This window comes from Pituophis catenifer, unplaced genomic scaffold (genome assembly GCF_029215685.1).
Source record: "Pituophis catenifer annectens isolate HBS135680 unplaced genomic scaffold, rPitCat1.0.hap2 SCAF_4, whole genome shotgun sequence".
Taxonomy (NCBI): domain Eukaryota; kingdom Metazoa; phylum Chordata; class Lepidosauria; order Squamata; family Colubridae; genus Pituophis; species Pituophis catenifer.
In genome coordinates this window covers 79,082,232-79,218,825 of record NW_027256884.1, presented here as the reverse complement: position 1 = coordinate 79,218,825, position 136,594 = coordinate 79,082,232, and the positions used below count along the sequence as shown (strand labels likewise).

The following is a 136,594-nucleotide window of genomic DNA, read 5'->3' as shown; positions in this document are numbered from 1 at the left end:
CAGTTAATTTTGTCATTTGAGTCGTTCATATTTGTATTTTATCATACAGCTTATTACTTAACACTCATTGCAAATCATTTGGGTTCTCAGCCACAAACATAGCATCCTTTGCCTACAAAGCTGTACAGTAAACCCTGTCATGGCCCAATCAGCACATCCATACTTCTAATGTAACTCCAGCATGAATTACTTATTTCTGTGTAAAACAACCAAGGGAACATCATACACTTTTGTCTTACTCTCTACTTGTACTATTTACTAACATTCCATTAATTTTCAACCATGTTTTACGTTGATTGTATACAGCTTTTCTGTAATTGCATTCATCAGTCAGTCTTTAATTCAATATCCATGCATAATGATAGGATTTTAAATCTTTCAGAGTAAGCCTCTGTCATCTCAGAAAACTTAAAGAAAAAAATAGACAATACAAAAGTACAGTTTTATACAATGTTAAGGTTGCTAGAACTTTAATACCATGTTACAAAAATACATGAATCGAAAATAATTCATTAACACTTAAGACTAAACAAAATCCTTCCTCCTAACATACATATCTTTGACTATTTTTTTTTCTCAGTTGCAACCTATAATGGAGTTCCAAGAAATAAATCATGTAAGTGGAAATTTTGAAAATGAAAAGAAAAAACAGAGTACAGGTAGTCCTCCATTTACGATCATTATTGAGCCCAAAATTACTGTTCCTATGTTTCTGTTTCTGAAACATTTGTTAAGTAAGTTTGCCCCATTTTCCAATTTTTCTTCCACTGTTGTTAAGTCAATCACCATAGTTGTTGTTGTGGCCCATCAGCGGCCTGTGCGGATTGTAGCTGATTCTGACAGCTGGTGTGGTGCTGTGCCAGCAGCCTGTGCAGCTGGCGCTTGAGTCGGACAATGAGGAGGCTGGAGAAGTTGTGGTGCCAGAGGCAGGGATTCAGCCATGGCCTTCAGAACCTCCAGAAGCTCCCTTAAGTGAAGAGGACGAAGAGGAGCGCGCAGAGCTGCCAAAAGGCAGGAGTGGCTCGTCAGGAGGAGGTCTCCTCGAGAGTAAGGCTTGGGGCTAATTGGCCACTCCCTTAGCCTATTTAAAGAGGAACGCCACTTGCAGCAAGCTGTAGGGAACAACTTTAGTTCACTCTCCTCCGTGTCTGGATTCTATGCAAAATTGCTTCTGGGATTTCTGCCAACTCTAGTAAGACTGTGATTACCTTATCGTAGAATTCTGGTAGGCTGTTAAGACAGTTTATTAACAGCCTTTGGTTGATAAAGACTGAGTTATTTGAGTAAAATAAGCTTTGTATAGAGTTTGTGTGTGCTGCATTCTTTGGGGACCGTAGCTGGGGCAGAACAGTTATTAAGTTAGTCAAATTGTTGTTAAATGAATCTGGCTTCCCCATTGACTTATCAGAAGGTCGCAAAAGGGGATCATGTGACCACAGGACACTGAAGGTGTCATAAATATGACTCAATTGCCAAGTGTCTGAATTTTGATCACATGTCCATAAGGATGCTACAATGGTTGTAAGAGTGAAAACTGATCATATCACTTTTTTCAGTGCCGTTGTAACTTTGAACAGTCACTAAACAAACTCTTGCAAGTTGAGGACTACCTGTCCAGAAAGAAAGGAAATCCAGGTTTTATAAAATTCCCTGAAAATTCCTGACCTGCAGGAAACATGAAATCTGCATGGAAAGTCCCATTTCAGATTTAGTTGAATACTATTTTAGCTTGGAGGAGAGAACTGGCAGCACTAGAGTGTAAATGCTGGAACTCAAGAAAAAACAACAGTATAATTTAATAGTAGTATAATTGCTAGTATAATTTAAAAACAAGTATTCTAAATTAAAAGACAAAGATTTAACAGTATGGCACTGTTGAAGAATACAAGCATAATAATAATAGGATGTATAGCAGTTTATAGGAGTCACTGAAGCAGTAGGTGTGAGCTTAAATGGACTCTAGAGCAGTGTTTCTCAACCTTGGAAGCTTGAAGATGGGTGGACTTCAACTCCCAGAATCTCCCAGAATCTCCCAGAATCTCCCAGCGCTGCTGGCTGGGGGATTCTGGGAGTTGAAGTCCACCCATCTTCAAGCTACCAAGGTTGAGAAATACTGCTCTAAAGGATGGTAGAGGACAGGAAGGCCTGGAAGAATGTTGTCCATGGGATCGCAACACAACTTCGCAACTAACAACAACAACAACATAGCACTTTGGTGTATTCAAGGGAATAACAGGTTATTAATTATTTGATTGAATGCATGCATATTAAACACATCTTATATTCCAATCGTACAAAACTGCATATGCATCTGAATTCTGAATACACACATTGCTCCAGCAAATAATTTTTATACTTAAATTTTGATATCACGTTTTTGTGGAGAGTTGCACAATTTTTTTTGTTTATTTTTATTCCGTGCGTTCCCTTGAAATAGGCCACCTAGGAAGCAAATGTTCATCAAGGTTACCCATACTAAAGCAGAAAAAAATGTTGAAAATTATTCCTGTTTGAAAACTAAGCCGTTTATGCAAACTTGTTCAGCTGTTGCATGTTCATTTGTCTTGGTTTCCTGGCATGCAGCTGCATTTGAATTTTCAGGAAGTTATTTTGATTAGGCAACTAGGGCTTCACTGCTGAAGAGGTGGGGAGGAGGTGACAATGAAAATAGGTGTGTCCCTGCCCTAAAGAAATGTTTAGGTTTCCTTCTACATGAGGATGTGAAACAGTTGAGAAAATAAAACAACTAATGGGCATGTTGGGAACGGAGGACTGGAAAGGAAAAATCCTGGAAGCAATTCAATTGGCTTGGCTTAGGTACTGTGAGATGCCTAGATGTTTTGTAAGCTGATCTATTTCACCGTAACATGGCTGAACACCATAGGCAGATTTTTTATTGCAAGTCACACAGTGATAGTCATTTGAGACTTAAAAGCACTTATTTCAAAACCAGTTGATGTTGGAAGCATGAAATGGCTTTGATGGTTGTGCCTGATTAAAGATTAGATTTCATTTATGACTCAGGAATTTGATTTTAAAAAAATATTTTCCGATCTTTTCTAATCCAAAAGAAAAATGATTTTTAAACTTATTTTTAATATTATAAGTTTAAAAATAATTTTGGGGGGATATCAGAAAGGACTAAAATCTTTTTCAAAAAAAGAGATTAAATCTTTTGTAATACTGAATTGGATTAGTTCTCCCATTTAATTGGGAATTATCAGGTCAGGCCAGTATATCTGGAAACTACCATATTGGAAAGCTTTATGATGTCAAGGAAGGAACATCTTATGAAGTTCCTTATGAAGGAACTTCATAAGATGAAGGAAGGAAGAAAGCACCTTAGAGATTTTTGAAACTATCACTGAAAGTTACAATCTCATAGTTATAGAATATCACCTAAATATTTAGAAGTGGGTGGAATAAAGTGTACAGGTAGTTCTCGACTTATGACCACAACTGAGCCCCAAATTTCTGTTGTTAAGTGAGACATTTGTTAAAACATGGGGAGTTTTGCCCCATTTTACAACCTTTCTTGCTACAGTTGTTAAGTGAATCACTGCAGTTGTTCAGTGAGTAACACATTTGTTAATTGAATCTGGCTTCCCCATTGACTTGCTTGTCAGAAGGTTGCAAAGGGTGATCACATGACCCTGGGACAACTGCAACGGTTATAAATGTCAGTCAGATGCCAAGCAGCTGAATTTTGATCATGTGACCACAGGGATGTCCAATGGTCTTAAGTTTGAAAAATTGTCATAAATCACATTTTTCAGTGCTGTAACTTTGAACAGTCACTAAACAAACAGTTGTAAGCAGTAGTGGGTTTCAATTTCGGCCACTACCAGTTCGTTCGTGGGTGCGTGGGTGCTTATGCGTGTGCGCGACACTTCTGCGCATGCACAGAGATGTCCAGGCGGTGGGTGGGGCCTCCCGCCACCGCCGCTACCGGTTCGCCCGGTCCGGGGCAAACCGGTAGCAACCCACCATTGGTTGTAAGTTGAGGACTATTACAACATACTGTGTGGCACCTTCCTGCTGAAAGAAAGCAAGAGAAAATAAACAAGAAGAAAGCAGGCCTCTTCATATTCCCTTATGAGTTTCTTTTAATTTCTTTTTCCAGCTTGTCTATCAGCATGATTCAACTGACTGACATTTTAGATAAGGTTGATTAATCTATACTGATGTACTACAAATAATACATCACAAAGCTAAATCTTATTCAAAACTGAGATCTTATAAGCATGACTGCCACTCCAAATAAATGGGACATAAAGTTGACAGAGACAACAGTGCCTCCATTCCTAGGAAACCTGTTTAAATCTTGAAAGAGAGATGCAAGGGTCTTCTGGGAAGAAAGAAGCAAGTGAGCCAATTAGATGAATGGGACAGACTGATTCAGACAGTTCAATCTAAACATAGCATCACATTCTGGCATTTTGCTTCCTTGGTGACAACATAATTTATATCCAGAATGGATCATTTAATATGGAAGGACATTGAGATACTTTCTGTCATGTATTATTTCAGATTTATACTCAGGATCTTGATACATGCCTAATATTTTCCAACTTTCTCTTGGATTGGCCCCAATGAGAGATATTGAATCTAATTGTTCAACTCAAGAGTTGCAAAGCTCCCCGACTGACCTGATCATCCCAAAACTAAGATCTAAATGGTGGATCACTATTTTAACTTCCTTATTTACTCATCAGCCAATTCTCTATAGATCCCCAAAGAATGGACCAACTCTATCACAATGCCAATATACAATAAAGGTGATAGGACCAATCCAGCTAACTACCTTAAAAGCAATGTACTATGTAAAATCAGTAAACTATATGCAAAACATCTCTACCAAAATTTGCTGACTCAATGATCCAAGAAAAAAAAAGCCAAGGAACAAATGGTTTTAGGTCAGGTTTTTCTACTGTAGACCAATGTCTCACTCTGTGCCACTTGCCTGCAAGGTATGCCAGCCCATCAGTGGTTCCCTCTATGGTGCATTTATAAAATTGAAAACATTTAATCTTTCAGGAAAGATTTTGGTGCAAACTAGAAACCTCCATCAATCACTAGCTTCTGTAATTAATTATGATAATGCAATGCAGATGTAATGTTTGAATGATGAGAAATTGACTAATCCAATCCCAACATTACAGGAGTCAAACAAGGCTGCATACTGCCTCCTATTTAATTTGTAAATCAATGATATTATCTAGGTCTTTTCAGAATTCCATCCTCTCACTCTAGCTAGCAAACCAATTTCTATTTTTTTAAAAATGCTGATGATGTATGTTTTATATGCTGCTGCTGATATTCTTTCTGTATACCAAATGGGATCATGATCCAATCTCCATGTATTTGCCTTTTATAGTTAAATTTGAAATGCTGGAACTCAATTTCACAAAAAACCAAAATGATGGTATTACTAAAGGCATTCAACCACATTTGGACAATTGATAGCTATCCAACTGAGCATATGAAGTATGTAAGTATCTAGGCATGTATTTCTATCATCATCTTCTTCAAATTTCTGCATGCCCAAACAGCATCTAATATCATAATTAGATACATACAGTGTTTTTCGCTCCATAAGACGCACCTGACCATAAGACATACCTAGGTTTAGAGGAGGAAAACAAGACAAAAAAAATTCAGGCGGAGCCTGAGAAGACCACAGATAGGTGTCCTCTCATGTGCCAGCTCTGCCTATTGACTCCTGCACTGCAGAAAAGAGACAGAAGAGGTGGGCAATGACAAAGACAGAAGAGGCAGGGTTCAGCACTGTAAAAGGACTCATCACTGCAGCCTGGCTGCTATTCACCAAAGATGCACAGACATTTCCACCCAGTTTTGGGGGGGTGGGGAGAGTGTGTCTTATGTAGCGAAAAATATGATAATCTGAAGGGGCAATGGCTATAATTCTGTACTCCCAGTGTTCAAAGCCATTGAAGCCCAAGTGCTGAGATTTTTATTGTATGGTGCCTAGAGCTGCGCATATCCATACAGATAGTCTTTGAGTTATGATCATTCATTCTGCAACTGCACAAAATTACAACATCGCTAATCAAAGGGACTTATGACCTCTTACTGACTACAGCATTTCTACAGTCACATGAACAAAAATTGGGCCCTTCGCAGTCTGCTTGCGCTTATGACTTCTTTGCAGGGTTGCTGCAAATAAAACAAATGAAATATTAAAAAGTTATAATGTTTATTTAGTTACTTACCAAGCACATCTAAATTATATTATAGTAATCAAAACATCTTTACAATCCCCAAGGCATGTCACAACTTTTGAGCACCCCTAATATTTAGAAATTGAAAGTTGAAAAATTTGACACACCCAACGTAGCACCTCCCCCCGCCTCCCTCCCTCCCATCCTATCCCAATGGCTTCCCACAGGCCTTTGGCTTGCTTCCTATCCCACTATATCTGACACCCTCTTCCCCACCTCCATCATTTATTTATTTATTTATTTATTTATTGCGATTTATATGCCGCCTTTCTCCCTAGGGACTCAAGGCGGCTTACAAAATGACAACTTCAATACAAATCACAATACAATACCAAATTAAAATCAGTAACCCAATTAAAAACGATTTAAAATTATACCAGTGTACCCCCAACCGGATCAGTTTAATTGGCGGAAGAGCCACGTCTTCAGCTCGCGACGGAAGGAAAGAAGGTCGGGGGCTGTCCTGAGCTCAGTGGGCAATCCATTCCAGAGGGTCGGGGCTCCCACAGAGAACGCCCTCCCCCTGGGGGTCGTCAGCCGACATTGTTTGGCCGACGGCACCCTGAGGAGGCCGACTCTGTGAGAGCGCACAGGACGATGGGAGAACGGCTGGAGATGGTCCTGCAAGTACCCCGGGCCTAAGCCATGAAGGGCTTTATAGGTGAGCACCAGCACCTTGAAATGTATCCGGAGTGCCACCGGTAGCCAGTGCAGCTCACACAGGAGAGGTGTTACACGGGAGTATCTAGACGCCCCCGTAACTACCCGCGCGGCTGCATTTTGGACTAGCTGAAGCCTCCGGACACATCCCAAGGGCAGCCCCATGTAGAGGGTGTTACAGTAGTCCAACCTAGAGGTAACAAGGGCGTGAGTGACCGTGGCGAGGGCATCCCGGTCTAGGAACGGGCGCAACTGGCGCACAAGACGGACCTGTGCGAAGGCCCCCCTGGTTACGGCCGTCAGATGGTCATCTAAAGACAGCCGAGAATCCAGGAGGACACCCAAGTTGCGGACCCTGTCGGAGGGAGCAAGGGTTTCACCTCCGATCATTAAGGATGGAACCTCCAGATCCCGGGATGCCGGCATCCACAGCCACTCAGTCTTGGAAGGGTTGAGTCTAAGCCTGTTCCTCCCCATCCAAACCCGCACCGCTTCCAGGCAGTGGGACATCACGGAAAGGGCATCCCTAGGGTGGTCAGGGGTGGAGATGTAAAGCTGGGTATCATCAGCATATTGATGATACCTCACCCCAAAACCACGGATGATCTCACCCAGCGGTTTCATATAGATATTAAAGAGCAGAGGGGAGAGAACCGATCCCTGAGGCACCCCACAAGTGAGAGGCCTCTGGGAGGATCCCTGACCCCCCGCCCAAACAGACTGCAGACGGCCCGAGAGATAGGAGGAGAACCACTGTAAAACAGTGCCTCCTAACCCTATCCCCCTGAGCCGCTGCAGCAGGATACCATGGTCGATGGTATCGAATGCCGCTGAGAGGTCAAGAAGGACCAGGATGGAGGAGCAACCCCCATCCCTGGCCCGCCAGAGATCATTTACTAGGGCGACCAATGCCGTTTCCGTGCTGTGGCCACGCCTGAAACCAGATTGGTAAGGATCCAGGTAGTCAGTTTCCTCCAGGAATTGAGGGAATTGCTGTGCCACCACGGACTCAACAACCTTAGCTAAAAAGCGAAGGTTGGAGACTGGACGGTAGTTGTTAAGTACGTCAGGATCCAGGTTAGGCTTCTTAAGGAGGGGTCGAACCACCGCCTCTTTAAGCGCAGTGGGAAAGACCCCTTCCTTTAGTGAAGCGTTGACAATAGCCTGGATCCAGTCTCCAGTCACCTCCCGGGCTGCCGAAACAAGCCAGGAGGGACAAGGGTCCAGTAAACATGTGGAAGACCCCAACCTACCCATAATCCTGTCCACGTCATCCAATGAAACAGGCTCAAACTCAACCCAGATGACTCCACCGAGACTAGGCCCTGTCACCTCAACGGACTCTGTCCAGTCGGAGTCCAACCCGGTCCGAATCTGAGTGATTTTATCTTGCAGAAACTGTGCAAAATCCTCAGCACGGCCCTGTAAGGGGTCCTCCCTCACTCCCTGATTAAGGAGGGAGCGGGTCACTCTAAACAGGGCTGCTGGGCGATTTTCTGCAGATGCAATGAGAGTGGCGAAATAGTTACGTTTCGCCACTTCCATCGCCACAAGATAAGACCTAATATGGGTTCTTAGTTGTGTTCGGTCGGACTCGGATCGGGAGGATCTCCAACCACCCTCCAGGCGTCTTTTCCGACGCTTCATTTCCCTGAGCTCCACGGTAAACCAAGGAGCCGCCCGGGATCTGCGTCGGATCAGAGGCCGCAAAGGCGCGATTCGATCCAAGGCCCCCACCGCAGCCTGTTCCCAGGCCGCGACAAGGGACTCAGATGAATCGTGGGCTAAGGAGGCGGGAAATGACCCAAGCTCCATCAGGAAACTTTCGGGTTCCATCAGGCGCCTGGGGCGGAACCATCTTACTGGTTCCACACCCCTGCGACGGGGGGTGGCGGAGGAAAAGTCGAGTCTAAGGAGGGAATGATCGGTCCATGACAGAGGGTCAATAGATAGAGTCCCCTCCCCACGATCATTTATCCACTGTCCAGAGAGAAAAATAAGGTCGAGTGTGTGTCCTCCAATATGAGTTGGGCCCTGTACAATCTGAGTCAGGTCCATGGCCGTCATGGAGGTCATGAACTCCCGCACCAACTCAGATGACTCACCGGCCGATGGCAGATTGAAATCTCCCACAACCAAAAGGTTGGGGAGTTCCACCGTCAATTCGGCTAAGACATCTAGTAGTGCGGGCAGGGCTGAGGCCACGCAGCTGGGGGAGAGGTACATGATCAACAGCCCAGACTGAACTCCAGGGTCCCATCTCAAAAGGAGGGATTCACACCCGCCAACCTGAGGAACAGTGACCTCCCTAGGCCTAAGACTTTCCTTAATAACTACCGCCACTCCTCCGCCCCTCCCCTGGAGTCGTGGCTGGTGTAGTATCCGGAAACCTGGGGGACACAAATCCACGAGAGGGACACCGCCCTCCGGCCCCAGCCAGGTCTCAGTGATACAAGCCAGGTCCGCGTCCTCCTCGTCTATAAGATCTCGGACGAGGAGTGTCTTGTTCACCACGGACCTGGCATTTAAGTACACATCATGGATTGGTCACTTACCTTTTCAGTAAATCTTTGGGATTTACTATGTGGCCTTCCTACTTAAATAAGACAATATGGTGTTGTTTTAGAAGCAGGTGCTTCAATGAGTTGTGGCTACTCCAAAACAGAGTGCACTTTCGGGATGGTGTCACATGGCCTTCAGGGACGCCTAGGAATGGAACAGGTAGCTTTCCTTCTTGAACATCATCTTTGGAGCTCTGGACCTCACATTTGAGAAGGAGAACCAACAGTTTGCCTCAAAGCCTCCTTATACAATGAAGGCCATGTGGTGTCAACCCAGAAGTTGGCACCATTTTGGAGTAGCTGCAAATAATTGTGTTGCAATATTTTCAGGATCAGACTCAATAATGATAATAAGAGTTAGAGGTTTAAATATATTTCTCTTTAATTATAACAGGCATTCTATATTCACTGAATATTCACAGATAGAAGCGAGGAAAATGGTGAAGGTGGCTCCTTATATATACAAAGGGTGGAGCCAAGAATGGGAGTGGTGAATTATGAATACATTAGGAACCAAAGAATAAGTTAACCCCCGATGTCCCATATATACATTATTTACACATTAGGGAATAAGGCATTTACATCTCACAAATCCCCCTCTAAATGCCGGTTCGCTATACAACACCAATTACATTCAGATTCAGGACAATATAAGACATATAATTTAGAGGTTAAATATTTGTGCTGTTTAGAAGGTAAAGGCTTCGTCAATATGTCAGCTAATTGTTCAGAGGTATCACAATGCACTGCTTTGATAAATCCATCTTGAGACAATTGTCTCACATGCTTAAATTTTATATCTATATGCCTGGACCTTTGTCCAATGGCATCGGATCTGGATATTTCAATGGCTGCTTTATTATCTTCATGCATAACAAAAGGCAAAGCAGGTTTTTTCCAAACATCTGAAATCAAATCATTAAACCATACAAGGTTATTTGCAGCTTTGGACAAACAAACATATTCCGCTTCTGTGGTTGAAGTGGCTACCAGTTCTTGTTTACCAGTGTACCAGTAAACTGGACAGTCATTTAATAGAAAAATATAACCAGAAGTGCTCTTTCTGCATGATATATCTCCAGCCCAATCCGCATCTGCGTAACATGTAAGTTTTGGTTCTTTATCATTACTAGGTTCTAATACTAAGCAAAAGTCTAATGTACTTTTCAGATATCTTAGAATTCTTTTGACAGCTTCCCAATGATACATTGTTGGTTTGCTAACATGTCTTGACAATAAGTTGAGTGGTAATGCAATATCTGGCCTGGTCCAATTAGATATATAAAGAAGTGAACCTATGACTGATCTATAAAATGTATTATCCTTGAATTCAGGGGAAGATTCATCAGTGTTTCTAAGGAAATCAGTTTGCATAGGAGTGTCACAGGGTTTGGCATTGTTTAAATTGCATTTGTTTAGAAGTTCAATGATCTTATCTTTCTGAGTAAGTTTGAATCCCCTTCTAGTTTTGTTAATTTGTACACCAAGGTATTTGTTTACTTTACCTAGAGATTTCAACGAGAAATGTTCGTTTAGCTTATTTACAAAGGTTTCTCTTCTCTCCTTGTGTTTTCCTATATATAAAATATCATCTACATAAATTAATACAAATTCAATGTGATCATCACTCTTTTTTACAAAGAAACAGTTATCAGCAGTGGTAGCATTGAAATCCATGGTCTTAAGTACTTTTACCAAGCAATCGTACCATCTTTTGCCAGATTGCTTTAATCCGTATAGACTCTTGTTCAATAGCCAAATTTCATTCTTATTAGTGTATTGACTGTGTGGTGCTCTTACATATATTTCCTTATCTAGTTTTGCGTGTAAATACGCAGTCTGTATGTCATATTGAAATACATCAAGATTGAGTGCAGATGCCACTACTAGAGCTGTTTTAACACTCTCTGTTCTCACTGTGGGGGAGTATGTGTCAGTGTAGTCCTCCGGATATTTTTGTGCATAACCTTGTGCAACCAATCTAGCTTTGTATAGAGTATTGCCTCCTTCTAGATTCTTAATTTTATAAATCCACCTGGTACCTATAATTGTTTTATCTTTAGGTGCAATCGCAGGTGTAAACACATTTAATCCTTGCAAACTTTCCATCTCTTTTTTCATAGCTAGTTCCCATTTTTCCTTTTCTTCACGAGGGAGTTTTAATACTTCCTCATATGTATTAGGTGTCATTTGTTCACCATCCATATGCATTATGTAATCTCTGTATTTATTTGGTATTTGATTTCTATTGTTTCTAATAGCTCTTTCAGGTTTGCTATGGTTATCATGCAAATATCTTGCTTCCTTTTTTGTTAATGTGTCTGTCTTTATTTTGTGCTGACTATTTGTCCAAGTTTTGTTTTTGTTTTTATTTTTGTTGATATTTTGATTTTCTATTGTCCCTTCCTCACAAGATTTTGTATCTTTGCATTTATTTGGAAATATTTCATTAAGATGTAATTTAGACCAATTGGCCTGTTCATGGAACACAGCTGTTCTGGAGACTATAAATTTGTTATTATTATCAATGAATCTGTACCCTTTGGTGCCAGTTTCATATCCCATAAATCTTAATCTTCTGGATACGTTTTCTCCCTTTCTTCTCAACTGCTTAGGTATGTGTACGTCTGCAGTGACTCCAAATATGTGCATGTGTGCTAATTTGGGTTTCCTATTATACATCACCTCATATGGTGTTTTATTCACAATACTGGACCAGGTTCTATTTTGAGTGTAATTTGAATAATGTAAGGCTTCTGACCAAAATTGTTTGCCTAAACCAGCATCCTCTAATGTGCACCTAATCATGGTTTGTAGTGTGGAATTCTTTCTCTCTACAATCCCGTTTTGGAACGCAGAAAATGGACTAGACGTGAAATGTAGCATTCCTCTATCCTTTAACCATTGGGAGAATTCTTTAGACATGAATTCACATCCCCTATCTGTCATAATTTGTTTTATTCTGATATTATGTTGTGTTTCTATGCGTTTGTAGAATTCCTTAAATTTCTGAAAGGTTTCATCCTTGTGTTTTAATGTGTAAACAAAACCATAGCGACTGTAATCGTCTACTATTGTTAGGAAGTAACGTTTTCTATAAGTGATTGATGGAGTTAATGGACCAACTAAGTCCATATGTACTAAGTCAAAAATTTTGTTAGTTGATCTGTTGGATTTTTTTGGTCTGGGACTAGTTTTTAGTTTAGTGGATTTACATACTGAGCATTCCAAATAATTTTCACAATTTTTTATTTTGACACCTTCTGCGTGTTCAGTCATTTTTTGTACTACAGGAAAACTTGCATGTCCTAACTTCCTATGCAAGATGTGAGCACACTCATCATGAATTGGTTTACCTATTCTTGGTTTCTTCTCATTGTGTGTATTTGCGTGATCATGAGATATTTTACATTCATCATTGTCACTGTTACTAACATTTTCATCATCTGCCTCAATACAATCTTCCATATTTGAATCAATGTTATGTAACCATCTTTCTTTTGTTATTAGATAGGGTAGGCCTCCTTTAATCATCACAGTGCCTACATTTGTTTTGTCCTTCTCTAAAGTTGCTTTCCCCTTTGAGAAAACTATATTGATGTCAGAATCTCTGCTTAGTTTTATGGCACTTAGTATGTTATGAGGTATTTCTGGAATTAACAATACCCCCTCTATTTTTCCTAGGCCAGGCAAGGTCACATTTCCTCTGCCTAATACTTGAACCTTTTCTTGATGAGCTACCTTTATTACAAATTTATCTTCTGTAAATGAAGACAATATATTTTTGTTATTAGTGGTGTGGTTGGTTGCCCCAGAATCAATAAGCCAATTATTGTTCTCATTTTGTTGTGTTTTAGTGCTGTCTTGTTTATTTAGTCCATTCAGTGAACCAGATTTTCTCTCTTTTGAATTTTCTCTACCCCCTCTACTTTCTCTGTAATTTGGTGGGCTTCTATATTTATGTCTATCTGTGGAAGACTGTCTATAATTGTATTTGCTCCTATACTCTGACCTATGTCTCTCCTTTGAGATTTTGGGACAGTCTCTTCTATTGTGTTCCCTGGACCCACAATTATGGCATTTAAAAGCTTCATTATATTTTTCTTGGAAAGCTACCTTCCTAAAAGATTTGTGTTCTGTGTGATTGCTGGAACGATTTTTTCTTGAATTGTCTTCTGCTATCAATTTGTTAGATAGACTTTCTATGGATAAATATCCTAGATTGATGGTGTCTAAGTGTGACATAAAACTATCCCATGATGAATCAAGTGAATTGATAATAACACTTTTCATTGTTTGATCTGAAATCACTTCCCCCCTCAAATGCAGCTCAGCTCTTATTTTGTTTAGAGATATCAAATGCTCACTTATGGAAACCCCTGGTTTTACTCTGGAAGAAAAGAAATCCTTAGACATTCTTGTAGTGGTAGCTACACTATCGCTGTGAAACAGATTAAACATGCATTGAATTATTTCTGAAACAGTTAGGTTTGGTTTGATGCTATGATACATTGCAGGAGACACGCTAGATATTATTAAGAAAAATGCTCTATGATGTAAACAATCTATTTTTAAAGTCCAAGGTCTTCTTGGAGGACTAGTGATAAAGAATAGTAAATTTTCTTTCATAAAGACAACCTGGAGCTGTTGATACCATTCTTGCAAATTAATGCCATCAACTCTAAGTTTTGGGAAGTCACTGGGTAAGTTTCCCACATTATTTTGTCCATTACTTACAACCTGAGGTAGTCCGTGGTCTCGCAAGTGCAGGAAATTGCAAAACGGCATGGGGATGCTCGCAACGAGTCTGCGCGGTTCTCTGGCCAGTTCAAGTCTTTCCGGACCGTCTACGTAGTTTCGCACATGCGCGTTGCTCATTTCTTCTTTGGCGTCGTCGTGGAAGGTTCTCTCCATTGCAGCTCGCTCGCTCCGCTCCTCTTCAGACGAGTCGGTTTCTGGCTCGGTTTTAGGAGTTTTGATGGCGGCGACTGCTCTTCTCTTTCTTTTGTGTGCGTTGGTACTTGATCCGGTCTGCGGTGTAGGGCGGAATCGACATGGCTCTCTGGGCTCGGGCGTCGTCGCTCTCGAAGTCAGGATGGGAGCGTGCAGGTCTTGAGGTATCGGCTTGTTCTCTAGCTTCTTCGTTGGCGCTTTGGAAATTTTTAATTTTGGCCCAAATGCAGCAAAAAGCGTCTTCATTGCTGACTTTACTTGGGATTTCGTTAAGTCGTCTTCGCTTTCTGATTCTGGTTCTTCTGAAGAGTTTGAATCTTCCTTTTCACTTTCGTTGTCTGATAACGTTTTTCGCGCCAGAAATTTTGAACTGAGCATTTTGATTGGCTCTGCTTCGCTCACTTTGGAGGCTTGTTGAAACCAAGATGGCTGCCATTCAAAATTTCGCGCGGGATCACATCTTTTCTTTTTCATAACGACTTTCTCTGTAGTCATATCACTCACAGTTTTTTGGTCTTTGGGTTTCTCTTTAGCGATGTTTTTCTCTCTCGCTGCTCCGCTGTTTTTCAGCATTTCTTGGAGATTCGCGATGAGGCTTTCATCATTCTTCTGGCTTTTTAATATTTTTAATATCTCTGACCTGAGTTCGTTATTTTCTATTTCGATTTCCTCCTGGTCATTATTTTCATTTATTAGTTCTTCTTCTTCAGTGGTGTATTCTTCGGATTCTCTCGAAATCGCGTTTGTGGATTCGTTGATTATTTCTTGTTCAGTTTCTATTTCTTTGCTGTAGGCCCTGGTGTTGGGCCTATCTTTCTTAGACATTTTTAAGTATTTATTGAGTCAATTAACCATCCTCTGCTACCAGCTTGTTGCAATATTTTCAGGATCAGACTCAATAATGATAATAAGAGTTAGAGGTTTAAATATATTTCTCTTTAATTATAACAGGCATTCTATATTCACTGAATATTCACAGATAGAAGCGAGGAAAATGGTGAAGGTGGCTCCTTATATATACAGAGGGTGGAGCCAAGAATGGGAGTGGTGAATTATGAATACATTAGGAACCAAAGAATAAGTTAACCCCCGATGTCCCATATATACATTATTTACACATTAGGGAATAAGGCATTTACATCTCACAAATTGTGTCTGCTCCAAAATGGTGCCCCCTTTTGGGACAGCACCACGTGGCCTCCATTGTATATGGAGGGTGAGGGATGGAGTGGCTGGCTGTCCTAGAGCACAATCTTCGGAGCCCCTTGACTACCTTATACAACTTTGGATTCTCATCTTGTACACAACAGGCCAAAAGCAGGTACCATGTGGTTTATACATTCAAATTTTATATTCCTCAAGTGATCTATTTGGAAAGAAAAAGAAAGTTTAGTACCACTCAACTTCCTACATACTTTTAATGAAATGCTTTACTGCTGAAATAAATTATTTTCTTCATTAAGATAAAAATGTTACCCAAAAATATGCAAGCTATTATATTCAGTAAACACCCATACAGATATCCTCAACTAAATCCCAACTTAAAGCCGTAATTTCAATTAAAACTTATTAATCATACTTTGGTTGATTATATTTCTTTTAAAAAAATGTCCCCTGTAACTCATAACCTTGAGACAAGAAAGCAATTGGAAGGGGTTTGCTTTTTTTTTTAACTTGTAAAGGAAGTGCCAAGTTTCCTAATTTTCTATAAACTTCCTCATTCCAACCCCCCCTCCCAAATTTACTGCAGTACACACTGTACTTATTGGTGTACAAAGAAGAATGAGCAAGTCATGTCTTTGAAAAAACAGGGACAGGTTTTGTTGTCTCTGTCTGTGTGCATGAGATGGGCTTTCATGGTTTTGTTTTTAATACTGTACAGATAAAAACTATTGATTTTTTTTTATCAGCTAGCCATTGACTACAAGAGGATCTGACTGTCAGTGATGTGGCAGCAGGAAGTAAATGACTTTTTCCTCTTACAGGATCAAAACGTTCACAGAATAGTGATGGTGAGAATAAAGAACCTGATTTTGTTTCCTAGGGAGTCGTTATCAATTATCAAATTACCTGATAAACAGGCTGTTTTACAACAACTCAGTACATAATACTTTATTTGGATTAGCCCCGGGGTCAGCAACCTGCGGCTCTGGAGCCGCATGTGGCTCTTTTATCCCTCTGCTCAAAATATGCAACAACTGCCAATGTGCGACACCCACCGACACACAATTTATTAAGCTTTTCAACCCCCGGTAGGCCAACCATGGGTAAATCCAAGAAAAGAAAAGTTTAAGAAGAAATCAGAATCTTTAATTCAACTATATATGCTAGTTTTGTGGCCGCTCAGGAGATAGTCAGGCACGGGAAGAGTTCTGTGGCTCCTGGTGTTTTCTTTTCTGTGGGAAACGGGTCCAAATGGCTGAGTGTTTAAGGTTGCTGACCCCTCAGTTAGCCAAATGCATGTCTTATTATGGGATGAAGCAGAGGACTGCATTTTCCTCCAAGACTTCTTTGGTTTCTGCACTGCCTTCTGACTATCATTTTACACTTGCTTCTGTTGATGGATTTCAGATTCTAATAAACAAGAGATAAGGTTGAAATCTGCACATTCTTTAAGCAGTTGTTAGAAGTCACCTTAGTGACTTATGAGAGATTAAAGAAGTCACTTTAGTGAATTATGAGAGATTAAATTTAATTTGCAATGTGAAAGTCAAGGGAAGGCTCAGTCTGGCATTTTGCAGTGGGCTGATCGGGGGCTTAAAATAAAGGAGAAAATGACAAAATGTTTCTTGATTTTGCTGCTGTTGTTTTTATCAGTTCCCCTTTCAACAGGGAGCAGAAAAACCACCAAACACTCTTACTTGGGGAATGTGAGATGAGAACCCTTCTGTGGAGAAATGGAAACACTTATCACAAAATGAAACAAACTGTAGTATCAACTGTAGCTGAGCAGTTATAAATAATCTCATATTTCTCACATTGCTGATATTTTTATTTTTTTTTAATTTGATTTATATGCCGCCCTTTTCCGGAGACTCAGGGTGGCTTACAATGTGTTAAGCAATAGCCTTCATACTTTTGTATATTTATACAAAGTCAGCTTATTGCCCCCACAAACTGGGTCCTCATTTAACCTACCTTAGAAAGGATGGAAGGCTGAGTCAACCTTGAGCCTGGTAAGATTCGAACCTGCAGTAATTGCAGGCAGCTGTGTTAATAACAGGGTGCTTTAAACCACTGTACTACCAAGGCTCTATATATAGTATATATATATTGTGAGAACAGACTATCAGAGCTAATTTTGTTGCCACAAAATCCTCAAATGGATCTTTTCTTAGCAACAGAAAGCACTCAGAAGTCTGGATCAATAACACATTCTCACTATAGTTACTAGGCTCTTTCTTATCCTTATGTAACAGTAACTCAACATACACTCAGTATGCAAAAGATAAAGAGAGCATCAAGGGGATTGAGAATCCTTTATATGGGATTTTTTAAAATATACAAATAACTGTATTTTCCTATGATTGGGAAGCTAAAGTTTGCTCTGTTGCAAGCAATAATTAGAATTTTAGTTTGAGCATATGCTTATATGCACAACACATGATGTGTCATGCAAAGCAATCTTACAATATTATTTTGTATATATTTTTGAAGTTCAGTGAATTACCTAAGGCAATAAAATAGATTATGATGCATGTCAGTTTCTTATCAGGCTGATATCAGTACAGTAAATAAGTGATCTAGTATCTAGATCTGAAGTTCTTAAATTTTGAGATCCAGGCCAATTGGACCATGTTATCCTGCTGGTTTGCTTTTAAATTAATTCCAGTAGGCATGCCCATTGTTAACAGTTGGTATACCATTAGGATATCTTCTAACTTTTATTTTATTAGACAGGAGGCAAGTTTGATTTGCATCCATTATGGTCATTGTTATATTGCGTAATAAAGACATTGCTGTTGTATATATAACAACAATCTGTTGCAGGTGATAGCAATCTAATGGCTGCCAACATATCTCCACAAAGCATAATTCACTTCATAAATGAGGGATTTAGAGATACCCTTAATTTCCTTTTATTTAATAAACATTGTTTTCAAGTATTTGGAATGTTACTTCACAATCTCACATAATAAATCTGATTCCTTCAAAAATAAATATGATGGTCAAAAGAGGCACAATCATTTTTTCTGAATTATATGTAATGGTAAATACATGATTTGAAAGATTCCAGCAAACTAACTTGCTGACAGTTTTTTTTTTGTTTTTTTTTTTGCCTATTTGGTTCTTCAAGTGATAAGCAGAGGTCCACATTTTTAGAAACATATCAAGAGCTAACAGCCATTTCCTTTAGAAGTTCATCTCTGGATCAGCCACCCTGGCATTCCCTATCCCCTCCTTGTTCTCTCACTTCCATAGTGGCCTTCCTTGTCTTAATTCAGATATTTTCTTTGGAATCTCCTTTTAAATTAGTTATCTCAAAGCACTTTCTTGTTGCCTTCATTCTCTACTTATTCTTCTTCTTTCATCTCCGTAGTCTTTTGTCCCCTATTTACATGTCTGGGCTTTTTTCCAGTCCTCAAAATGCCTGAGGCTTGATTCCCTGAAACACTGAAATCCTCTTCATCATAACTCAGTATTTACAGAACTATAAACTGCAATACTGTGGCTCACAAGACAAACATTTCTGGGACAGATCAGTAGAGAGCACTTTAAAAGTGAATATTTAACAAGTGATTGCAATGCATCCAACTATATTTGGCCATTTTGTCTATGCCTTTTTAATTAAGAAAAATATAAACATCCACTTGGACAAGTGCATGAGAAGGCATATCTATATAGATAGGTACAGGTAGTCCTCAACTTACAAGAGTTTATTTAGTGACTGTTCAGTTACAATGGTACTGAAAAAAATAACTTATGACCGTTTTTCCCTGTTATGACTATTCCAGGATCCCCATGATTATGTGATCAAAATTCAGACACTTGGCAACTGGTTCATATTTATGACCATTGCTATGTCTCAAGATCATGTGATCACTTTTTGTGACCTTCTGACAAGCAAAGCCAATGGGAAAGCCAGATTCACTTAACCAGGTTACTAATTTATCTACTGCAGTGATCCACTTAACAACTGAGGCAAGAAAGGTTGTAAAATGAGGCAAAATTCACTTAACAGATATCTCACTTAACAACAGAAATTTTGGGCTTGATTGTGGTTGTACGTTGAGGACTGTATTTTCTTATACATAAAGGACGATATAAAGAACGTGCTTCATTCATAATCAGTGGAGCTGATCAGTGCCAATATTATTCACTTAATTCAAGAAAATAATGCAGGAGAAATATGGCATTGGTTAGGACAAGCAAAATATTCCCCTCCCTAAACTTGTATGTACAATGAAAGGATTTGACAATGGAAGAATGAATGAAGTTGGCTGAGATGGCAAAATTAACAGCTTTCATTAGAGAAAAGACATTAAATTAATGTTGACTGGAAACCCCTTTTGGCCTTTTTGTGTGAAACAGAAATGAAAGTTATGTTGTAAACTTAGTATGAGGTTCATATAAATTTATACTTATATCTGTTGCAAAAGAAAACAGGAAGTCTTTTTTTGTATTTTTTTTTCTTTCTGCGATTTTGGCATTGCTCTTTCACTCTTTACTTTTTTCTTTCTTTAGAAGGTTGTCTTACTTTTTATCTATACTAAAAATTTAATAAAAGTATCTTTAAAAATAAATTTGAAGGATTTAAAGCACTATGAAAATTATGAAGTTGTTGAAGGAAAGTTAATAGTCAAATTATTTTCCTTCTGTGACTCTTAATAAATTTTACAATTTCAAGAAATCAGTTGTGTGCTAGATGTTATATTTTCAGGGAGTATAAAAATCACAGTTTTTATAAACAGAGGATAAAATACAATGTATTTAAAAAGTTTTCAAACAGGATGGTGTAATGGATTGCTGAACTAAGCAGGAAATTGAACTGGTTGATCCAACCTATATACAGTATTCAACCCATGCATGCTTCCAACCCATTCACAGTATTCCATTATTGGCTTCATTTGATTCAAAAATCTTGTATTTATAAAGAGACAATAATTTTTTTTCCAAGAGGACTGCTATTAAAAGTGAATATTGGAAATGAAAAAAAATTCTTCTTCCAAATGCTACTATTGCCTCTAGAAGATAAATTCCCTTATGTGATTCTTTGGATATTTCAGTGCCGTTTCTGCTCAATTACCTAATCTGCAAATTAATTTATATCATCTTCTCTAAGCATGCCTTGTATACTTACAACAGATTGCAGGCTGAATGTGAGCAGAAACTGTACCATTCAAACAAGGCAAAGTGCAGTCAGGTTCTTCTACTTGCACAACTGAAGAATTTTATCTTCCCAACTGGAGGGTTTGATATTCTTTATAGTTTACAGTAACATGATGTTCTAAACCAGTATTGTTTAGGCATTATGTTTTCTGGAAACTTATCTAATATATATTTTTACTTCCACAAAGTTTGAGTTTCCCTCAGTTCCTTCTAAGCTAAGCCATACTAATTGGAATAATTTTATTTAGAATGCAAAAATGTAATGAGAGGGATAACTTTGTTTTTAATAATAGTTTTTAATAATAATGTGATAGCCATGTCAGCATTTTTTAAAAATGTGAACTTGATTAACAATCCTAACAGTGTAGATTTATTGAATACAAGGCAACCAATATTATAAATAAATACAAATCTAATATTTTATTTAGTTTTAATGAGTAAATATAATGAGTGCATTGACATTACCAATGTATCTTGCTGTGTTAGTTTATCTTAAAACTATTTTTTTCTTGAAAAATTGCTTTATCTTGGTCTCCACTTAATATCTTTGACACCATGAAAATGTCTTTTCAAGGCATGAGTATCGGCCCATTCAGAATCTAAACATGAATCATCATCATTTTCTTCCAATTTCTGAAAAACATGAAAAGAAAATGAATTATATATTGCAAGTAAAATGTAAATACCTTGTTTTCAATAGAGTAACACAGCAATAACACCTGATACCTTGAGTTCTTCTTGTCTTCTGTGATAAAAAAGAATCATCTGTTTATGTTCTTCACTATTTATGACAGGTTCGCGTGCTGGAGCTCCTTGCCCTTTCTGCAAACGTAACAGAAGTTAATATATTTCAACCTGCCTTAATCTGACAACGGAATGCCTATTGTTATAATGAATAAGATGTCAGGAGAGACAGCCATTAGTCCTTCTAGAGTAGGAATAGGCAACATACAATTTCAGATATTGAATTGCAATGTCATTATGGTGAATGATGAAGGATTTTAGAGGCTGTAATTCAGCCACACGTGGAATGAATTGGGTTCTCTACTTCTACTCTACAAAGGCAAGTTTCTCTGTACTGTGAGGCACTCAGTAGCTAAATTTGGCTTCCTTCAAACTGGAACAAAGGGACAGCTTGCCATAATGTTTTTAGTGCAGAGGTATGATTACCCTTTTTACAGCAGTAAATGAGGTCTACCTTGCTTTTGAACATCATGCTTCCCTATATGAAATTTAAAAAATATAAAATATAATAAAATCTGAAACATAATACATCTGGCAAAATATTGCTTTGGGTGAGTGTAAACCTATATAAAACTTTCACTTTACTCTTAAGTCACAAATACTTACTTTTTGTATTTTGATAATAATTTTTGTTTTCTCATTTTTGCCAACATAGTCAGAAAGCTGGTTTGTTCTTTTTAGTTCCTTTGCTGCCCACCACAGCTGAGCCTCTGGTTCTTCAATAACCTCAAGAGCAGCCTGTAACAAACTGAGCTTTACAATAGGCAGAATCCAAGGGCACATGAGCAGAAGTCTACTCACAATAGACCCCCTTCCTTCTCTTCCTTGTACTACTCTTTGTAGCCTTTAAATCTGCTGTGAATGGTTAAAAGATTCCTTAGAACATTGTTGAGATCTATATAAAAAGCTGCGCGCTCATCAGAGGCTTTTTTCTTTTACTTTTAAAAGCATTTGTAGAAAAAAAATGCTTTTAAAAGTAAAAAAAAATGATCGCGCAGCTCAGCTGGGCGTGGGGGCAGGGATTTCTGCTACTGGTTTTCCGAACCACCCACTACCATCCCTATTGGATCTGAACCAGAAGCATTTCACCCCTGGTACAGCAGTATAGAACCAAATAAACATATGGATAATGAATAAATTACATTTTCCAAACATTTCTCTAGGAAGAGCAATACTTTTTTAAAATAAAAATCATAAAATCAAAACTAACACTTACTTGAGTTCCTGACAGATCTTCTTTATTTTCAAATTCCATTCTAATTGGGTCGTATGGAGGGAGCCCCATTGGATAAACAATCATTACAGCTCCTCGGAGCTGGTCAAGGGCATCTTTCACCATACTGATAGTAACACATACATTGGCTTCCACTTGTTTCTGTAATACAGAGAGAAGCAACTTAAACAAAAAAGAGGGAGCTTGGGGTCTTAGTGGACAATCACTTAAATATGAGCCAGCAGTGTGCTGCAGTGTGCCAAAAAATATACACAGTTCTAGGCTGCATTAACAGTGGGATAGAATCAAGATCATGTATACCACTTTATAATGCCTTGGTAAGACCACACTTGGAATACTGCATTCAGTTTTGGTCGCTATGATGTAACAAAGATGTTGAGACTCTGGAAAAAGTGCAGAAAAGAGCAACAAAGATGATTAGGGGACTGGAGGCTAAAACATATAAAGTACAGGAATTGGATAGGGATGACATGATAGCAGTGTTCCAATATCTCACAGGTTGTCACAAAGAAGAGGGAGTCAAGCCATTTCCCAAAGCACCTGAAGGCAGGACAAGAAGAAATGGATAGAAACTAATCAAGGAGAGAAGCAACCTAGAACTAAGGAGAAATTTCCTGACAGTTAGAGGAATTAATCAGTGAAACTACTTGTCTCTCAAAGTTGTGAATGCTCCAACACTGGAAGTTTTTAAGAAGAGATTGGACAACTATGTATCTGAAATGGTATAAGAGTTCCTGCCTGAGCAGGGGATTGGACCAGAAGACCTCCAAGGTCCCTTCCAACTCTTATTGCGTTATTCTGTTAAATGAATAAACTAATATACTACAGAAGAAAGAATTCTTCCTCTGAAGTTTACAATGAGACAGCACAGTATGAAATAAAGCCAAATAACAAAAAAAAAAAAAAAATCCCCATATTTAGAATAACATTTCTGTCTATTAGCATTATTTACTACCAATTTATCATCTATTCAGAATTAATTATATTAAACATTTTTGTTAAAGTGGGGATTAACTATTGTGTACCTGTACATCTGGTTTTTCCTATCTAAGTGTTGAACTTTACATTTATCACTGCATAATATTCATTGGATAGCACCCAGGGTTCAAGTCTTTCAAGTTTCTTTTGAATTATGAACCTGTCTTTCAAATATTAGCTTCATGAAACAGCTTATTCCTAAATTGCTGGCACTCAGAAAAGCCGAAAAAATAGGCCTATTGTGATAGGTATTCAGGTGTAAAGAGTAGAACTGAACTGCCTTTTTGTTTTAGGTGGCTTTTAATTCTGGTTAATTTTTAAGTTTGAAGTGACAAATTTTAATGGGGTTTGAAGCATGTTCAGCTTTTTTATTATTATGGGTTTAATTATACTAAACTACTTAGAATTTACAGGATTAAATAATATCTACATTATGCGATAGTCAAATAAATGAATAACAAATATGGTTATTTAAAAAAATATTTTATAATGCATTAGGTGTGAATCCAGAAATGTGATAATTTAATCAAGAAAGTACATTTAAATAAATACAAGCTTATTTCAATTAGTGGTTTGTTCTTCCTGCTATTCTTTGAACAAGACTAAAAACAATTGTCTCTGATAACACAGTTCATATATTGTATCATTTTTCACACCAATAATATTGTACCTTACCTTAGAAATCAATGCTTTAGCTTCTTCTACAGTTGCTTTTAAAACTTGTTTCATTTTCTCATTTGGAGCTTTAAAAAGAAATATGCAGATGATAGTATATATTATATAGTATTGTATAACTATGGAAGTAATATCAATAATAATGTTTTGTACTGAAAGGGCCTCTAAATTAAAAATCAGCTATTGTGATTAAAAATCAGCTATTAACTTAAACTATCTAATATTAAAAGATCACAAAATCCAATGATTTACAGACTCTGGGCTTTAGCTTATTCCCATTAGAAAACTTAAGCGTGTGGAATTGGCCCAAGTGAGCCAACAACAAAGCTTTTGATCAAGAATGTTAAACAGAAAAATTCATGTCTATTCAGGAATAAATCTCAGTAGGGATTAGATCTAATTTACAAAAAAAAAAAAAAAAAAAAGCACAGCATGATATTGGAGCCAGAGGTAACAAAGAATAAGGGTTAAACAAAGGAGAGAGAGCTTACACAGCAATAAAAAAATGCAAACAGTAGCAGGCTCTGTTGAGTAATTTAGCCCCATATAACCATGGCATTTGTCAATATAGCATGTTAAAGAAATACATGGGCAGCGGGATATATTGAATAGAAAAAACAATGGTAATGCCATCTTACCTAGCACAGCACAGATTTGGAAGCTTTGTAGGAGAATGGTATGAAAATAAGACATACATACGCCTCAGATCACAAGAGGAATGGAAAAGGGAGCAGTCAACAGACCAGTAGTAAGCATGCCAAGTAGCTTAATATCGTTATTAACAAGAACGTGAGCGAAGTCCCACATTCCTCCCTTTTCCACAGGGAAGCACTGACACAAAAGCAATGAGCCAAAAAATGACTTTTTGCAAAGGAGAGCAGGGCTGTCCTTTTCAACAAAGGGAATTTTTGTTGGTTATTGGAATATTGGTTATTATCACCTTCTCTGAATTGCTAGGATGGGAGAAAAAGGAGAAAGATGGCAAATGACAGGTGAGGGATGAAAGGGATATATGCAACAACCAATTGTACCTTGGAATCTTATGGCTCGCCTACCTCATTAAAATATAGGCCCCAGGATTAATGGAAAAATATTGAAATATCTTTGTAGAATACTGATATGGCAATAAATAAAAGAATGAAATAATAAACATGGTGCAATAAATTAAATAAAATCATGAAAATGCTCTCTGGAATAATTGGGTTTTTAATTATTTAATAGCTTCTAAAAGGCTAGTAGGGAGGGGGCAAGTCTGATCTCTAAGGGGAGGTCACTTCAAAGCAACCGCACTGCTAGAGAAGCAGTGCCGCCAAGCTCCAGCTACTTTCGCGCTTCAAACTATGGAATCCTTAGCAGCTGTTCCCTGTGAGATCTAAAAGATACTTGGGAGAAGATTGCCCTGAGGATACTCAGATGAAGGGATTTAATGTTTAATATCAGAACCTTAAATTGCATTCAGAAATATAGTGCCAGAAGTCTGAAGAGCATTTTCCTTTCTTTGATATATTGAATTTTAGATACATGTTTTAAGTTGTGGCTGGCTGAACATTCTTGCACCCAGGGCACATAATGTTGTATCTATCATTGATAATTATTAATCCAAATTTGAAAGTGTACAACATGACATATTTTTTATAAAACTTGGCAAGCTATTTTTATATGCAAAAGTTATGTACCCATATATATTATTATTTACCATGACCATTTCTTCGTCCAATGTCATCTTTTTTAAATGTGCTTCCACCACTGGGAATACATTTTTTTGCCCATTCATCAGTCAGTTTCAGCTCTTCAATTTGTTCATCTGTCAGACCTTGCATGTTAGGAGGTAAGAAAATACCGTGTTCTGCCAGCGTTTCCATTTCTTTCAAAAGAACAAAGAGTGGGACATGGAGATGTTACATAAAATGTCCTTTAACCATTTATTTTTGAGAAATTGTTAAAATAAAATACCACTGCAGCAGCATAACAAATTCTGCAATTTATTTAATGTATTTAGAATATATTACAAATTTCTCAGAGGACACAGTCATACTTAAAAAAGATTATAATTCTTTCATATTTGGATCTATTGTAAATATTGCTAAAAGGTATATTTAGAAAAAGAGACAACAGTTAATAACAAACTGAAAGAAAGCACAAAATGTACAATAGTAATCCATGTAGAGAAACTTTAGAAAAACATACAACCAGCAGAATTGGTTGAGTAGTTTCCAATATTCAGGCAATTCACCTGTGACATGAACTTAGTATATTGGCTATAAAGAGTAATCAAAAAGAGGATTCTGAATGGCCCAGAGTTGCGAATAAATAAATACATTTAATAAATTATTATTAAATTATAATCAATATAATTATAATAATTATATTACAATTATTATTTATTACATTTATTATTTATTGTGTTTATATTATAATTATAATATATCATATAATAAATTATTATTAAATTATTTATTTGTTATATTTTTACCTAAGAAGTTTAGGTAAAAGGACAAAATAATAAATTGACATATTTAATACCTGTGCAAAGACGTTGAACTTTGAGTCTTCCATTATAAATTCTGGTCACTTCCTGTGTTAAGTCTTCAATGGAAACCTTACCTGTTGTTTCCAGGAGAAACTGGCTCTCATCTCCATGCTTCACATGGAGCAGAACCATTTCTATTAAAGCAGAAACAGAACAAAAGTGTATGGTATATATTAATTATGAGTTTTTCTGCCTTGGTAGCCTGAAATTTAGACCCATTGCAGAGAATAATTATGTTTCCTCTTAGGGGTGATGTGAATAAACTTTGTTGAAAACCTACAGCTTTCAACTTTTTTTATAATTATTCAACGTGAATAAGTATTAAAAAAGTCAAGATTTAAAAAAAATCAATTTAGGAAAGCAAAAAGCAATATATAAACAACACAGAATCAAGGCTGGTGACAATAATATACATTAATATCACAAAATAGGCCCAGTTTCCATTCTGGCCCAATATGTGGGGGAAGAGAGCTTAATCCAAAGGGCATATGCAACAACAAAGAGGGTACATCTCCTAAATCCCATTAGATGGCACTGCTTTAGAAATGGGACCTTAAGCGTACCCACCTTGGGTGATGGGAACAAACAACTGAGAAAAAGCAGTCCTGCAAATAACCCCATCCTGTATCACAGCACTCAGAAGCCAAAACACTTTGCACAGGAACAATCTGATCCAACGTTGCCATCCTCCACCCATGTCAGGCAACACTTAAGACCTCAGTGGAACTTTGCATCAGAACTTTAGACATAAGTCCAAGTTCCCATCAGATCCATATGACACAACAGGTACTGATCCAACAATTTTTCTCCATGCAAGGGAATAGCAGGAATGAAAAGGGGGTAAAATATCATAGCCCAGCTCCAGATCATGTTATCATTGCACCTAGACAAAAATCGTATTTGGTGTATGTGGCCAGATATGTGTCTGGCCTTTAATAACCTAGGTCAGGTCTGTTCCTCCATGGTAGCCAGGAAGTCCCAAGCTGTTTCTGACTCTCTGCCTAGAAAAGGAACATTGAAGACCATGGTACTTACCCAATGGTAAGCCTTGGAAACTACACTGCCAATCTAGAAACATAATCCAAGCAGCTTGGATAGAGGTGGCAATTGCATCTAATCCTAGAACACAAATTTGCTAATAGGATCTCACATCCAATTATCTGTGGAACAATACTCATGAATGTCAAAAGGTCTCCTAGATGACAAAATCTATCTCCTGCCTCTGCGCTGGGTTTGTAGCTGATGTCACATACAAACCCAGTTAGGTACTAAAGTAGAATTTGGCGCTAATTTTTAGAGAAACCCCAATTTTATTTATTAAAGAGCCTTTAGACTAGGATTAATAACATAATAGATCCTTTCTATTTCTGGGAAAAGTGAAGTGGAGCCTGAAATTCCTAGCTGTGCTTAAAGTAACCAGGTGCTAACAAGATAAGTGAAAGTGTTAACTGCAAGAATGTGGGATAGTTTTTGGATGTATACATATTTAAGATATATATAAAGCATAAACAATATACTTATTGTTTAACTAAAAGCTTCTGTTATGCAGGCAGGAAAAGATGATCTCATTGTTCTTCTCACTCCAAATATTAAAATACACATTAACCAACCCAATCAACAGCGGTAATTTTGTCAAAGTATAATGATAATAACCAATAATGTGGGTAACATACTATAAGTAGAAAACAGCCAATCCAATAGAGACATTCTATGCTTTTAAGAGGTTCTGCACCCCCATTTGTGCTTTGTTCAATAAAATCATTCTGCTTTAATATAACGGTATCCTGGCCTCACTTTAAAGAGAGACTTTTTTTGGGGGGGGGGGGGCGTTCTACTTGAACATTTCTGAGAGGGTTACCCCTCACCACAATTCTGTTCCAAACCAGACCTTGGTAAAGCATACTAGACAGGCCTTTTCATCCCAGATTAAATCATGGATGAGTAAGGTTTTATTACAGAGAATTTGGCACTGAAAAGCAACAGTTGAGTACCAGGGCCTCCTTGGCTATGATGACTAGGCAATGGGACAGAAACCAAGAAACTGTAAAATGACATTGGCACTAAACACTGATGCCATATTCCCTGAGAAAGGTAACCCCACGTTCTTACCATATCTCCCTTTCCCATCACCACAAAGATGTCATTGCCTATCCACAGCACAATCCCCGCCTCCCAGAACACAACTTTGATAGCCCTCAATCTTGCAGCAGCTTTTGATATCAACAATTGGTTCAATGTTTTGGATCAAAGTTAGAAGGTGTAGCACAAAAATCCTTCCTGGTATAGTCTTAGAAGGTTAGCTATTTTCCATTCCATGGTGAGTTCTATGTGTGGTACTATAAAGTTCTGCATTATTGCCCAGAGTTTCCAAGATCTATATAAAAGTACAGAATCAATTGTCTAGAACTTGTATCAAGGCATATCAATTTCCAGATTATAATCAATAAAGAATATTTGTAGCGCAGAGTTAAAATGTTGGGTCCTTGGTGCTCTGAGCTTGGTTGTTTTCTTGCAGAGGTTTTGTTACCCAAACTAGGTAACATTATCAGTACAATCCAGTTCAGAGAGCACCAAGAACCCCTCAGATCAACTCTCCCTCTAATTACCATTCCCTGATCTCAAACAGGCCATTGAACACTTTGTTATTGAACATAATTTTGATTGAGTTCAGAATCAACACTCCAATTACAGTTAAAGTGATCCTCAGGGTAGATCAAGTGATAATAGTAAGAGTTCTTTCTAAATAAGTGCTGCTGTTGAAATACTTAGGTAAAAATTGAACTTGCTTTCAGTTTTCAGTAATGATACTGAGGATTGAGGACAGTATATGATGCTACTTTTAAAGACAGTTTAGAAATTCAAGAGGTGTAAAATGTGGGCATAAAGTACTTTTACCATTAGCCCATAGTTCATGGGATTTGGTGCATTTTAAGCCATTTCAAAGTATTGACTTTAACTTTTAAAGTTTTAAGCAGTTTAGGATTGACAAATCAACTTCATAATGCAATAAAGAGCTCATTTTTATCCCCAGAAAACTTCACTTGAAGAAAGCTCACAAAATGCAATTATCTTTGATGACCTCATACTGAGATTTTTATAAACCTGGCATTATTTGTGATTACAAATCATCATGAGATATCTACAGCCTAAAACTATATTAAACAAACAATACAAAAATTAATTATATACTAGAAACTGTACAAAGGATTTTTTTTTAAAAAAAAAATAAAGCTAAAATAGATCTGTTGTCATTGAAGTCTAGCTCACAGATGTATGAATCCTTTCCTCCCCAGCACCTAGTGCTCTCCACACAATAGCAGTGAAAATTTAGCATATGAATATTACAGAATTCTTTGATAGTCCAAAGTTGTTATAGCTATTTCCGATTCTGCAATGTAGGACATTCAATGCCTTGTTCATCAACCTGGAATTTCAAGCTCCTCTAATAACCATGGCCTCAAACCCACTACCAGCTTCTGATTCATAAATAATCGACTGCATTTATCAAACTCATCTGCCACAACTGTTGAGGAAATAAATAAAAGCGAAAGAAAAAGAGCCTGAGAAAGGGCGAAGAGTGTACTGTAGGCGGTATCCATGGCAACCAACAGACGCAGTTGGTTTACTGAACATCTGAACCTTCTCGATCACCCTAACAGCCAAGATCGAAACATTTCTCACCTGGATCGGTCAACCTGTAATTAAGCCTGGAGACCGAACTTCCCCTCTAGTCCGGCAGAAGCTCGGCTATAACGGGACTCGCAGATCTTTGCCCGGTGCACCAAAGGCTACTCTTGACCCAGGAAGCATTCGTTCTGAAAGCCAATCCTAGAGAGGAGCTCAGCGATGACCTCGTCAAAGAACCGCAACTTCCCCGTCACTCAAAGACACCTGCACCGCCTCTAAAAGAGATAGAGCGCTTTTCATTGGCCGTTTAGGGTTGCTATAGAAACACGCTTTGCTGAAGGGAGGGGAAACGCGCGAGCCCCCGGAAGCTCTTTGATTTGCGGCTTGGAGCCGCTGGCGGCGGCTTCTGAGTTTATGTTATTATCTTCTGGGGAAGCTTTTGGCTGAGGCTGAAGGCAGTTTAACTGAATTGTATAGCCTCAAAACGGACCGCAGCTACTGTCTGCTTTCTTATTCCCTACTGTCCTTGTAGGAGTCCTACATTATTATTATTATTATTACCCCGTGGTAAGATGTGCGGCCAATAAATTTAATAAATATTAAATTTATTGGCCGCGTATCTTGCCTCGGGCTAATCTAGGCAGCTCATAACTATTAAAAACCGAAGAAATAAAACATTTAAACAAAGCGAAAGTAAAATAATAAAATAAAAAAAAAACAAGGAAAAGAAAAACACATCTCAATCGGGGGTCCCTCATTTCCTCAATTCAACCCTGAGTTACAAATATTCTCCTTTCTTGGTACATATCAATCAGTCAGAATAGAGCTAGAAGGGACCTTGGAGGTCTTCTAGTCCAACCCCCTGCTCAAGCAGGAGACCCTATACTAGTGACGGTGAACCTTTTAGGCACCGAGTGCTCAAAGTGCACGCCCAAACTAAGGTGCAGGCGCATGAGCACCACACGCATGCGCCCATACTCCATGCATGTGCCCGCGCCCCACCCAAACAGCAAGGCATGGGCACATGTGCGCCTGTGTGCTCGTGCCCTGCACGTATGTGGCAGACACCCGAAGACCAGCTGGCTGGTGGGAGGTGTGTGTGCATGCCTGCAGACCTGAAACAGAGTTGGGGCAACAGCGTGCTTGCCCGCAGAGAGGGCTCTGGGTGCTACCTCTGGCACGGGTGCTATAGGTTCGCCACCACTGCCCTATACCATTTCAGATAAGTGACTGTCCAGTATCTTCTTAAAAACCTCCAGTGATGAAGCACCTACAACTTTTGAAGGCAAGCTGTTCCACTGGTTAATTGTCCTCACTGTTGGGAAGTTTCTCCTTAATTTCAGGTTGCTTCTCTCCTTGATTTGTTTCCACTGTTTCTTGTCTGCCTTTGTAACAAAAAAAGATTGGTGTTCTGGAGCAGAGAAGTGACGGGGAGTCTGCTGTCAATCTAGCAAAGCACCTCCAGAGTAGAACATACACATTGGGGAGGCCAATTTGCAGAACCAGGCTCTAACTGAAGGATAGGATATTGGGGGCAGAGCTTATCCTGGAGGGTGTGAAATGCAGTGTAATACCACACTGTTTTATATTTCTTGCCATTTTGCATGATTTAGAAGTCTAAGACTACTAAACTACTAAATAAAGTAGACTAGCATTACCTTACTAGCTTTAAGTTTGCCTATAGATATTTTTAAAGGTATTTATCTTGCTATTGATGTGTTTTTTATAGCCAACATGGCTACCTTAGCATTTTTGGCCCATTGCAGGACTGTCAACCTCCCGGCCCACAAGCTGGATGAGTCACATGCTGGCCATGCCCATGCCCGGTTTAGTGAAGGGGGGAAAACGTCCCTATACATCACGTGACACCACCTTGACGTGAGTTTTACACCCCTGCCTTATTGTATTAAATTGTGGTAGTAAGAGCTTTCCTCTTCCCCAGGTCCTGCTGTTTTGCTTCATCATAACAGGGGGAGACATTCCTGGGAGGGATGAGGGAAGATTGTTAGGGATGTACTGTATGCCAAGCATATACACTCCCAACAGGGTCACGTAAGGCATAAAAGTCATCCCAGCTGCCAAGCAAAAGCAAGCAACACTTATATTCACACCACAATAGAGAAAGATGCTATAAATAAATGGTTACTTTAGTGGTGACAGTAAAGGCATAATTTCATAATATGCAGGGAAAGGTGATGGTAAACTATTCCTGTGTTTTACCAAGAAAACCACATGGAAAGACAACTTACTGTAAAGTGATTGGCCATGTAGTGCCAGATGGGCCCCTCAGGTCACATGGATGCAACATCTTATTGAGGAAGAGCTGAAGATCTCATGTTGTTTATGATATAGGATATTAAAAACTTTGAAGTGACTAGTTGCTGATGTTGCCATGCAGGACAAGAAAACTGGATGCTGCAAACATAATCTGGACCCATTATACAAAGGCCTAATTCTCCGGAGAAGTCCATAATGCTAGGAAAGGTATTAGGATGGAGAAAGAGAGGACAACTGGTAACAGGCTGTATGGACTAAATGTATACACTATTGGTAGATTTGAAGAATCATGAAGGATTGTCCTGGAAAATCCATGTGTTTGTTAAGAGTTGACACCACTTTGATGGAAATTTCCAGTTATTATTAATCAAAACTATATAGCCCCATTTCAATCTCAGGCTCTAGGTCAGGGCTGTCAAACTCACGACCCACGGGCCGGATGTGTCACATGCTAGCTACGCCCATGCCTGGCTTAGCTAAGGGGAAAAAAGTTGTGATACGTCTCACAACAATGAGTTTGACACCCCTCCTTTAGGTGGCTCAAAAACCAACAGTAGAATGAGGATTATCATAAAAAAATTATTGCAGCCATTTCATGTCTTTAGCTTTTTTCCAGGTCTGTTTTTACAGGTTACAACTGTTAGGGCATAGAAACTGAGGCAGAATTGAAATAGAAGTAAGAACCAAGCAGAATGTTCAGACCAGATATTCTGCAAAAGCTTGCATCTATCTTATTACTTCAAGAAGTTTGTTGGCTCCCGATATCCCGGGCCTTTATATAAAGATTACCTCTGATGATCTTAGAACAGAAAGATATCTGAAAATTTTAAGTCCACAAGGGTAAAGCCAAATTCGGACAGCATCAATAATGGAGATATATTCCTAATAATGGGAAAATTTATTTCATAAAGTAACATGTTTCACAGTATATGTATATGCAGTATTGTAAACCATCAATATTAATATTGTAATGGAGATAGTCAATTATTGTGTACCACAAGCAATAACTTGTTATACATTAACAAAGCAATTTGCACAGGAAAACACTTAAAGAAAATAGATAGGATTTTAGACTGTTGTAACTTTGACTCTCTAATATTGATTTCCTTTAGCAGTACACATTATAATAAACTACTCATCCTATGCTCATACATGCTTTGTTGCAATTTTTGTGGTACTTCGCTGCCAGATTTTATAATCTATTGAAGATGCTGAGGCCTGTATTTGAAATTTAATAGGAGAACCTTAGTAACTGAAATTAAATATTCAAACAAAGACCACATATAAAAGAACTCTAATTGCACTACTGAGAATACAGTTGTGTTGCTAACATTATAATACCAATGCATAACACAGATGTTAATACATTATGGAACCAGAAAATTTATAGTTCTACTGCTGTTTCAAAATGTACAATTTTAAAAGCACAATATAGAAGTCACTGTATTTAATGACTGTACTTTAATGAGTAGAAGTGTTATATGAGATGATTTATATAAATACATTGGAACAGTATTAGAGAAATTGAAATGATGGTTTATTTTTACTGCTCCATGGAATGAGGTGCTTCACTCAGATACCACAAAAGGAAAATATTTTGTAAACAGAGCAAACTATAACAGTCTGCAAATACAGCAAAAGGAACAGACGTATTTAGCATGGCCCTTCTCAAAAAAGATTTTCATAAATTTAAAAAAGCAAGCAATATAAATAGGTGTGACAATATGACTAAGAAAAGACTATCTTGCTTAACAGTAGCATGGAACAGACATATATTTCCTTCATGACATGAAAATACTACATTTAAGTGCCATCTGTTGCAAAAATTTTGGAGGCAGACTATTGCAAGTTTGCAAAGCGTTATGTAGGGGATTATAGAATCTGCCTCAAGAAGCATCACCTATAACACTGATGTTTGTCTGTGGAAAGTGATATATTTAACTTGTCAGAATAGTACATAAACTATTGTTTTGTTCGTTGATATCATATTTGAGACATATTACTTCTATACATTGTAAAGGAAAAAGCTGGGAGAGTTGAAATATTTGGACCATCTATCCAATTACTTCTTTACACAGATCTTCCTTTCAAAATGAATATAAAATTTCCTTCAACTTAGAAAGCAACATTCATATTAGAATAGGAAGCTATATAATGAGAATAAGGTCAGGAGGAGAATAATAATAAAGCTGCAACAAATTTTCTCATGTCTGCAAAACAAAGCATGTGCAATGATAAGAAAAATATATTACTATATATTGTTTAAAATTATTTCAATTGTTGGGGAAATTCACTTCTACAAATCTTCATAAACCTCTATTATAATTTATTTCCCAACATTAATATTAAACAATTGGCATCTTAATTAAACTTTGACAGTTCTTTGGTGAATACTTACGTATAAATATACCAGTTATTAGATACTGGAAGTGGTTCTATGTTCTAACAGAAGGGCTTTTAAAATGGTATTTAAATTCTTATACAAGAATGTTCAAGAAACAATTGTTTAAAACTCTTATGTGCGTTATTCAGAGAAACCAATGCATGCTTGTTGGTCTTGAAAGACAAACTTAATGTTATACTTTCCTATGAACTAAAGTGGAATTGAAACAAGCATAACTTTTCCTTGCATTGTGTCCATTAAAGGAACAGAATGAGATCACTACTTAGATTAATTCTGTGCATGATTCCCCACCCTGCCACCTTTGTGTAGTAACCTAAAAATTAATGTTCAGTGCATCTGATTAAAGTATTGCACATACAGAATTAAATCAATGCCCAGTTCTATTAGTTAATTTTTAACTAATAATTTCTACCCAGTTTAAATAATTATATCTTAAATAATTTATCTTTCCATAAAATCATGTGTCGGTAATGCTTTAGGTGCTAAACAAATTAAAGGATCTGTGGTCGAATTGCTGTTGGTAGATCTGGATGGTATAGGAGGTGCAGGAGGGGGTCTTGCTGGCAATAGATGAAAAGATCCAGAACTTTTGTTATGACCACTGTAAACAGTAAAGTTTGAGTCAGTGATATTTTGTTCAGTCCCCAGTGAAAAATAAGTTGCTTGCAGGGAAGAAGCTCTTTTTAAATCAGTGGGACTGGCCAATGGTTTCAGGGTTAATACTAAATCGTCCTCTTCAAATGTTACCCAACCTTTTTGTTTCCCATTGTTAGATATAGAAGATGTACTCTGCAAACTAAAATCATCTTCAAATGTATCAACATAAAATGTAGCTTTGCCTTTCTGATGAATAGGAGGCTTTAGACATGGAAAAAGATTAGAAGTGGGTCCTTCTGCTGAACAATGTGAAGTTGCTCCAAATTCTTGAGATTTGGTTCTAAATGGATTTCCAGTCATAATATTTTTTTCAGTAAAAGGGTTTGTGCTGTTTAATCTGGTAGCAAATGGATTCAGAGAATTGGACATGTATATCTCAGATTTACTGTGTGCTAGTGTATGTGGTGTACTTGTGTTACTGAAATTAAAATTGTCTGTTGCAGAAGGCAGGTTTGTCAGCTTCTTTTGACTTAAAGATACAATCGGTGACATTTGAACTGACTGAATTTTAGATTCAGAAAACAGCTGAAAGGACAGATCTTCAAAAGGATCATTGTTTAGTTGTGTTTCAAGCTGAACAGCGTGAACTCCATTTGTTCTAATCTGAAAAATAAATATAACGTTCAAATATGTAACTTGTCTGATAAAAGATCCATTGTTCATGAAAGAAGCAGTGGATTTGAACATCTGCCTTTTGTAATTTGCTTTATACTTGAAAAATATTCCTAAATTTCTTTCTATACAATTTTTTTTCATTATTTTCACTGCATTATCCCTGTCAGAATATATACACAAATGGATCTACTATATACACAGACAGTATGAAAGAAAAATTACAGGAAGTTTTAAGATCACAACAGAATGTTTCGGTTAAAAGCACTGCATAGTATAAAGAATTGGAGCATTAAACTAATAAAAATTCACGTGCAGAAAGAAGTTAATATAAAATATTTTTCATAATGAAATCTTAGTAATTAAGTCTCAAGCCTTCTCATTTTTAAGTACAGATTATGTTAATTTGAAAAGAGTAATGAGAAAGTTATACTCATATTTGATAAACAGGCCAAAATAGAAAATATTTTCTCTATCATTTATCTATTAGAAATATGTCCCATGAATTTCAACAGAATTAAAGCTCAGTGAGAATGGAAATCATACACAAGCTCCCAGCCCTAACCAACATTCTCAAGCGTCCAAAGCCTTTCTCTAGTGAGCTCAGACAATTGCCCTAAAGTGACTCAAGCCAAAGGCCTGGCTCACCCTCCCAGCACAGAGAACGTAAGATGCCCTGTCCAAGTACAGGAAATGAGTTTAAGCTTAAAGACAAGTTGTTTTTAATCATTTAGACACATTCTACGTGTTTCTTTTAATATTAAAGTATCTATTATGTAAAACTAAACTCCAATAAATATAGTAATTGGACACAATGTAAAACCATCAAAGGTTATGACTTGAAATATTACACTCTAATATTGAGATTACATTTAGCAAAGCTTGACTTGAAAATTCACCATACTTAAAAACCAATGATCAATATATAACACTGAAGTTTAACTGCAGAATAAATAGAAATAAAAGTTTAGCAGCAATTAACGTATTCTGTTTATAAACTAGGTTATTACCAAAACTCAAAATAGCAGATTATTACATTTTAAATTATGCTTATTGCATTGATCTCAGATGCAAAGAAGCTTTTGGGTTTTTTTAAAAAATTCTAAGATTAATTTAAAATTAAACAAGATAGATTATATGTTAAAAGTAACTTTTAAAAAAATATTATAGAGAAAGCTGACTTAACCAAAAATAAAATTTGAAAAAAATATTTTTCCTGATTCTGAAATGTTGTCTCAGGCTACTTGTGTTGATCAGTGTTAAATAGTTTCAGATAGTGAGAGAATCAAGCACCCTCAGTTGCAAGAGTTCTCAAAATGTGAATTAGGTCCACTTGTAGAATTGTAAATAAGACTTCAACTTTTCATTTTATTAAATAAGCTGCTAAACTGTTCTGCTCCCTTTTATCATGGCAATAGCAAGAAGCTGTACATCCCCATATCTCTTTTCAATTAATGTGTCAGGGACAAAAATAAGGCAATTTTTGAATAAATGTTAAGTCTCTCTAGTATGCTGTCATACTACTTCCATTCTCTCCACTTCCAAAGAATAATTAGTAGAAATGGGTATATTGAAACATATATAACACAATTTGAAAACTCTTGCCCTATAGGGCATAGCATGTCAAGTTAAGTAAGTTGCCTTATATGTCAATAACATGATGCATATTTGCCTATTCGTACAGGCAGGTGATTTCAGTGCAAGCACAGATGTATGAACATAATTGTTCATACATCTTTTATGCTAGAACTTATGAAGAACATAGAATGGATGAAAAAATGTAAGACCAGTAAAGAATCAGGTACCTTTTACCCTGAAGGTTGATCCTGCTTGTGAAAGGAGACAGATATCAAAAGAAAACATTAGGGAGAAATCCAAGGTAACATGCTTCCAAAAGACTCAGTATTATTTTGGCCACTAAGGGGAACTATAATTCAGATACAATGTACATGCAGACATCTTTTTCCTGCACTAACCTGAGTATCTCAGAACAAACAGCATTTCTCTGTGGCCCTGTTTTACAAAGAAGGCTGCTAGTTGCAGAAGTGGATTTTGTGTTGCCTTAACAAAAATGGGTATATTCCTGTCCTTACTCAAACTTTTTTATATTCCTATGAAAAGTTGGGCAGAGTTTGGAGAAGGGATGAATTCTCTTGAAATATAATTGGATATAGGGCAAAAGTTACTTAGATCAAATACCAATTATATTGTACATTATGGAATTGCCAAATTATGGAAATTCTAAAGGTTCACAATTTTTCTCTTGCTGTTCTATTTTCTGAAGACAAATTAATAAAGGTATTAATTTCCTCATTTGCTTCATAGATCACAATAGTATACTGCATGTACAATTGCTAATATACATCAACATTAGGACAGGTTAAAATATATCAAACTAAATGTTAAGTAAAAATGGATTTTAAATTATAAGATAAATTTTTGAAAGTTATTTTACTTTTAAAACAGCAAAGGTAAATGGGCACATACAATTTTCAGATTTGTGATTATTTTCTTATAGCCAATGAAAAACTGTTTTTTTCCATCTGGCTGATCTTTCATTGTAATACATTGATATTGAATTTATTTGTCCACATTTTAAAATCTTAATTAATTCCCCCCCCTCTTTATTTTGGTATTCTGTTGTTGCAAATTTTATTCTGTATTAATTTCAATATTTGCATTTTTTTTTTGCCTTTTGGAAGTTTAAATATTTTTCTGCAAACTGTTTAGGGAACACTTTGCAGAAACAGAACCTCTCCAGGAAATAAAATCTGGCCCAGATTTTGACTATGATGAAGATAAACCTAACTAATGTCCAATGTACTGAATCCAAAATAATTCTAAACATAATTTGTTAAATCCCTCACTTGAGTTATGCCTATGCTTCCTTGTGACAGATATTAGGAAGCAATAAAACAGTTCAGCCTTAATTTGGACTTTAATAGTTTAAGCCTATATTGGCAATTTATGAGTTGTTCAGCTTTTTACACTGAATACAGCAGTATTTTTGAGTGGAGCAGTACAGACGTAGAAGTAGATAAGTTGCATCCAAAAGAAAATGTTTAAAAAATATTCTGTACATACCTGCTTCTGTGATGGAATGTTGTCAGAAGGCAAACTTTGGGATGATCTGCTGCGGGGGGGAGGCTGTGGTGGTGCCTCCAGGTTTGATGGAGAAGCTGTTTGAGACGTTGCTGTCATAGGTATAAGTGGCTCCTGCATCTTTACAACAGAGGTGGGTTGAACAGGAACTGCTCCTTGTGGTTTAAGTGGTTCAGGAAGTATAGGTGACCCTATAAATCCATTCAATTATTTTCTTAGTTCCAATACCAAAAATGGTTTTAATAATGATAGTGATAATAGTAGTAATGCCAAATCCAGTCTGAACAACTGGCTGACTGTGCAACAGACCATAATGTTTTTTTTTAAAATCTATTGGTTAGTGGGACACAGATACACGATCAATCTAAGAACAACGAACTTGTTATTCCCTGAGCACTATTTTAGAAGAAAATAGAGGATATAAACCTTAAAAATAAATAAATACATACACACTTTTCTTAACTCTATAATTCAGTTGTACACTCACTACAGTGTGCAACTGTTATCTAGGCTGCATTTTAACTAACAGACAATTTCTTTGCAATACAGCAGAAAAAATCTAATTTCTGAGCAGTTGTATGCCATTCTGTCTCAAAACTTGATTTAAATAGTGTGAAGCTTTACTGAAGAGAGGTTGAAATCTTGCTTAACACTGTACATATGCATTATAAATAGCTCCAATTGTTTTATAATTTATATTACTACTGTAATCAATTTGGATCAGCAACAGTGCATTTTCCTTGAAAACCCCAAATACAAGAAAGACAAACATTAATAGGTATTACCTACAGTTATCTCAATGTTGTTACATTCATATTAGAATGATGGACTTTATTTGTTTGCACTAAAAAAGTAATTTTTAAATTGCTTTTTACATATTTAGAATTTTTGAAAAAATACTAATATTTAAAGGAGATTGAGTTGGAAATACAATGACAATCAATTTCCCCTATTTTTTGGATGTTATATAGATATACCACTACTCAAAAAAAGCTACATCACAAATCCTGGATTCTAGAATTGTTTCACATAATGCAGTTATTTTAGATTTGAATGCTTTAAAAAATAATTGGGAATTTCCTTTTCCAAATCACTGTTAAGACTGTTCATTTGTTAAAAGCACTGAAAAAAACAGTAGCAATTCTTTCTTATAGACAAGAAAAGCAAAACATGCTTTGCAATCTTTTTTTTTTTATTTATTAATAAAATTTCTATGGTGGCCCTCTCACTTACAGTGAATCTTGCCTTATAGTTGACCTAAGTACTAACTTGCTTTAAAAATAAGAAGTGGGTATTTTGAAATTAGGTTTCATCCAAGGGATAGCACCTGTATTCCCTTGAATACACTTATAACAACTCCTTTATCTGGAAGAATTACATTAAAAAAAAGAAAAATGCATAATATACTCACCAATTTTACCTGTTGTTAATTCTGGTGGTTTAGGGTGGAGTTCAGGCATATGCTTTCCTATAGAAGGACGCACATGACTTTGTGGTGCACTAATAACTCCAGCTCGGGGAGGAACAATCTGAAATGGAAGTATAGACTTTTAAGCACAACTATAATTGGAATTGGTTTGTTTCAAAGTAGGCTGGCAACTTAAACCAGTTGTCCCTAGTCTAGGGTCCTACCGATTAATTGGGCTTCAGTTCTGTTGTCTTCTAGACTGATAGTCTCTAGATGCCCCATTCATGTGGAGGCTCTCAAGTTACGGAAGGCTGCTTCACCTATTTCTTAACATCCTTGCAATTAATAAAAGCTTTACAATGTAAAAATAAGTATATATATGGAACTTGGACATCTACAAAGGAATATCTATTGGATCTGCACAACCCTTAAAAGTAATAAAGTCAAGGAAAAAGAGGCTAGCCTGTGTGTGCTATGTTTGTATTCCTGCCCGAGGAGAACTCCAATTTATACCTGCATCAAATGCAAACTGATCAAATTACTGGAGGAGAAAGTAGAGGATCTACAAACGTTTAACCACTCTGAAACTTATCTGTGGAAACGAGAAATTCTGGAAAGGACAGAAGTCCGTCTACAAACTGAACCCACCAAGGAAGAAACAACTATGAAGAAAAATGGAGCCTTAGAAGAAAAAGGAGGCAACGGGTCACTCAGAAGACAAAACGCCTGAGAGGACCTATGCTTGCTACTGGAGCTTAACATTCATTTTCTTACTCTCCCCCTAGAAGAACGCATGCATCTGGAGAAGAATCTTCATCGATTGTTACAGTAACAGGAAGAAAAGTAGCTCAGACTGTCATAGAGAAGAAGAGTCTGCTAGGTATCCAGAAGAGGAAAAGGCATGTGTTCATGACTTCTCAGAGAAATAGAATCAGCAATCTGCAGACCAGACAACCTATCAAGCTGCCTCCCTGGTACAAAGTTCAAAGACGTGACAGAGAGGCTTACCCAACTAATTGAATTCATTGATTATTATTCCTTTCTCCTCGTTCATGTTGGGACAAATGATACAACAAAAAAGAGCCTGAAAAAAATAAATCAAGGGAGGCAGGAAGGCAAAAGAGGAGCATGGATGATATCAACATCCAATGAGAGAATGGAGGATTTCTGAGGTAAGCCACTGGCTCAAGGGACAGTGCTGCCTGGACTATGGTCTACCTACTTATATGTAATGTAGGGCTCCTGGCAAGAGACAGAGTACACCTCACAAAGACTGGGAAGTATGGGCCTGAAGTCATCTGAAAGGCTTTAAACTGAATCTGGAGGCCAATTTCTAGGACCAAACCCAAAGTAAAAATACCAAGACAATGAATCTGACAATAAGGAAGGAAGTGGTGATGAGGAAATGACACTCAGGTACAAAACAGGAGATGCAGCTAGCAAATGCAAGGTCAGCCATAAAGGACTCAGATGCCTGTATACTAATAATAAAAATATGGGGAACAAACCGGGAGAACCTGAAGTCATAGTTCACGAGGCAGGTACAATATTGTTGCTATTACTGAAAATTCGTGTGATGGAAGCCATGATTGGAGCATACTGCTAAAAAGAAATAATTTGTTCAAAAGAAACAGATGCAACAAAAGGGGAGCTGCACTGTATGTAAAGAATACTAGACCTTTACAGAAATACACAACACTAAGGATGAAGATCTTCTTGAAAGTATTTGGGTGAATACTAGGAGGAAAAAAGAAATAACACAAGTATAAGTGTATATTCAACCAAGGTCACCCAACCAAGCAGAGGAAATAAAGGCACCTTTTGGAAGTCAGTAAGCTGAAGTGTGCAGGAAACACACCACTGTAGTAATGGGGATTTTACCCTGAACTAGGTAACAACTGGGAAACAAACTTTGCAGCAAGTGGAAGATGGAACAGGTACCTAGCATACATTGACAACTTTTTCATCCAAAAAATGGGGAAAAGAACTACAGGATCAGCTACACTGGATTTCATACTTACTAATAAGAATGAAATGATTGAGGGAATGGAGAGTGACCATGCCATGCTAGGATTCACCATAATGCAAACAAGGATACCTGAACAAAGTCAGACTCATGTTCTAGATTTTAAGAGAGCTAACTTCAACAAACTAGGAGAATGATCAGGGAGGATTCCATGGAGAGAAATTCTGGAGGGAAAAACAGTTCAGGAAGCTTGGGAAATTCTGAAAAATGAAATAAAAAAGACCCAAACAGAAACAATACCACAGAGAAGAAAAACAAGACATCTAAGGAGCTTGGCATGGCAAACTGAGGGACAAAAAGGACAAATATAAAAATGTAAAGAGGGGCTTAATAATTGCAACAGAATATCAGCCAAATTAGCAAATTCTTGCTGGAGGAGTTCTTCTTATGATATTTTGATTGTTAGTTGCTCAGACCCTTTGTCAAACCTTCCAGGAATTGCCCAAATAATCCCCCCCCTTAATTACCCCATTTTAAGAACCTCTGTCCCAAACAACCCAATTATATTCCCCCCCACCATATTTCCAACTTTGGTATTCCAGTCTCTAATCACAAGCAGCACATCCTGCTTGCATGTTTTGTCAATTTCAAATTGAACTTCTCAACCTCTTCTTCACTATCAGAGATTAAAACAAAGTTAGATAATCAATGGGTTATCAATGAAGTCTAATTGATACCATTCAGTCATGGACTGCATGATAGTCTAGTAATGTTCTTGCTATATCCTGCCTAGCCATGAAAGCAATATCATTTCTTCGTTGTTTTCCATGTAGTAAACAATTTGGGGAGTAAACAATATGATTTGCTGATTGAAGGTGCCCAGTTCCAGTCCAGTTAGTTTGCTGAGATATAAGCTGAAATGTATCGTTAATTCATTAATTAGGAACTAACTCATGTCAGAAATACAACCATATTTGGTGTTGACATATCCTATGTGAGGGTACAGGTTTATGTTTATAAAATGGTGAATTGAATGATGACAGGGAGCTAGATCTTCACCCTTCTATATACTTTCACTGCATGCATTTTTCAACCCCAGCCCATATCTGAGGATAGAAATGAGCCATGCAACAAGAAAAGTGATTGAGATAATAGATTTGGGATTTCTTTTGGTAATATTAAAATTAATCCCACTCTTTTATAAATGGTGATGATTGTAGACATAACCTGAGATTTAGCTAAATGGGTTTAAACTGAAAACTTCGAATATTTAAGTTCTTCATTAAAATACACACCAGGGACCTTCTGGCTAGTATCACTAGAAAATATTTTTTTAAATATTACATAACTAAATCTTACTCTATTCTTAGTTTTACTAGAAAATATATATCCTTACCGGTCTACATGTACTGGATCCAGATGTTCCTGTGTTTATTTGTCCAGTGGGAGGCAGAGACTGATTATAAGCTAGAGAAAGGGGATGCTTAATTAGAATATATTTCTAAATTCAGATTCTCTATAATTAGTAAATATTTGATACTAATATATAGCAACTACTCTTTGTGGAATAGGGGATTCTGAGCTTTCAGATATGAAAGGATGCCCCCCTTCCAAATTTGTTGTGCATATTGGTCACTGAAACTACACACTGAATACTAACGGTTCTTGCAGTACTAGAAAATTACAATTGTAGATTAAAAATCTTTTTTTTAAAAAATTGATAGAACTATGGAATAAATTGAGATACTGGTTAATGCCAGGAATTTCTCCTTTAACACTGGTGGTGGAAATGGAGAAATTCCCTAAGATTGAATTGAAAGAATGGATTAGTAAATTAAAAGAAAATCAGATATATACAGTAAATGGGAAAACTGGAAGAACACAATAAAGAATATAACACAACTAAATAAACTTTTATCAGATATTAAATTAAACTGGTTGAATTTAATACAATTAGAGAAATGGATAAAAATGGAAGAAAAATTCGAGGAGAAAGATAAGACAACAAAATTTGAAATGATTATAAAAGAATGTGAGGTGAATGAAGACTATATAGGTAAAGGAAGAATTGGGAAAATATATAGAATATTAACTGAATTAGAAGATCAGGCAAAAGGTTTAAAATTAATTTGGGAAAGATTTAAGGGAAATAAATGATAATGATTGGGAAAATATTTGGAACAGAAGAGTATATAAGAATATGTCAGAGTTAAGGAAAATGGTTATAAAGTGATATGGAGATGATACCGAACACCATGTAAATTAAATCAAATAGATGTTAAATATACAAATATTTGTTGGAGATGCGAGAAAGAGGTTGGAACATATAAACATATGTGGTGAGATTGTGATAGTGCACAAAAATATGGGACATGGTGTTTAGGGAAGTTAGAGCACTTTTGAATGTAAATTTAGATATGTCACAGAGGATTGCATTACTGTTGCTGGTGGAAAAACAGGATATAAATGAAACAAAAAAGGAATTGATTGTAAATTTGATAATGGAAGCTAGATTAGTGATGGCTAAATATTGGAGATGAAATTGGGATATTCAAAGAAATGAGTGCTATAATGAAATTTGGAATATGGCAACAAATGATAAATTAACAACAGAAATTAAATTTAAAAAAGGGATGATTAAATAATTATAATGAAATATGGGGGGATTTTATAAAAACAGTGTTGGTGGAAGGCAAAGGGAATAAACCTACTCAAGAATATATGTTGTTTTGGAGGGGATAAGGGGATAATTGGAATATATTATATATCTTCTTATAGAAGAAGAAATATAAGGGAAAAATGGTCTCCAGGTGTTTGTGTGTGCACTGTAATATTTGTATTTCCCCCCTTTTTTTGTATTTAGAGTTATATGTATTGTGTTTGTATTATTTGTATTCCAAATAAAAAAATATTATAAAAAAACACACCTAGTATGACTACTCTGATAGTAAAAAAAGAAAAAGAAAATTACAATTGTATACTGTAATCCTTATAACTTTGTTCTAATAATCAATCTAATTATTGACATAGCATCGTAGCATTATTTTCGTGTTTCCCTGAAAATAAGACCCGGTCTTATATTTTTTTGAACCCTGAAATAAGCGCTTGGCCTTACTGCCATGCGCTCAAAAGCCCAATTGGTCTTATTATCAGGGGATGTCCTATTTTGGGGAAAACAGGGTATCCTTTATTAGTATTTGAAACTGGTTCAGCATACCCACAAATATATGGTCCTATTTAGGGATCTGGGAGACTTTATAAAAAAGCATTAAATCTCACCTTTGTAATTCGTATCATTTACAGAATGATTTATCTAGCAAGATTTTTTGTCTACTGTCAAACCACTTCCTCATTGAACTAGCTTGTTAATGGCACAAATAAGAATATTAACAATGAATTATTATTGAAATGAATAAGTTGCTCAGTTCCAAAAGTCTCTAAATAGCTAGCAACATGATTTCATTTGGTAAGAATATTTCAAACATTAACATTAAATTTATGAAATATAAAGAGAAGTCTAAATGTTCACTACATATGAAATTTAGAGATTAAATATTTACATATTCAGTTTAAAAATTCAATGTGACATTAAGAATAAGAGTTACCTTCTTCTCTCCTAGCTACAACAGGGCTGGGAGGAGCACCAAAACCTTATCAGGGGAAAGCAGAAAAGTACTATATAACATGTAAGCAACATTCCAGATTAAGAAAAGGCAAAAATAAAGATAATTGCAAGGCTTTTTAATAAAATGATTAATAAATGTTTTTAATTACAATAGTTGCATTGTATTTTTTTTAATTTTAACAAACTTTATTAAATTATCAAACAATTATAAAAACAATTAAAACCATAATAAGATATTCATATACATAGATCATATCATATATTTTACATTTCATTTCTATTCTTTTGCATATCTATATATATTCTTCTCCTCTACACATTATATAGTTCATAACCTAGTCTCATATTCATTCTCCTGACGGTGAAGTCATTGTTGGTATTTATATGAAATAAGCATGGAAATACACTCTCCATTATCAGCTCTTAGTTTAAAACTCACTATTAGAAAGAAAATAAAATTTAATACTCATATCCTTATCCACTTTCTTTTCGCTTAATCCAATCGTGCCACTTATCCCATACCTTAAAATACTTTGAGCTTTCCTTATCCTTTAATTTCAGTGTTAGTTGATCTGATTCCACACATGCATATATTTTTTGTATTATCTGCTGGTCGGTTGGCAAATAATCGGTCTTCCAAACTTGTGCAATTGCTATTCTGGCCGCCGTAATTATATGATGTATTAAATATGTCATTTCTTTTCTGATATTTTGTTTATATATTCCTAATAAAAAAATCTCTGGGTCTAATTCAATTTCTTCTCCTGTAATTTGTGATATCCAAATTCTAATTTTCCCCCAGTATACCTTGATTTTGGGACAAAGCCACCATATGTGATAAAAAGTTCCTCGGGCCTGTTTGCACTTCCAACAATTCGGGTCCAAATTAGGGTACATTTGTGCTAGTCTCGCAGGAGCAAGGTGCCACCTATACCACATTTTGTATTGGTTTTCCTTGTAAGTTACTGATTTCGTTATTTTAATGTTGTTTTCCCAAATACCTTTCCCACTCTTCTAGTTGGATATTTTTACCTATGTTTCTAGTCCAGGCAATCATTTGGCCTTTGATTATATTCTCATTTAAGTCAATTTCTAGTAAGTATTTATATATTTTAGATATTAATTTCCCTTCTTTCACTTCCAGAAATTTATCTAGCCTATTAGGTTTCACATCAATTCCTCCTTTGTCCCTGTCTTTCCTATATCTATTTTGTACTTGAAGGTAGGGCCACCAATCCAATTCCATTCCCGCATCTCTAAGGTCCTGGCGTGTTCTTAGTAGTCCATTTGAATCTAGTAGGTCCCTGTACCGTATAGTTCTGTGAAAATTTATAGTATTGGGGTGCATAGCCGCCTCCACTGTGGAAAACCACCCAGGAACATTGTATTTTATTGTAATATGCTCAGTAAGAAAAATAAAAGCTGACTTATCATTCTTAGATAACACAAATAGCTGCAAACACCAATTAACCACTGCCATAGCCCTTGGGAAGGAATGGTCACCCCCCACAACTAGGGTTAACAAATATGTGTTTTTTGCCCTAGAAGGGCTCAGCTGAGGCCACCAAGTGCTTGGGCAAATGTAGACAACAGTAGTTGGGTCCCTTGAGAGGTGGGTTGTAGTGTTGATTATGCATATGTGAGTGTGAAGGGCCCGGTGAAAGGAGGGGAGTGGGTAGGCAGGAACATCAGGATGGTGATAGGAATACAGGATCCAGAATTTGCAAGTGGTCTTGTGTCTGACAGCAACACATTCAAACTTTAGTCCCTGGTTATCAGAACCCTGAGCTCTCCTGTTGTTTTTGAATATCAGATTGGTTTGTAATAAGGCTACCTTCATCTGTAATCTTATAGTAGATGAGTGTGCCAACCTGACATGCCTAACCAAAATCTGGGTGGGCCTGAAAGAGGGTGTCCCTCTATCACAGGGGTGTCAAACTCAAGGCCCGGTGGCCAGATCTGGCCCATGGGGTGCTTAGATCTGGCCCACGGGGCCGCCCTGGAAACAGCGGACTGGCCCACAGTGCCTCTGCTAGTGGAAATGGAGCTTGGGAGGGCCGCATACGGTCCTCCCAAGCTCCATTTTCACTGGCAGAGGGTTGCAGGAGGCCATCGCAACCAAAAACGGAGCTCACGAGGACTGCGTGCAGCTCTCTCGAGCTTCATTTTCGCTGGCAGAGTGCTCGGGCTGCCACAGGCGGCCCTGACTCGAGTGATCTCGAGCTGGCCACACCTACCCTGGCCCCCCGAGGTCAAACACAACCCTGATGTGGCCCTCAATGAAATAGAGTTTGACACCCCTGCTCTATCAGAATTGTGCCAGGTGGGTTTCGGTTTATGGTTATACATCAGCTGAGATTCTAGTGGAGGTAGGTGGAGAGGCAGTTGTTATCTCTGTTTTACATATTTGAGGTTCTCTGATTAAAATTGGGCATTAGGGAACAGTTGGGATTGTTTCTGGTACTGTCCTTCATGGTGCCCAGCAACATACCATTGCCTGACTGGTTTACATTGCCTCTGCTTTACAGCTTTAACTTTTATCATTTGGGTTTTCACTTGAACGAACTGTGCACAAACTACTAAGTTATGAAAGCGTTCCCGAAATATATTTTTAAGACCAAAGCGACTGAATAGAATTAATTGACAATGAGTAGAGATTGGAGAAAGAAATTGGAGTTTCTTTCCAATTGGAGAAATTGGGTGTAGAATCAAAAGCAGACTATAGGTAGTCCTTGACTTGCAACCATTCATTTAGTGACTGTTTGAAATTACAATGGCACTGAAAAAAAAGTGATGAACATTTTTGACACTTGCAGTATCCCGATGGCCACGTCTGTTATATGCCTAAAGACGGAATCTTGCCAGACTAAAGCAGCTATTTGAATAACTATAAATACAAATAGTCCCTGGTTTACAATCATCCATTTGGTGATTGTTCAAAGTTACAGCAGCACTGGAAAAAGTGACTTGTGACTTGGTTTCATACTTAGGACCACTGCAGCATCCCCATGGTCACATGATCAAAATTCAGACGCTTGCAACCAAGCCAACAATTCATTTGCAATTCAGCATACAGAGTTATTTGCTGCAAATCGTGAACAGCCAGAATCGTCTGATCTTTTTCTACACAGATTTAAAGCAATTGTTTCTTGGTAAAGAGAGATCATTTTAACCTCTTGGATCGTTATTGTCGGAATGGAGAACTCGCTGCAGCCAACTCGCCACAGGACAATTGAACAATTCAATTCAATTATTGAAAATAAATTTTCAAAACCATTTTAATTTTTGTCATTCTGTCCCTCCTTTTTCATCTTTTCTGTAGTGGTTATGTTCTACCATTTCTTTGATATTAGTGTAACTTGTCCCGTGGCGAGTTGGCAGTGGCAAGTTAGTCGTAGCGAGCTGGACGTGGCGAATTGTCCTAAACTCCATTCTTGTATGTATAAACTTGTGTCTTTCCTCTTGACATTGTAGAACAGGGGTGTCAAACTCATGGCCCGCGGGCCAGATCCAGCCCACGGGGTGCTTAGATCTGGCTCGCGGGGCCACCCTAGAAACAGCGAAGGACTGGCCCGCGGTGCCTCTGCCAATGAAAACGGAGCTCGTGAGGGCTGCGGGAGGCCCTCCCGAGCTCTGTTTTCAGTTGCAGAGGGTTGCAGGAGGCAGTCCCAGCCGAAAACGGAGCTCGTGAGGACTGCGGGAAGCCCTCCCAAGCTCCGTTTTCGCTGGCAGAGGGTTGCAGGAGGCCGTCACAGCCGAAAATGGAGCTCGTGAGGACTGCGGGAAGCCCTCCCGAGCTCCGTTTTCGCTGGCAGAGGGTTGCAGGAGGCCGTCACAGCCGAAAACGGAGCTCGTGAGGACTGCGGGAAGCACTCCCAAGCTTCGTTTTTGCTGGCAGAGAATAAAATCTCTGAGGTTGTTGGTACGTGGATATTTCAATTAACCAAAACAGATAAGGAGGCATACTCCAGGCCCCTCCCTTTAATGTTGCTAATGGGATCCAGGAAGCATGCCCTTTTTATGACAGCCCCTATTCTGTAGAACACCCTTTCTTTTTAGTCTCTTCTGGAAAAATTAATCTTCTGGAAAACTGTAAACTGTTGTAAAAAGGTGGCTCTTTTGCAACTATTTTGTAAAACGTTTTTGGATTAGTTTCATTGTATCCTTATTTATTGATTGGTTTTATGTTATTCTTTACTTTGTGAGCTATCCAGCTAACTAAAATCAGCACGAAAATCACTAAATAAATAAATAAATAAATGAACAAAATATCTGCATCTGTTAAGCCATAGTTAAATAATCATTACCTCCAAGTTCTTTTCTAGTAAGTGCAGGACTCTTACTCCCTTAGGAGTAAGAGATAAAGGCAGCAGTAAAAAAATATTAATTGAAAAAAAGGATTAGAAAGAAATTAAGAATCATAGTAAACAAATTTATTATTGTACATTCTATAGGAGCTTCAGGCTCATATTGTGTAATGACAATAATTATAACAGAGCACTCCTGTATATACATAATCCAAAGCAGCTATCCTACAGAAAACTAAGAAGTCTTGCTAAAACTTCTATTATGTTAAAATAATAATGTGGTTACAAAGAGAATTTAGGATAGGACAAAATGTGGAGATCTAATCTGAGTTGCGAAATGTGGAGAATATTAATTATAATTGGGTTTGAATCAATAGAAACCATGGTTGTAACTGTTTCAAACAAAGCATGGTTAACACTATATCATCTGAATTGATAGGATATGGGTAAAGCATTAAGTAATAATAGAACCAATTCCAAAGTCTTTCTGAAACTGCATCAGAAGGGTAGGAGGGTAAATATATAAGTCTGAGTCATCTGTTTTTCCCACGTCAGACCAAAGACAAAAAACCTGTAGTCTTCTAGCTGTTAATGAGTATCATGACCCCAAACCAGCATATCCAATAATCAGTTATGAATGGAACACCAACAGCTGAAAGACTACACATTTCCAAGCACTATGCTGAATTATTATTCAGCATATCTAAATGTGATGGATAATAAACTTATTAAACATATGTTATCTAAAAATAACAGAAAAATCTTATGACTATACTGTTTTATTCTATTACCTGATGGCGGAGGGGGCCTTTGTGGTGGAGCAGGGCGAGCAGGAGGCACTCCCGGTCGAGGTGGAGGTGGGCGTTTTGGTTCCAAGCCTTGAGTAGACTCTTTTAGTTGAGTTATAGGTTGAAAATCTGCTGGTGAACATGAAAATAATATAAAGGGATAATTCAAACAGCAAATAATGCTATCACTATGTTAGTGTGTGTATTACTGAAAGCAGTTCCAAGGATTATACCTTAATATAATCTCACATTTTCGAGATGTTTGGAGAGCAGAAACCAGAAGAGGCTAATATACATTCTTGTGTGTGTGTGTGTGTGTGTGTGTGTGTGTGTGTGTGTGTGTGTGAGCACGCACACAAACACACACTAATCACAGAACTAAACTAGCACCAATAAAGGTAAATACGTTAAGGTGCTTTGGAAGTGTCCTTCAATAAAGATCAGGCTGGCTCCCTCCTTGCTGGCTTTCTGAAAAACTGAATTCCTTTGGGGAGAGGGTCTTTTCTTATGTTTATACCTGAGGTCATCTTGTTTTCTAGTTGCTTTGTGTATTTTTCTTTTCCTTTCATATTTTATTCTTTGTGTTTTTGTATTGGGCTTTATGTACATTGAATATATTTTAAAGTCTCTACACATCCATGTTAAAATACCAGGTTTTTGAGATGTAAAAAAAAAGCAGACCAAGATAACTTCAGAATTTTTCCCAACTTTAATATAACATATATACAATTCAATTGAAAAACAAACTGAAATCTTTTAGAGGGGAAAACAAAAGGACAATAACACGGTTGTATATGTGCACACTCTAACTAATATTTGTTGAAACACCTTTCTGATTTTATGACAGCATTCAATCTTTTGGGGTAAGAGCCTAATAGCATGGTACATCTTGCCTTAGGAATCTTTGCCCACTCTTCCTTGTATAAACACTCCAAATCTGTCAGATTGTGAGGGCATTTTCTATGTACAGCCTCTTCAGGTAATTCCACAGATTTTCAATTGTATTCAGGTCTGGGCTCTGGCTGTGTCATTCCAAAACTTTGAGCCGTGGTAGAGCAGTGGTTAGAATGCAGTACTGCAGGCTACTTCTGCTGCCTGCCGGCTGCCTGCAGTTCAGCAGTTCGATTCCCATCAGCTCAAGGTTGAGCTGCCTTCCAGCCTTCTGAGGTCGGTAAAATGAGGACCCAGATTGCTTGGGGTGATATGCTGCCTGTGTAAAACCACTTAGAGAGGGCTGTAAAGCATGGTGAAGCGGTATATAAGTCTAAGTACTATTACTATTGCTGTCTTCTACTGGTGAAATCATTTTTTTGTTCATTTGAAAGTTTGCTTTGGATCATTATCGTGTTGAAATGTGAAATTCCTCTTCATCTTCAGAATTTTAGTAGAGATCTGAAGATTTTGTGCCAAAATTGACTGATATTTGGAACTGTTCATAATTCTCTTACCCTTGACTATAGCCCTAGTTATCGCTGAAGAAAAGCATCCCCAAAGTATAATGCTACCACCACTTTTCACTATGGTTATTGTGTACTTTTGATGATGCACAGTGTTGTTTTTGTGCCAAAGATACTTTTCAGAATTATGGACAAAAAGTTCAACCTTGGTCTCATCAGACCATAACACGTTTTCCCACATGCTTTTGTTGGTCTTGATGTAGGTCTTGCAAAATGTAGCTGGGCTTACGTTTTCTTTGTAAGAAAAGGCTTCCGTCTTGCCATTTGAACCCACAGCCGACAAATGAGCAATATGGGAGATTATTGTCACTTGTAGTATACAACTAGTATTCGCCCAGAAATTCCTGCAACTCCTTTAATGCTGTTGGCCTCTTGCAGCCACAGTTTTAATCTTGTTTTTTCAGCAGTTTGGAGGAACATTCAGCTCTTGGTAATGTCACTGCCGTGCCATATTTTCTCCACTTGTTGATGACTATCTTCACTGTGTTCCATGCTATATCCAATGCCTTGGAATTTTTTTTGTACCCTTCTCCTGACTGATGCTTTCCAACGAGATCCCTTTGATGCTTTGTAAGCTGTTTGAAGACCATGTATTTTGCTGTTAGAGGCAACTGTGTAAATGTCAGAAAAATCCTACTAGAACAGTTGAACTTTATATGGACTTGATCAGAGTTACTTTAATTGATGACAGGTATGTACTGATTAAACACTAGTTTGTATGTGATATGTTAATTCTGAACACAGCCACATTCTTACTTATAAGAGGGTATGCACACTTATGCAACCGTGTTATTATACGTTTTTTTATTTCCCCCCTAAAAGAATTCAGTTTGTTTTACAATTGAATTAAAGCTGGAAAAAAAATTGAAGTTATTTATCTTGATCTGATTTTTTTTACATCTCAAAAACCTGGCATTTTAACAGTAGTGCGTAGACTTTCTATATCCACTATAGTTAATGACAGTGCCCTTGATTGTGACAGAATAGAAGTGTGATTAATAAATAAATATCTACCTTGAGAAGACACTGGAGGTCCAGGAGTCTTATTAGGTGTCCTGCTTGGCCTTGATGGAAGAGTTGGAGGCAGACCATCTGATGGAGTAGGGGACTGGCAGGGGCTTGAACGAGGGGAAGAGGCAGGTGAAGCTCCAAGACTAGAGCTTGAAGCTAGCTGTAGGTGTTGTGGGAGAATTTCTTCTACTTCAGTACTATAATCATCAACATCACCTTGAAAGGAAGAAAAATATTCCTATAAATTGTACCACAATTAATATAAAATGAAAACTATTATGCAGAAATATTACATTTTAACATATAGCCTCAATCAAAGTTTAAAATGTGTTTACATTCAGATTTCATTTATTTTAATGTCATATAGTGCAATGTAATTTATTTTAATGTATTTACTTAGGCACCTCTCAACTCCAAATTGATAAAATAAATATTAACAGTTATATAAACATAAACAAACAAGAACTGGTGGTGGATCTAGCTAAGCTAAGCCTCATACAATTTGATAGGGATCCCAGCCACCCCAATTCAAGGCCTGGGACAACAGTCAGGTCTTTTAACTTTTTTGGAAGCTAAAACAATGAAGCCATATAGATATTAGCAAATTTATTGCTAATTAAATTATTGGAACTCTGGCATCTTGATGATAAACAGGAACTTAACTATTATATATTCCTCAGTATTCTATTTGAAATTTAGGTACGCTTTAACATCTCATTCTGGTAAATATGTGCCAAATAAAAGGTAATAATTTCATATAAAATGTTGTTGCTAACTTGGTCCCATACAGAATCAATAAGGTAAATTTAGAAAATATTTTGTTGATAGACAAGTTTATGAACTAAGTATAGGAATGTGGTATTAGATGAGAAAAATAGTTTTTATTCTTATCCTAAAATTCAATACATTCAATACACTCAACTGCGTTTTATTGTATATTAGTAACATATGCTGTAAAATAGCATCCATTGAACAGAATCAATCTTGAATCTGGCAAACCTTCCATATCATAGTCTGCTGTAACTTCTGCATCTTCACAAAGCAAAGTAGAACTTGTTGATGAAGGCAGCCCAATATTAACTCTCTCCAAACTAATTTCATCTTCTAAACTCTTAATCCAATCAGGGTTTTTCAAAGAAATGTTTGCAGTTTTCCCAAGAACCTGAATTTCAACCAGAAAGAATAGTTCACACAATTAAAAAAAAAATCAAATCAAAACACCCCCCCCAAACCAAAAGTTCTTTATACGGTAATTAAAGAAAAAAGAACAAACATGATCATTTGAAAATTCCTTGTGCACTAGTTGTGTATACTCCATTTGTTTAAAAAGCAACCCTAATCCTAACCTAATAGGAACATCTGCAGATGATATTCTGTCCTTTTTGTTTGTCATGACATCCTCACAAGGAGTAGAATTTTATATGACACAATACAGGTAGTCCTTGACTTACAACCGCAATTGAGCCTAAAATTTCTGTTGTTAAGTGAGACAATTGTTAAGTGAGTTTTGTCCCATTTTACGACCTTTCTTACCACAGTTGTTAAGTGAATCACTGCAGTTGTTAAATTAGCAACACAGTTGTAAAGTGAATCTGGCTTTTTCATTGACTTTGCTTGTCAGATGGTCACAAAAAAGTGATCACATGACTCCTGGACACTGCAACTGTCATAAATATGAGCCAATTGCCAAGTGTCCAAATTTTGATCATGTGTCATGGTCTGCTGGAATGGTCCTAAATGTGAAAAATGGTCATAAGTTACTTTTTTCAGTGCCATTGTTAACTTCAAACAGTCAGTAAGCAAATGGTTGTAAGTTGAGAACTACCGCTATACATTTGGCTAACGTTGGCATCATTGTGGCTAGCTGCAAAACAAAATGGCTATACATGCAAACATATGTGGAAACAATTAGGGAAAATCTTAGAAACAACCACTTCATGTTGCTTCATCATTCCCGTGTGTCCTAATATACCACTGACTCTGGAAGAAATATGTACATTGAAGCACAGTCCACCTCAAAATTAAGTCCCAAATTTTGCAAGAATGACTTATCAAATATCTATACTTAATGATTAGAGAATACTAAAATAAATCACAATACCACACACTCTGCTTACACCAGTATTATTTACAGAGGTATAAATAGGAATAGAAATGATTGTTACCTCAATACCATCCAGATCCAGAACATTTAAAGCAGAGCTGCCTTCCAAAAATGTCACCCACATTTTATCTTCTACAAATCTGTGAAGTATAACAACATAGTGAATGATACAACATACTGAAGATTACTACTCATCTATAGTTTGTCTCTGTAGTTAGTTTTTTCATTATTTCAGCTTTGGCCAAACTGACTAGCATGGCTACCTGAAACAAAATGTAGATGCAATAATATATACAAAATGTACTACAAAGTAATAAAAATATTTATAAAAAAGAATAAAAGAGAACACTCTTGCCATTCCAATTTGGTTTTTCTAAGACCAGAACACTGAATACATAGCCATCATTCTTAAGACAATGTTATATATTTAATATGCAGTGGTACCCCAGCTGACATACAACACTAAGCCATAAAACTGCTTCAAAATGTTTTGGCATAGGAAATGTTGTCCAAATAGTTAAACATTATTTACAAATGTTGATAAGTTAAAGTAAAACATTGCCAAGCAAAAGTGCCAACATTGTTCAGTCTATTATTCCCATACCATTTGGATTGTTTCAATGCTTCTTATCATACAGTATTATACCACATCACTTCTGATAAATATCCAATCCCAGGTATCCTCATATTTACAAGCAATGCATTTTTATAGCAATACAAAAGTGTTTTCTGTTGTAAGCATGGGCAGTATAAAAAGGCCTGAAACGAATACGTAAGAAACTCTAAAATGCATACCTATTATTTGTATTTTATATGTCTACTGCTGAAAATATATAAGTAGTCCTTGACTTTCGACCACAATTGAGCCCAAAATGTATGCTGCTAAGTGAGACACTTGTTATGTGAATTTTGTCCCATTTTACGATCTTCCTTGCCACAGTTGTTAAGTGAATCACTGCAAATGTTAAGTTAATCACATGGTTGTTTGACTTTGTTTGTCAGAAGGTCGTAAAATGGTCTTAAGTCACTTTTTTTGTAACTTTGAATGGTCACTAAATGAACTCTTGTAAGTTGAGGACTACCTGTATGTATTACAGGCTGGGAAGCTTCTCTGAAAATTGGAATAATTTTGCCTTCTGTCCTACTATAATTTCCCCAAAATATTGTAAACAACATAAAGATTTATCATTTTAGTTTACTCTAAATAAAAGATTTTGAACATTTTAAGAAAAAGTTGTAATATTTACAACTGAATTTGTTCTAACCTTATAAGTATAACTTCACCGTAAGTTGCAAATTTTTGAAGAAGTTCATCAATCAAATTATCGTCAAAATAGTTATCTTCTAATGACGATCCTTTAATGGAAATCATTATAGTGCCATCAGGAGGTCCCTGAACTGCAATTACTTCCTTGTAAATTTTGTGTCGCTCTTCTGCATCAACTTCAAAAATATCTATATCAATCAGTGCAACAACAGGCCTGAAAATATATCAATAAAAGTCGTAAATTAATCCAAAACTATGGATCATATTGGAATAGTTTTTCAAAGGATGAGAAGCTATTATGAAAGGATAAGTTCAAACCTATGGTCAGATGTTTTTAATTCTGCTCGTCCATAATATAGAAGACTGCCTGGATTCCATGTGTAAAGAAGTTTATTTTCACCGTCAAAATTGGAGTTCAAAAGGTCCATGTCTTCCGCTAAAATAATAAAAAAAAGTGATATGTTCTAGAGACCGCTGATAATAGGACTACAAAGAGAAAAGGAAATCAGTCTGAAATTCTCACTTCAGCTTTGTACTGAAACATACATTCTAAATATAATCTCTCAGCTAAGCGCCTAAATTACACATAAATCAGACAAGCACATAAATTAAAATACTTGAAGCAGTGAATTGGAATTTCACTTCAGAACTTTTTTCACAATACCCTATTACTAGAAAGAAAGGTTTAGAATATATTTAATGCATTTCTAGTATTAAAATGTTTATGTATTTCCACATGAAAGTAAAACCAAAAATATCCATGAATCAGATATAATTATTTCTTATAATTCTATACTTCCCATTTTTGTACATAATGTTTACAGAACTAATCCTTATCAGACTACTTTGTATTGGTAATATTAAATTTTATTATCTGACCTGATCGGTCAAAAGGCCATTTTCGTCTTTTCCACAGAATCCGATCTGTCCAAGCTGGTGTACGACATTTTTCACTGGTATCATAGTCATCCGAAAATAAATCGTATTTGTATGTAGGAGCAAAAGCTATTTTTCCCTCAACAAAGCCTCTAAATATCTGTAGGAAGGAAACTAGAGCATTAGGAAAACTTTAATATTATACCAATATCATTCAAAGCTACAAAGCAAAACTTATCCTTGTCGTATAAAATTTATTCATGAAATTCTGAATATTATAAGTGGTATTAATACCTTAGCTGATACTGCTAGTAGATTAGGTAGAATTTAGAAAAAAAAAATCTGTCTACAACAGAAAAGAAAAAATCCAAACATAAGCGTTGGAGACTATATAAATGACACATATATTTGACTAGTCTGACTGAATTTATACAATATTTGTCTCTATTATACCACTTCAAAGAAAGCCAGTATATCAAAAAAAGGTGTGTCTGTTTTTTTTGCCCAAAGAATTTGAAGACTGAAAACTAAAGGGAAATTAGAAAATTTAACTTATTTATCTGGTTGTTACCTATAAAGGGCTACACAGCATAGGACCTGGTTACTTGAAGGTCCGCCTGTCTCCCATAGTATCTACCTATCTGATTCAATCTTCCAGAGTTGGTACACTTGGGGTTCCTTCAATTAAACAACAATCTATTGGGACCCTTGGAAGAATACATTCTCTGTAGCACTGTCTACCTGTTGGAAATGAGGTTCCGCCTGAGATCTGGATGGTTCCTTTTCTGCTGTTGCTTAGAATAACCAAGAAGATCCTTGGCATGACCCTTCACCAAGGTCTTTGAAAAGGAAGAGTGAGACCCCTTGCTAAATTTCATCTATTTTCTTGGGCTTATTATCTTTATCTTTATTGATTTTATTGTATTTTTAACCCAGGGTTATTGGAAATCATATCAGATAGCATACAATTTTAATAAATTATTATTATCCAAGATATCCTATTTGTAGAGCAAGCAGAATGGTGACTGTGATTGATGATTTTTTAAAAAGAATACAAGCAATGGAAATGATATTTTTTATTTCTTTTTTCATTATTTCTTTATGTAGACACTTTATTTGCTTCATTGTATTATTCCTATTATTTCTGAACTGACCACTAAAAATGAAATGGAACTAAAACTAAAGAGAAAATTATTTCATGGTATATATTAGGGAGCATGGTTTCCATTTTTTACTTGCATGCTTTTATTCTCGTCAGACAAAAGAGAAATCCACAAGTGTTCCAAGTCAATAGGCTTCTCTTTCTCTCAGTGGCTTCCAAAACACTTTTTACGCTTTATTATGTACAGTATATGTTCTGCACGTTTGAGCTGCATAATCAAACTATAACCTGCCATTTCTTATTTGGATTCGGCTTCCATTGACTGAGGTAAAGCAATACACTAAGCATCAAGAAAGCAAGATCTGAACGGACAAATGCATTCAAATGATACTTAATTTACCAACACCACTCTGTAATATAAGCAAATTGGTTATGACTGGAGCTTATAGGATCTCTGGCAGATGAAATAAAAAATATCAAAAGGTTCATTAATATCAAGAACAAGAAGCTCCTAATGGCCCAATAGCAATGAAAAATAATAGCTTTTATGATAAAAAAAAACCCTAATCTTTTCAAGCTGTGCAAAATCAAAGGAGGCAGTGCTAAGGTTTTCTTTGCTTAAGTGCAATTAAAAGAGGTTCTAGAGCCTCAAATATGAACGGAAAACCTCCTATTTGCAAACAGAAACATTACTCTGGGGCACAAAATAACTGATATGACCCATCGGACTACTAATACTTCTAAAAAGCCAGATAACTAACCAGCCTTTGATACTGAATATATTAACTTATGCAACACTCAACATTAGCAGCAAAGAGGAAAACCATGTATCTTTAAAAGAAATGTGCAATGTTACCTGTCCTGCATTTTTCTGATTAACAAGTTGATCTCCTGCAGTAAGAGCATCCCAATTCTGCTGCCGAATTAGTTCTTTTACTTCCTCATTAGGAAGATCTATACGATAATTAAAATCACCACACCAAAATACATAGTCATGTGAAAATAGCATTCTGCCCTGAAACACAAGAAGAAATCAGTGCAGCCACTTTGAATTTGGGTACAACACATATTTGTTATTAAATTGCAGTACAGGTGATCCTTGAAGTACAACTGTTAATTTAGTGACCTTCTGAAGTTACAACAGCACTGAAAAAGTGACATATGACCGATTTTCACTCTTTCGATGATTGTAGCATCCCCATGGTCATGTGATCAAAATTCAGACGCTTGCAGCTGACTTATATTTATGATGGTTGCAGTGTCCTGAGGTCATGTGATCACGTTTTTGATCTTCTCACAGGCCAGATCAACATGGAAGCCAGTTTCATATAAGAACCATGTTGCTAACTGAACAACTGCAGTGGTTCACTTAACAAGTGTGACCAGAAAGGTTATAAAGTGGGACAAAATTCACTTAACAACTGTCTCACTTAGCAACAGAAATTTTAGGCTCAACTGTGATCGTAAGTCAAGGACTACCTGTATATGCAATACTTGCATTCACAATCTTTTGCCAGTCTCCATTTGAAAGAAGAGATATTTGGCTAATTTCACTTTTACACTATCATGTTACTGCCTCATCCATGTCAATATATATTTCAGACGCTTTTTATTTATTTGCAACTACTTCCTTGTAAAGTTTGTGTTGCCAGAATACATGTAGAGCAGGGGTGTCAAACTCGCAGCCTGCGGGCCGAATGCATCACGTGCTGGCCTTGCCCCACCCAGTTTAGCGAAGGGTAAAAAAGTCCCGATACATCATGTGACAACGCCGTGACAACGCAAGTTTCACACCCCTGATGTAGAGAGGTTTTTTTTCTGCCTCTACCAAAGCTTATCACAGCACATAACTACAGGATGTTAGAAGAAAATCATAACTATTTATTTTCAATGAACTGATTTAGATGTTTATTCTATTTACCTTACTTAGCCTGGCCCTGCAAGTCCAATTACAAGGCTAATTTATATTCACTTCCTGTTAAGATTGGCACGTGTATATCACAACTATTCTTCTAAATGTTGGAGAGGTCAAAAATTGATGTTTTTTTAACTGCAGCAAGACTTTTGGTGGCACAGTACTGGAAGAAGGAAGATTTACCTACTATTCAAGAATGGACACTAAAAGTAGTAAATTTAGCAGAAATGGCGAAAATTTCAGCATATCTAATTCAAATGAGAAATATATATTAGAATGGAAAAGATGGATTGATTATATTCAAGGCAAATATCGGACTAAAAAATTTCAAATAGCTTATGAATGATCAAAGAGATTTTATAAAGTACTTAAATTTAGTTTAGTAAAAGGGGAGTTAAAAGTTCAAGAGGGGGATAGGAGACTATTGATAATTAGCTTATGTTAGCTTATGATTGTCAAATGTTATACCCTGTATTTTGCTCTGGGAAGTGGGGGGGGGGAGGAGGGAGGGGAAGGGGAGGGTTGGAAGGGGAGCAGGGAGGGAAGGGGAAATGTTCGTAAAAGTTTTTAAAACTTTTCAATTAAAAAAATGATGTTTTTTTATCATTTCTAGTAGTCACATGATAAATTTATAGCTCTTTTCACATGAAGTCTTTGGAGAGATAAGTACCATCACTAATCAAAGAACTGAATGTTCCCCAGAAATAGGTTTATTGCATTTACTTAGTTATGGGACCAAATCATAAGCTTAAAAATAAAAAAAACGTTTGCAACGTTGGAAAACTCTAGGTAACATAACCAATGAATTGCAGATTAATAAGACCTATTATATTGGTGAAAAAAATTACATACAAAATTAATTAATGAGACATCAGACAGGAATCACAATTTTATCAAATTTGGATGGGTTTTATGATTTATCTCAATAGTAAAAATGACCAAAACCTGGTTTTGCCAATTGGGTTGGGGCCCTGAGGGGGCTGCTCACCATTGGAGGTGGTTGACAGGGTGAGATGATCTCAACCTCGTGCCGGCCGTTTCTTTGATTTCAGTTATATATGTTATATATATAGTTATTTATATATATCTTTTTACTATCTGTAAGTTGCCCAGAGTTGCCTTATAGGTGAGAGGGCCAGCATATAAATTAATAAACAAAATAGTAATAAATAATCTGACATGCTTTATATATCTGGCAATTTATAAATGCACAGCACCTGTTCCTTTATCCTCACTGCAGATCGCTTTTATTTTTTCCATATTTCCCCCCTTTTTTCTGCATAGATTTATGTTAATGTTGTCACTTGATATTGTTCATTAAAAACTAATAAAATTAAATTTTATTTTTACTTTCAAAATATTTGATAATCATGGAAAGTAAGTGCAGTTATTAATAAGTTCTTGATAATAATTATTATTAAATGTTCATCATGGAATACCAATTCTATTGAAATATACATAAAGGTACAAATGAAAATCAAATCTTAGTCTCCAATTATAGTTTTTTTGCACAAACCTGTTCATGTAACATTTACTGGGCGCTTCTTAAAGTTCAGTATTTATTAGAATCTTTTCAGATAATATCTTGAGTTAGGAGATTTAATTTCATCTTACCATTGGGAAGCTCAGTTTGCGACATATTTCCACAAAATCTTCATTTCTCTCTTTGACTTGTGACTGCCCTGCAGCAAAGTGACTGCATACAAAGCAAAGACTGGATGTATGAAACAACATTCGAATAGCTACTGCACCCTTATTACCAGTAGCTCCTCCCATACCAGTCTTTACAGTGTCTACTGCGACATCCCTAGAATGAAAATTAAAACAAATTCAATTAGATAGTCAAAAGATGTAATTTGCATTTTTTGTTCAAGTTTTCAAAGCATTTAAGTCTTATCACTTACAAATAATTGTAACTGTCTTAGGTGATCAGATTCTATCATCACTGAATATATTCAATGGTCCTGCACAATGATATTCATACAATAGTGTAGTATTTTACCAAGAATATATATTCTTATATCACTTTCAACCTGAATTTTTGGGTTCATGCTGGTTGGGAACATTTTGAAGCCAAAATACAAAATAACATTTGAACAGAAAATATTATGAGAAATAATGTTTTCCAATTTTGAAGTGAGCTTTCCCCCCCTCGGAATAGCATATGTATTTGCTACAATATACCATGGACAGCACCTTAGAACAATTATAATTATAGTCAACTTGATAAAAAAAGTACTGTTTGCGTTAAAAAGAAAAAGAGTTTACAAGATTATTTTGCTATTGTAACATAAAAAACATTTTAAGAATTAATTCAGTTATAGTATTTAAACCAAAATAGGGTATGTTAGAGAGCTTTCCCTTCAATTACGAAGGTTTTGAGCCTTCTGTATTAAATTATATATATATATATCTCAAATTTATATTTTGCTGATAAAGAAATAAAGGGAGACTAGTATAGATCTATTTCAAGCTTTTTAGCTTTCATCAGCTAGCCATACCCTTACTTGGATTCGAGATATATACACACACACACACACACACACACGTGTGTGTGTGTGTGTATGTGTATATGTATGTGTATATATATATATATATATATATATATATATATATATATATATATATATATATATATATATAAATTATCAGTGATAAAATGACGTAAATGGTGGGTTTTAACATGTCAGAACATTTACCTGATAAAAGGGGCGTGCTGAGGTCTGATGAATACAAAGAGGCATACACCCACCAATTGTTCTGAAGCCAAGAGAACATATTTGTAATCTCTTGAGATCGTCTTCTGCAGTTCAGCAGCCCATAACTTCTGATTAGTTGTACTGCCAGTATAGACAGAATAATATTTTAGTTTTTATAGGACCTATACATTATTTTTTTCTGAAAATAGTTAAGTTCTTTAAAAAAAACTAAAATGGAAAAGTAGGAACTTGTAACAATACAGGTAATCCGCAAATTACAACAGTTTGTTTAGTGACCGTTCAAAGTTACAATGGCACTGAAAAGTGATTTACAACAATTTTTTTCACATTTACGATCACTGCAGCATCTCCATGGTCATGTGATCAAAATTCAAACACCTGGCAACTGATTCATATTTATGATGGTTGCAATGTCCCAGTCATGTGCTTATGTTTTGCGTCATGTGATCATCTCTTATGACCTTCTGACAAGCCAGATCTGGGAAGCCAGATTCACTTAATAACCATGTTACTAACTTAACAATTACAGTGATTCACTTAACAATTGTGGCAGGAAAGATTGTAAACTGGGGCAAAATTCACATAACAACTTTTTCACTTAGTGACAGAAATTTTGGGCTAATTGTGGTTGTAAATTGAGGATTACCTGTATTCATCCAAAAAAGATATGGAACACATAAAAATGCCTGCAGTAGCTGTCTACAAAATACATAGGTTTAATTGTTTCCATAATTGGGATGTGCTGTTAAAACTGATGTAAACAGCCATTTCACTAATTTTAATACTAGTATACACTAATACATACACTCTGCAGCCATCCTTGTTCTTCTTGACCTCTCAGTGTCTTTCAATATCATTGACCATGGTATCCTTCTAGACCAACACCAGGGGTTGGAGGTGAGCAGTACAGGGCTGTGCTGGTTCTCTTCCTTCCTCTGAGGTAGATTTCAACCAGTGGGGAAGAGATCCAGCCTACAACTCCTGCTTTGGGAGATACTGCAGAAATCAGTTGTCTCTCCCATGTTGAACATTTACATGAGGCCACTGGGTGAGATCATCTGATAACTTTAGGTGAAGTGTCACCAGCATGTTGAGGATTCCCAGCTATACATATCCACCCTAGGCTACTTGAATAATGCCATGGGCATTGTTCCAGTGCCCGAAAGGTCTAGGGGTCTGGAAAAGATGCAACAGGCTTCAGCTCAACCCAAGAAAATCAAAGTAGCTTTAGGTGTCTGGATCTTTTATTGCTAGGAATTTTCTATTTTTGGTTCTGGATGGGGTGAAATACCTCAGACAAACTTGGTACAAAATATGGGGGGTACTCTTGGAATCACAGATCTTGCTGAAGGAGCAGATTGCAGCCATAGTTAGGAGGGCCTTTGCCTATCTTTGAGTTCTGTACCAGTTACACCCTTTCCTGGACTGGAGGCCCTGCTCAAGGTTACTCATGCCCTTGTTACCTCCTGTTTGGACTGAATTACTCAAAATAGTTATTTTGTTTTTGAAAGTATCTTAAAGTTTGGCTGTCTGTTTAATTCAATATTTATAAAGCAGTCACACCTACCTTGCACTCACAATGTTTCCTGCATTTAGCTCTACCATTTCTTCAAACCCTATAGCGAAGATGTCAATAGGCTTGCTCTTTCGATCTGAAATTCAAGAGTGAAAATTATGACAACTGCTTTAAAGAATAAACATGCAAAATGAATAAAAATCGGAATAAACCCAGTAATAATAATACAGCAAGGATTACCTTGGAATTCACTGATGCAAGCTATTTTTGGCGCATCCAAAAGCCAGTCAGTCAGAGTCTGGTTTCTAAAGGCAATACTTCGAAATTGCTTTCCACCATTGACATTCCATGTTCCAACACAAATTCGAATTTTTTTGGGCTTTGAATATTTATAAAAGTTCTCACACATGCTCTTCAGTATTTTTGCTGATGCTACAAAACATTGTTTACACAGAAATATTTTATTTTGTAAATTTTCAAATTTCCAAGTCAAAAGCATTAAGCTTTAAAAATAAATCAACAAAAAAGCATTCAAAAGAGCAAGTACCTTCTCAATTAAGGCTTTATCAATTTTTCAGGTGATATTTCTACATAAATAATAGCTCAGAGAATTGAATTCTGAAGCATGTTTTAAAGTCACACTTAGCCATGTTTAAAAATTTCCATTTTAGTTTTAATGATGAGCAATAGGAAGTTTTCACTTCAGTTCATAAGATGATTCTACCATTTTGTTTGGATAAGCATGACGAAAGCACCATAAAATTCAAATGTATGTATTTCAAAATCTGAAGTTCAGCACCAAAAATTTCTCTGGCTTGTCTTTCAAAGTATTGATTGCAAAATATTTCCCAAGACAACCAAGCCTCATGACATTATTGCTAAGAATGAATCGTCATTCTTTAAATTGAGGACTGTCGATTCCATTTTTCTTATAACAGTAAAGCCAAAGTTTACACTCTATCCATTCTACTTCCCTTTTACTAGTGACGATGTTATTTTATGTTTAAGAATAAAAATAAGATGGCCTTAAAACCGAATATATCTGAAATTAACAGACAGGAAATAGTTCCTGGAATAATAGATCAAACTGTTTACAGTATAAGAGTGCATAAAATACTCTGCATGCATTTCAAGGATACAAATTTAACACTCATTATCATTCCATATATTGATAATTATGGGTGCTATACTCTACCTGATTGCAAAGTTTGCTCTGAAACTATGGATGCAATGAGAAAGGAAAGAAAATAAATTAAATGAACAGTTAGATGTTACCAAGTTATATTGGAAGATTTCCAGGATACCTTACACTGAATGTTAAAAATTTAGAAAAAATAACTATTCCAATTTCCTAAACTTCTGCAGAGTATTGCATATAATATATCCGTTTATATAATGTTATGTAACTTGAAAATAGCTGCAAATTTAATTAACTAAACTTTGAAATTATTATTCAGACTTCCAGAACCAGAATCTAGACATTTATACTTTAAAGTATGAGTATAAATAGTTATGTACAGGGAGTTGCAAACAGTAGTTAGAGTTGCTGAAGATGGGATTTTTTCTTGTGTTAATAGTCTATTCATCATACATACATTTGATATATAATAAACATGAGATTCCTTTATTTTCTGAGGTTCTCAAAAATAATCTAACCAAAGCATACCCAAGTATTTAAAGAAGGGGGACTGTTATAGCATAAACGTTTTGAATTTTTCTTAGAGCACACAGAATACAATAGCTCAAAAATTATGAACAGAAAAAAATGCTATTTTTTCTACAATAGGATGAATGTGTGTACTGAAACAATACAGTGCATGGATTATAAAGCAATTCTCATACTTCTACAAAATGTTTGCAAGAAGAATGTATTTTGGTTTTGTCTTTTGCAAAACGCTCTTGCAAAAATGATAGTTTATTTCTTTAGATTTTGGTACCGCCTAGCTCTAAACTGACTCTAGGCAGCTAATCTTCCACATGGAGAAGTGAAACCTTGGATGCAACCAGTTTTATTAGCAGCCTTACATATTAAGAATCTAGAAACACATACCACGTAAACTGCCGGTGGTCAAGAGAGCCCGTGCTTTGTCTGCTAAATCACTATTTAGGGTATTGCCCAACAACAAAACATCAATAGCTTCCTGCTTTGAGCTATCAAAAAAATTATTTTGAATTGTTCTAGTCACAGAACGTGCACCATCCTTCAGCTTTCCGGCCTGGTAGGGAGGAAAATGTATAAATATTTTATAAGTTATTTATACAAGTTTGGCAAACACACATAATGTGGTTCTAAATCAATTTACAGTCTTCTATTAAATAAATTAGTTTTCATGAACTCAATTATTATAAATAAATAAAATAAATAAATAATTTTATTTCTATACCGCCCTTCTCCCGAAGGACTCAGGGCGGTGTACAGCCAATTTAAAAACACAACACACAACAATAATTAAAAATTAAAATAATTACATAGATTTGGCCGATTTAAAACCCCAAACATTTAAAATACCCCCAATTAAAATTATTAAGTTGATAGCCCTGCCTGGCGGAATAACAGGGTCTTCAGTGCGCAACGAAACACTCGGAGGTCGGAGATCTTGCGTATTTCCGGGGGCAGTTCATTCCACAGGGCTGGGGCTCCCACAGAAAAGGCCCTCCCCCTGGGTGTCGCCAGCCGACATAACTTGGCTGATGGCACCCTGAGGAGACCCTCTCTGTGGGAGCGGACTGGTCGGTGGGAGGCTATTGGTGGCAGAAGACGGTCTCGAAGGTACCCGGGTCCTATGCCATGGAGCGCTTTAAAGGTGGTAACCAACACCTTGAATCGCACCCGGAAGACCACTGGGAGCCAGTGCAGCTCGCGCAGGAGGGGTGTCACGCGGGCACAACGAGTTGCGCCCATAACCACCCGCGCGGCCGCATTCTGGACCAGTTGGAGCCTCCGAGTGCTCTTCAAGGGGAGCCCCATGTAGAGAGCATTACAATAGTCCAGCCGGGAGGTGACAAGGGCATGAGTGACCGTGCGCAAGGCGTCCCGGTTCAGAAAGGGCCGCAACTGGCGGATCAGGCGAACCTGATAAAAGGCCCCCCTGGCCACGGCCGTCATATGCTCTTCTAAAGACAGCCGTGCATCCAGGAGGACACCCAGATTGCGAGCCCTCTCTGTGGGGGGCAAAGATTCACCCCCAATAGTCAGCGATGGCACCTGCTGACTATATCGGGACGCCGGCAGCCACAGCCACTCGGTCTTGGACGGGTGCGTATTGAATTTGCAAATCAATATGTTTTATACTGGGATAGGATCAAAGACAAACATAAAATCCTTAGGCATACAAAGCAACAAATTATTTAAATGGGTGTGACAAAAAATTATATAAGAGTGGACACGCACATCTTGCATTTATGAAAAAATACCCTTCTATTACAAAGCTATTTATTTAGCATATGCTGTAGAAACTATTCAGTTGCAATTGGTTGATTTCAGACTTTTTCTTAGTAGAATTCTGCTTGTATTGGAGAAGAGACGTCACGGTGATGTTATATTTTTATGTATTTCATCTCTTTTTTTTACGTCTACCTCACTTGTGTGAATTTGCTCCCCTCACTCCTGAAAGAATGCTGCCTATTCTCTCAAACAGTCTTTCATTCTTGCCCTTTTGATGAGCTGAATAAAGATGGCTTATTTCAGGTTGCCTAAAGCTAAAGTGTGATACATGCTACATGTTGTTAGAAGTAGTGTTGTTTGAAGATATGAGCTCTCTGCAGAAGAAATCAATCTGTTCTATCAGAATGGACACCTTTAGTTCCACAATGGCACTGTTGTTACAAAGTAATATTGCAGGAAATTAGAAGAAGTAGGAGACTGATTGTTACATTGCATAAAAGAAAATCCCTCTGCGATATATATTGCTGTGATTTTCTTGGAAGAGGAGGTGGAGGAAGTCCTGAAGTGATTCCACATCCCATATAAAAACATTGTTTTTGAACAGTAGCTGAATATAGGTAAATATTTTTCAGTTTGAGGCTCTTAAAATATCACTGACAATTGTGAGTTTTGAACTATCATGGATGCCTTATTAGGGTTACAGCTAAATTTACAGGACAGAGAATTGATTTTTTTAAAAATGAAAATCTGTAGGACTGCTTTGGTTATGGCCCTGACAGTAGTGCTTTGTTGAACTGAGCACAGTGATGTAAGAGGATATGAAAATGAGAATTTACATGAAAAAGAGTGGAGAACTGAACTGTTTAGCGTGAACTCCAAAGAAAGGAAGCCACCAAGGACTACTTCCTCCTTAGAGCTAACACACATTTGAAAAACAATTGCAGTAAATAAAAAATAATCTGTGGGGGCATGTACAATTCATATTGTTACAAGTAGCACAGAACATGGAGATTGTAAACTGCATCAGATAAATGTGGATAGTTTATTTATGGATGTGTCTTAATTCTGTCCTTAAAATGTGATGGATGTGGTTTAGTGTGTGTTGATTATCAGATCTCAAGTAGACACAAGCACAAATGTTAACACATTACCTTTAGACACAAGCACAAACATTAACACATTACCTGAAGAAACATTCTGACAATTATTGTGTGAAAAGTTATTGTTAGGAACTCAATAAAATTTAATTGTGTTTGGGAAAATCTGCATAGTATCATTAGTAGTTAATTTATGATGTGTTAAATTATTGAGAAAGTAAAGATCAGTGTTCCCCATGCTACATATTTTTGAAATTGCAATATGAGGTAGAACAACATGTGAGGAAAAGGGAATGGCTTATTTAATGGATATCTCAGAACCATTTCAAGAAATACTATTTTTTAAAAGATTAAATTCATATCCAGATGTTTTTGAAAGATTGGGTAAATTTTAGAAGACATCACATAGCACTCCTTGCCCTGTTTTGACCAAAGAAAAAGGAGGACACAAAACAATGGAAAACAAATAGCAAAATCACAAAAGTTACTGACAATAGACTACTGATACATTCAAATGTTTACAACTCAAAAACAAATGTGTATTTACAGCACATTTGTAATGCACAGGTATCTATCTACATGTCTCTCTCTATATATGTGTGTTTAAATCATAATTTAAAATTTAGAAAGAAGGGAGATGGAAGAAAAATCCTTTCTTTAACAATTGATTTGCTCCACAGGCAGCATAACGTGCTGCAGTTTTTAAATTTCATTTTTCATTGTTCCTAGCTATCATAGCTAATGATAAAAGACTGCGACAATTGTGATCCAACAAAAATATATTTATTTTAGAAATGGAAGGCATGAGATTTTCTACCCTGTAAACAGGATAAAAGAACATCTTCCAATTCCCAACATTTATTTTTCAAAATATTCTATACTTCCTGAAATGGATGAAAAAATATCTTCTAGATATTTTGGCATGTTTCAGGATCACTGTTAAATAAAGTGTGAGTTACAAAAGTATAGTCATTGTAATATTCCAACCTAGTTTATTACTGAGAGGAATCTCAGTTGTAAGTTATTTGCCCACGCATAGTTCTGCCAATATAAAATGTCCTACAGAGCATTGTATTGCTTCATTTATCTCAACTTTTTTTTCCAAATAAGTTTTTAATTGCTTTATTTTTATGTTTTTTAATATGGTGTAATACCATTTGTAACCAACCCTTGGGGCGGGGGCAGAAATTGTTGGAAGCAAAAGTTTCTTAAAAATATTTATATAGCATTAATTCTACACTAACTTTTAAGGTTTGAAATAACTATATTTAAGAATCCAACTGGACTTTAAACAAAAAAAAAGTATCCTAAAGGGAAAGCTTTTAAAAAAGTAAACAAGAGTTCATATCAAATCTTACCATTTTGCTTCCTTAAGTTTGGTGTATGTAAATATTTTTAAACACAATACAGAACATTTGATAATATTCAAGAATTACACTCACCAATTACATATCAGGCAATAGAAATGAACCGAAAGAAAAGGAAAAGAAAGATTAGTCAAGATGTTAAAGACTACAGTAGAAAAAAAAATGAAAGAATATTTCAAGTTTTAACTTTAAAAAGTTAATCTTCATGGTATTATTACAGAAATGCATGCAATGAAAATGTAACAGAATATGTTATTTTCCTCAATTTAATGACTATGTAAGCTTCTGAAAAATCATAGACAAAATACATAGAAATCCATAAGTAAAAATATATCTACTAATTTAGTTTTCATATAGAACATACAGGCAATTCAGGCAAACACAAGCTATATGAAACTTTTAGCTTGACTATTCTAATTATATAGTACCACTTACAGCTCGCTGACAGCTACTTAATAAAACATATATCTAATATGTTTTATTAGATATGTTAGTCATGCACATTGCTTAGTCATGCATATTGCTGAGCTAAATCTATAAGATCATTTGCAAAATGTAGTAAAAAACATGGGAAAACAAGACAAATATTAGTTTTTATAACAGTCATTATATGATTTTTAAATTATAAAGAACTACAGAAAAATGACTAAAAGAGGTTGAAATTGTCAGATATCCTAACTCATGCAACGCTTCACTGGGATTACAATATATAGTAGTCTGAAATATAGAAAAGATCCAGAGTTAAGAAACCAATAGTGAATTTACTATTAAAATATTACCTTTGCTTTTCCTTCAAGAGCTCCAGTTCCAGCATATATTTTACTGACTGAGTCACCATTAACAGACCACATTGACCGAAAAACTTCCTGGAATCGAGTAACCAGCTGAGGTTTTTCAGCTAAGCCTAAAACTTCTAATTGTTTTGTTAGCATCTATAATGAAGTAATGAAAAAGTTAATTTAAACAATATTGACTGATTTAATTTAAAAAAAAGCTTTTGGGCATTTAATCAGTTATTTAATCAGTTTCTAAAATTTATAGAATATATTCTAAAAATAGATTATATAATTGTTATAATTACAATTAGCAATGATAGAAAGATCTACAGAGTAAGATGAGCAAAAACTGTCCTACAAAAAATTATGTTCTTCTTCTTTCCTGCCTTATTTATTTAGACAGAACGAACACGGGTCAGTTTAGTGTAATGGTTAAGGCTCCAAACTTATAGGTGGAAATTCACTGGAGGAAGATTCAAGGAGGAATTTCCTGACAATAAGAATGATTAATCCATGGAACAACTTGCCCCCTGGAGTTGTGGGTGCTCCATCGCTGGATATCATCAAGAAAAGATTGGACAACCATTTGTCTGGGATGGTATAAGGACTCTTGCCTTGGGCAGGGCACTGACTAGAAGACCTCCAAGGTCCCTTCCAGCCCTATGATTCTATGACTAGAAACCAGAACACAGAGTTCTAGTCTTGCCTTAAGCACAAAGGCAGATTTTTTTTTTTTTTTTGTATTTATATACCGCCCTACTCCCGAAGGACTCAGGATGGTGAACAGCCAAAAAGATAAAACACACAAACTACAAAATTTAAAAGACAATATAAAAACCCATTAAATAATTTGGCCCAAAACAAATTAAAACACCCCTAATATTTTAAAACAAAATTTAAAAATTTACAATTAAAAGGGAAGTTAGGCCAGGCCAGCCTGTTGAAATAAAAAGGTCTTGAGGGCACGGCGGAAGGTGCATAAATCCGGGATCCTCCGTATCTCTGGGGGGACTCATTCCAGTTGGCAGGTGCCCCCACAGAGAAGGCTCTCCCCCTGGGGGCCGCCAGTCGACACTGTTTGGCCGACGGCAGCCTGAGGAGCCCCTCTCTATGTGAGCACACTGGCCGGTGAGAGGCTACTGGTGACAGAAGGCGGTCCCGTAAGTACCCAGGTCCTAAGCCATGGAGATTGATGTCTTTGGGACAGTCTCTCATTCTTAGCCCTAGGAAGCAGGCTGTATGCCTCCTATTTTCCCCAGAAGAAGAAACCTCTGAGGTGTATTGCGCTGAGAAATGATGACTGGCTCAATGTCACCCAGTTGTTTTTCATGACTAAGGAAGACCTTGAAATCACAGTATCCTGTTAGGCGAGCACCTTAACTACTACATGAGATCAGCTCTATACATCTACTGGCATGTTCATCGTTGTCATGCAGTCTTAGCAGGGATCATCTACAAATAGAAACCTGGGTACAGTATAATTAAACAAACTGCTAAGACTGCATGACAATGATGAACATGCCAGTAGATGTGTTTGATAGTATGCATACGGATGCAGAAGGGAGGCAAATAAATAAGTAGAAAAGTTAACCTCAATATATATTTTGATTAAAATATGTTCTGTTACATGTAGTTGTCCACTGAAAACCTAATCCTATCTTCTACTACTCAAACTTAGCAGGACTATCCATATGTCCCCCATGATAAAGCAAACAATACATTCATACTCCAAAAAAGTTTTGAAGTTTTAATTAACATTTTAATATTGCTATATATGCATTGGCAAGATCTTCTCTACTGAGACTTTTACAGGATGCTTTTTTAAAAGCAAGTTCAAAATAATATTTTTCATGGACATAGTTCTTTCTCTAATCACAATTGCTTCACTCTTCAAGATACTTCCTTAGTAGATGGCTGTTAAAAGAAGAGGTTAACAAAAAAAAAAAAAAAAAAGCTTGTGAAAAATGAAGTCAGGGAGATTTTAATATTGTGCATTATTTACTGATATTTTCAGCCTCTGACTGTAAGCGTTTGGTTCCTAAAATGTCAGTATTAGGAAGGTTTGTAGCAGGAACTTTTTAGTTAACTTTTATTCCAATAAAGTAATTGTATAAATTTGCATAAATCTATTAACTCTCTGAAATGGAAATTAACTCTACAAGGAAAATAAAGGACTGGAAACCTGTACTGTTATGATCTGTTCAATAATAAGACTAATTTATTAAACTCGTATGTCATTATTTATTCTCTTACAAAAATGAAAAACAGAATGGGAAAAATAATTCATCCTCTTATAAATCAATTTAATATTTAAGTTTATATCATTCAATGAATATTAATTTCAATGGTTTTCTCCCAAACTATAATTGTGGAATACAATTAGATTCTTACCTCTAAGCCAATAAATGCCTGCACACTATTTGTTCTATCTAGACAATCCAAGCAGTTTGTTCTTATAGTACCACTCTGTGATCTGCAACAAGTACAAGAAGAATATTAAATAATCTGCATATAAACCACAAAACTCTTTCACAAAATGTTAGTCTGGATATCAAAGGTATAGTGTTACTTCACACACATTTGTGCAAAATTGACTTTCACCATTTATACCTGTAGTGGAAGAAGACAAGCACAGGATAAACTGCATTAGGGCAAAAGCAAAATATAATTTTCTATTTGCAAATCAACAGAAGTGAAATAACCAAACCTTTTAACTTCTTTTCCATCAAAATAAAAAAATCCACATTCAAAGAATTTCTGGATCTGTGGTTTAAGAACACCATGCAGCTTTTCTGCTTTTCCACCTTTCACCATTTGATGATAGTCAAAGTTTACCATTTTGATGTCATTAGCATGTTCAGATGCCTTCAAGTGGCTCTGTTGAGATGGCAGAAAACAAGACAAACAAGTCAGTATCTGAAACAAGTAGACAGATGACAGTGAAATCTGGTATGACTTCAATAGTTGTAAAGATATGATGCTGCCAACAACTGTTATTTTAACTGTTTGCTTTATTACTAATAGCTGTAAATGAACATTTTAATACATTCTAGATAAAATACCATACTTCTATTAAAATTAATGTAAGATACTTTCTGAAAATCAAGATGCTTTAGTGGGATTACTGACATATTACTACTGATACTCCATCTGTCATTTATTAAGATCTGAATTTCTTCTATAAAATCAGTGTTAATTCATTGCCACAATCTTAAAAATAATTTTGGGTTATTAATATGTTTTAATAAATTAATACTGGACTAATTTTAATTGGTTTATACTTTCAAGATTCACTTAAAGTAATTTTTTTAAATACAAAAGACAGTCTTACTGATGTCAGAGAATTTTTTTTTTCAAGTGTTACACAGAAGTGAGTGGCAAAGAAATCCAATTGTTCTATCTTTATGAATGCAAGGGTTTGATAACTGTAAAACCTGCTCAATATTGCCAGAATGGCAAATTTAGTAACAGTTACAATATTCTTACCTGAAAAGCTTTGCTAAGCATATGTTCCCCTTCTTTTGAACCAAGAAGATTCACAATTATCTGCTTACCATATATATTTTTAAGAGTATGAAAATGCCTGCAAAGTGAAAAAGGTCTGTTATCTGTCAGAATGATAAAAATCTAGCAACCTAGAGTGGAAGATGCCCTTATTCTTTAGCTATTACCAAATAAGATAGATGAAGCGCTTTCCATATCCAACTCTTACCCTGTGCATGAAATTATATGGAAACTGTACAAAAGAATTTTAATCTTTAAGGCAAAGGTAGGTTAAGTTTACAACAAAGTTTACTTTTGTCATGGATTCATTACTCAGAAAACAAAATATGACTGCTTTTAAAAAATTAAGATCCTAACAAATTATATGTTATAAATGTTAAATCAGAATTCAACAATGTACATGTTAATCTTTAGGTTCATTTTAGTTCCACTGAGATTAATCACATATTAATTGTGAAGATATTGATATTAGAAGTAGAAATAAATCCATTCTTCTTGAAAAAAGAATTTTACCTGTCAAAGGCTGGTGCATTCGCTTCAAATCCTCTTGACATTCTGACACGATGAGATCCAACCTGAAACAGAAAAGTGATTTAATTACTATGTCCTTGGATTCATTTCTTGTTTCACAAAACATTTAGATTCAGCAAATTTTATTTTTAAACTACTCCTATCCATTTTCACTGGAATCAAGCCCATCAATCTTGCTGCAGTTGATCTGTGTGAACTATTCAAAATATGATAATTTGAAGCTAGATAATTTGTGTCTTCAGCAAGAATTCTGCACTTATTTTCTTGGCTTTCTATGGAATTCTTAGCAGTCTTCTCCAGCCCCAAAGTTGTGCACTAATCTCAAATGGGGAAATGGTAGCCCACCCAAGTCCAAAGGTGAAAAACCTTCAAACTGGGAAGCGGTGTGTGTGTGTGTGTGTGTGTGTGTGTGTGTGTGTGAGCAACCATAGCCACTCAGTTTTGTCAGGTCTGAGACTACTAATCTTCTTGATTTTCCAATATTTGAGATTCTTATAAGACGTTCCCCAACTCAGTGCTCTTTAAATCCAGGCTGGATATTATAGGAGTTAAAATACAAAACATTCAAAGAGGAAAGCTCTTTTAAAATCACTTGAGCTACAAATAAGCAGGATAGAAACAATTCTGATGTCTTTATAAACAATAAATCTGACAATTTAAATAATTGTGTTTTCCACAGTCTCTAAACGAAGATTAATTTCTTCTAGAATGTATTGGCTACCCGCCCTCTAAATAGTTTATTCAATTATTACAGGAAACACAATGGAAAAGTGATACCCTTCATACCTGTAAGCCAGGTTGCTCCCAAAATAATGGAACAGATCCACGAATTTGTATAAAAGAAGACACACATTCATCTAGAAATATCACCTGTTGGACATATATTTATTGTATTAATTTGTCTTAAATAACAAGGCAGGATTTTTCTTTTGTTTTTTACATATTCTTCCACAGTTCTGCATATTTAAATTTTAACACTGAGAAAGTGCATTCTATGGATTAAAATGAAATTAACATTGAACTGTTACTTAAAATGCAGATAATAATTATCCTTCAGGCTTCTCTGCTGGGTTATGACAATTTCTCCCATGTGCAGTCCTTGGTGCTCTATGGGTTTGGTTGTTTTCAAGGTTTCATTACCCAAAGCTAAAAAGAAACAAAAATACCAGAACGCCACCTTGCCACTAATCAACACCCAGATAAACAGGGATTAACACCAAGATTAACACTAGACAAATAAACAGTAAACAGTAACCTAATAAAGTAACTACTAACAAGAACTACCAAGGAGAAAACAACATTCCCACCAACCATGAGAGGGCAAGCTGCTGTGTATTAAACAGAGAGCAAATTCCACTCCCTTCTAGCACTGAAGACGTTACCTAGTCGGATAATAAAATGTCTGCAAAAAACCAACCAAGCCCAGAGAGTACCAAGTACCACAATTCAATCCTGAGCTTCTTTGCTTGTTTACTTATTAGAAAAATTGCTATAGTGCCAAATTCTGTGCAACATGTTCAATAAACCTTACTTTCATTTTATTAGATTTCTATACCTAATATATATTATAACTAATCTAATATATTATTAGATTTCTACTTCCTAATATATGCATTGAGAATTTTTGCTTTAAAGGGCAAATTTATACAGAAATGTAAAAATAAAACTGATTTTGTTTCTATGCCCTATAATTTTAAATCCATACTATTATGACAAAATCCATGTAATGTGTCTCTTGCAGATGTAGTAGCTGCTATCACCTACAGAAAAACTCCCAATTTACATACTCTAATTAGATTAATGAACAGTTAAACCCTTATCATACCTGCTCTGTTTCAACAAAATTGGCTACATGGCCATCATCATTTGTTCCTCGAACATTAAATCTGGTCCCAGCTCGCTCACAGCTTAGTCGAGAAATAATGCAAGCCTTTGCTTGTTTATGAGCTGCATAAATAGTTCTAATCTCCACTCCTCCGCACATGAGTCGTAATAACCAGTCATCACACTTTACTCCATAATGTTTCAGATGCAAATGCAATGATTGATTCCTATCAGAAAATTAAGGATAATAATTTAATTCCAAAATTAAATTTAAACCAATATGCATTATATATAAAACATAATTCTAATATGTGAATTTAGAAAAATAGGAGGAAAGTATAAAAATTATTCAGGCTTTAAAATGTACATTTGAATGAAATTCAAAACATTTCAAATATTTCTACATCAAACAATATTTTATAAATTAGACTTAATAAATTTTATTCAACAAATTTGAGTTTACTTTAATTGGGAATTTCAAATGACAACTTACAGAGAAAGCCTAAATGAAAATAGCAGATGGAATTTCTCATTTAACACTTATTACTTGAGAATACTTTTTCCAACCATTTACAGCCTACTACTGTGTCCAGATTAACCCTGACTATATTGAATAAGGTTTATTTTCATGTGAATAGACAAAGAATGTGAGAATGTTTAAACAATAAAGTGATAACAAAACACTACACATTTAAAACAGAGAAGTTTTAAAGACTTCTGTGGAGTGCTTTAAACTGTTTCTGTAATTTTGGGACGAAATGTTTACAACCCATTTCTAAACTCAGATTTGTGTTTTTCCCCTACTTGGAAAGTAAATATTCAAGAAAATTTCTTCAACTATCACTGCAAGGTCTGATTTTTTAAAATAACATATTGCTTTAAGAAAAATGGCAATTTTTAAAAAGTAGATATGTAAAAATCATGGGACATTTCATAACAGTTACATAAACTAACGTAATGGATAGAACTTTTAAAACAAAACTCACCAGAAAAACCTATTATCAGTGCTTTCTTCTTGCATGTTACGATGAGCATTTAGACTAAGATCTAAACTGACTCCAGTAGAAGACCAAGCAAAATAAAAGTTTCCTGAATTCAAGACTTTGCGCACTTCAGAGACACGTTCCTCATCTGAAGGATCAATTCTTAGTGATATCAAATCAGTGGAAGTAACACGAAAAACTTCAGAATCTTGAATTTTTCCAACAGACATGCATCCTGTGACAAGTACTAAATAATGCAGTAACGTATCTCCTGTAATAAATGTAGTAACTGATTACTATTCTTCAAGAAAAAATAATTTTCAATTGTTTTAGTTTCAACACAGAATTAACTGAATTATTTTGAAATCATTACTCAGTACATAAAATTATCAGTAATTGATTTTCAACTCATTCAATAACATCTTGGTGTATAAACAAAATTAACTTCTTTGAAAAGTGAACATATTAATCTACAGAAAAATATCACGAACAATCTGAAAGAAATTCCAACAACTATTATTTTTCTGAATGAAAACATAGGCAATTTCCTAAATAAAAAAATAGAAGGTTCTTACCAAGATTTAACCTTAATACACCTAGGAGTCCATATGCGTCCATTACCTTGGAGTACATGTTCTTGATTGCCTCTTTCTCGGCACATGCTGTTTAAATAAATTTTCAAAATTTACAGGTCTGCTATAATTTTTGTTTACAAATTCATTCTAAAGTTCTTCATTTTACTTCAAAGTATTTCCAATTCCAAATAAGCAACTAGATTTGTATAATTGACATATGATTGAATACTTAATAAAATAAATGAATGTATACGCTTTAGAACAGAGCTATCAAACTGTTTTGCAGAACTCTCAAGATTTTGCAAGAACCTGGCAGGTTCCATGAGAAACTACAGGTAGCCTTCAATTTATGATCATTAGCTCAATAACTGTTATGATGGTAATGAGCCAGTCCTAAAAGCTACAGCCATTGCAGCATCCCTGCTGTCACAAGTTCAAAATTCAGGCACTTGGCAATTTATGACTGCAAAAACATTTCAACTTTCCCCACCCATCTCCCCCATCTATGTTCTTTTGGCCCCTGCAGTTCTAGCTGACCTTCATTGTCTTCTTCCTGCTTCCTGCTATGACCAGGCATGGCTGGTCTGGTCCTTTGAGAAGCTACTGTGGGCTGCACAATTTTCTTCCCAGGATCATGCACATTAGTTTTCTTGTACCATCTGGAGATGGCCTCACATGGCCAGCAGATGCCTTGCAAAGGCCAGGGCAGGCACATCTTATCAGCAGTGGGAGTAACAAGACAGTGAAGGTCAGCTGGGATGGCAAAATTCAGGGTGGCAAAGGCGACTATACTGCTGGACTGCAACTTTGTGCTATGTTACTGGAGCTTCCTGGGATAGTTGAGGTTTCCCGGGATGTTGCAGTTTCATCCCATGCTGTTGGAGCTTCCAGAGAGGCTGTGGTTTGGTGTCACACTGCTGGGCCAGACAGGAGTAGCTGCAGCTTCACGCTGTGTTGCAGCTCAGGGGCCTTTTACTAAGCCTCTTGACAAGAGTTGTGGGAACTTTTTTTTAAACCTTCCATTAGAATACACCAACTTCTGATATGCAACAATCTTTCATTATAACAACTCTAAGCAAATTTTAATATTTTGACTACAGCATGTATCACAGTTGGGATCCAAACAGGGTTTTTTTTGGGGGTGGGTGGGTGGGAGGGGATAAACAAGGATAAAAGCTTGGATTGAGCCAGGAGGATTTTGAATGTTATATGCTGTATTCCAAAATTACTTTTTTTAAAAAAAAATACTATAGTTTAAGCAATTCAAATCACTTTTAACATGCCAATCACTTGCATGTTTTGCATACTAAACCCAAGAGTTTGGAGGCAGAGGCCTGTACTGCAATAAAAATGGATTTGCTAACAACTCTGATAACCATTTATTTCATCAAGACCAAATAGGTTTTATTTCATGACAGCAATAAAAGATATTTATTAATACAAAAGACAGTACGTATTGAAGCACGTTCTAATTGCTAAATGTAAAAAAAAGGAAAACAGTTCTTTCATACTGCATGAGGATTCAGCAACTTTTTACAAGTAATGATACTATTACACAATTTAATGTATTTTCCCTCATTTTAAATGGCTGAAATCTCATGAAATCTCAATAATCAGTAGACATCATGGCATTCATGTATGACACTACATTGCTTGATCTTGCATTGATTTATAAACTCTAGTATTCATTTTTGAACAGGTTCAAGTATAGTATAATCCTTAGAAACTTTCTTTTTCACTCAACTACATCCTTTAATTTAAACATAATGATCTTATCTGTTCAATTGTGTCCAACTCTCAGCAATTCTCTGGACTAGTTTTTTCCATATTTTACAGTCTTGTATGGCTTCAGTTGTTTTATGCTCTTATTGATGTCAGTTTGATGGTGTTTTTCCCCATGTGTTTTTTTGGGGAGGGGAGGCACATTTCATTTTACTGTTGACCATTCCGAGCATAATAATCTTTTTTAGTGAGATTATTGTTTGATATGGTCATAATAAGGTGCAATTTTGAGATTTTTATCTTTCAGCGATATGTCTGGTTTTATATGGCCAGTAATTGCTTGTCACTTTTGCCATTCAAAGCAAGAGCCATTTCTAACACCACAGCCTGAATTACTCAATATTCCTCCTAGATGTCTACTTTTTTCATTATTCAATTTTCACAACTGCAGATAGCTATGGGAAACACAAGAATGTGGACTAGTATACATTTAGTTGCTAGGCTGGTATCCTCTACCTTTCTGTATTTGATTCATGCTCATCCTTGCTGTATGACCCTGGGGGATTTGATGCTTTGTTTCTGGACTGTATTCATTGCTTTGATCAATCTGTGATCAAAGGAAAGGGAATTGATACATGAATTTGATCTTTCACTGTCATTTCTTATTTTGACATTTCCATTCTTTGCAGTGGTCATGTCAGACTTAAATCCAGAGACAAGATGGTGAGAGCCAATCAAGTCTGATTCTTTATTTGCTTACAACCAATAGACAGACTTTTGCCAAATTATACAGTTCTGAAACTGACTTTCTAAGCTATTAGCTATATCCTGAGAAAATTCTAGGGTGTCATTATCCGAACCTCTTCCACTCTCCCATCTTGGGACTACACTGTCTCTTGATACAGGTTTCTTTCTGAGGAAGTTCTGATTTGGCAAAATCTTCGCCTTCTGCTGCTGCTAATGCACATTCCATCACAGGTCATGAGTTTGGTCTTTTTGACATTTTGGAAAAGGCCAAATTTCTTGTCTTCTTCTTTAGGTTTTTTCACCAGAAGTTTCAGGCCTCTTTAGTTTGACAGTTGTGGCATCAGCATATTGAATATTGTTGATGAACCTGCCTTCAACCTTGGCACTGATTTTTTATTCTTCAAGTTCCAACTTCCTCATGATCACTTCGGCACATAGATAGAACAAGAAAGGTGAAAAAATGCAACCTTGTCACACTCCTTTTTCTATTTTGAACAGTTACCTTGTGGTGAGATGGGCAGCTAATAACTTTTACCAATAAATAAAATTTCGAACTAATCAGTGTCTCTGTGTTGTGTTTACACACTGACCTCCTGATTTGTGTATAGTGACTGCACCAACATGATGAAATGGGTTGGCACCCCGATCTTCTAGGTTTATGCACAGCTTATGATTAACACAAACAAAAGCTTCCTCTTTTTTTCCAATTTTTTTTATTTTTAAACATAACAAAACATAAAACAACCATCATCCATTACAATCACAGAAAGTGTGTCAATCGGTTAAAAATCTTTTGTACTTAATCCCATATCCACAATTTACAAATTATTTAATTTCTCCTATTTGATAATTTTATATATCCCTTTTTGTTATTATTCTCATTTAACAATTGTTTAACAAGGGTTTGACTCTCATGGAAAAAAAAACACTTCATATATTTTATCATTACATTAATTTCATATTTCATACTTCATTTCCATGCCTTAATATCTAGCAGGGTGGATAAAAATCAATGATTTTTTTAAAAAAATCAAAAAAATCAGATTTTTTTTATTTAAATCGGATTTTTTTTATTTAAATTGGATTTTTTAAAATAAAATGCTTTTTGAGGAAAATATATTACCATCCAAAGGTTATTCCATCATGAAATAAAGATTAGTTTTTTAATTATGTAGAATAAGGCTGTATATGTTTAATTTTTTTGGTAAATAAATTCCATTAATCCATTCATAATGTCATGCTCTTCCAGAGGTTTTTGTAAGATTATTGGGCAGTTTCTCTGCCTACAAGATATTATCACAGATGCTTGGTTTACTTTTGCAGTTCTCAAAACTGAATTTGACTCAGCAGAGATCACATGTCTCTTCTTCACAGCAAAAATGTTATAAATGAACAGAGTTGAGAAAAAGACCTTAATCCTATTGTTCTATGAATACAGAATCAACCCCTTCAGTGCTAAGTTTCAAGACGTTCAGTGAATAGAATAGAAACAATATTTTTCTGATTGTTTGGAGTGGAATAGATCTGCACAAGAAGAAAGTGAAACTAAGTGTGAGGAGGAAAGGGCAAGCAGACAAGCAGTACAAAATGAAAGTGAAACTTTCTGAGCACAATACTGCACAGCCACAGACAGACAAGTCTTTGGATCTTTTTGTGTGTATCACCTGAGGTTTATCACATTCTTTCCTTGGAGGAAAAAACCTATAATGGCAGCAGGCCGTAAAAGAGACCCAGTTTGGCAATATTTTAATGAAGTTCCTTTACCTATCGGTAAGGCAGGCATGCGTGCAAACTGCAAACACTGCAACAAAGAAATGCAAGGCCTGGTGGCCCGAATGAGGCAACATCATGAGAAGTGCTGTGATGAAGATGACCGAAGAAACACATTTGAACAGGCAGGATCTTCAGGTTGGTAAACATTTTTACTGAATCATATTTCTAAAGACTGCCCTGAACTGTCACGTTTGAGCAAAATTATATTTCTTATTATTATTGCATGTTACTGTCATTTGGTACAGTTATGAAGAAAAGCAAATATTCCTTTTGGGGCAGTGCTGTGTACAATAAGCAGAAATTGTATAAACAATAAAATAACAGCATTGACTTTTTTGCTTAGGGGAATTCATGGATTCTGGAAACTATCCACCTTCAAGATCACCATCCTCCTGTTCTACAGTTTCAGAGTTATCCATCCAGGATAGTGCTTCATTAGCATCATCATCAGACACCCACAGCCACATATCACTATCACCTAAAAGAAAGAAAAAACCCTTCCCTCCTGGAACCACCATAGATAAGTTTGTGATAAAAACTAGATGATTAGACAAAGAGTTAATTGATGAAAAAATTGCCCAGTTTGTTTATGCAACGAACTCTTCTTTCCGTCTGACTGAGAACCACATTTCATTAATATGGTTCAGTCACTGAGACCAGGATACAATCCACCCAGTAGAGCAGATGTTGCAGGGAAACTGCTGGATAAAGTGTATGACAGAGAAATGGAGCAATGTGCAACAGCTCTGGAGGGTAGAATTGTTAACCTAAGAATTGATGGGTGGAGTAATGTCCACAATGATCCTATTGTATGTGCTTGTATAACAACAGAAGAAGGGAAAGTCTTCCTTGCACAAACAATTGATACGTCAGGAAATGCACACACAGCAGAATACTTACAAGAAGTGGCAGTAAAAGCTATAATAACATGTGGACAAAAATTCAAATGTCTAGTACGCAGTTTGGTCACAGACAATGCTGCAAATGTATCCAAGATGAGAAGAAATTTAGAAGAGCAGGAAGGGAATACAAAGCTAATAACATATGGTTGCAGTGCTCATTTGCTGCACCTCTTAGCCAAAGACTTAAGTGTTCCAGAAATAAAGACTAATGTTGTTGAAATTGCTAAATACTTCCGTAACAATCATTTTGCTACAGCAGCTCTGAAAAGGATGGGTGGAACCAAGCTAACGCTCCCACAAGATGTTAGATGGAACTCTGTGGTGGACTGTTTTGAGCAGTATATCAAGAACTGGCCTATTCTGATGACAGTTTGTGAAGAAAATCGAGATAAAATAGATGACACTGTCATGGCCAAAATCCTCAACATTGGGCTTAAGAGAAATGTTGAACATATGCTGAGCATCCTGAAACCCATCTTTAAAGCTTTAAACAAAATACAGAAAAATAGCTGTTTTATTGCTGATGCTGTTGAAATTTGGAAGGAACTGAGTGAACACTTAAAAACAGAACTACACATGGACAGAATTAAATTACAAGCATTAAAAAAACAAATGGGACAAGTACTGTCTCCACCTCATTTTTTGGCAAATATTGTCAATATCCAATATCAGGGTCAAAACTTAAGTGCTGAGGAAGAAGAGTTAGCTATGACATGGGTATCCAGCTGTAATGCCAACTATAATAAACTTCAAAGCTAAGGGGGAACTATTCAAGAAATATATGTTTGCTGAAGATATTTTAAAGAAAGTCACAGCAGTGAACTGGTGGAAGTCACTTAAGCACTTGGATTTAGAGACTGTTCAAGTAATGATTTCACTTTTAACAGCAGTAGCTTCTTCTGCAGGCATTGAAAGAATATTCTCTTCCTTTGGACTCATTCATTCTAAATTGAGAAATCGTTTGGGACCCGATAAAGCAGGAAAGCTTGTTTTTCTTTTCCAGATTATGAACAAAGAAGAAGATAAAGATGACGAGTGAGCTACAGAGGACAGTATTTAAGTTTTTCATGTGTAGGCTGGGCTGACAGTCTAAGTTTCTTAAAATATATATATTTTGTTTAGTCAAATTAGTTAACAAACATGGATGTTTGTTTAAGCAAATAACATATGCTGTAATGTTATTGTTTCAATTGAATAAATCTATTTAAATTGTTATTAAGGTAATGATTATTTTTCTCCTTCCTAAGTACAATAGAAAAGTTGTCCAAATATGAATGATTAACCTATTAAACTGGGGATAAAAAAAATTAATATGAAAATTTGTTATTCTAAAAATCTTCATCTACTTGCATATTAAAGTTATACCAGCAAGAATTAGTCTTTATGTAGAAAACTATGATTTAAATCAAGCCTTACTGACTAGTGATTTAAATCATGATTTAAATCGTGATTTAAATCAGTTTGATTTAAATAAAATCCACCGTTATCTAGCCATTGATAAAACAAATCCCATATTAAATAATATTGTTTGTCTTCCTGTTTTCTAATTTCAAATGTCAATTTACTCATTTCTGCACATTCCATAATTTTCTTAATAACGTCATCTTCAGTAGGTATTTTCTCTTTTTTCCAATTTTTAGCAAATACAATTCTACCCGCTGTTACAACATTCACAATTAAATATCTCAATTCTCTATTATACATTTCTGGTAAAATCCCTAATAAAAATATCTCAGGTTTGAAGTCAATGTGTTTCTTTGTCATTTTTTCCAACCATGTGTGGATTTTAGTCCAATATCTTTTAGCTTCTGCACATGTCCACCACATATGGTAATATGATCCTAGAGTCTGATGACATTTCCAACATTTCTCCGATTAAACAAAAGCTCTCTTGTAATCAATAATATTTATGTAGATGCACTTTTTCAGATTTTTTCATGATCCAGCATGGATTTGCAATATATCATGAGTGCCATAATCCCTATTCAATCCAGTTTGAAAATCTGATAATTCACTTTCAACAGTTAACACTAGACTTTGTTGTATGAAGGAGAATCTTGTTAGCATGAGGGATGGGGGCAATTATCTGCTAATTGAGCAATCCTAGGAATTAACCTTTTCTGGCAATGGAATGAACACCAGTTGTTTCCAATACTGTGGCCATGTGTTTGTTTTTGGCACAAGGCTGATGGTGGTGGATGATATAGGCCTCAGCAATTCGGTGCGGATGGTATCAACACATGGGGTCTTTGTTGTTTTGACAGTTGGCTCACTGCCCATACTTATCCCTGAAGGATGGTTAGTTCTATTTCTGCTTCCCTTTCCTCCTCAACTTGAGGAGCCTGGGCCATTTTGTTGCTGCCATATAGCTCTTCTGTATTAACTAGTCATCTGTCTCCCTATTAGTTAGACAGTTCTTTTCTTTGGTTGTTTTTGATGATGCTTTTATGAGCAGCAAATAATGCCCAAATCCTTTTGACTTGCACAACTGCTTTCCTGATGTGAATCTTCATACTTTCCTCTTCTAGCTGCTTGTAATACTGGTCCCAGTACATTGTCTTTCCTTGCTGCTCCTTAGAAATACACATTCAATCTCCTTGCTTCTTCTTGTTTGTCCGCTGCTTTGGTTGCTTTTCTTCACTTGGCCATTATGGTTTTATCTGAGAGCCACCTACACTACACTTTTTCTCTGGCTTCTTGTATGGTATATGTTCAGTGGTTGTTTTAATGATGGGCAATTGTTAATTTTTTTGCTAATGTTGTTTGACATCTTCTCAGCAACATCCAGCAGCTCAAACCTATTTTTTTTTTTTTTGCCTCAATTGCACACATAGAAGAGATTTTGGTGATGTTAAATTTCTTCAGTGATGCTCTATTTTTGATGTCACTTAATATGACTCTGATATTAGCCACCAACAATTCATGATCTGAACCGCAATCAGCACCTGGGTACATTTTGACAGGGAGGACAGAACTGGACCAGTGATGGCTGCAGAAGACACAGTTGATCTGATCACAGTGCAATTTATTTCGTGAGATCAAAATGTATAAGCATACTTGTGCTGTTTGAACCAGGTATTCATAATTCAAAATCAATTTCCATGGAAAAATTGAACTAATGAATTCCACCGTAATTTTTCAATGCTGGCGCAAAAACTTTCTATTTCAAGCTTCATTGCATCAATCGTTGGGGCACAGACTGGACAACTATGATTTTGAGGGGTTTGGCACAAATTCGGATGATCAAAATGTGATGATTAACTGTTGGAAATTGCTTGGGTAAATTTCTTCCTTGTGATAATGCCACTTCATTCATTTTTCTGGTGTTATATCCCAGTAATATAGTGTATAGTGAATTTCCCAGACTGCAAATAGCCATTGCCTATCCACTGCACCTTGCTGATGCTTAGGAAGTCAAGGCCATCTCCTGTTTGATGATTTACCCTGACTCATTCCTCAGACATTCAAAGTTGCTATCAGATGTGCCATTGTATAGCACATATCCTTGCTTTTATCAATGCCTGCATCAATAGCTGGGATTCCTGCTGGATTTACCCCAGGCACATTATTAATGCTTTTACTCACTGCAGATCCTTGTTCTTCCCTCTTAGCTTGTTGCGTACCATCTGGTCTTGGGATCCTTCCATTCGGCACCATTTCTAATTAATTTGAAAGCCTTTCCATAAAATTTTCTTGGCAAGGTTTTTATGAAGTAGGTTACCAGGTTTTATCTCAACCATCCCCATTTATCCAGGGTTGAGACTGGAATGCAAATATTAGGTAAGTTTATCTAGTAAGTTTAAAACAAACATTCCAATTTAAAATTGCTAACCACTTTATAGCAGTTATTGCAGAAGCAAAAGTTGATGTTGCAATCTAACAATGCATCAACATCGTAACTCAGACAAGTTAAAACAGTTTTATATCACATCAAATAGATAGGAGCAAAGATTTTATCTTTCTTCTCAAAAAGAAAAAAATGGTTTTTATTAAAGGGAGATTCATTAATGCAGTTTATTTATAAAAATCAGAGAAAGTAATTTATCTCATGTTTCCGAATTTGAATTGTAACCTCCAAGTATGGAAATTAGAATCCAAGCAATATTTCTATTTGTTTGGAGATTCAGGCCTTTCAGAAAATCATTAGCACAACTGGTAAGACAGGATGAGGCAGGCCAGTGGAAAGGATGGTTTGAAGTTTACCCGTCTAGCATTCTCAACAGCATTAATTTTGTTTGTTATGAGGAGAAGTCATCATAGATGGAGTATGGTGTATGTGTGCTCATGTTTGATCCATAACTGCAAGCCATTTGAATGCATAAGTTATTAACTATTCTGCCAAAAAAAAAAAATCCATAGCATCATTATTAGCCATACTGGCTGGTCTATCGAGAATTATATTTCAGTCATATCTGGTAGACTACATTTAGCACAGTGTCCAAAAATTAATTAATGATTAATTCTATCTATCTATCTATCTATCTATCTATCTATCTATCTATCTTAATAAAATATGTTAATCTGAAAACTGCAATGTAAAAGACTAAAAAGAAAAAGATTAGAAATCATTGGACAGATGAAGTTACTAGCCAAACACAAATGATGACTCAACATCATTTGTTCTGCTTCAATCTTTCATTTTGCACATATTATCAGCAGTCTGCTTATAACTGCAATGATCATCAACTTACAGAGAACAGCCACAGCTCCAGATTCAAACATGAGACATTCTTCCTTGTTTCTGGCTTCCACAATTACACTGAATGGTGGTGGGTCCAGTTTATGATAGATACGATAGCCTTTACTGAATGCCATTTTTCCTTTATGAAAGACAGAACTGTACAGCAAAATCAAAAAAGAAAACACAAGATTTTTCTAAATATTTAGAGATATCCATAATCAAGCTATTATAAACAAACTATTATAAATTAATATCATTTCAACTGACATAAGATATTCTGATTTTATATGCACTTGTCATCATTATACTCACCTGATTAATGCAAGATATCACATCACAAGAAGATTCAATTCAGAAATTGATGATCTAAAGTAATTAATACATATAACCATTGTTATTTAATATTATGTTAATCAAGCATTTATCTACTCTAATTATTACTTTCAGCTCAGATTACTATTACATGTTTTTATGCCTTCTTTAAAAACCGCACAGGAACTCTGAACTGACTGTTCCAACACAATGGAAATTTTTCTGAAGATAGGCTGTTTGCTTCCACTGCTACTCTTCCTTTAAGATCCAAAACATACTTTTAATAAGCTCCTTCAGATGTGCTTTTTAAACATATGAAAAGAGTATTTTCATATTATTAGTCTTATATATTTTTATAGTTAGAATTTTCAAAGCTATTAGCACTTAATAAAAATACGATATTTTTCATAATATTGTTTCATAAGAAGAATCACATTTTAATATATACACATTAAAATACCAAAACATTTTAAAGCAAACTGTTTCAGCATGGGTAAAAATGCATATCTGTCAAAGCACATTTTATATAAAATACATCCTGATGCATCTAAACAAAACAATAAATGCATTCCAGGTTAAGGAATGCATTTATTCCAGGTTAAGGCTCACATCCAAATTTGTAGAGAATGGAAAGATCACGAGATGCAAAAGAAACATTCCTTTTTGTATAAAATTAAAATATCTGTATAGATACAGAAAAATATTCTAATAGACAAGCTAAATAAATGAAAAGCTGTTTATAGTTTGGTCTACTAATGATAGACATTCCAATTCTCACTGGCATATTAGTATTACAAATGCTGGAACCTGTTAATGCAGTTAGCAAGTTGGTTAACTTCTTTATATGTTCTACTTCCATAATATCCCAAACAGAGAAACCAGAGAAAGCACATTAGTAAATGTACCAGCAAGTTTCTCTATTCTTTTATTCATATTTTAAATATATAATAAATCCCTCTATACCACTTCAGTTTCCTGACTCTCAGCAGTTTGCAAGCAATAACATATAACTGCAAATGTGTTGGAAACATTTCCACAGCCATTACAATTAGAAACAGAACAGTAATTATCATTTGTGGCCTAGTAACTAAAAATTGAAAAAAGTGACATTTACTTTAACTTGCACCCTATCATATCCAAAAGTAAAGATGAGAGTTGGCTATTTTTAAAGGTGATGCATTTACAAATAATCATTCTAATTACCACTGAGCATTCCACATTCATTTAGGATTTAGCTTGAGCTGGGATAATCTGACTCAGTTTCACAACACAGAAATTAATTTGCTTTTAATGTTATCTGCTAAAGGAGAGTAATCAAATTCCAAGAAGCAAATATGTAGACTAGAATATAAATCATATCAGTAGCAGCAACATAATAGGTAATTTGCACAGAGTGATAAATCACTGTTACAGACAACTAGAAATAAATTGAATATGGTATCTCTTATATAAAAGAAAGTATTCTCTGGTTTATGTATATTCCTCTTCCTGCTTATATATGCAAAATGTATATTATGCTTTTAAATACACAAAAACATTATGTTTAGGAAAAGATATAGCAGAATATAAAGCAATGGTTGTTATGAAGTAGCATTTCAGTATCCCATTTATCTCCTCTTATTGGGAGGTGCAGTATTTTTCCAAAAGAAAACTGATTTCTTAGGAAAGCATGAACAAGAGAAAACTGACTACTAATGGTAGCGGTAAAGGATGTACAAGATTTTTAAAAAAACGCAATAGTTCCAGGAACAAAAACTGCACCTTATAAAATTAATAGAGGCAGCATAGAAATGGTTTTCTCAAGCAATATGCAATGACAAGTTCTCTTTCCGTCTCTACTACCCACCCCTTCCAGGTTCTCTATGCTGGGTAACCGCACTGAAGATGACTTAGCTCAGTAAATATCAGCCCCCGACACGGCTATCTTTGCATTTCCGCATCAAAGACTTAGGAAAGCAGCAGAAAAGCTATTTGGTCAGTTGGGTTAAAGCAAAGCAAGAGGTCTCCGGTGTCCATATTAGAACAGGCTATATACTGCGACCACCAGACTTCCCTCGTTGAACTATTAGGTTGGTGGTTGTGAGAGGCTGCAAGGAGGAACCAGCCTGACCAAAGCAATACCAATGAAAAGACCCAGGCAAAAGAAAATAATAATAAAAACAAAGAAGCCGCCGAGTCAAACCCCCCTTGACAGGCTGACACAGAGAAATGGGGGGTGTCACCGCGGTTCATAAAGCCTCCATCTTGTGCGAGGACACCACTTCCCTTCACACCTCTACCAATCCGCCACTCCGGAAAAGATGGAGCCGGTTCTTTAGGACAGTTAAGGCTCGCCAAAGGACGAGACCGAGGACCCCAAACAGGTCAAATCTACCTCCTCGTTCAATGTTCCTTACCGCCTCCGACGGAGATCCTCGGTGCCGCTGTCCGAGGCACCTGCCTCACTTCCTCTGTGACTGACCCATCACTTCCGCATTATACCGCCTCTCGCCGGAAGTGGTGGGAGGGAGTCTGGGGAGAGCGGAGCAACAAAACGCTCGCTTCCGCGAGCGTGGGGGGGGGGGGTGTCTGTGTCTCGTTTTGTCTTGCCTGCGATTCAGAGGCGTCTCTCCCCCCCCTCCCTTTGGCTCTTAGTAGTTCAGAATGCGGCAATAGACGCCAATAGTGGACCATAAGTTCCCCTTAAGTCTGTGAGCTTTTTTCTCCGACTCATAAGTGATAAACTTAACAAACCAGGGAAATAACTAAAATGGCCATTTCATTTTTCAAACCAGCCTCTTCCCCCCCCTGCCCATTTCTGAGTGGAGGTTCACGCATATTGCTCACAGCCCGTCTTATATGTGAAGTGACCGATCTCTTTGCTCTGGCAACCAAAACCATTTTTTTTAAAAAAGCTGATCGGTTAATACCAAGAGAATATTTGTAGTTTAGGATTGACATGAGGGGTCCTTGGTCCTCTCCGAGCTTGTTTTCTTGTAGACGAATTATGTAGACATAATTAGTGCTAATCTATTGAGTTTAAGGAGTTTGCTTTGCATTTTGGTTTTTTATTTCCCAGCATGTCTCTGAGATGTACCGTATTCATGATAGTTGTGGTCAGTCTCTCCATGTGCTCTGATGGGGTAGGATTGTTCCAACTGTTGAGGTTGCTGTGCAGATATTTTTTCAATCTGAGGTGTGCATCTGTGATCGTGAGCTGTAATCATTTTTTGCCCATTTTCTTAGGCTATTTTCCTTGTGATCATGAGCTGTATCATTTTTAAAGAATTGAAATATGAGCAAAATGATGGCAAGAAGTATGCAGATTTTGGAGCGTATATAGCGGGATTGATTTATCCACATGCTATCACTGAATTATCTGTCCCACAATTTTTGTCCAACTACATTAATTAGAACTAAGAATAATTTTTTGATGTAAAAAGCTAAGTAACAACCTTTAAAAGCAGACTTTGTTTTATAAACTTGTTTTTCCTAGCATCCTGCACTATGTATTCGCAAAGTTATGTGCCTTAAGAAATTTAGTACTGCATTTAATTTGGATATGTGGAATATTTTTCGTAAACTATTAAAACATTCTTTAAAACATTGACTGCTGCAAAGTTACTTTCTCTCTTAAAATATTGTTATCAGGGTGAGACTAGGGCATTTACTTACTTCAGTAGAGTTTTTAACGGTGTATTATAATTATATTGCTATTATTGTCACAATCTTTAAGAAAGAATTAATTGATAACCTGATAAACTACTGCTTTTTACAGAAAGTAGAAGCTACATGAATTAGAAATTATGCTAATCTCATATTAGTAAAGAGACTCAATTATGTGTTGCTACATTTTAAAGAATTCAAAAATGCACATACTGCATTGAGAAAGGAGTTACAAACATTTGAAGTTTCAATTCTTTGTTTTAGTGACTCTGAATTATTTGTACATATTTCAGCTAGGATCAGATGAACATTCCCATATATGCACATTTGAGCAAATAAGTTGTTGGAATTTTAGGTTAATAACTTGTTTTAAAGAATTAGTTTTGTTAATCTTCCAGTTGAAGAATTTCATTACGTATTAGACAAACTTTTAGCACAATTACTCTCAAACTATTTCAAAATAGAAAAGTATTTCAGAAAGTATTTTGAAATTTATAAAGGCCCTAGATAATGCTAATATATTTTTCAGAAAAAGCAATCTATATTACTCAAAAAAATGTGAAATTATTTTTTTATATAAAATGGAATGAAAATTTATCATAAAGCCCTAAAAAAGGATAGCCAAATGTAATCCTTAAGATAAAAGGAATACATACCCTGTTTCCCCCAAAATAAGACATCCCCTGATAATAAGCCCAATCGGGCTTTTGAGCGCATGGCAATAAGGCCAAGTGCTTTATTTCAGGGTTCAAAAAAGTATAAAACAGGGTCTTCTTTTTGGAGAAACGGTAGAATAATTTGATTTTGTGATTTATCCAAAAAAACCCTAACATCTCTAAAATAAATTTTAGAAAAGGTTTCCTTATATACAATTTCCACAAATCTGGTCTGGGGAATATGCCTTCCTCTGACTTCGGATATGTGGGTAAAATATGGGATATTATGTGAATAAATGATAAAAAAATGTAACACTGTCTGCAAGCAGGCACAAAATGAATCAGCATTATTCTTAATTGCTGTTTCCCTTGTGACAAAATCTCTTTGAAGCTTCATAGATGGCTAAGCCTTCGATTGGATTACATCTTTTTAGATCTAGCTTAATAAGATCTTTGTATCATTTACCTCCAAAATTTCAATGTTAGTCTTAGTTTATGAACTGTTAAAAGAAATTTTAGTAAAAATGTCTTACTATAATCAGTTTTACTAATAAGAATGTATTCTATTTCTTCCTTTTTTTTAATCATAACAGAATTTGGTTATATAACTGCATAATAAGAGACTTGTACTCATATGACTTCTGATAGCACTGTACAATGGAAATGGGACAGAAATATTGTATATCAGCCCTTATGTTTTCCTGCCAGTGGCAAAACTCTGCTGCTGAATAACGTTGGAGATAACGTTTAATTGCTAAAAGTTGTCCTTCCCATTCAATGTTCTACGCTTAGTAAAGAGATATTGCTAATATGTACGATAACCCAACATAAATAATGCCAATAATTTATCAATATAGATTGTATTTTCATACTTCCAGGAATATTAATTCTATTTAGTCACATAAAAATATGGAAACAGACTTCTTCCTTATCTTTCCTCTCTGAAAAAGAGAAGAAAATAATTGCAAATTGCCCACATTCTACTGATGTCTGGTGCCAATATGGTGATATTAACTGCAATTTCTTGGTGTTACTATGTAAGTCTAAAGGCTTAACACAATTTGGGGATACAATTGAAAATAATCATGGCAAGGAATTCAGAAATTATTTAGCGTCCAAAAGGCAAACTGTACATTTAATATTTTCTTTCCATCACACGACAAGACCATGATAAAGTACGATGGTTTGGTAGTCCATTTCTTTTTTCAGGTACAAAGGACTACATATCAAGGCAAGATCAAGAAGGATATCTACACTGACAACATTCTTTTCAATTCAAACTAAATTTAGGAGCAAGCCATGACAACCGAAAGTTTAATCTTAAACAATCCAAGTAACTTTGGAAAATTCAGTGAATGATCACAGGATATAAAATCCTATGGACACTGTTGGATTTTAAATTACCATATGTTATGAGAAAATGCATTCCAAATAATTAGAAAAAAAGTATGCAATTTAGGAGTGTTGCTCCTAAAATAAGAATCTAACTTACATGGCACAAATAATGTCACCTGAAATATAATTTATTGGGTAACTGAAACCATGACTGCAGGGTTGTTGTTTTTCTAAATTTTAAGAATATTACTTTATGATCAATATGTGTATTTTTAACAACAAAGTATTATTTGGGAAGCTTGTTTACTCTCACAAGGCCATACACATTATGTATGACCAATTCCAGCCAACAAAAAGTTACTTCAAAAGCTATCATTTCAAACACGTAACTATGGAGGTATAAATATCTGAAATAATCTATTCATTTTATCATACAGAATTTCTTTCCTACTCCGAAATTAACTGAATAGATGGCCATCATGGGATATAAAAGTTTTTGTAAACAAAATGCATGTGAAAAATCTTGGCTTTCACTTTTCATCAACACTATTACATACGATGTATTTAAGAATGCACTTTGTCTTAAAAACAATCTTTTACAATTTAAGAAAACTTTACATATGTACAAAATTACAATTCAGGAATGATTTTATATTATAGAATTAATTGACACAATTTTATTTCCCATCACTTAAGTTCTTTAACTCTTTCACATTATGATCATTTGCTACTGTAAAAGCATGGTCCAGTGCTCGAATACTTGATAGAAGTTTTATTATCTGTTTTATATATTCCCTACAAAGAGAAAGGACAAAAAAGTCAGATTGTTAAAAAAAACATGCAAAGTACAGATATATCTACAATATTTGGCCAATATGCAATACAAGTATACCAAATATAGAATGTAACAGTATTTAAAATGCTCACAAAGCCTCATCCCAACAATGACCATGGAGTGCATAGTTCAGAATAGATTCAGCATTATCCCTCCAACAATTTGTTCCAAAAGGTTTAGAATGTTAAACATGCTTGTTTGCTCTAGAAAAAGGACACAGCTCTGCTAACAGAGCATCAGCAGTACCACAGCCCATAAAACAAATGTCAATCAAACAGAGAATATGTTTGACACTGTATTTTTCATGCTTTGCATGAAATTGGTTTGAAGACGACCCAGAAATCATACTTGGTCGAAAATAAGCATTCAGCTTATTGACTGCCACATGGCACTATGATCACATTTTACCCATCTAGCAAGGCTCTATATTGATTATCAGTAGCTTTTCAGGTACACTTGAGGACCTCATGGCAGAGCTACAGAACACAATGTTGTTAGTTTCTAGGTAAATTCTGTTTAATGTATACATATTTTAATCTTGTATTTTATATTTTATGTCATATAGTATACCTTATTTTAACTGAGATGCTTCTGACACAAATAAACATTTTAAATACTATTGTTGCTTATATAGAATTACTCCAATCAACAAAACATTATTTAAAGTAGAGTACCTTGAATTTCTTTTCTCTACATCAGAGCTTCCAATGCTATTTCTGTATATTGTATCAGCAAGGTGAACAAGATATCTACAGAGATTTTCTAGATGAGATACTGTCTTATTTCCTTTAAGATTAATGAACCATTGTTTAGGGAAGCAGTTAATTACCTAGAAAAAGATTATTTTAAAAATAAAATTAAAAATACAGAACAATCCTGAACAGAAAATAGTATTATAAACTCAAAATATCTAGTTGTTTAAAATATGACCAACTACAATGTTTGATATTTGTCTGTAGCAGTATCTGCCATTTTATTTTAAACTGAGATTGTTCGTCAACTTCAGTATTCACCTTACATTGTTTAATTAAATCTGTCATATATGGGAACAGGAAGAAAAACACTAATTGTAAGCTTATTTTCATGTAATTAGCAGTATAATAAAGCATTACATTAGAGGATTGGAGAAGAAAAACTGACAATTTAACTGCAGGCAGTATATGTAACACCCTACTTCAGCAGTGCAAAATTGCACCACCGAAATTTTACAGCAAAGTGTCATTTTCAGCTACAAAATTTTTTATTCTTTCTCCAAATAAGAGTAGAAACTGAAGGAAAATATTTCACTTTCCACTCTTAAATACCCCTAATTTCCCACTCAGCATTTCTAAAATCATGGAGCTGAAATTTGACTATTTTGATACTGAATTTTGTCAATATAATCTTGAGCCATTTGAGAAGGTTTTTCAAATAATACAATGCTTTTCTTTTTTGGCCTCCTAGATGCTTTTTTCTTCTTTTTCCCTCCAAACCATGCAAAAGATAATTTGGGGGGAGAGGAAGAGCAGGGAGTCTATTTTTTTTTCCTCTGGTATCACATGTGACCTTCCAGTTGCTTTAGAGAACAAACTACTGCTCAGAAGGTTATTCATCCATGGCCCAGAATTTAGCAAAAGCTGGTCCCTGTTATATGCATGTGTTAACAATTCATTAATTGTTTTATTAGGGAAATACGGATTAGATTATCAACTGCCAGAGATCAGACATCTGCCACAGATATTTCTATTTATTGCTAGTGTATTATGGACCTTATTGTAAGCCATTTGGGAACTAAACTTGGATAAACAGCGGAGTATGGATGTGAAGCCATAATATGTTAATTTTAGTTTTTGTACTGTTAACACTAGTAAAAAACAGGAAAAGGAGTCCCTGCGGATTTTACTCCGTTACTCATTGCCAATTATAGAGGGCGGTGCTCATCTCCTTTTCAAGGCCTTTGAGTATGCACTGTCCAAAAATGTTTCTGCAGTCATGTGACCAACTTGATATCACAGACTGCTGTTACTTTCCCACCAAAACGGTACCTATTTATCTCCTGGCATTTGCATGCTTTCGAACTTTTTAGCAATTCAAAAGCATGCAAATGCCAATAGATAAATAATACCACTTCCTGTTGGCAGGAGCTGAGGAAAGTAACAGGAGCTCACCCCGTCACATGGCACTCAGGTCTCAAACCTTGACTGCTGGCTTTCCACCAAGGCCAGCATCTTAACCGCCAAGCCATCACATCGCCCCATTAACAATAGTGCTAGAATAGAAATGGAAATTCAAGCGATGTTGTTGTAAAATAGAAGTTTACTCCTTTTTTGGTTTGGTTTTGCTCCTCTTCCAGTGATAGAAAATAGAATGTACTGGGCTCACTGCTGTATTTTAATCTGAACATCAAGACCTAATTGATGAAGATGAACTTCATGGTTACATGTATATTTGAACATATTCAGATCCCTGCTACTATAGCTATTTTAACACATTACCTCTGAATCAGGGGTGAAATGCTCCCGGATCGGACCAGATCGCCCGGTCCGGTAGGGATCTTAGCCGGTTGTTCGGCGATCCGGTAGCGATGGCGGAGAAAGGCTCTGCCCACCCACCCAGGTGTCATTACTTCCTGGTTTTAACCAGGAAGTAATGTGTTTTTTACCTTCTGCGCATGCGCAGAATGTTTTGTACATGTGCAGAAGGTCTACACGCAGCACGTGCACTTCCAAACTGGTAAGGAAGGTAAGTAGATTTCACCCCTGCTCTGAATATATGGGCAACAGACTAAAAAAGCAATTTAAAAAAAATGAAGTGAAATTTAAAACACATTTACTTACACTTTGAGCTTTCTTAATGCTATCATCTCCATACTCAGAATTCTGGAAAGCCATAAGAATGTATCTATTTAGCAAACTATCTATTGATAATTCTTGTAATGTTTTGTTGGAGAATATTCCATACCACTGCAGAAAGTTTCCCAATAGCTATAGAAATAGAAAAATTTAACATAAATAGCAAAGCCATAGAACTGTATCAATATTTGCTGCTATTATTCGTAATTAACACAAACATTTTAAATGAAATATTACTTGTAGAATATATGAAAGCAATCAGCCAAAATTAGAATGTTCTCAAAGCTGCTTACTGTCTAAAAGGAGAGCAATATGCTACAATTCAATTGACTATGTCCCATTTTAATAAAAATTCTTCCAGCAACAACCCATTTGTGTGAAATGGTCTGCTATAAAACATGAAATTTTATCAGTATCTGCTAGCGAAACATAGTAGTAATCGGTAATAATTACCAATAATTGGTAATAAACCAAATAGTAACTTTGGTCAACCATAAAGTTACGTAGATGCTTAAATCAGTAATTTATTTCTATTAGGAAATACCAACCTAAGTGCTAACTGGTTTCCAGAATTAAAAGGTTAAAAAATTGTATAAAGTTCCACAATTGATAAATAGGAAATTCATTATGTACTAGTAGTTACAAATATCTTATACTTTGTAAAAGTGACTCACTGTTACTTTTTGGTTATATTTAGTATATTCTGAATGTGAATACTTTTATATTTAGTTTTTCATGTTTCAGGTATAGAATGTCATTTCCAAATCCATCTTCTTTGCCTATACAATATTCTCAAACTATGTAACATTGATTCATTGCTCTTTTCATCATTCAGAAAGCTTTGGTCACATGCATAGCTTTTCAGAATCACAGCCTTTTGGTACAATTCACAGTAAAGATTAGCTAAATTTCATAGCGATACAAGATCTCAAAGGTATTCCAATTCCAAAGAGTTCCAATTCACTTCACTCCAAAATCAAGCAAATCAACTCATCCATTTGGGGAAAAATCAGTTGGATTAATTTTATTTCTTTGTTAGTTTACCTTAACTGAAGACCAAAATTGGCGTTGGAAAAACAAGTAAGGACCAGAGTTCTTGTTCTCTAAAACACTGAAATACAAAAGATGTTTCAATAAGCATAGAAGAGTTGTCAACATGTTACATTATTACAAAGGTAAATGATTCTGAAATAACAGACTAGACTAGAAAGTTTACCTTTTGGGATAAAGTGGCATGAACACATCATCATCTAAAGTTCGCCTCATTCTAAGTAAGAGGGCTTTGAGTAATGTCTGAAAGTTAATATAGATTATGTTAAAACAATATTTTTATAATGCATTTTAGTCCAAACTTGACCAAGTATTCTTCTCTACATTAGCTGTACATTACTTTAATTAAGAACCTACTTTGTTTTAACAGTATTTTCCATTAAGATTGTTCATGGAAATTCTTTCAGCAACAAGTTACTAGAAGTAATTAATAAAGATCTCATCTAAGACTGGCACTAGTTCTCACTACAAGTAATCCTCAATATATGACCATTTGTTTAACAACTCTTCAAAGTTACAACAGTGCTGAAAAGTGACTTATAATAAGTCCTCACACATACAACTGTCTCATCATTCCCACAGTCATGATTAAATTTGGTTTCTTGGCAACTGGCGCATATTTATAACAGTGTTCCAGGGTCATGCGATCACCATTTGGGACCTTGCCAGGACGCTTCCAAGAAGCAAAGTCAATGAGGGAAGTCAGATTCACTTAATGACCATGTGAGTCCCTTAACGACTACAGTAAAAAGGTTGTACATTTGGATGCAACTCACTCAAATCTGAGGAAAAAAATTATATCCCACTTTTCATAGCACTTCCTCTTTCTAATTTCCCAATAAAAACTCTGTGCAGGTTTTATGAAGAGGGACTGGCCCAAATCACCCAGTGAGTTTTCATGTGTGGGATGTGCAATAGAACCTAAGTTTTCCCACTCCTAATTCAGAATCTTAAGTGTCACATCACACATATCCCAGTTTTTTGTTCTGGATTTCAAGACAGCATATGGAGAAATCACAATCTATTTTCTTTTCATGGATGTTAGATTCAAAACACTAAGTTACTCTGTTCTACTCATATGTGAAGCAAGAACATATCCTATCTGAATTTAGGTCTTTGAAGACACAGAAGCATCATGAAAATTATAATTCAATACTAGTAATTGAAGCAATATATCGAAAGTCATGAATCCAAAAAAGTTAAGTAATTTTTTTTGTCACCTGTGTATTTTTGTTTTCTGCATGTACTACTGTAGGATATCCATTAATTAGTTTCTGGGTAATAGCAATCATCCTGGATGTTTGGGTTGCAGAAAAGGGGTCCCATACATTTTCAGCCAGCACTAATAAAGAAGAAAAATTAGTACTTCTCAAAATACAATTAATTGTACCTTGGAAAATAAAAAAAATATTTTAATTAAATACTATACAAAGTACCTGTTAATTTTGGTAAAACCACTCTTTCAACAATAGTAGGCAACAATGAAACATCAGCATCATCTTTCTCCTGGTCATATTCTTCACATCCATAAAATAGCAGGGATTCAAACCACAGCATACTTTCAAAATCTTGACATTTGTCCTATTAAAAAATAAATGCTATATGTGTCAAGTGTGTTTAAGCTTGAGATGTATAAACAATCCCATACATTCACCAATGTACATCTTTTGGCTGTGGGCTTCACTCTCAGGATGTCTTGAATGTCAGCACAACAAATTCTACTGGTAGACTCTCTTACTTGTTCATAGAAATAAGACATCTGTGTTTTTTATGACACCACAATCTTACATTCCTCATCACTGGCCTTCCTGGCTGAGCTACTGATGTTGTAATTTAGTACTATCTGGAAGGCCAGAAGTCTTCCACACACACACCCCTTTCCTGAACTATTTTGTTAATATATCTAAGTCAGAAACAGCAGACGCTACCAATCTTGTCCTGATATACATTTCCCTCACTGCAATACCATAAATATTTTCAAAGTATACTGATGAAGCTGTTAAGATGTTATACCTCATACCATTTTGACATTTATCAAGTAATTAAACTACTAAAATACTTTAAAAATGGCACATCAGCATTAAAGCAGAAATGTACACTATAGGCCCAATCTAAATGCTCATGAGTAACAACTTGTCAATTAAGAATAATTTCATATGTTTATAGTATTAATTTATACTTAACTTTCTACCTTGTTAAACAGACTAACTTTTAACTTGCTCTTACCTCCAAAGGATTCCAGGTAAGTAACTGAAGTCTTATTAAAGGATTTAACAGCTTGGGTAAGCAAAGGCCAATATAAGCATCCTTATATGAAGACAAATACTTAGAACGCCAGGCTTCAAATTGTGACTTAATATAGTCAATGGAGGAGAAGTTTTCTAATACATCCTCAAAAACTTTGCTGGACTCCTTCAAAATGCGATCTAGGATAGAATTTTTTAAAAAATATTTTAAAAAGAGTTCATCTCCTGTTTTTCTGGTTTATTGTAGGATATGTTTCTGTAATCTAATATACTAACTATATCAAATTCATGAAGCATTCCATATTTTTGTTTTGCATTGTTTGCATGGTTGCTTCTGTTTTGATATTATCTATGTTTTAATTGGAAGTTGCCCACACAGTCAGCTCTATAAATTGAATTAATCCTCATTACCAATCAAACAAGTAAGGAAAATGTAACAAAAGATTCTTAACAATTTGAATGCTTTATTCTAGCTTCTCTCTATATTTAATAATATTTTTGGGATTTTCTTTCCAGCTGGTTTTAAACAATTATTTAACCTGCTGGCTTAAATTTGTGAACAGATCTTGTGATTTATTTTGTATGGATGATTACTTATCAAACAATTATGATATGATAATGATCTGAAAGATTATCTCATGGAAGCAAGGTTCTAACTAAGTTCTCTCTCTAAACAAATATATTTTTAATAAACTACATATTCTATTTTTAATATGTAACAAATTCCAAAAAAGACCTAAGGGTATCCTGTCATTACTTTTCTTAGTCACTCACAAAAATTTGAGTTAAGAACATGAAGAGAATAAACGTACTTTTCAGTAAATCTGGTTTTTGCTACTGCCAAGAGGAATTAGTACTTTTAGCTCCCTACAATGGTCACTTATGAAAGAGAATAAAAGCATATCCTACACTATCCTATATTTCAGCAAGTCAAGGACACTATTACCTCAAAGCTAAAATAATAATAGTAAACTAGAATTTAATTTTTTCCCTTCAGATCTTATATTAAACCATGCCATTAATCTGCTCAAAAGTTTTCTACAAAACACTGTATTTCAAAAATTACTATTTCTATCATTAAGATGAACCATCTAACCTCGTTCCATGTTGAAGTTTGTTGTGTCTGTTGAGGTTTCTTCATCATCACTAGAAAGACCCTCAAGGTGATCGGCCATTTTCCCAGACTGCTCTCTGGCAAGTCTACGACGAGCTCTGTTACAAAGAATAAATGAGTGGTTGCTGAATTGAAGTAACTTCCTAGTAACAAAGGAGGTGTAATATTGTATGGGCAAATATGCCTTGCCCTTTTCATTTGAAGCAGAAATATATTTAACCCATCCACCATAAAGTGAAATGGAATATACAACCTTCAGCCAAAGCCTTTGTAGCCACCACATCAGTTTTTTAAAACTATTCCCAAGGGAAATTTAATTAAAAATAAATTTTGACATGTTTCTGCTTAATTCTTTATTCTAGTATTCTGAAGTGTGGCTCTCGGATATCAATCAAAGGCTCACAAAAATATTATGTATCACAAAAAATATATTATGCAATTATAAACCTTGAATATTTTACTATTTCCCCCTTTTCTTTTAGTTGAGACTATTCATATACTACCCTGTAATTTTCCATCCCTAGCAACTGCTTCACTACTATTCTGTGCATGATCCAAACAGTACAACTAACAGGCTACTGATATATAACTGACATCTTTTCATCAAATGGGCTGACCCGTTGCGGGATTTTTACACTGAAATAATTTTAATTAATTTTTAATTGGATTTTAATTTTTTATGTAATTTTCGAATTTGTTTAATGTTTTCTTTGTAAGCTGCCTGGAGTCCTTCGGGAGAAGGGCGGCATATAAATTACATAAATAAATAAATAAATATACTTCTGATTGTGCATTTATTTCCCATTTTGCAAATTCAAAAGAAAAAAAATACTCTTTTTAAAGAAAGTTACCATTTGGAATAGTTACACACCAAAAATGTATTGTATACTATAATGGAGAAGAATCTGCAGCCCTTCCTATCTTTTAAAACTTCTAGGCTGTCTGGAGCTGATGAGAGTTGGTCAATGATCAAGAACAATATATCATAGACTGTAAGAATCACCCTTTAAAACCCTTGTAATGGTTTACTACCTTCTAGCTTCCCTTTCTGCAGTCCGTCTTTTTACATGTTCTTGGTAGAGGGTTCTATCTCGCCCGAAAGAATCAAGGTTTGGTGCCATCAGTGCTTTATCTGTAAGTGTACAAACACTGAAATTAGGACTGCATCTTTGTAAGGTAAAGTAATATTGTGTGTGTGTGCATGTGTTGCAGTTTCATAGATGTTTAACAAATGTCAACATACGTGCATACATCTATTAAGTTTGATTATACTACTTCTTACCCATTCTTATATAGAAAAAATGGTGTCAAGTGAATTTCATTTTTGGATGGATACTAAAAATATTGAACTTTCTTCAATCTTATCAGCAAAGTTTTAAATGTTTTATCACACCATTTAGAACTTCTAAATGGTAAACAGAATATTTAACAATACTTTTTAAGTCTATGTTTGTATTTTTTAAATAGTGTTCAGCATTTTCATAAAGAATAATTTTTCCATATCCTGCTGAATAACATTTAATGAGCAACAGGAATTAATACATTTTCAGCTGAAGTTAAGACAATTAGCATTGAAACAGAATGCAACTTGATATCTGATGTTTGCCACGTGTGAAAGCAATAAAATGTCTGAAATGTGGGAGGATTCTTGGATGAATGTAGTTTACCTAGCAAACATAGTCTTCTACCAATGAAAGCATGAGATTTCATAGGAGAGGTTACATTCATTTTTAATGGAAATTTTGCAGCATTTATTTTATAAATTAGTCCAAGCAAAATTGTGTAATATGAATTTATTTAAAACAAAACAGGTTAGCACTAATGTTTAAAAATAGGAAGATATGACAAACTGTACCTTTTGTGTTTGTTTTAAAGCATCAGAAACCAGTATTACTGAAACGAAAACTTCTAGCAGAATAGTCTTAATCATTTTCAGGTTCAGATAACTTTCTGTGAAATACTTTTGGGGGGTGAGTAAGATGGTATATTGTCATATAAGTTACTAACTTGTAAATATTTTTTCCTATTTTTAGCCATGGCAAAAAAGTCTGGGAAGAGTACTTTAAAAGTATGAGCCAGATTTCTTTAATCTGATTCTCTTTTATCAGATTTAAACCAAGACATATTTTGAAATTTCACTTTATATTATAACTGAACTATGTAAACAAGGTTGTTTAATGAATAATAAAAACCTTCAAGATGGACTGACTTGAATGGCTTGAAAACTCCGAAGATTCATCTTTAATATCATCTTGTCGTCTTTGGACAAGGCGGGAGGCGCGCTGTTTGTACAGCTGGTGCATTGCTGTTTCAAGTTCGTTAATCAGGAGCACCTGTAAAAATATAATACTTCGTAATAAAAATATTTTCAAGTGTTTAATTGTATGGGATGCCACACTATTCCAAAGTGTACTGCTGCACTTTCAGTTTACTATTAACGTTTAATTACTGAATATTTAATAGTAAAGAACAAAACTAAAGCTCCCTAACTAGAAGCAAACTATCAAGCCTGTACAAAAAAAATACAGAGAAGTTATAAAGCTATCACACATTTTCATTAGCTTGCCCTCAATATCTGCCACATTGGAACAATGGTTAATTTGGAATAATCTGAAAGAAAAAAACACTGTTTCCAAAGCTTCTTTATATAAAAATGGACAGATTATTTTTAGATGACTAAATAGATTGCAAACCACAATAAAATGTAAGTCTCTTAGAAGCTTTTTCATGATTTTAAAACAAAAAACCATTATAGAAGCCTGCTGGGATTTCCAAATACTCTGAAATGTCTATCAGGTTTCACTACCTCAAATAGAGCAATGCGTTCTGTCAATTCTGTCACTTCCCTGGTCTTCTCTCACAAAACACCATCCCTGGAAACATATCTGCTCATAGCTGATCTTCAAAAGGCTAAGCAGGGATGGGTCTAGTTAGTACTTGAATGGGAGACCAACATGATATCCTAAAGATTGTAGTCGACACTGGGAAATGAAAAAAGAATTCCCAGGAGAAAGAAAAGGCAAATCACATCTCTAGTGTTCCAAAAAATGCATGGATGTTTATCAGCAGTTTTCAGGCACTAATGAAGGAAGTTTACTTAAAGTTGACATGACTATAATCTAATACCTGGATTGGAACATACTTATTTGAAGGTTATTTCTTTTAATGGAATTTATTTAGAAACAGATATTCCTATGTATGTTACTACTGGTATAAAAAAAAGTTTCTAATATTAAAATGAAGTTTCAATAATACCTAAAAATAAAAGGGGAGGTGGGAAAAATGTGAGATTCTTGTTTTCTGAAAATTGACAATGATGCTGAGAAAATTAGAATTTATTTCTGTAAGCTTTTATAGGGAAACAATACTCTCTTCAATTTTCAGACAGCTACATTTAAATTTTTATAAGCCCATTTGTTGTTACTTGAATCTGTCTCCGTTTCTTCTCTTCTACCAATTTAATCAAACCAATATTTTCAAATGGTTACAACAATGTTAACTGATACATTAATAACACTGTTTATATTATAATATGGAGTTTGATACCAGGATTCAGAAAGCTAGTTAAGCTATTAACACACAAGGATTTTGTTATAAAAGGAAGTAGCAAAGACAACTTTTTACCCAAAGAAAATGGGTAAAATATGAATTTGAAAACAGAAAATTTCTTACTCTGACAAGGAGCATTTTTCATTAGTGAACTTTTTTTAAAAAAAGGAAAAATAAGTTGTGAACCAGTGAAAATATTTTAAGTAACCAGAAACCTGAGTAAGTGCAAAACACTGAAGATCACTTACAATTACAATCTATCAAAAAGTATCTACCAAATCTAGTGTTCACACTAGATCCCAAGATTTCACTGTTGCTGTAATACTATTTTAGTATTAGTAGTCTATTCTTATCTATGTTGCCACTAGGAACTGAAATATGATCTGCTAAAACAGGTTATCAAATAATCCAAATCACATGGATATACTTTATATTTTCACAAATGTTACCCTTGCTGCCTTGAATAAGACTTAAAATTCAAAAATAATTTAAGATTTTTTTCCCCTTGCCTCTCAATTTGAATTTTGCCAATCCAAGGAAGAAGAAAATGAAAGAAATATGGGAAGAGAGCAACACAACTGATGCATAACCCACTATTGTTCCACCTACAGAAATTCTTTTTGTGAGAAAACTGTCCCACAGGCACCTCACAATCCATAATACACAACAATGTTGTGATGTATAAAGAACTTATTATCTAAGAATGGTATCACTGAAACAGTCTAAATCATACATATTTTTTAGGATCAGTGTAAATTCTACTGATAACTACAATAAGTTTATTTAGCAGATGCTTCTATAGAAAATAGTTTAACTATGCCCATGGTCTTCTTTCCGATTTTCTGGTAAGATTTGAAAGTTAAATTATGGCAAAAGAATTCTTTGTAAATCCATAATCTATAGACTAATAATTGTAAAATTAATATAATATAAAAATCTGGATGAATGTTGGCAAAATTAGATAATCCTGCTGATTCTCCCCTGGGGGAAAAAAATAAGTATTTATAATATACCATAATCATATACACATTCAAACAGAAACATCGATGTATACTGAGTATCTGGTAAGGAAAAAAAAACAGATCTGCCTGTTCAAATTTTCTTTTGTTTTTATTTTGGCTCCTGCTGTATGAATGGTTTTATTTTCTAAACCAATCTTATAAATTACATTACAGATGCATCTATTTTTCATTAACAGAGTATTTGTCTCCTTTCTTTCTTTTTCAATCTCCCAAAAGTCTTCTCCAAAGGTTTTCAAGATGTTTTCTAACAGTAAGACATGTGAGGTTCGGAATGAAAGTAAAGAAAGAGAAATCATGGAAATTTGGGGTGAGGGGGAAGACCTCCCATTTTTGGACTAAAGAGAAATGATTTGCAAGTTGTATGCTTAATAAGCACTGCTTATGTCAAGATTATGGAATCTAAGAAATGTTTTTATTTTGTTATAGTGGATTTTACTCTCTAATGTTATTGTTAGGCCTGTTGTGATTTAAGTATTTCATTGATATATATCCCCCCTAAGTACAAACGTTAGACTGAACTGTCCTTGCACATAACCAAGATATTAAATTTCAACAGGAAAAAATAGATTTAATACACAGAGATAAAAATTAAAAATTCTTATTCATTTTGATTGTGTATTATTATGTTTATATTTAGCAGTATAAACAGTTTGCTGCAGTAACACATAATCAAATTACAGTAAATAGTATTCAATTTAAAACTAAGTATAAAGAAATCTTCCAGTAGCAGTTACATGTTCAGCTATCAACTGCACAAGTATTTAGTAGTGCAAGCATTCCCAGTAGGGAATTGTGAAAATATGTCTGAAGTAATTTACACATAGAAAATCAAAATATTAGATTTGACACACAAAGATGAAAACTGTTTTCCATTTTGTACTAGCAGAAAAGAACTGAAACAATATATACTAAAGTATAATATATATTATACTTTTTGTATTATAAAAAATATGAGATTATTAGTAACTAGACCTTGATTCATGACTGTAATGGAACCTGCCCATTACAAACTGATGTCATGACAGCTGTTAAATGAGGCGATTGCTTCATTTACAACCCCATCCCTGCTCTTCCTAATGCAATTGTTAAAACAAATGCGTGGGTCATTAAACAGAACATGGGGTGCCTCAGAGGCCCCAAGGAGGCCTTCGGACATCTAGTACAAGCCCTGTCTCGGGCCTCTAAGGCTTCCCCCATCCTGAGGCACCCAGTGTTCTGCTTCCTGTCCCCTGGGGTTCACTTAGGCCTTGGACTTGCTTCCCACCCCACTGGGCCTCACACCTTCTTCCACATCAGTTTAGGGAAGAAGGGCAGGCCATTCTATTGCTAGTTCATAAAATGCAATCCCAGAAGCGGCCATTTCCTGAGCAGCCACAATTCAATGCAGCTGCTCAGGAAATGATGTCTGCTTCCAGGATTGCACTGCATGGCCTAGCAACAGAGCCGCTTACTATGCTTTCCTAACAGGAGCTCTGCAGTGTTCCAGCAACGGAGCAGCCTATCCTCCTTCCCTAAACCGGGCTCTGGAATCCTTTGAAAGGTGAACAAGAGAGTGTGAGGCCCCAATGGGTGGGAAGCAGGTCCAAAGTCTGTGACACCCAGTGTGGGAGATGGAAGGGAGATAAGACAGGGGAGCACTACAGCATCCCTGTGATCGGTTATAAAGGCAAACAACTGTGGAGATACTTCAGTGGCTATAACTTTGGGACCAAGGCATAACTAGCTTTGGGGAGGGAAAGTGTCCCCCATAACTTTGACCATTTGTAAGCAAGGACTACCTATATACTTATTACATCACATGAATATGTGTGTGTGTGCACATGATATTAGGTAGGGCTCTGCATAGACAGCTTAAAGTTTTAATCAGGCTCCAATTATCTTCAGAGCAAGACTTCTTTAAAAATAACTTTAGTTTTTGGACTTTTTTAAAGCTTTAAGCTTACAGTGCAAACCTATGCATATTTATGCAGAAGTAAATGATATGTAATAGGACTTACACAGTGCGCAAATAGTTGTGAACTTTGACAAATAGGCATCCTTCAACAACCACAATATCAATTAAACAGTATAGATATATACTAAACTAGGTGAAATAAAGTTTTGGAAGTGTCGAATGGTATTTGACACAAAGTGTCAGACTTCAGAACAAGAGGCACAGAATAATTGTATATTTTACAATCTATAACTCTCTTTGGAAAACCAACATGTGAAATTGGCATGAAACTGAAGTTACTAATTCTAATTGTAAATAATTGGTGCATACACCATTTATTTGGATCCAAAGTTTTCCTATAATTACCTTGTAATACCTCAAAAACTGCAAAATGTAATTAAAAAAGTATTGGAGCATAATTGTGAATTACAATGGTTTTCTGGAAGAAGATATCTTCTAAGAATTATAAAGCTGGTATCAAAAGCTTATCTTCTGTTTCAAGAACTATTCCAAAAGTTAACTTACTATGCTTTTTTACCACCTTTAAAGCCAAATCTTCAAACATGTGCTTTCACTGGCATGTATAAGACAACATGTTTGAGCACAGAGTAAACTTCGTTACTGAAAAAGATGGGATATATTTTGCATTCTTACCTTTTCACTGAAACACTCAAGCAAGTCTTGGACATACCCTCGCATTTCTTGCAGAAATTTATACCGTTCACCAATACCCCCAGAAGACCCTTCTAATCTTTCAATTGTCTTGATAGAATCATCACGGTTTTGCTGATGCCTCTCGTGTTGTTGTTGATTCGCTTTGTGAAATTCTTTCAGTGACTCCAACCTAAAGGTCAAGAACACACACGTTTATATCCAAAGTATAAGTTACAGTATATACACATGGGGGGTGGGGGTGGGGGGTTGTATAACAAGAAACAATCCTAACAATGACAAGGTTGCTGTCAGGAGACAAAGCACATTCCTTATTTCTATTACAAATTTGTTTTTTACTTGTCATGTAAGTTGCTAGAATCACAACTTTTTATATGAAGAATCTTGTAGGATCTTCCAAGATTAATTTTTTAATAATTTATCTTGCTGTAATTGCATTTTTCTTTTTAATTAACTTTTATGATTTATTCTGTTTTATTAAATAAATAAAACAAGACCTCACAAAAGATTAATTGTGGGAAGAGTTTTCTGAAACAGGAAAACTATAGTTTCATAGTAGAATACCTCATATCTGCTATTTTAAGGCTATTGTCCAAAAGTGTTTTTTCAAAAGGCAAATTTCTTGGATGAGAAACAAAACATCTTCAAGAAAAAAAAAAGTCCAGTTGCATTTTGAAAAAGCACCTTTGGGACAACCATGACCTGAATAACTTGAGAATCTCCATAGACATTCAAGACATTTGTGTTCCTTTAAAACAGCGACTAACCTAAAAGCTATATACTCAATACATGATTCTGTTATTTCTATCTCCATTCAGCAAATATCCTTCATATTTACTACTCTGCTGTCACCTATTCTCAGTTATGATGGATATAATCCAGTGATTTTTGACATACAGTGAATTATGGTTTAACCGCTCAGATAAACTACATGATTTAAATAAAGACAGAAATAGTTTTGGCTACTTCTGCTATTACTTTCTCATATGGTATCTTACCTACAGAAGTATCACTTTGGCATAGTACTCAGGACCCTTAATTCCTGATGGTCTCAGTAGAAATCAGAGAAGCACACAAAAATCATGAAAGGCAACTTCTTGGAGGTTAACATCAAGTTTGCAAATAGCTAACCTTTCATTTATCTTTTTTTTTTTTTTTACTAATTTTGTTCACTTTCAAACAATAACAAGGGACTTGTTATATATTCATAAGCATGAGCAAATATTTAGTATACTATACAGTATTTTGAATTTCCAATTAAAATAATATAGAATTTAAAACTTTTACCTTAGTTTGAATTGCTTAAATTCTTATACAATCATTATAAAGCAAGTTGAAAACATCACTTTTTTTTCATTTTTCTTAGTTACAAAATTATTTTTCCAAGAACAGAAGATGTACCAGTCTTCAAAATGGTTCAAGCTTCATTTCCAGAAAAGTAATGCAAATAGCCTATTGAACAGTTTTTCTTACGTTTTACACTGCAGGATCCAGTCTGTGGGCTTCCGTTGATGAAATTCTGATCTGCCCCCCAGACTGAAACCTAGAGGACAGGTCTTACATTTTAATAAGTTGATCTGCCCTACCTGTCTTTAAGCTGTTTCTTTACCAAATCAATAGTAACAGGAGCCATCTCATTACTGGGGGTTTTGAAAGGTATTATGTTATCTGTTTTTTGAGACTTTGTCTCTGATCCATATGCAGCATATGTGTAAGGCATGCCATAAGATGAACCGTAAGGCATTGTCTGGTAAGCATTCTGGTAGTAGAGGTTATTCAGTTCAACAGGCTGACTTGCTTGAACCTACAGGAACGAAACATATGATATGTATAGACATAAAAACTGGGATTCTATAAACTCTATTACAAACCAAGATTATTTGTTAAAAAACAACTAGTAGTTACTGTGAGAAATTACCAATCTAATTATGTTCCTTGGGCAAAGCAGTACATATCAAAGAAAGCAACACCTGAAAACAATCACTAGGAAGCATAAAGCATAAAAGTAGCAGCAAAAACAAGCTTCAAAATTCCAGTTGTATGTGTACTCTTTGTGAACGATTAGTTTACAGGGGTATCACTTTGATGGGGGTAAAGAATGATGTACTACCTGTCTAAGTTTCCTGAAGTGAACTGCTATCACATGCACCATTTATGCTTCTTGCTGGTGTACTGGTACATGAGCAGCAGATGGCATTCACCAGTAGACTAGTCTAAGGATCACCAATTGCCGATTCTTATGCTAAAGAATTAGTACTGGACAGTAAACAATTAGCACAAAATATTAGAGTAAAAACCCATTAAATCTAATAATCAATTAATCTGAAGACAATAAAGCAATTTATTTGCATGGCATTTAGCTCATTATATTGCTTGTTATGAAAAAAATGAATTTATCTATTTCAAAATTCCATTCTAACAAGATTAGCAGGAACATCTTCATATAGTGATTTTTTGCATCATCAAGCAACGTATTCAGCATATACAATATTGAATACACATACCCACACAATATTGAATGGATGGGTGGACAGATACCATTTGAACTAGAATGATAAGTTACAATACATTGTACTGTACCATCTAAATTTATTGCTTTATGTGATCTTAATATATTGCAACTGGTTGAGCCTATAGCAGTGATGGCCAACCTCTTTTTCCTCGGGCGCTAGCGTGCGCGCGTACATGTGCCCACACCCATAATGCAATGTCCTTCCCACATGCCCTGCCCCTCTGCACATGTGCATGACCCCCCCTGCATGCATACATGACCCTCCCGCATGCGCACGCGACCTCCCCTTTTTGGCCTCACATCCCAAGGGAAAAAGCCTTTGCCTCCCAAAACGGCTTGGGGGCGGGGGGGGGGGAGCCTCCAAAATGGCTGGGAGGAAGAAAAAAGCCAATGCCTCCCAAAACAGCTGGGGGGGGGGGAAGCCTCCAAAATGGCTGAGAGGGGGGAAAAAACCTTTTGCCTCCCAAAATGGCTGGGAGGGACGGGGAAAAGCCTCGCCTCCCAAAACAGCACTGGGAGGGGAATCTCGAGAGATCTGGGAAGGCACAGGCAACAGAAAGTGAGGAGAAAGCTAGGTCCCCCCACGCATGCGATCAGGTCTCCCACTTGCAGGGCAGAACTGAAAATCAGCTGGCTGGCAGGAAGCGCGCGCACATGCGCAGTGGAGCTGAGCTGGGCAAAGGCTCACATGCCTGCAGAGAGGGCTCCGCATGCCATAGGTTCGCCATCACAGGCCTATAGCATTATTAATTGTACTGTATGGAAATCTGACATGGTACATTTTAACAAAATCTGAGTTAATTTTATTTAGTGAATTACACATTACTGAACTTTTTGATTTCAACAACATCTATGTTCAGGTAAGCCTAACAGAGGAGACAGGGTGAAATGGTCTATCCTAAGTTTTCATGGGCAAAATCCCTTTGCTACATATTCACAACTTTCTCTTTTGCTTTTACAAATAGCTTGGATCAACTATTGCTAAAACTACCATCTGTTGCTCCAAATCCTAAAACATTTGAATACGTGCCTGAGGTATATTAATGCCTTTCCGTATCTGTTCTTGCTCCCACCGGCTTAATTCTTCATCCTGTTCTCCAGCAATCAGAGCTTCATCATCACTTCCCTCAATACCTAAAGACAAGTAAATATAATAATACAGACTTGTACAACTATCAGAATTAAACATTGAAAGCTTTATTGTCTCTGTGATTCTTTTTTCAAGGAGAAATATCAAGAATGGCCTGGTATCTAGAGATACTTCTAGACATCTACTCAGGGCATCTCTGGCTTCCTGTTTCATCTGAATTATTGTTTTAAATATTTCTTTGAAATAAAAATGGTAGGCAGATGCAGTTCTTTTGTTTCAAAGTATGCATAACTATCTAAGGGGAATGGTAAACAGGGATGGAAGAGAACATCAGGGAAAGTGATAGGTTGCATTTTGGTAAATCTGTCCTTTATTACAGATCTCTCTCATATAGCAATTGTTATATAAACAAGTCCCCACAGATAGCAACGCTCTAAAAAGTCCAAAGATACTTATCAAAACCTTAAGGATTTCCTGTTCTAGAATTTCTACTCATATTCTACATAGTCACTGTAGGTTATATAGTGTCATATTTTACAACCAGTACAGCAAGTTATTGACATTGGGTTATTAATTGTAGTGTCCTGACATAAATTCATTGATAACAGAATCCAAAGAGAAATGTGTATATGTGTATATGTGTGTGTATAATCATTAAGATAATTCTGCAAATTGATATGATGCTTGTCTTTTAGTCTACTGAACACCTGGCATTCCATACTATCACCATTAGTGTCTTCTAAGATCTACCATACAAGTTCATGGAGGAGTAACTGTGCAAGGAAAAGTATAAAACTTCCCCAATTGGCTGGTTCTTTGAGAGCGGTCTACAATTCCATCCTAGTTACTGGAAAAAAATATTTTCATATCTGGATCTAACTCAGGCTGACAGGAGAATAGTGCAGGAGGAAGCCATATAACAAACCATGATTAGAAAACAGAAGACCAAAATCTACATCTCCTTGAATTGTTTGATTCAGTTGTATTGTCAAATATGATCTGCTGTTAAGGCTGGAAATTTCAATTAATTTTTGGTGACCCAGCCTGATCAAAACGCCTGGTATGAAATAACCCATTCAGAAATAGATTAAGGCTTTTGGAAAATAGCTGAGAAGGGTAAGAATATTTCCTCTGTCTACCTGTATGAGTTAACATATGTTTTATATAGTCATAGCAAATATTTGAAATGTAATTTCATTTAACTGTTTTTCTCTTCTTAAAAGTTTACCTATTTCTTCTGCAATCTTTTGCCTCTGGGACTTCTCTTTCACTGAAAAAACGATTCTTCGCTTCTCATCATCATCCTCATCATCACTGGCATCATTTTCATCTTCTCTCACAAGACGCCCTTTACCAGGATCATTGTCAAGGGGAAGAAAGTCACCATGTTCACGAGCCATTTGGCGCTTTTTCCTAGCAGCATGAATAAAAGCAGCATCTGGAATTTCTCCTGAGGGGGAAAAGAGTTATGTTTTAAAAGTTAGCAGTTACATCTGATCGGGGGATCTACTTGTTACACTGCAACTCTAACTGAAAATCTGCATCAGAAAAATAGGCAAGACCCTATAACTTTTCTATCAACATGACTGGCATCAAATGCCAGTCAGCTTGTCCTCTCCCATTGCTTTCTGCCTTAGCAGCCATTTCCTCATTCTCTTTCAATAGAGAACTAATACACTACTTGCAACTCTGTGGATATAAAGATCTAAAATTATTTTAATATTGCAGAATAAACAGTCATAAAAAGATAACATATTATCAGATCAGAAAATAGAAAAATTAGTATCAAACAAAATATTTAAGAAAATAATTCTGAACACACTGAATAGAAACAAAAATTTACAAAATTATATACAACATAAAAGATGAATTCGTGCAGAAAAGGTAACTTTTTATAGGATATGAAAGAAGAAATAAGAGACAAGCAGCCAAATAAATGTACAGTGGTACCTTGTACTCAGCTTTGAAACTGATTGAATTTGGTATTTAACAGATTTTGACATGAAAATTTCGTCCTACTGCTCAACACACAAGCTAGAACTTGTCGATGTCGGCTGCCTTGTGACTCACCACATTGTTCCTTATGGGAGTAATTTGTTTGGTACTCATCGTTTCTGGTACTCAATGTGCCTCCCAGAACCAATTAATGATGAATACCGAGGTACCACTGTATACAGAATTACAACTAAATCAATATATCCAAAATAAAAAATTTAGCTTTTTAAACTATTAAAAAATGGACAAAACCACAGAAAAACATACCAACAGAACTAGAAACACTTCTTTTCTGGAAACAAGTATCTCTTCTAAAAGTACCCTATTACTGTAGTCTGTATTGATTTACATTATTTTTACCTATCAAGCAAAGAAGAATATGTAGGAAAATGTGCTAACCTGGACGAAGAACATTTAGAGATGACAAAGCACTGGAAAATGCTCCTGCAGCTTTGTTTTTTTCTTCTTCCTTTTCACTTTCAACTTCCATTTCTTCTTCTCCTTGTTCACTATTTGTAGTCACATCTTCCTGAACTATATCTTTAAACAGTCCTAGTTTGTCTGCAGTTTGTTCATCTGTGAAACGAATCTATTCAGTACTTCAAATCTCTTTATGGAAAAGTTATTTACACATACTACATTTACACATTTCATTTCATTTCATTACAGTGAAACATTAAATTCAATTCATTAAAATATCATATACTGCATATACGTGTTCATCTAGAATATGTTTTCACAGAAGTGAAATAATTGTCAAACATGAGATATTTCAATTCTCCTGAAAATTTGTTTGGGCCTGCATGCACCAAGGTAACCAAATATTTCACCTACTCCCCATTGTAGAATCAGGACTTCTGCCCTATTGTCTGTTACAGAAAAGTTTGGGCAAGAGATCCAGTTGATTTGGACAGAATGTGATGCAACAGAAATTAATTAGTAGAAATATCTATGACTGGGGGAATTATGCCCCAATTATAAGGTAATACAGTCTGCTTTATAATTTACAATTTACAATTTTATTTTGTGAATGGGTGTGCATGATATTTTCAAATTATATACATTAAAAATAGGGGGAAATCCTAGAATCACTGCAAATAATGATACTGCAGCTGATGGTATATTTAACTAATGCTATATTATAAGGATTACAAAAAAAAAGATTGTTTATCGTATTTAGCCTCAAATCTATTCCAATGGAGAAAAAAACCTGTATAGTTCAGTGGTTCTCAACCTGTGGGTCACGACTCCTTTGGGGGTCAAATGACCCTTTCACAGGGGTCGCCTAAGACCATCGGAAAACACATATTTTCAATGGTTTTAGGAATAATTTTATGGTTGGGGGTCACCACAACATGAGGAACTGTATTAAAGGGTCGCGGCATTAGGAAGGTTGAGAACCACTGGTATAGTTGCTGTTTATACAGATATTTGAAAGCATGTTACCACATATAAATTAGGCATATCTCCTTGGATGATACTTCCTTAGTATTCTTATTAAGGGTTTATCAAAGCAACCAATATTTCAAGATGTCATTGAATTGAATAATACTCCTAAAATTTGGAATGCATCAACTGATGAACAATGGCTCTATTGTGATTGGATTACAACAAAAAGACATGTTCTCAGAAAGGCACCAAATTTCAAAGATTGGTTTAAAGAAATGTGCACACTTAACGCTTGAATTGGCTCTTTACTGATGCAATGGAAAAACCCCAGACACTATGATGCCATGTGGTCAATACCTACTTTGTTAAACAATTTAAACATTCAACTGTAATAGTTTTAAAATGTGTAAAACTTTATTTTAAATGTTTAAAATGTTTTTTTTTCTGTATTTTGGTATTCTAAATTTTATTTGTTGTCTTTTTTAAGCAGTAATATTCTTTAAAAATACTGCCAGTACATCATGAACATATTCCTGTCTTTCCCGTCTTGTAAAGTTCAAAGTCCCATGAGACAACAAATACCTATATGGCATCCTAAGATGAATAGAGAAACAGCACAAGGGAACAAACTCAGGGTGAGGAAAATCAAAATAATAATACGAAGAGACAAAGCAGTTCTCCCAATCGCTACTTTTCATTTCTAAAATTTACAAAACCAAGGTTTGATTTATATTGACCCGTTTCACCCTGCCTGACAAGGTGAGACAGGTATAAATCAAATGAAAAGCAACTGTTATGCGCCCCAAACATTTCTAAAATGCTGCTTATTTCCTATTCAAAACAGTCCAAATGTTACATTTATTAAGTATCTTTAAATGTGCATTGAAAGTGTTCATATTAGCCTCTTAAATCCAGTAGATTGAAATAGATATAATCTTTAATGGACAACTATAACTATTTTTAAAACATATAACTAAGATTACCATCTGCTGAAGAATTTGTTTCTGGTTTTGTCTTTGATTTTTCAAGATCTTCTTTGTATTCTTTCTTAAGCAACTTTACTATCTTTTTGCTGTAACTTGATTTCTTCACTTTAAAAACTTCGATTTCTTTGAGAAAACAAAAAAATAATAAATTAAAATGGTTAAAATTGAATTCTGAAGTTTGAAGCAGAATAACTACTAATAATTTTAACAAACAGAAATTCTGAAGCCAGAACTACTAATGCAAGGATGAAGTCCTAACTCAGACCGAATGCAGACTGCCAGATTTCTCCAGGCAAACTGATGTTTCAAGTGAATTGCCAAACCTTCCACTAGGGATGTGGAAAATTCACTGATTTAGGTACAGAACATTCAAGAGAGTTCTAGCATAGACTAGCATTTTTCAGAAGAAAAACGCTGAACCACTGAGGTGTTTCAGATATATTTTATGCAAAACAGCCTGTTTCAGTATCCTTAGGACACAATAGACCATTTTCAATTTGAAAGCTTTATTTCAGTACATCAAATTATCCCAAAACAACATGGTCTGGTTAGAGCAGTGATGGCTAACCTTTTCCGGACCAAGTGCCCAAAGTGCACGTGTGCCCGAACCTCCAAAATGCAATGTGTGCATGGCCCCCTGCATGCGCCCCACCCCCCTGTGCATGCGGATGCGCCCCCTGCATGTGCCCCGCCGGTGCATGCATGCATGGTCCCCCACACGTGCTCTGCCCTCGCACATGCACGGCAGAGACCTGAAAACCAGCTGGCTGGCAGGAGGCGCACGCGCGCATGCAAAGTGGAGCTGAACTGGGGCGATGGCTCACGTGCCATCAGAGGGGGTGCTGCGTTCCACGTCTGGCACATGTGCCATAGGTTTGCCTACACGGGATTAGAGATTGAGCATGATTAAGTGGGAAATGAAACTCTCAATGCTTTTCCAAGCTGTTCCATTTCCAGAAGAACAAATATCACATATATGCACTCTTTACTTCTCACTCAGCTGCATGCAGAATGCAATCTTCCCCTATCCATCTCATGTGCAGCAAAAAGGTAGTGCCTTTATTCTAATGTAGAAAGATGTTAAGAGAAATCACATTTTTATTCTTTCAGCCTAGAAAAGACAAGCTCCTGTTTTACTTTGAACACAAGGAGCCCTTCTAGCCATCATATGAAACACTGGAAGAAAGGATCCTTTTCTTCCTTTAACAAATTCAGAGATGTGTGAAGCCAAAGAAATTTCTAAACTAATTAATCCATTTTATGGGAAGAATAAACTTGCTCATATTTGTGTAATTCGTAAAACATGGATTCATTAGCTACTCTCATTTGCTAAACTCAAGAAAGACACTTCCTTGCATTAAATCAGTTTATCTTAAACTGCTTTAGGTTGTAAATTACTAGAGACTGTAAGGTGCTCTTGGTAGTCTCTCTCCCAGTATAGATACTGAGATGAGACATAAATACGGGAAAGCATAAGAGGTAGAGGTAAGGAGAGAAGGTGTTGAGGAAAAAGAATTAATTCTCCCGAGATTGCTAGTCAATAGGTGAATAATAAAATTAGACAGTATTTATAAAGCTATAAAACAATGACGGCGAACCTATGTCACGCGTGCCGGAAGTGGCACACAGAGCCATCTCTCTGGGCATGTGGGCCGTCGTCCGTTGCTCTTGCGGGTTCTGGCGCATGGGCCAGCTGGTATTCATACGTGCAGGAGCACCGGAACTTGGAACGGCCATCGCCCAGTGCGTATGCATGTTGCCGAGATGATAATCTTCCGGTTCCCAGTGTGCACCGGCCACCTGATTTTCTGGTGCACATGTGCGCACCTGAAACTATAATATCATCTTCCCGGCGCACGCATGTGCGACTTCTCTTCCGGTTTCTGGCACTGTGAAGATCAGCTGGCTAGCGCGCCGGAACCCGGAAGAGCAACGGGCAATGGATCGCGTGTCCAAAGATGGGCGGTCACTTCCTAGGGGAGCAGAGCTGTCGGCCAGGACGGGCGGGCCAGGGCTTCCCTCTCTTCTCCCCCAAGCGGGCTTCTTGTGCGGCCCCAGCCCTCCAGCCCGCAGCACCAATGCGCATCTGCGGTCCAGAGCACTTGGCCAGCTCGGGTGCACAGGGCAGCATTTGCTGGCTGGGCGGCCACCCGCCCCACCCACTGCTCCTGCCGCCGCCAGGATCGAAGGGACAGCGGCGTTCTTGTACTGCCGCTTCTGGCTGGGATGCTGGAGCAGCAAGGAGGAAGAGGAGCCACGATCATGGAGACGAGCTGCCCCAGGAGGGATGGAGGAGAGTGCAGCTCCTCATGCATGAAGATGCCGCCAAGGGCCCAGTTTGCTGGTGGGGAGTGGCTGCGGGGGCCAGCCGGTCGTTCCTGCCCCTCACCCTGTGACTGCCACTGCTGCTCTTCTGGGGCGGCGGGGCTGCGCAGGAGCTGAGTTTGCGCAGGAGGAACATCTGTCCGGCACCAGGGTAAGAGCTGTGCCGGCCGGGAAGCAGTCACGCTCCCTTGGTAGAAGTAGTGGGAGGGGGGCTGCGCTGGCTTGTTCTCAATGGTGCTTCATTGACACTCTTCCGGTTTCCGGCATGTGCATGCGCACCGGCCAGCTGGTCTTTGAGCACACATGAAACCGGAAGATTATTTTCCCGGTGCGCGCATGCACACCAGGCAGCTGCGCTTCTGGTTTTTGGCAGGTGGGCGGGCACTCCCGTTTTGGCACCTGGTGCCGAAAAGGTTCGCCAACACTGCTATAAAATATCTGGAAAATCATCTTCATGGCTCTTCACGAGAAACTTTTGAAATTGAAAAATTTACTAACAATTGCTTTGACTCTTGTTTAGTACAACCCACCAAAAGTTATATAATTTTAAAAAAATATAGTACTTAAATGATTATTTTGGATGTTGTTTACAGTAGAGAAGCAGGATTCTTAAAATGGATCCCACAACAAAAAAGGTTACTTCTTCAGTTCCTACTTGCCTAACCTAAAGAGATTAAGGAATGTAGAGAACACACTTTTCAGGATATATCAGGTTACTGACAGCTAATACGGAAACATCAGATCTAACAGAACTTTATTGAGCAAAGCCTAGAAACATAAGCCAGGACAATAAATCCATTGAGGATTACCAGAAATAACAACATATCTATTTTAAGTTGATCAAATAAGCCAACTTTATTTATATTCCTTTTAACAATCTTGATCCTTACTCCCTTCAAATAATGGCTTAGAACTTGATTTCTTTTCCTTTTTTTCTTTATCCCTTCTCGCAAAATTCTTTGAAGCTTAATAAGTCTCTTTTGTGAATCCAATACAGAAAAATTACCCAGGTCACTTTCTTGGTTTATTTTTGTTTATCTTTTAATTATTAAGACATGAGGTGGTTTCTTTTGTATGTCCAATGTAACATCTTTTTCAATAGAATTCTTGCAGCCTGTTATTTTTAGATCCACTTTCAGACAAGTAACTTCTGGATCCGCTGTTCAAAAATATCCGTCAATATGTCCAATGTTAAAATATTTTGCTTCATTCTGTATTTATCAGGCCTGAGACAATACAGCAAAATCCAATCAAGTTCAATCCTTTATTTGCATACACCTACTAGAATTTGCCACCTCTTTTCCACACACTATAAAACAATTCTCATACATTTGAGGCATAATAAATCCCAAATATTGCTATACGCATACATGATGACAGAGTTTTTCTCCACACCTTACAATTCTAAACACTTTGAACTGTGTCTCCCTGTAGCGGACATATTATTGGGAGGTATATGAACCACAGCTGAATGTTTTAGAAGGCACCGGCCTGGAGAAGGAAGGTCCATATACTGTAGATCAGTATTTTTCAAATTTGGCAATTAAGATGTGTGAACCAACTCCCAGAATTCCCTGCTAACAGGCTGCTTAATTAATTCCTAGCCTGGGAGAAAGTCTGCAAAACTTAAACATTTCCATAAATTGTGCTGTTTTCTGAATGGGAATGCTTCTAAGTAGAGGAAACTTAGCTTGGAAAAACACCAAGTTTCAAATAAGTATAAGGGAAAAGTCAGTAGTTGATGTGGCGTATTTGGAGAATCTAATACCGGTAGTCCTTGACTACAATTGAGACCAACATTTTTGTCGTTCAGTGAGACATTTAAGTGAGTTTTGCCCCATTTTACGACATTTCTTGCCACAGTTGTTAAGTGAATCACTGCAGTTGTTAATTTAGTAACATGGTTAAGTGAATTTGGTTGCTGGTCAGGTCACAAAAGGTGATCAGATGGCCCTGGGATGCTGAGACCATCACAAATATGAGTCAACTGGCAAGTGTCTGAGTTTTGATGACGTGCCCATGAGGATACTGAAATGGTCGTTAAGTGTGGAAGCGGACATAGGTCACTTTTTTTTAGTGGCGTTGTAACTTCGAACAGTCACTATATGAAATGTTGTAAGTCAGGGACCACCTGTACCTCCGAATAACGAGTTCGTCGAGTTTTAATGTGACCAGCAAAAGCGCTCGTATGCGGGGTGGAGGGCGAGGGAGAAAAAGAAATGAAGCACTAGGCCCCGGAGGAAAAAAGAAAAGGAGCCGGGTCGACGCGTGCTGCTTACCCTCTTCCTCGTCCTGGAAGCTGAGCAGGTTGCGGCTTCCGCGGGGCACCCCAGGCGCGGGTCCCCATTCTTTGCCCTTTTTCCGCTCCTTCGGCTTAGAAACAGCAGACAGCCCGTTGTTTCCCAATGGCAGCTGCTGCGAAGGCGGCGGCGGCGGCGGGACAAGCGCCATCGGGGGTTGCGGCGGCTGCAATTCCGGGGCCGGCAAATTGGGGCCTCCCCGACCCACCACCTCAGGGCTGCTAAACGCGAAGCCTCCGCCGGAGGACGGGGCAGAGGAGGCGGGGGAGACCAGAGGGACGCAGCCGGTCGGAAGAGGCAGCAGCGGTGGCTTAGGGGCTGGCAGCTCAGGCTCTGCCGCAGGCCCATCACCTCCTGGCGGCGGCGGCGGTTGAGACGGCAACGCTTCATCTCGCTCTTCGTCGTCGTCCTCGGACTCGTTCCGCTTCCGCACATTCACGCGCCGTGCCTTGCGGAACATTCTTCTTCAACTTAACCGCCGCCGCTGCGGGAAGGTTTGAAGAAGAATCGGGGGGGGGGGGGGGGACAAGCGCGAAAAAACCAACTACCGCAACGTCGCCGAGAGCGCGCACGCTGCAAGTCACTCCTCGCTCCCTCCCCGTTGCTGCAGCAAGAGCAGCGTCACAGCCTAGAAGTTATCATAGCGCCCTCTACCGTACGCCGCCGTTTTTGACTATTTTTCTCTTTGCCGCCATGGGCAGAGAAAGAAATATCAAACAGGGCTCTACCGTCGAGTTCGCCCTGTTGGCTAGAGCGCCTCGTTAGACCATAGATTGAGGCACGAGTCACTGCCGGGAGGTTAATTGAAGAAGTCGGCCATTTTGGGACAGAGGGGGAAAAAACGTAGGTGGGGAAAGGGGAGGAAGGCCTGTGACGTAAGTGGTCCCTTGGCAACGGATGTGGAAGGGCGGGAAAGTGACCAGTGTATAGAAATGCCCGAAGTGTAGCGAAGTTGCCGTTGTGATCGATCGTCTTATACTAAACGAAATGAAAAATAGAATATTCTTTATTGGCTAAATGTGATTGGACACACAATAAATTTGTCTCCGGTGCATAAACTCTCAGTATACATACAAGTAACAAAGTGGTAACTCATAAATCATAAGGTACAATCACAAGTCGTAAGATACAACCAACAAGTGATAGTCAAAAGATACTAATAGGAATAGGTAATAGGAAAGGTGAAAAAAACAAAATTCGACAGATTTTCAAAATATCCTTTGGTTTAATATGCTAAATAATATACATTTCCGGCAAGCAGCAAGGGATTTTATAAATAGCTGGGAACAATATAGTAAGCTACAAATTAATCACTCCTTATTGAAGTGTACAACACTAAAATCTTGGCTTAATGGACTTCTGTTAGAATGGATAAAATTTGGTTTTGACTTCATTCTCATTTAACTGAGTAATGTCCAGTAAATCACAGGCATATCTGGTATATCAAGTTTTTGCTGCAACAGTTGCATCAATTTTGTAATACAGATGGTGTAATGTCAGATTTAATGACATATCTCTGCAACAGTATGTTATTAAAATTTTATTATATGTTTTTTGTGTTTCAGGGCTTTTGGTGGAGACTTACCTTTGAATCAGTTGTCCCAACCAGACATCCCAATCAGTCGTCTCAGCCTTATAGAGACTGAGAATTGAGAAGATGAAAGAGTACAGGAAAAATGATTGTGTTATTTTGATACCCCAAAATGAATGAGAATGGTAATTATTTGCTGAATCCCTAAGAAAAACATCCACTTGTTTCTAATTCATGGTGTATGCATACATCATGGCAAACTAATGAATATAAAAGAAGAATATATATGATGAGACAATAAGGAGAAACAACATCAAGTGCATTGCTATTTCTAATTGTATGCTGGTAAGGCCATGAATTATTGTTTTAAGTTACACCTGGCATGCTAGCAAAAGAAAACAGAAAAAAAGAAGATAAAAAAATAATCACAGTCCTATCTGATTAAAGATAAAACTCTCAAGAGAATAATTTACAGATGCATTACAGTATGCTCTGGTGCTTTTCTATGAAAAACACTTTCATTATTGTTTATTGTACCATGTTACCCAATATTAAATGCAGTGGGGAATACAGTTTGTTGTTTCAGTTCTTTTTTAAAATGAATAAATTGCTGTTTCTCATTCGTATTATAACTTTTTCACTTCTTTAATAATATTTGGAACCCTCTTTTGTATTACTACGGGACAGCAGAATCTTAGTTGCTGATTATTCTGCTATTTCTTCTTAACAGAGTAGCATAATGAAAGGGATTTAGCAATCAGATAAGATTTTTGAAAAGTGCCTAACTCCAAGACCATATATATAGAAATAGATATAACTACTGGTATATCTAACTATATAGTTAGAAATTGTCTTTGGAAATATTTTTGCATTTTATACAGCATAAATAAAACCTTTGTCTGAGAAACAATTTCATACAATGTAATTAAATCCCACAAGCAACCCAAGGTAAATCAGTAAATAAAGGATATTATTAAAAACATTTAGAATGCAGTTGAAAACATAATGAAATTATATGATAAAATGAATTCATTTTTTAAAGAATAGTTACAATACAAGAATGGGAAGAATTATTGGCTTAAATCTATAAAATGTACACCGAATTATAACTTAAAGGAAAATTGGTAGAAAATGTTTTCAGATAATATACGACTCTGTCGATAATATCTGAGATATTCAAATAATACTACAACAAATGCTTGAAATGCCATGAAATAGAAGAAACTCTTTATTACATGCGGTGGACATGTAAAATAATCCCAAACAACTGGAAAGATATACAGAGGACAATGCAGAACATTTTGAAATTTAAATTTGTAATGAAACCACATCTTTTTTTACTAGATATAATCTCAGAAAAAAATGAACAAACATAATTTAATGAGATATATGGTTACAGCAGCAAAAATAAATTTTGTATAACATTGGAAGAAAAATATAGTAATGATAATATCCGATTGGGAATATTTTTATCTGATTTGGAGCTTAAACTTTGAGAATATGCTTTAAAACTAGTATATATACACAATAGAGGTTTAATCAAATTTAAGCAAGAATGGTTCCCATATATATAATACAGCACACAGAATGTCAAATAGAAACAAAAAGTGAATAGCAATAGCACTTAAACTTATATACCGCTTCACAGTGCTTTACAGCCCTCTCTAAGCAGTTTACAGATTTACCAACCTCAGAAGAATAGAAGGCTGAGGCAACCTTGAGCCGGTGGGAATCAAATTGCTGAATAGTTCCTTTTAAAATTATTTTTTAGTTTTTTAATTCCTGTTAAATTTGTATTGCTTATATACAGTATTTTTTCTTTACTTTTTTCTATACACACATAAACACACATGTACACTGACATATATACATACAGTATGTATCAATCATACAATGGAAGTTTCAATAGTAAGTAATCAGCTCAAAACTGAAATCTTCATTATACAATCAATACTTTGATGTAATCTGCAGCGATTTCTTTTTTCTAATATCCTCAGTTTTTATGAAGACAAAAATATGCTTATAATATTGATTTTTTATTTCCAATTCTTAATCTAAACAACATATCAATAATTTTATTAATACTGTACAAATATTGTATCAAAACATTAAAATATCAGGATTATTATGGGGGGAAACCATGCATGGATAAAATAATTCATGGGAATAATTGGAAATGTGATCATTCACTGTTTATTGTGTTTAGGATTGTAAAAAATATCTCAACGAATATTACTTGGTTACTGGAATTAAAAGAAAATTCTTAAATCATACAGTTGGAAGGAACCTTGATGTTTAGTTTTGTTTTTAAAATATTTTCTTGGATACATTCTGCTAGATTGTTTATTGAGCATATTAAAAACAGATCAATAAGATCATTTTTCTAATGTCCTTAAACAGTCATGTAACATTAACAAAGTCCTTTGCATACAGTTAATAAATCTGTCAAATATGGCACACATATATACTTATCTTAATCATGGAAATACAATTCATGTATTCATGTTATACACAAACATTGCATTTTTACCTATGCATATAACTAAAGTAAGTATACTATATTACATAAAGTGAGTTTAAGGCATCCCTTCTTTAAAAGTTTGGCAAGGTATGGAATACTTCTTTGGTGTTTATTTATTTTTCAAATTTATGTAGGTGTCCATCTCACAAAAGAAGTGAGAAGTGTATCTGGGCAAGATACAACAAAGTTAAAAAACAATCATTCACAAATGATGGTGATGAGGATTAAAAACATTAAAACTTTTTCTAATAACATTGCTCATTTTTATGTGTTTACATTATTTTTGAAGAATTGGTATAAAATCTAATTTCTGATGTTCAGATCATTACATATCTAAATCATAATTCAAAATTTATTCTTAATTTTAAAATAGGATTGTTTTATCTGTGCTATCTGTAATCAGTACAATAATACTTGAATGTAATGCATTAAGATAGAATAACAGAGTTGGAAGGGACCTTGGAGGTCTTCTAATTCAATCCCCTGCTCAAGCAGGAGACCCTATACAATTTCAGGCAAATGACTGTCCAGTCTCTTTTTAAAAGCCTCCAGTGACAGAGCCCCCACAACTTCTGAAGGCAAGCCGTTACACTGGTTTATTGTTCTCACTATCAGAAAATTCCTCCTTATTTCTAAGTTGTTTCTCTCCTTGATTACTTTCCATCCATTGCTTTTTGGCTTGCCTTCTGGTGCTTTGGATAATTGGTTGACCCTCTCTTAATTCTGCAGGGCCCTCAAATATTGGAATGCTGGTATCCAAAACCTTATAAAGCAGTACTAACACTTCAAATGATCTTGATTCTATCCCTGTGTTAATATAATCTAGGATTGCACTGGCTTTTTTCGTGGCTGCAGCACACTGCTGGGTCATATTTAAGTGATTATCCATTAGGATTTCAAGATCCCTCTCATAGTTACTGCTGTTGAGCCAACAACATTGCTCCTATACTAGTAGTTCTTGACATTGTTCTGGGAAATATAAGCTATGTACATGGGTACAAAATATCTGGGTCATTTCCCCCCCTTATTATGAGATTTAATTATGCCTTTCTAAAATTTCAGTGCCTTTCAGTAATAATTATCACACAACTGCCTGCAATAATTCTAACTATTAGGATATCTCCTGCCTTCTAGGTTTTTACTAGTTTTTTCCCCATTAAAATGAATTAGTTAAGCAAACTTCAGCATTACCTTAATTATTCTAGTTATCACTCCAATATATTTCCTGGCATTAAATATGTATAATTTTGTGATCTAAGAGGGGCTGTTGGCCACATGTAACACTCTCAGCCTACATGTTGATTAGAAAGATTTTTAATGTGATTGACTGAAAAGTGGGCTTGATATATTGATACAGGAATAAGGAACATATCATTATGGGATTCTTTGCAAACATTGTATCTGTAACATATGATCTGAATATTTTATGAGGGATTAAATGTGGTACTTAACACTTGGTAATTTCTAATGAATTGTATTGTAATTAACACAGTCTTTTTTCTGACAGTAGATTTCATTAGGAAAATTGACTTTTTAGAAGATAGGGTGCGATTGTAGTAAAAGTAAGAGGATTCATTATATACTTATATACCCACTCAGGCAATACTAGCTTTTAACCAGATTATTTTAGAAGCTATTAGTTAATTCCAGTTTAAATAATACTAATCTTCAATGCAAACATTTTAATTATATGCCAATGCAATTATTTCCATTTATTTAATTAATTAATTTAATTATTTGCATAATGCATATCCATTATGCAAAAGCAGATTTATGCATTTTTTTCAGATATGTTCTCAAGAATGTTTATAAATTCAGAATTATGTGATTTAGAATGAAATTTTAATAAACATCTATGGCCATATGTGTGATGGGAATAAAAAGATTCTGGAGTATTTTTCTGTACTGTAAAACAGCAACATTTTAATATCTACATTATAAAGTGTACAATGAAACCTGAAATTTTGAAATCCAGACTTTTTAAAAAATCATTTTTAGGGATATTATTCTCTAATTCAAAGGATGTATTAGATCAGTGTACTTATCTTTAGATGGTTTCCTTTAAGTCTTGCCTGGTATATCAAAGGTGCTTTCCAGGACAAGAATATTTTTTCCTGGACTAGGATATTTGCTAGGAATTACTATCACATATATTGATTTTGTAAACATACAATAAATGAAATTGGGGTAAATCTGGCAATGGGAAAACTAGGTTCACATAAAGAAGCTTTTGGCTACACACCAGTGGTGGGTTGCCCCAGTTTTGGACCGGTTCTCAAGAACTAGTAGTAAAACTGGAGGGAGGCTCCGCCCACTGACCCGGATGTCATCCTAGGTGATCTGCAGATGCGCAGAAGCTTCTTCACATGTGCAGAATAGTGTGCGCACGGGCGCGATGCGAACTGATAGTAAAGGTACTGAATGTGGCAGGTGGTTTGGAGAACCAGTAGCGATGGCGGCACGAGGCTCCACCCACCTGCCCGGGTGTCGTTACTTCCTGGTTTTAACCAGAAAGTAATGTGTTTTTACCCTCTGCGCATGCGCAGAGGGTCTGCATGGCACATGCACTTCCAAACAGGTAAGGAAGGTAAGTAGATTTCACCCCTGCATACAAAGTATCAGAAAGGCTATATGTAACTCAAAAGCTACATTTCTTAGAAGAATTTAAATATTATCCTCCATATGCCTATATAGAATAAATCAGCCTACATTATTAATATAACATGACTTTAACAATTATTGTTTATCAGCGTTAAAAGCTTGATAAGAACCATGGTGATGCAGTTGTTAGAATGCAGCACTGCAGGCTACTTCTGCTGACTGCCGGCTGCCAGCAGTTGGGCAGTTCAAGGTTGACTCAGCCTCCCATCCTTCCAAGGTCGGTAAAATGAGGACCCAGATTGTTGGGGGCAATATGCTGACACTGTAAACCTCTTAGAGAGGGCTGTAAAGCACTATGAAGCTATGAAGCTGCTATTGCTATTGCTATTCTGGGATTGAATTAAGCTAAAATATTCTATAGCATTCTGTAGATTATACTGAAATAGGAGCTATTAGGACTAAAGTTTATTCATCTCCCTGTTATTATTATTTTTGTAATATAAAGAGCAACAGAAGTTTAGCTTCTACAATGTCTCAGGATGACCCAATTTATAATGTTTATATTATAGAAATGGCCAAGATTTGTGTGTTAATAAATGAATGTTATGATACAACTTTTGTTACTTGGGGTAAAAAAATTGTCCAAATGTGGAAATTGGTATGAAATGTTAAAAATATTTTCTACACTGTATGCTTTCAATGGGCCACTGCCATTGAAAAGAGATGTGTCTAAAACAGCAACATGAGTAATCATGTTTTTGTCTTTGTATGACATCAACTTGCCTTGGGCTCCATTTCCACAACTAGTAGAGATTGTTAAACTTTGCTGTTTTAATTGGTCATTACTCTCGCTTCTTATCTGTAATTTTTGTAATCCCCAAATAGTCAAATATTTTGTTGTCAAAGGAATAGTGCCACAGAGCGAGAGTTTTAGATTGTGCACAGATGTAACATTTAACAGGATTCTCAACATATCAGTTTCAGTGAACCAAATTACCAAATTATTATAGTAAGTTTTGTCTACTGTATAGGGCAAAACAGTCCTACAGTTACAAATTAGATTTGCCAAGCTATAATCACAGTCATTAATACTATCAGGACACATGCACTTACGAATTGTATTTTCTTTGGTAAAAATAAGTGTGTTATTTTTTTCACTGCACACAGAACTATCTACACAGAAGCTTAACAGACCAATCAAAAAGAGATTAATCCTGTGAGCTGAAAAAGCCATAATTTTTGTGGAGGTGATAGCTCTAGGACCTTCACTTACTTAAATCACTGGAGGGAACATTTCACTCAGAAAACAGGTTTTGCCCCAAAGATTTCTACAACATCCTTTGATATGTGGGGGGGGGGGCACAATAAAATAGTTGAGAGTTGGGATCAGTAGTTCTTGGAAAATACTCTACCCTCTTTACAGCACAGAAGTGAATTAAGCCCAGGATGAAATTCTTATTTCTTTATTGGAATTTTCCCATTTTTTGGTTTTTGCTTCCATTGGGATTGTCTTCTAGTTTTGTTTCTTCTTTTGTAAATTTGAGGGAAAGAGTGATCTAATTCATAAGATCATTGGAAGAATAAAAAAGGCTGGATATGTCCAAGTATAAATGCAGCACTGTATTCCTTCCTTGTAGGTTTCAGTATAACTCTCTTGCAGGCTTAAATAAAATAATCAGATGAAAGATATGCTTGGAACCAATTTTCCAGACCTTTCCTTGAGGTTCAGATGGATGCATATCTGCTTGCCTGGTAATGCTCAGAGATGTTCAGAGACTTTATTTTATAGTGAAACATGTCTTACATAAGCATCAGGGCCATATGCGGCCATTTCAGCAGATCTGAAAAACAAATAAGCTTTATTTACTTATTATTACAAAGATTTCTATACTACTCCATTCCAGACTGGCAGGATGTAAGAAAAGATAATGCATTAAAAACAGTAGAAGGAAAAAAATACAGTAATAAAGATATAATCTACAAGGGGGTCTGCGTAATATAACTTCAGGCCCAGAGCAAGGGACAGTGAACACTACTGTAAGCATCAGTTTTGCATCAATAGTATGGTAGTTGCACTGATTTTCTCACAGGCTGGTGATTTGTAGAATTCTCCAGCCCATTTCAGTTGCATTAGAAAATACAAAAAGCCTTCCAGGAAAAAAAAAAGACCAGTTATCTACACAGCAGGTGTTTTTTTGAATAAAGTAGTAACCCATCCAATCATTTTCTAAAGGAAAACAGTCGCAACATTCTGTTACCTTATTTTTCATCTATTCTTGGAAAAGTTATGTGACTGAAAAATATGTGACTGAATTAAGACAGCAGTGATATCCCTGATCTATAGTTTTTGAATGAAATATTTGGAATTGTGTTTTTCCTCTGCAGGCAAATTTCTAATAATCAGAACTTATTTCCATTACAATGATTTTTCAAAGAGGGTAGTCTTCTGTTATGTATTGATACTTTTCAGCGGGAAATTCAAACCTGCCTAAGTTTCTGATTGGCTGACAGTCCCTCCTGGATTGTATATAAGGAGGGCTCTAGCCTCTGAGTTTTTGCTGAAGTCTCACTGTATATTAAAGAGCTGTTGTCACTTGCTTGGTTGTGCCTCTCGTTATTCCCGAACCACTTCATTGGCAACGAGGATGGGATAGAGGTCACAAGAAGCGAACCAGTGAGACCACGAGCTTCAGCTAGGCGACGAGGCGAACTACAGGAGGCATACCGAACATGTCTGCCTACGTTCCGCCCAAGCCTTTCGATCCGACCGGCAAAAAATGGGTCTTGTACCTGACGAGGTTTGAATGCTCGCTCGAAGCCAGCAACATGCAAGGGCTCTCCGCTAATCGGAAGAGAGCCCTCTTTTTAAGCCACTGCGGACCGGACGTGTTCGAGATGGCAGAGTCACTGTGTGAGCCGACGCCGGTCCAGACCGTCTCCTGGGACACCCTGATGGCCACGCTCCGGGCCCACTACGCTCCCGTGCCCTCCAAGTTCGTGCAACGAAACCAACTCAGACAGCGCATTCAACGAGAGGGAGAACCGGTCAGCGTGTATATGGCCAGCCTGAGAAAAGCCGCAACTCATTGTGACTATAGGGACTTGGAAGATGCGTTGCTTGAGCAACTAATCTGTGGCGTTCGGGACATTAGGCTACAACAGCGCCTGCTCGCCAAGCCTGATTTAACGCTTGCTGGAGCCCTAGACGAGGCCAGGACTCATGAAGCCTCCACAAAAGCCACAGAAACGCTGCAGCGTCCGCTGACCAGCAAAGACAGTCCCAAGTCTGCCCCGGTGCATAGAGAAGACGCCGGATCCAGCTCGGAGTCCGAGTCAGATGAGGACGTCTTCCGAACGGAGCACCAGAGGAAAGACACAGGCAGCCCTCAGCAAAGCTGTCCCAGCTGTGGAGGGCACCATGATAGACTGTCCTGCAAATACAGAGAGGCTATTTGCAGGCGTTGCGAGAAAAAAGGGCACCTGGCGCGAGTCTGTAGAGCCATTCTGCCCAGAAAACACCAACCACGTGAGCGCTGCAGCCAACCGGAATCGACGTGCCAGAAGCATCCAATGAGAGATGGCGGCAAGAAAAAACGGCGCAAAATTGAACCGCGAGATGGCCGCAGCATACATATAGACCAGGCCAGCACGGCGATCAAGGACAAGGTCAGCACGGTGGTCGAAATCAATGGCAAGCCATGCTCAATGGAGATCGACACTGGATCAGCTCTCTCCATAATGTCATGGGCGACCCTAAAGACCCTCCTGCCGTCGTTCCGGAAGGACCAGCTCTCCAAGCAGAGACTGCGCATCCTAGACTACCAGGGGAACCGAGTCCCCCTCGAAGGCGTGGGCACGTTCCGAGTCACCTACGGAGACTACGAAAGAGACCTGCTGCTGACCATCGTCATGAAGCAGCTCCCTAGCCTTCTGGGCATGGGGTGGTTCCGAGCCCTCAGCATGGGCTTCACCGGCGTCCACCAGATGTTCAAGTCATCATTAAAGGACAGTCTCCTGACCGAGTTCCAGGACGTTTTTGGGGACACGTTGGGCAAGTATGTGGGGACCCCTATTTCTCTTAATCTAGACTCCAACGTAGCCCAAATAAGACTCAAAGCAAGACGGGTGCCTTTGCATTGAAACCAAAGATCGATGCGGAACTGGACAAATTAATTAAACAAGGGATCTTGGTTCCCGTTGACCACACAAAATGGGAAACCCCCATAGTGACCCCAGTTAAGTCGGACGGCTCAATTAGAATTTGCGCCGACTACAAGTGCACGATCAACAAGGCTTTGCAGCCGAGCGCCTATCCGGTGCCGATCGTGCATCATCTAGTACAGTGGTCCCCAACCCCCGGTCCGCGGACCGGTGCCGGGCCGTGGAGTACCTGGCACCGGGCCGCGCAGCGGCCGGGGGACAGGAACGCTGCAGCGCAAAGGCTCCTGGGCCGTGCGCAATGGGCCTGCGCAAAGGCTCCTGGGCCGTGCGCAATGGGCCTGCGCAAAGGCTCCTGGGCCGTGCGCAATGGGCCTGCGCAAAGGCTCCTGGGCCGTGCGCAATGGGCCTGCGCAAAGGCTCCTGGGCCATGGCCCCACCCCTGCGCGCGCTCAGCGGGCCGCGGCGATAAAAAGGTTGGGGACCACTGATCTAGTACACTCCCTGGGGCCCGGAAAAATTTTCGCCAAACTAGACCTGGCTCAGGCCTATCAACAACTTCCAGTTGATGACGCCACGGCAGAGGCGCAAACAATAGTAACCCATAGGGGTGCATTTAAATGCACCAGGCTCCAGTTTGGGGTGAGCATCGCACCCGGCCTATTTCAAAGCACCATGGAGCGCCTTCTGCAAGGGCTTCCCGGGGTGGTGCCATATTTTGATGACGTCCTAGTCAGCGCTCAGGACGAACAACAGCTAGGGGACAGAGTTAGAAACGTCCTGTTCAGATTCAGGGAAGCGGGACTCAAATTAAAAAAAAACAAGTGTATGATTGCAGTCCCCTCCGTTGAATTTTTGGGGTACAGGGTGGACGGCACAGGCATCCACCCTACCGAAAGCAAGGTGAGAGCTATTAAGAGCGCACCTACCCCCAAGACCAAAGCAGAGCTCCAAGCCTTCCTTGGACTGCTCAATTTTTACTCAATGTTTCTGAAAGACAACAGATCCCCTACACAAACTATTGGGGAAGAACGTACCATGGGTCTGGGGGAAACCACAAGCAGCCGCTTTTGAGGCAGTAAAGAGACTTCTATCAGAAGACAGTTTCCTAATCCAATACAACGCAGCGCTACCGCTTGTATTGGTTTGTGACGCCTCCCCCGTAGGAGTTGGTGCCGTCCTAGGCCATAGACTGCCGAACGGCCTAGAGGCGCCCATTGCGTTTTACTCTCGCACCCTGTCGAGCGCAGAGCGAAACTATAGTCAATTGGACAGAGAGGCTCTGGCTGCAATTGCGGGGGTTAAAAAGTTCCACGAATACCTCTATGGCCAGCAATTCGAACTTGTGACTGATCACCGGCCCTTGCTAGGACTTTTGGCAGGCGATAGGCCCACCCCCGCTGCTCTTTCCCCACGTTTGACCAGATGGGCTATTTTTCTTTCGGCCTATTTGTATCAGCTTGTCCATCGACCCGGACGGACCCTGGGTCACGCGGATGCCCTCAGCCGCTGCCCCCTACCTGACTTACTGACCAACCCAACTCCAGAAGCCTCCGTCCTTCTACTGGACACTTTAACTTTGGGACCTATTTCCTCTGCCGAGGTGGCAAAAGCCTCAGCCAGGGACCCAATCATTCGCACTGTGATGGGTTGGGTTCTGAAGGGGTGGGTGGTCAAGGTGGATGGGGGGGACTACCAAGGTTTTGTGAACAAACGAAACGAACTGTTTACGCAAGGGGGTTGTCTGTTGTGGGGCGACAGGGTGGTAGTACCATCGAAACTAAGAACAAGGGTCTTAGAATTGCTGCACGAAGGGCATCTGGGCATTGTTAGAATGAAAAGCTTAGCCCGCAGCTACGGTTGGTGGCCCAACATGGACCAAGTTATCTCCGAGTGGGTAGGGAAGTGCAGATCCTGCCAGGAGTCTCGCCCCGATCCCCCAGTAGCGCCCATCCGAGAGTGGGAGAAACCAAAAGGACCATGGGGGAGGATCCACATTGATTTTGCCGGTCCCTTTCACGGGCAAATGTTTTTAATCGTAGTCGATGCCTACTCAAAATGGCTCGAAATAATCTTAATGCCTTCAACCACAGCCGAGGCAGTAATCAAGGTCCTGAGGAAGCTGTTTGCCACCCACGGCCTGCCGGATACCCTGGTATCTGATAACGGCCCGCAATTCACGGCAACCCTTTTTGAGGGCTACTTGGCAGGACTGGGCATCCGCCATGCCTTATCGGCCCCGTTCCACCCGGCTTCTAACGGATTGGCCGAATGTTTTGTAAGAACGGCCAAAGAAGCACTGTCCAGACTAGATAACGGGGATTGGCAGGCCAGGATAGACCAATTCTTAGCGGTCCAGCATGCCACACCATGCACCGCCACAGGGAGAAGCCCTGCAGAGCTCCTCATGGGCAGGAAGCTTTGGTGCGTGTTAGATAGGCTTCACCCTAACTACTCGCACGAAAATTTCA

The 136,594-nt window shown here is 36.5% G+C and overlaps 4 protein-coding genes across 4 annotated transcripts; all 4 read right to left on the bottom strand.

Moving 5' to 3' along the window:
- Window positions 1-21,022: 21,022 nt before the first annotated feature.
- CFAP298 (cilia and flagella associated protein 298) lies at window positions 21,023-30,685 on the bottom strand. Its single transcript, XM_070943558.1, has 8 exons — window positions 30,589-30,685; window positions 26,901-27,041; window positions 26,074-26,241; window positions 24,378-24,445; window positions 22,707-22,865; window positions 22,097-22,228; window positions 21,473-21,568; window positions 21,023-21,379 (listed from the first exon to the last, which is right to left on the bottom strand). The coding sequence occupies exons 2-8, from the start codon at window positions 27,037-27,039 to the stop codon at window positions 21,269-21,271; spliced, it is 873 nt and encodes a 290-aa protein (XP_070799659.1). The 5' UTR covers window positions 27,040-27,041; window positions 30,589-30,685; the 3' UTR covers window positions 21,023-21,268.
- Window positions 30,686-33,690: 3,005 nt separating this feature from the next.
- Window positions 33,691-92,255, bottom strand: SYNJ1 (synaptojanin 1). The gene is made up of 30 exons (XM_070942614.1): window positions 92,224-92,255; window positions 89,526-89,671; window positions 79,691-79,777; window positions 79,119-79,386; window positions 78,134-78,359; window positions 77,095-77,178; window positions 76,291-76,352; window positions 75,760-75,856; window positions 74,981-75,150; window positions 74,665-74,746; window positions 72,277-72,429; window positions 67,699-67,864; window positions 66,844-66,867; window positions 65,889-66,080; window positions 65,700-65,784; window positions 64,112-64,252; window positions 63,027-63,219; window positions 60,354-60,512; window positions 58,399-58,555; window positions 57,838-57,955; window positions 57,518-57,733; window positions 56,314-56,392; window positions 55,148-55,310; window positions 54,152-54,364; window positions 51,684-51,812; window positions 46,566-46,610; window positions 44,357-44,427; window positions 40,998-41,115; window positions 39,569-39,777; window positions 33,691-36,475 (listed from the first exon to the last, which is right to left on the bottom strand). Exons 2-30 carry the CDS (start codon window positions 89,647-89,649, stop codon window positions 35,657-35,659), a joined length of 4,650 nt encoding a protein of 1,549 aa, XP_070798715.1. The 5' UTR covers window positions 89,650-89,671; window positions 92,224-92,255; the 3' UTR covers window positions 33,691-35,656.
- Window positions 92,256-94,752: 2,497 nt separating this feature from the next.
- On the bottom strand, window positions 94,753-123,808 carry PAXBP1 (PAX3 and PAX7 binding protein 1). Its single transcript, XM_070942613.1, has 18 exons — window positions 123,292-123,808; window positions 118,685-118,810; window positions 116,712-116,888; window positions 115,546-115,767; window positions 114,258-114,361; window positions 112,302-112,519; window positions 110,698-110,887; window positions 105,749-105,872; window positions 104,572-104,671; window positions 103,522-103,637; window positions 102,406-102,605; window positions 101,616-101,760; window positions 101,400-101,521; window positions 100,346-100,422; window positions 100,174-100,240; window positions 99,115-99,261; window positions 96,973-97,127; window positions 94,753-96,258 (listed from the first exon to the last, which is right to left on the bottom strand). Exons 1-18 carry the CDS (start codon window positions 123,770-123,772, stop codon window positions 96,141-96,143), a joined length of 2,889 nt encoding a protein of 962 aa, XP_070798714.1. The 5' UTR covers window positions 123,773-123,808; the 3' UTR covers window positions 94,753-96,140.
- Window positions 123,809-130,554: 6,746 nt separating this feature from the next.
- Window positions 130,555-131,232, bottom strand: EPCIP (exosomal polycystin 1 interacting protein). The gene has a single exon (XM_070943876.1). It carries the CDS (start codon window positions 131,197-131,199, stop codon window positions 130,555-130,557), a length of 645 nt encoding a protein of 214 aa, XP_070799977.1. The 5' UTR covers window positions 131,200-131,232.
- Between the last annotated feature and the right edge of the window lie 5,362 nt (window positions 131,233-136,594).

Bases quoted from the DNA above. Each gene is read 5' to 3' on its own strand.
- CFAP298 (XM_070943558.1), bottom strand. From the start codon at position 27,039: ATGGTTCTGCTCCATGTGAAGCATGGAGATGAGAGCCAGTTTCTCCTG. The intron at 26,242-26,900 runs GTATTAAATATG...TTCTTTTGAAAG, and splicing joins AGTTCAACGTCTTTGCACAG to AAATGGAAACGCTGGCAGAA. The intron at 22,229-22,706 runs GTAAGTGTTAGT...AGTTTGTTACAG, and splicing joins AAGATCTGTCAGGAACTCAA to GCTGCTCTTGAGGTTATTGA.
- SYNJ1 (XM_070942614.1), bottom strand. From the start codon at position 89,649: ATGGCATTCAGTAAAGGCTATCGTATCTATCATAAACTGGACCCACCA. The intron at 78,360-79,118 runs GTGAGTTTTGTT...ATTTTCTGATAG, and splicing joins ACTGATAATAGGTTTTTCTG to GAATCAATCATTGCATTTGC. The intron at 67,865-72,276 runs GTAATATTTTAA...CCTCCCTACCAG, and splicing joins CTCTTGAAGGAAAAGCAAAG to GCCGGAAAGCTGAAGGATGG.
- PAXBP1 (XM_070942613.1), bottom strand. From the start codon at position 123,772: ATGTTCCGCAAGGCACGGCGCGTGAATGTGCGGAAGCGGAACGAGTCC. The intron at 104,672-105,748 runs GTCAGTCCATCT...GTACACTTACAG, and splicing joins GGAGTTTTCAAGCCATTCAA to ATAAAGCACTGATGGCACCA. The intron at 96,259-96,972 runs GTACTCTACTTT...TTCTCTTTGTAG, and splicing joins GTAGAGAAAAGAAATTCAAG to GGAATATATAAAACAGATAA.
- EPCIP (XM_070943876.1), bottom strand. From the start codon at position 131,199: ATGGCTTTTTCAGCTCACAGGATTAATCTCTTTTTGATTGGTCTGTTA.